The sequence below is a fragment of the Populus alba genome, chromosome 1 (genome assembly GCF_005239225.2).
Source record: "Populus alba chromosome 1, ASM523922v2, whole genome shotgun sequence".
NCBI classification, from domain to species: domain Eukaryota; kingdom Viridiplantae; phylum Streptophyta; class Magnoliopsida; order Malpighiales; family Salicaceae; genus Populus; species Populus alba.
Window position 1 is genome coordinate 31,020,393 of NC_133284.1, and position 123,219 is coordinate 31,143,611.

The 123,219-nt window shown below is 31.7% G+C and overlaps 9 protein-coding genes and 1 non-coding gene across 12 annotated transcripts; 3 read left to right on the top strand and 7 right to left on the bottom strand.

The window, feature by feature from the left end:
• Positions 1–9,140: 9,140 nt before the first annotated feature.
• LOC118047049 (zinc finger CCCH domain-containing protein 30) lies at positions 9,141–13,033 on the top strand. Its single transcript, XM_035056209.2, has 2 exons — positions 9,141–9,464; positions 10,185–13,033. The coding sequence occupies exon 2, from the start codon at positions 10,281–10,283 to the stop codon at positions 12,426–12,428; it is 2,148 nt and encodes a 715-aa protein (XP_034912100.1). The 5' UTR covers positions 9,141–9,464; positions 10,185–10,280; the 3' UTR covers positions 12,429–13,033.
• A 7,713-nt stretch (positions 13,034–20,746) lies between these two features.
• LOC118047052 (protein DETOXIFICATION 43) lies at positions 20,747–28,742 on the bottom strand. 2 transcript variants are annotated; one of them, XM_035056211.2, is made up of 14 exons: positions 28,447–28,742; positions 24,975–25,176; positions 24,679–24,797; positions 23,831–24,121; positions 23,475–23,668; positions 23,222–23,357; positions 22,875–22,971; positions 22,657–22,757; positions 22,334–22,497; positions 21,988–22,059; positions 21,765–21,881; positions 21,578–21,673; positions 21,339–21,460; positions 20,747–21,032 (listed from the first exon to the last, which is right to left on the bottom strand). In XM_035056211.2, exons 2-14 carry the CDS (start codon positions 25,052–25,054, stop codon positions 20,978–20,980), a joined length of 1,644 nt encoding a protein of 547 aa, XP_034912102.1. In that variant the 5' UTR covers positions 25,055–25,176; positions 28,447–28,742; the 3' UTR covers positions 20,747–20,977. The 2 variants fall into 2 exon arrangements, with proteins under 2 accessions (XP_034912102.1, XP_034912103.1); XM_035056212.2 differs by lacking the exon at positions 28,447–28,742 and adding an exon at positions 25,277–25,333.
• A 14,700-nt stretch (positions 28,743–43,442) lies between these two features.
• Positions 43,443–46,355, bottom strand: LOC118047055 (uncharacterized). Its single transcript, XM_035056218.2, has 3 exons — positions 45,372–46,355; positions 44,130–44,315; positions 43,443–44,019 (listed from the first exon to the last, which is right to left on the bottom strand). The coding sequence occupies exons 1-3, from the start codon at positions 45,924–45,926 to the stop codon at positions 43,732–43,734; spliced, it is 1,029 nt and encodes a 342-aa protein (XP_034912109.1). The 5' UTR covers positions 45,927–46,355; the 3' UTR covers positions 43,443–43,731.
• Positions 46,356–50,436: 4,081 nt separating this feature from the next.
• TRNAS-GCU (transfer RNA serine (anticodon GCU)) lies at positions 50,437–50,518 on the top strand. The gene has a single exon. It is a non-coding gene; the product is annotated as a tRNA-Ser (tRNA).
• Positions 50,519–52,306: 1,788 nt separating this feature from the next.
• LOC118047057 (transcription factor MYB83-like) lies at positions 52,307–55,522 on the bottom strand. The gene is given in 3 exon segments (XM_035056220.2): positions 52,307–53,283; positions 53,285–53,645; positions 54,885–55,522. Coding segments are annotated over 3 exon segments (984 nt in total). The 5' UTR covers positions 55,181–55,522; the 3' UTR covers positions 52,307–52,956.
• Positions 55,523–65,494: 9,972 nt separating this feature from the next.
• LOC118047050 (imidazole glycerol phosphate synthase hisHF, chloroplastic) lies at positions 65,495–73,251 on the bottom strand. The gene is made up of 19 exons (XM_035056210.2): positions 72,925–73,251; positions 72,734–72,816; positions 72,533–72,627; positions 72,336–72,439; positions 72,052–72,221; positions 71,845–71,959; positions 71,415–71,470; positions 71,284–71,322; positions 70,496–70,594; positions 69,894–69,956; positions 69,744–69,806; positions 69,548–69,630; positions 69,264–69,372; positions 68,758–68,811; positions 67,962–68,049; positions 67,451–67,488; positions 66,761–66,866; positions 66,232–66,398; positions 65,495–65,855 (listed from the first exon to the last, which is right to left on the bottom strand). The coding sequence occupies exons 1-19, from the start codon at positions 73,091–73,093 to the stop codon at positions 65,796–65,798; spliced, it is 1,761 nt and encodes a 586-aa protein (XP_034912101.1). The 5' UTR covers positions 73,094–73,251; the 3' UTR covers positions 65,495–65,795.
• Positions 73,252–85,860: 12,609 nt separating this feature from the next.
• Positions 85,861–86,665, top strand: LOC118047060 (uncharacterized). The gene has a single exon (XM_035056224.2). It carries the CDS (start codon positions 86,243–86,245, stop codon positions 86,447–86,449), a length of 207 nt encoding a protein of 68 aa, XP_034912115.1. The 5' UTR covers positions 85,861–86,242; the 3' UTR covers positions 86,450–86,665.
• Positions 86,666–87,703: 1,038 nt separating this feature from the next.
• LOC118047054 (uncharacterized) lies at positions 87,704–91,026 on the bottom strand. The gene is made up of 6 exons (XM_035056217.2): positions 90,708–91,026; positions 90,568–90,623; positions 90,253–90,311; positions 89,613–90,122; positions 88,943–89,120; positions 87,704–88,136 (listed from the first exon to the last, which is right to left on the bottom strand). Exons 1-6 carry the CDS (start codon positions 90,850–90,852, stop codon positions 87,990–87,992), a joined length of 1,095 nt encoding a protein of 364 aa, XP_034912108.1. The 5' UTR covers positions 90,853–91,026; the 3' UTR covers positions 87,704–87,989.
• A 9,256-nt stretch (positions 91,027–100,282) lies between these two features.
• Positions 100,283–104,795, bottom strand: LOC118047058 (E3 ubiquitin-protein ligase BIG BROTHER). The gene is made up of 9 exons (XM_035056221.2): positions 104,567–104,795; positions 103,754–103,838; positions 103,476–103,659; positions 102,796–103,024; positions 102,516–102,550; positions 102,026–102,070; positions 101,428–101,555; positions 101,100–101,208; positions 100,283–101,004 (listed from the first exon to the last, which is right to left on the bottom strand). Exons 3-9 carry the CDS (start codon positions 103,614–103,616, stop codon positions 100,954–100,956), a joined length of 738 nt encoding a protein of 245 aa, XP_034912112.1. The 5' UTR covers positions 103,617–103,659; positions 103,754–103,838; positions 104,567–104,795; the 3' UTR covers positions 100,283–100,953.
• A 4,816-nt stretch (positions 104,796–109,611) lies between these two features.
• On the bottom strand, positions 109,612–112,945 carry LOC118047053 (ADP,ATP carrier protein 1, mitochondrial). 2 transcript variants are annotated; one of them, XM_035056213.2, is made up of 4 exons: positions 112,787–112,945; positions 111,243–111,754; positions 110,775–111,146; positions 109,612–110,158 (listed from the first exon to the last, which is right to left on the bottom strand). In XM_035056213.2, exons 2-4 carry the CDS (start codon positions 111,741–111,743, stop codon positions 109,862–109,864), a joined length of 1,170 nt encoding a protein of 389 aa, XP_034912104.1. In that variant the 5' UTR covers positions 111,744–111,754; positions 112,787–112,945; the 3' UTR covers positions 109,612–109,861. The 2 variants fall into 2 exon arrangements, with proteins under 2 accessions (XP_034912104.1, XP_034912105.1); XM_035056214.2 differs by having other exon boundaries at positions 112,668–112,793.
• Between the last annotated feature and the right edge of the window lie 10,274 nt (positions 112,946–123,219).

Genomic DNA, 123,219 nt, shown 5'->3' on the forward strand with positions numbered 1-123,219 from the left:
AATAAATCTTGTATTTTTTACATGGGATAACGAGTGTTTAGGTTTGATAAAATTAATAACCAAAAGTTTTATGAGATTAATTTTTTATTTACCTATAAATTATTTAATCATATTAATTTTTTATATTATGTTTTTGTTAAAAAATGATTTCTAATAAAAGTTTAACTTAAGAGGGAATGAAACTTACTCTTACTTTTAATTTGATTTCAAACACAACCATTAATCATCATTGTTTTTCAAAATAATACTATTTGCCCATCAATCTTTAATTCATAGAATTAGAAATCTGTTTGCAATTAGCGCATGAATTAAAAATATATGGCGAATTAACACAAGAGTAAAAGGTTTGGATGAAATAATATATTTTTTTAATGTTGTGGTTCGGAACTGCAAAATGTGACATCGATTAATTGTTGCGGTTCATAAATACGACATCAATTACATGTCATATTTTTTAACAACAACATTAAGAATGCGACATATAATTGATTAAATCATTCCACAATTATATGTCGCCTTTCTAAACCGTGACATCAATTAAATTCAATAATCATCCAATCATTCCATGAAAATTCCAATAACAAATTTCCACTATATCTAAATCTAATAAAAAATGATTCTTATGAGACTTATTATTAGTTTGTTTATCTTATATTTAATTTAGTTAATGATTTCATAGAGTAAGAAATTTTAGAATCTTGACAAAATCTAAGAAGAGTTTCCCTTATTTTAGAACTATAAATTTTATCCTACTTAAAAATGCCTACAAATAACCAAACACAACAAATTTTCATTATTTATAATGTTAAGTAGCCTTAGAAATACAAATAAATAAACATATACACATTTAAAATGAGTCTCAAATACTTCAATAATACAGCATTTAAGTAATTGAAATCTCAAAATATATCAACATAACATATCTATCTACATATATGTCATTTATTGAATGACACAGGTTCATCAATTGCACAATTGCACAATTGCATTCTGCTCCTACTGCTACCTGAGTAGCCTTGTTGTTCATCATGACATCATTAACAATTAACCTTTCTCCAAAGATATCAAGTTCATTGAGACAAATATTGAACCATTAAAATGTATATATGTATCATTTGTTTTCTTTGTCAATATCATGAAGCGCATATATAGTCTCTAGGCCCTGCAATAACAACAAGCCAACCTACTATTAATAAAACATCAATGTTAAAATAAACTATCAATAAATAAAATCCAACATTTAGTATATATTAATTCTAAAAATATTTGATTACTTATGATATTTTGAACCTGATGAGGATTTTGCTCATATTACTAGTATATAGGTGGAGGAACTTGCTCAGGATTCGATGTAATGACTTAACATGTGATATTTATATACCAAGTCAAATATTCCTTTGTAATCACTTGATGTATCTATATAAATATCTCATTCGTTCGTACATCCCACTGTGAAATATAAGTTTTAAGATGACATAATTAAACATAATCATTATTTTTACCTTGATGGTTTATAACGTGTAACGCATATCTCATATTGATGTTGATTGAAATGTGTTGTCTACAGCCGAACTGTCACATAACCTGATATGGGCAACATAACCCAACCATATAAAAAAATTAGCGAGACCATTGATGTTCATCCTGCTAGTGCAAATAGCCGGAGCAATTATCAATCTTTCATCCAAATAAGGTGTCAACTTGACCCATAGAAGATAAGTTTCTTAATTATTAAACAACAATAATTTAGTGAAATTACGCTTTTAATTTTGACAAATGGTTTAAAAAATTCATAGATAAAATGTTTATTTAACTCACTCTAGTAAAATGACAACATATGTGTTGGATTATTATCAAATACTCTACTAGTACACAACCTAGTATTACAAACATGTCAGTTTAATTTTATTTTTAAAGTTACAATTAGACAATTTAAATATATATAATTGCAAAAATAACATTGCAATACTTACATCATAGTGGAAGCTAAAGTGTAACCCTTATAATTTGATAGTTATAGGTTACTATCTAGGTATTTAGGGCTAGCCCACATAAAAATGCTCCTAATACCATAACTGGTATTAAATAAAAAAAAAAAACAAGTTGTTTATTTTATATTAATAACAAACATTTAAAAAGAAAATAGTTATTTTAAGTTATTCGAGTTATACATGTGTAACTAGAAAACATACCTCAACCTCTTTGATCCATTTCATGTATGCAAGGCATAAATGTTTGTATAAATGTGCCAAGAGAACAAATATCGATCTATATATGGGAATGACATCAAAATCATTTGAGAGTGTTAGATAAATTAAAGGCATACATCTTCCCATGAAGTTTGTAAATAATACAATGCTAAACAAATACAATATATATGCTTTAACATACCTACATAATACATTAAATTACCATACTAATTCATATATACTTAACCGATAATTAACACATTCAAATAATAATTTGATGGATATCGTCGTAAGATCTCGTTGTTAGTATCACCTGATAGTATGGTAAATGTCTCTTTAATCAATTTAAAATGTATATTGCCCCTTTTCAATTTAGAAAGCAAGAGTGCCAATTCAAATGCATACTCGCTTAACATAATTCGATTAAATATGCAAATAAATATGACTACATGTTCATTAATATAAAGTCTAAGTAAAACTGTCACATCCTGTAATGTCTACGTCGTTTTCCCATACCTAAAATAGAATATGTGTGTCTCACATCTTCATCGCTCAATTAGTGTATGGATCAAGTCATGGTCAAGCTTTATGTGCTCTAGATAACTTATGTATAAAACCCAACCTAGGACACTTATGGCTGAACTCGCTCAAGCAATTTCATTCGCTTATATGTCTGAAAATAAATCACGGTCTCATTCTACATAATAATTTAAAATATAATTACATAAATAAATAATACATGTAATGTTAAGTAATGAAAAACTTATTTAAATTAAATATTTTTATAATCCCAACAAAAAAATCCTTTGATCAATGTCTATCTAACAACTGTAGGAGAAAAGTGTTAGGGGGCCTGATAAACATGTAATGTGACTTAAAATCTTCATGAAAATAATCATGCTTTCTAGGATTGTCACCTTCATATTATGGCCACTCAAAATGAGAAGAAGATCTATCACCTTGCATGTGTGACATTCTATGTATGAGTACATGTGTTTGATGTGAAACTAGATAAGTTTAATATGCTTTTTAAAAAAATATATCATACTATATCTTAACAAATATTTATTTTATCATACAATTATATTATCATATATTCATTGTCGAGCATGACATGTTTTTCTATTATGACTTATGCCATTGCATATGCCACACCTATAATATATATTATCCTCTTTTGCATCCACCTTTTTGTGCAATTAAGTTGACTTTAATCGACAACTTCTAAATTTCTATTAGATGTGTCTACTTTAACTTAAAATTCAGTGTAATTCGTCCATTCTAACTTATGTTATAATGGATGAAATGACATGTCAAATGCTGATTTGTAGCTCTGAATCGTGTAATGATCATTAATAAACTATATAAAGTCTAAGTGATTCATAACATAATATGTAAGAATATGTGAACATGAATGTTGAAATGTCTGTCATTTATCATATATGTATGTTTTATCATTCAATCTAATTTTCTGTCTGAATTTGTTTATAATAATAAGGGTGTTGACTTGGAAAACATGTTACTCAAAGTTGAATAACATCGCATTATGATATCTTGATCTATTCCTGCTCATTGTTAATTAAACATGAATTGATGAGGGATAAATTTTTCCACGTTGAATAAAATCATTTTTTCACGTTTTTGCTTGATCCAATAACTATTACACCTGTAAAATGTCAATTGCAATAGGGCTGAAACAGGCTGTGCACAAGCACCTTTCAGAACCTGATTAGATGATTCTAAAAGATTAGTTGTCATTTTACTATACGAGTGACAATCATCATAATACAATGCTTTTTTTTTTGTTCTTCTTCAAACTATTCTTGATATGTTGAGTCTAACTTATACATTCTTTCATACCACAAACTAAATTTTCATCTTGAAGGTTTAAAACACATCTTCAACAATTTTTTTTTATAAATGATAATTTGAATTTATAATCGAAGTTGCTAACAAAATATTAGGCACAATATTGATGTTATCCTATAGGTTCACGTCAATTTTTTGTTACTTCAATCTTTATGCTTACATGTCTATATGATATGATATTATACATATACATGTTTATCATTGATAACATATATTTAGAAGCAAAACAAAAACCATCTTCAATTATAGTTTTTTTCGATAATAATTGCAAAAGCCAAAGGTGTATCCTATTATTTGCATCAAAAGCAATCGTAATTGCCGCACCCGACATCACGACGGCCTTAAAAATTAGTATTTTTAGGAAGAATGGATTTCTAGCATCCTATTCTTTGATGGGGGATATTCTTGTTTAACGAGTCGCCACCTAGTATTATGGTTACGGTTACGTAAAATGAAAGATATTATCATCCTTTAAACGTCCTGCCTAAGACAGGCTGCATTGTTGATCTTTGTCATTGATTGCTAACATTTTTGTTGGTTTATACTATGATGGTTTGCGTGTAATATTCCTGACTCTGGTGTTAGTGAATATTCAACTACAGATATTTTTAACTCTAGCGTTGGTAAATATTATGTAGGTATCAAAAATTAATAAATTTAAATCATTATTTCTTTTTTATTAGTGACTCTAGCGTCAGTGAATAAATAAATAAAAATCAATTTATTTTTACGCATACACATTATTTTTATGTAGCTAAATAAACTAAAATAAATTTACTTTAGTATTTTTATTCTCAACTCTGGCGTCAGTGAATAAACCAATAAATTTATTTTATTTTATCTTATGTTATTTTTTTTTGGCATGCACATTTTATATAACTAAATAAAATACAATGAAATAAATTTGAATTGATATTTTTATTCTGACTCTAGCGTCAACGAAAAAATAAAAACAGCAATAAATTAATATTTATTTTTTTACACACACAAAAAATTTATTATTTTTTAAATATTTTTTATATACATTTGGGCTGGGCTCGACCTAGCCAGCCCAGCCCGATCACTGGCCCAAGCCAGTGACCTGGCTAGGCCAAAACTAAAGGCATGCATGAATTGTTCATGCGTGCGCGAACACTGGTAAAGGTAATTAAATTACCTTTACACATTGTTCTTGTAACACTGATAATTACTTTTTGAAATGAAGATTCAAAGGGGATGAAGTCATACCTGCTTCTGGAGATCGAAGATGCTTGCAGCGCTGATGATGATTCTCGCCTACTGCTTCCCCTGGTCTTCCTTCGGTGATCACTTGTATGTGTTTTCCTTCTTGATTTCTTCGTAGCTTTTAAAACTACAAAGAAGATACCAGTTTGTTGTGAGTGTTCTTTGACTAAATCTAGGTTTTTTCTTTGTTTGCAGGTACGAGGACAATTTCAAGGGTAATTCTCGTCACTATGTGCTGCCTTCGTGTTCTCTCTTTTTCTCTGTATTTGAATTTATGCTCTGTTTTCTCTGCTTTCCCCCTATTCTTGAGTCTATTTTTAGGTTGATTTCCTCATCCTTGTTCCGGGTTTTTCTTCCTTTTTTATAGAGACCCAGCAACTTGCCTCTAACCAGTCTTGCCTTTGCAAGACTGTTATCTTCCCTGACGAGATCGTGGGCGAGAGACGTTGTCCATGATTGGATCGACTCCGTTGTAGATTTTTAGCCTGTTGAATCGGGAAGGAAAAGATGAACACAGCTGTTCCCAGCAACGACGACGTTTCGGCATCAATGGTTTCCATAAGCAACGGCGACGTTTCTGCAGTAATGGACATTTTCATTTTGACCCCTGAACTTTGGAAATTCGGCAATTGGACCTCTAAGCAATTAAAAATTTCTTTTAATTTTGCCTGTTTGGATTAATTTCAATTAAATCCCTAAATTATAACATTGTTTACAAAACAATCCTTAATTTCTGGATTGTTTAATTTGGTCCTTAATTAATTCTTTTAATTTTGCCCTTTTGGATTAATTTCAATTAAATCCTTAAATTATAACACTGTTTACAAAACAGTGCTTAATTTCTGGATTGTTCAATTTGACCCTTAATTAAATCTTTAACTTTTAATTTTTTCAAAAATGATTAATTAACTCTTAAATTTTATAATTACATCCCCAAACTTCAAATTTTGTTGTCTTAACCCCATTGTCAACTATATTTAATTTTTATTATTTGTTCAAAAATTGGGTTATGACAATAGTTAATAACTTCCCATCATATTGCTTATACAAATATCTGTCATCAATACTGATAAGTGGTTTACAATACTTGAAACCTTTAATACAAGCTTCAAATCACAAAAAAACTCTCTAAAAAACCATTGTTTTATCATCAAGATTTTCTTTAAGTGTCCAATCAACAACTATTTCAGGATTTGTTTTTTTTATTACCAATAAAAACCTTGATAAATTTTCAAAATCCTCCTCATGTGAACTATAAAGATGCCCAAGCACCATTTGTTTTGTAGCTCATACTTTGTCATATGATATTTTATACTCATAATGCAATTTTATTTGATCATATATGCTTGTAAATGTCATTGAAAGATTATTCATCACAAGGGTTGATATAGCATTAGTAATAAAATTTGCATCGAATTGATAATGGTATTTTTAGACAAAGGTCGAGCTACATGTGTGTGACTCTTTTAATTTCGTTATCTCAAATGAGTTTGACATTTTATGATATCCCATACGAAAATACCTTTTATATTTAGGTGCTTGTATACATTGTAATTGAAGAAATATTGAGTTTGACCGTTAGATTCAGTATTTAATTGAATGTGTGATGTACCACTGTTTATTTGCATGAACTAATTTTCTTTTTATTACTATTTGTTTTTCCAACCTCCAAATCAAAGCTTTTTGGAAACATTTATAAGTAAGTGCCCAATTATGATAAATAAAAAAGTAAACCCAAAAGCATCTTCAGATTCAGGAACACAATGTATTATTTTATTATTAACATTATCTTCAACCTCATAATCAACATTATTATGAACATTTATTGTCATTTTTGGGTCTAACGTCTCTTCATTGTCATTGACATTAAGCTCATAATAATGAAATATATGTGTGATTAGCAAATGAATTATCAAATATAGTATCATCGATCTTTTATAGTGAATCATCCAACAATAAGTTGTTTTTTTTTTCCTTTACTAGCTAACTTTAAAGGACATACAACAGTTGGGACACACAAAGATTTTGGTCGACTGCTTATATACAAGCCACTATGTTCAATTCACATTGGATGAAAGAATTAATCATTTTTTTAAAACCACCATCATATATAATCAGTATAGGTTAACACTGTTCAAAGTTATTTCAACATCAATATTACTAGCCAAATCCATGATAAATAGTTTTTTCCATTTCCACACACGATATGCCTAAATTAACATGTAACAACAAACTTATCCTTTTATTATATGTGATAGTACTATTCACATCAAGAATAATAGTTTCATTGTAATGACATAACATAAATATGTTATAAGACATTTTGTGAAAAAAGAAGAAGCAAATTAACTTATGGTCAATTGGGTATAATTTTTACTAAATTACATTATGTCAACCCTAATTGATAAAATTTATAGGAAAACCAATCAAATTTCTAAATTTAACGAAGCATACTTGACAAAGATTAAATATAATTTATGATATCAAATCTAATTTATATTTTTATTCTCAATTGGATTAAATCAAATCCAAATTCCTAACAATTTAAAATAATTCAAAGAAAATATCAAATTCAACAATTTATCCACATTCAACACAACGTGTAATTCTTCGTAATTCTACCTCATTCATGCTCTATTGCATGAAATCATCAAGTATAGTGATAACATCATTAGCTAATTCCAACAATCCACATAAAATTTCAAATTCTACAACTTATCCAAAATCCAACGCAATATATAATTAATTGAAATAATTAATTTGTAATTAATCTAACTTATTTTCATTCAACTATATCAAATCGACCTTAATTGATGACATACATAGCTAATTTATCATCAATTCATCAAACTCTAAATTCAACCTAAACCATAAACAATGATTTCATTTTAACTAAATCAAATACAAATTTATATCAAGGTAGTATGTTTACATTGCTTATATGACTAGAGAAAAGGCTCGAGCAATGATAATAGAGGTGACAACGATAAATTTTAAAGAGGAAAACATTCTAAGATGTTTGGAGATTAAGATGAGTTCAATTTATTGGTGTTTCAAGGGCAAAAAAAAAGTGACTGGTGAGGTGTTTTCAGAGAGAAAAAGGTTGTTAATAATGGTTTTAAGAGAGAGAAGGAATTTTATGTGTTTGTGCTCTTCAATCTAGGAAGGAGTTTAAATTTCACGACATGTTAAGTTATCACATTTCGGAAACGTGATATATTTATTTATTAGTCATGTGAAGTGAGAAAACTATCTTGTCATACTTGAGAATAACAACATCTAATATGTAGTGACAATGTAAAATGTGTAATTTCATTAAAATTTTTTATAATGTTTTATTTTATTAAAATTCTTAATTGCTTTGCTAATTTTAAAAAAATTTCTATTATATTTGACTATATTATTAAGTGGTGTTTGACAATATAATAGAGATTGTGTTTTTAAAATATTATTTTTTAAAAATACATTAAATTAATATATTTTTTATATTTTAAAATTAATTCTTAATAATAGCATATAAAAATATAAATAAAAAATATATATATTTAAAAAAACAGTTCAAATAGTAAAGAAAAATTGACCAATGCACTGAGTTGCGGATTCCAAGTACCCATTTAAATCCACTTCAATAACCGCCACACCCCTTTAACCGGTAACTCCACTCCTTGAGTTTCAACACCAAACCGGTCATGCACCTTATCTATACTCATCGACCAAACTAGTCTCCCTTCATTTATACAAAGTTCAAAAATTTGACTCGCATCTCAATGTAATTTGATGTGAATTTCAATGTCGTTTCATTTCCTTTCTTGTCATGGACTAAATAAATTTAAATAAATTCATTACAAATTCCTACGCTCTTCATTTCATTTCAATTTCAATTTCAATTTCTGAACGTTACAGCTTACACCCTCCGCTCCCCCTCCGTCTCCCCCTAAGCAAAACCGAAACTGAAACAAAAACTAAAGACACCCTCTCTTGTTTCACAGATTACATCGATGGAGGTAGCAGCTAAGTGCTGCCTGTCTCTAGTAACATATCCTTTCCCTTCAAAAAGACATGCTGTTTCGGCTCTCAAATCTTTCTATTTTGATCGATTATGAAGTGAATCAATTTTATTATGCATTTCTCTTAATTTTTAAGCTACCAAGAGCTGTCTCTTGCTTCAAATTTTATTAATCGGTAAGTTAATTGCTAGTCAATTATTTTAGCTTACAGAGTTGTTAGATTATTTGATACTTTTAGATAATGGGGAGATTTTATTCTGGTCTGTTCAATACAGCTGTGAGATTCTCGATTCCACTGTAATAAAAGTCCTCATCTTGATAATCAGAATCTTTGCTTTTTGTTAGTTTTAGGTTATAGGTTAGGTTGTGTTTAGATCTGTAATTGATTCTATTCATTTCGTTGCTATCATCAATCTTGTTGCTTTTAGTTTAGTATGGTTTCCTTTTCTTTCTCTGATTTGTCTTTGTTAATTTTTGTTATATATGAATCCTTTTAATATTCGACCACGTTTGTTATAAACAGATAGATTTTAGTCCTAATAATATACAAGATGAAGAAGACTCAAAAGCTTTCTCTTCCTCCCTTTCTTATTTTTTTGTTTAATTTATTTCTGGTCAGACACCATCTATGCGGTGAGTCTAGCGCTGTGGAGTAGCTTGTGTTTTTTAGGTTTGTGAGGAGTGGAGAACTTCATTCCATTGAAGGACTCGTGGGTCTTAAATTTTGTTCAATACTGGGAAAAAGGGCTTTTTTTCTTTTATAAATCTTTATATTGTCTCCTTATTTAGCTCATGTTATGATGTGCCTTTTGTTTTTTTATAATAGATGGAGTCGAGTAAGGTGAGTTTTGGATTTTGAGTGAATCTGAGTGATGTTATTTTGTTTGAACTTCAGGTGATTGAAGCATGTGCGGTGGTCCCGAGCAATCTCCTAAATCATCATCGACTTCAACTCCATCTACTGTAGAAGCCACACCTATTTACCAAAGATATGGATTTTCTAAGTGTAGAAACAGAAGATACTTTCTCTAGCTTACTTGAACTTGCTGCTAACAACGATGCTGAAGGCTTTAAGAGATTTATAAAGCGGGATGCTTCCTCTATTAATGAGACTGGTTTTTGGTATGTCCGCCAGAAAGGGTCGAAGATGATTGTTCTTGACCATAGAACTCCACTTATGGTTGCTGCTACGTATGGCAGCCTTGATGTTCTCAAGCTTATTCTGGATCATACTAAGGTTGACGTGAATCTGTCTTGTGGAAAGGAAAAAACTACTGCTCTTCATTGTGCTTCTTCTGGTGGATCTATCAATGTAGTTGATGTGGTTAAGGTGCTGTTATCAGCAGGAGCAGATCCCAACTGCCTCGATGTCAATGGAGATCGCCCTGGTGATGTTATTGTTGTTCCTCCAAAGCTACAGAGCATGAAAGTCGCTCTTGAAGAGCTTCTCTCAAAAACTGATTCCGATGGTTCTGTTGCGGAGCATGATTTTAATGGCTCTGTTGGTGTTAGCAATTTACGGGTCTCAATTAGCAACTCCAACTTTAGCTCACCAACTCTTTCTTCATCACCAGAAAATGGTTCACCACCTTCTCCTTCTGTGTTGATTTATTCTCCAAGGGCCTCAAAGTTTAATAATCTGCCTGGCAGCTCTACACCAGAGAAGAAAGAATACCCTATTGATCCATCTCTTCCTGACATAAAGAACAGCATCTATGCAACTGATGAGTTCCGCATGTTCTCTTTTAAGGTTCGCCCATGTTCTCGTGCATACTCCCATGACTGGACTGAATGTCCATTTGTTCACCCAGGAGAGAATGCACGCAGAAGAGATCCACGAAAGTTCCACTACAGCTGTGTGCCCTGCCCTGATTTTCGTAAAGGTGCCTGTAGGCGTGGGGACATGTGTGAATATGCACATGGGGTTTTTGAGTGCTGGCTTCACCCAGCTCAATATCGAACTCGGCTTTGCAAAGATGGCACAAGCTGCAACCGACAAGTCTGCTTTTTTGCCCACACGCCTGAGGAGCTCCGGCCCTTGTATGTTTCTACAGGATCTGCTATTCCTTCACCTCGATCATCTCAATCTGCAGCCAGTGTAATGGACATGGCTGCTGCTCTGAGTCTTTTGCCTGGTTCCCCATCATCAGTCTCTGCAATGTCCCCTACCCCATTCAACCAACCCATGTCTCCAGCAAATGGCATTTCTCACTCGTCCATGGCTTGGCCACAACCTAATGTGCCAACACTTCATCTTTCAGGAAGCAACTTTCAATCCAGCCGCTTGAGATCATCCTTTAGTGCCCGGGATATCCCACCTGAGGACTTCAATTTGTTGCCAGATTTTGATTCCCCACAACAGATATTAAATGATTTAACATGTTTCTCGCAGTCTCAGAACAATTCTGCTTCTTTCAATCGTTCTGGGTGGTCTAAAACACTAAATCCTTCAAATCTTGAAGAACTGTTCACTGCGGAAATGTCTTCTCCTAGGTTTGCTGATCAAGCAGCTGCTGTTTTCTCTCCAACGCATAAATCAGCTTATCTCAATCAGTTGCAACAGCAGCAGAGTATGTTATCACCCATCAACACAAGTGCGTTCTCCCCAAAAAATGTTGAGCACCATCTACTGCACTCTGCATTTGGTGCTGGATCCCCTGGAAGGATGTCGCCAAGAAGCATGGAGCCTATCTCTCCAAGGGGATCTCGATTATCTACTCTTGCTCAGCGAGAGAAGCAGCAGCAACAGCTACGAAGTCTAAGCTCAAGGGATCTGGGATCCAACAACCCTGTGGCGCATCATGTCGGGTCGCCAGTAAATTCTTGGTCTAAATGGGGATCCCCTAATGGAAAATTAGACTGGTCAGTTAATGGAGATGAATTGTTGGGCCGGCTACGTAGATCCTCGTCCTTTGAGCTTGGAAACAATGGTGAGGAGCCTGACCTGTCCTGGGTCCAATCTCTAGTCAAGGAATCGCCTCCTGAGGTGCTTAAAGAAAAGCCTGCAATTCAAGTACCTGGTGCTGCACCGTCACCTGATGTGGCAGTGGGATTGAGTTCAAATTCTCAAATTAATCCTGTTTTAGAATCTTGGCTTGAGCAGATGCAAATTGATAAGAAGCAACAGTCAGTAGTCTAGTCAAAACAATTTGGTTTTTACTCATCAGGGTAGGATGAAAGTAATTTCACCGAGGTACATATTTTTATTGGATTTTTGGCTGGTGGGGGTCTGGGGAAGCTAAGAAGATAAATGGTAGTAGAAATTCGGCAAGAGGGGTGGCGGTAAAGAATTGGCAAGAACTGTCAGGGAAATCATTCAATTTTTGTACCATTTTATTGTTTAAATCAAACTCTTGGAATGTTGAAGGCATCTCTGGGCTGTGTTAAGGAAAAGCCAGTGCAGGTTCTCTTCCGTTCAATATATCTGATCAGGACAATTTTTTTGCTTTTGCTTACTTCTCAACTGATCAAGGTTGCAGAAGGCTACATGTTTCATCTTGCCATGAAATTATGAGCTTTGTATCCGTTTAATGGTTCACTGTCTTAGTATTTGCGTGTTTGTGGATGGAGGAGGGTGAGCTGAAGGAAGTTTTGTCAGGAGCTCTCCCATGTATTTTGGATGTGTTTCATTTAAGAATTTTGCATTATCGTGGAAGGATAGGGGTGATGGAGACGGGGAGGATTGTGTTCTTCGAAAATGTTAAATCTGAATTATAGTAATTATCTCCGTACCTTTACTGTTCAGATTCCTTCGAATTTTTATTGTGTTAGTGCTTGCACCATCTGTGTAGCTGCATGACTTTGATTTTTTGCGGGATTTAATAAAGAATGGCAATTCATGAAGCGGTGGAAACTTCTAGTGGATGTTTTTGGATTCTATACGGCGAAGATAATCAAATGCGAGAGCAAAGTCTTAATTGGAGAAATCCTTTTTAATCTTTTGATTTTAATGTTTAAGTTTTTAATTTGAGGTTATAAAATAATTAAAAATATATATATTAATATTGATATTTTTTAATTTAAGTATTATAAATTTAATTATTATTATTATATTATAAAATAAATAATATTTTATATAAATTCATCTTATAAGGTTTATAATATTTATGGTTTTTTTAAGTATGTAATAAAATTAGGTAAATGGGATCACAATTAAATTCTGTAAATGTTATATTATTATGAGATATTTTTTTAATTGATATAATGTCATTAAATAATATTAAATACTAGTTTTTTTAAATAAAATACAATTAAAGAAAATTAATTTTTTTATTAGGTCGGATCCGGTTTAATATATTTAAATTCAGACTGGATCCGGTCCAACCATTAAAAATGAATAAGTTGAATTGTGAAAATTGAGTTTTTAATTCACTTTACACTTTCACTTAACAACGTATAAAGTGAATAGTGTAAAGTGAATTACAATGAATAAAATAGAATTAAAAACTCACTTGCATAGTTATGTAGAGTGAATTATAATTCACTCCGCATTGTTAAAAAGTAAAAAGTAAACAGTGTAAAGTGAATTATTCACTTTAAAGATAGACCGCGGGTAAAAGTAGTAATTTCATAGTCGGAACACGGGTAAAAATAGCAATTTTTTGCTTTTATTAAACTTGAAGCATAGTCGCAAGTATTGTGGTTTCACCAAAAAACTAAAACTCTAATTTTTAACTTAATAAAATATCAATATCTATTATATACAATTAACCTCCCTCGTAATGCCAAACAGGCACTAACTCAATGGATGGATAATAATATTACTCTTGGTTCTATAACTGATTTCTTTTCTTTCCCATTGTTTTAATCTTAGTGGATATATTTTTATTTTATTTTATTAGAAAATGTTTGGGTCTGCTCGCGTAATTGTGCCCTTGTGGGAGGATCTCTTAAAAAACAAATCTTGATGGAGTCCTGGACTTTTGCCCATCAATATGTAAGGCCCTTCATCATTGATGGTGCCATTTGACTATCAAATTCGGGGTGTTCTCTGGGATGGTTATATATATATATATTTGAAAAGAGTGATAAAAAATAAAAAAATAGATAAAATATTTAAAAAACCTGAAAAAAAAATTAAATTCAGTCCTAGTATTTTGAGTTTGTACTTACATGATCGTTAATTTCAGGGTTCGTAAGATTAGTTAAGGTATATATAAGCTATTCAAACATTCACGTTAATAATTAAAATAAAATCGGTTGATTTAATTTATGATTTAGAGAGTTTTTTAGACAATTCTTTTTGCTAGTCAAGCTAACTTTTTTTCTTTTTAATCAACTTACAATACTCAAATTCATTTTAAATTTCTATATACTTACCTATTTGTGGTTTTTTTTTTTCATAGAGCTTTTGGTTTTCAGCTCACCCTTTTGTTACCGCTTTTACTTTTGCTCGGTGATCTATACTTTCGGTACAACTCCAATTTCTTTAAGACAACATATCCTTTTTTCTTTTTTTTTTAAAGTTTTTTTTGCTCATCATTATGATTTAATTGAAACTTCATGGTCCATTCGAAACTATTTACCTTTTATAAACTGTTCGCTTTTTTTTTTCCTTGCACGTTTCGTCTTGGGGCATCGATGCTGTGTTGGTTAGTTTTGTTAAGTTGTTTCATACTTTTGAATTCTTCTAATAAGTTTTTGGCTCATCGTTGATTCTTGGTGTTTCCACACCATTTAAGTTGTCAATTTTTTTCCTTGGTATATTGTGCTGTTTTTTTTTTTTTTGGGAATTTTTGTATCTACTTTTCCCATTGCAAAATGCTTATCACTTTTTATATAAAAAAGGAATTTGTTGTCTTGATTATTTTTTCTTTGATTAACGTGGGTGTCCGAGCCAATTTACGTGCACCTCGACTAATTTCACGGGTCATAAAGTTAATGACCATGTAAGCTTTTAGTGACTATCATATTGACAACCACAGAGCTCGAACTTGAAACTACAAAGAGAGCAAATTCCTTGATCTCAAACTCCTTGATTATATTACTATTGGGTTACCTACTAGATTGTTACTTGGTTATTGTTTCTCATTTGTATCATGATGTTAGGTTCAAAGTTTTTGTCTCCTTATTATTGATTCTTATTGTTTCACACCATAATTTATGTCATTTATGTTTTCTTTCTTATTTAATCCTAAGATGCAGTTTTTTTTATCCTTTTTTTTTTTTTTCATTGAGATGCATTATTTTAGTAAGATGATGAAGTTAGCAATCGATTGGCTCCTTTTACCAATGACTCTGTCTTCACGTCTCTGGATGAAAATATCATCCATGGGCTTATAGATAAGCTTAACAACACAAATGAACTAACAAAACTCTTTCGCTCAGCGAATGAAAGGGTTCATAGAGGAATTGTCCGTAATTATAAACTTCGATTAATTGGACCACGAGATAATGACTCTAGAAAATATGATGATCCTGTATCAAGTGATATTGGTGGTCGAGGATATTGGTGTAATTCTTCAGAACATGATATAATCGTTAAGAGCTGCTCCGGCTCCTTACAAAGAACATCCAAGTTACATCCTAAAAATATTTATGGCCTTGCAATGCCAGCTTTGTTTCGTTTTGGAGAGGATGAGTTTCATTGCAATATCCCACTTGCAGAACAAACTCTAATTGATCTTAGAACAGACACATATCAAGGCATGTATGAATCTGTTCTTAAAAGAGGCCCTAGATGCATGATCAATAACTATCATGATGCCATGGCGATTTGCAGACATTATGATAATTCAGATCTTTTTATCACATTCACTTGCAATGTCAATTTGCCTGAAATTCAAATAAAGCTTAGTGTGTTTGGTATTGTGGTAACTATTGTAGTTGTGGCTTGAAAAACGTTGTTTTATAAAAAGTACTTTTAGTTGAGATTGGTTTGAAAAAATTGATATTTGGTTAAAACTGTGGTTGAACAAAAAATAGTTTAATGTGTTTGGTTAAAAATGCTTTTGAAATTGAGGTTATATATATATATTGATGGTTTTTAATTTAAATATTGTAGATTTAATTATTGTTATTACATCATAAAATAAATAATATTTTATATAAAATATTTTTTATTGTTCCATTAAACTATCTACAATTCCATCACGTATGAAATACATCCGACAAGGACTAAAGTTTTTACAAATTTCTTAAGAGCGCAACAACACCAGGTAAAATATAATCATGAACAAAATTAAGATTGCGATCAATTTCTGTAAATGCGGCGTCATCAAGCGATCTCCGTCTAATTTATATAGTCATTGAATAATGTTTAACACTAGTTTTTTAAATAAAACATAATTAAAAATAAAAAATATTTTTATTTTATTTTATTGGATCGGACCTGGTTCAATACATTTTTAGCATTGAACCGAATCGGTTCGGCCGGAACAATGGAGCATTGTTCTTGAGTTTTTTCATCACAAGAAGCAACAACGAGCTGCTTCTTGTAACCTGTGGCTATGTCACAGTTAAAGATAAGACCCACTATTGTAAAATTATAATAAGAGCTTTGTCAAACAATAATAATTATGGCTGCGGGTTAATCTCACCCGCAATAACAATACCAAACGGTCACTAAAAAGCATTCGGCCGGAACAATGGAGCATGACTCCAATGTTCTTGAGTTTTTTCATCACAAGAAGCAGCAATGAGCTGCTTCTTGTAGCCTGTGGCTATGCCACAGTTAAAAATGGAATCCACTATTGTAAAATTATGATAAGAACTTTATCAAACAATAATAATTATGGCTGTGGATTAACCTTACTCGCAGTCACAATGCCAAACAACCACTAAAAAGCATACTTCTTATAAGACTGAAGACAAGCTTGATATCGTGAGAGATGACAGGTGTCAAATGTATGTTCAAAGAGAAAATCAAGATGAAATAAAAGCAAATCGTAACTGTCATTTTATATGCCCTTGTGAAGCTGTCTGGAGGCCCTGGCAATTCCCTATTCATTCTAGAACACCAGCTGTTGATCGTCTTCAGGTCCGCCTCCCACTTCATCAAAATATTGTTTTTCCTGGTCATCAATCTTTGCCATCAGTTCTTAGAAGACCTGGGTTTGATCGGACAATGCTCACTGAATGGTTTCAAATGAATATTAATGATCCATCTGCGATGCAAATCAGAGAAAATGGACTAGCAGGAAAAAAAAAGGTTTTAATTGAGGCCGCATGACGTATACCCATCCTGCTGCTGTAGAACTTTACTTTCTTAGAATGCTTTTAAACCATGTTAAAGGGGCAACAAGTTTTGAGGACTTGAGAAAAGTTTCGGGGGTTGTTTATCCATCATTTCAACTTGCTTGGAGATGACAAGGAATGGGCTGATGCTTTTTGCGAAGCCATTTTGACTGCTACATCCCCACAAATTAGACAACCTTTTGTCAGTGTAATCCTATTCTATCAAGTTGCTGTTCCTTTGGCTTTATTCTCACACTTGTAGCATTCAATGCATGACGGCATTCTCATTCGTGTTAGATCTTCCTAGGGCATGCCAAATCTTCGGTTGTCTGATGATGAACTTAAAAATTATGTTTTATATGAGCTTAAACACCTTTTTAATGTTGCCGCCACAACTCTTAAGGATCACAAATTGCCAATGCCAGATGGTCGATTATTATATGAGATCAAGAATGGACGGTTAAGAGAAGAGCTAATCTATGATATAAATGATCTGCAAGAACAACATTCCATCTCCTATCCAAGCCTTAATAAATGTCAGAAACAAGCTTATGAATATGTTGTTAACTCTATTCTTTCTAAACAAGAAGTTTTGGCTTTTGTCCATGGGCACAGAGGTACTGGCAGAACCATTTTATGGCACACATTAATCAATAGAATAAGGTCTGAAGGCTTGGTTGTGCTTCTAATCATGTGGGATTGCTTCTTTGCTTTTACCTGGGGTCGTAGCGCTCATTCAAGGTTTAAAAACTCCACTCTCAACCATCTAGGTGGTGGCCCAGTGATAAGAATTTGGGATCAAGATGTTTGCTCTCTCTATGGTCTCAGGTTCGAGTCCTGTTGTTTCTCATATGATGACCATTAAAGGCATACATGATCGTTAATTTTAAGACCCGTGGGATTAGTCGAGGTGTGCGCAAGCTGACCTGAACACCCACTTTAAACTAAAAAAAAAAAAAAAAACTCCACTCTCATTTATGTCACTTCCTCATGCATCTAGCACGGCTAATTGAAATGACATCTTTAATTGTCTGGGATGAGGCTTCTATGAACAATAAATGTTGCATTGAAGCCTTGGATCGCTCATTAAAAGATGTTCTTACAAGCAGCATAAATGCTCATTTAGTTAAACCATTTGGTGGGAAATCTGTTTTTTCAGGGGGTGATTTCCGTCGACTCTTACCTGTTATTCCTGGCGGTACAATGGAGGAAATCATTAATGCTTCTCTTTCCAGATCTTTACTCTGGCCACATTTCAAGATTTTCACTATTAACGAGAATACGAGACTTTCATCGAATGGCCTATCTATCGAGGACAGAGACAATCTAATGAAATTTTCGCAAAGGATTCTTTTAATCTAATGAAATTTTCTCAAAGAATATGAGACTCTGTTTGCACAACATCAAGTGAAAGCGACAATGTTGATCTTTTATACCCATCAGAGTTCACAGATATCCTGATACAGCTGTTGGTCATGAGGCGGCCATAGATCTCAAATAAGATCTTAAAGCTACTGCTATTGATTCTCTCACACCCACTGTTCCTGGATATTCTTTCAAACTCACAGATTTCGCACCTGTTCTGGCAAAAGGAAAAGGATCGCGTCTCTTAACAGGTTTACCATCAACTTTTTCTTTTAAAAAGAAATCCTCACCTCCTTTTTTTTAATGCATAAGAAATTACCCTTCGCCTTTATACAAAACATTATCCTTTGCCATCAACAAATTTCTTATCTTAATACATATTTTCAACTTTAGATGTTTCTGATACCTTGGTATGATAAAAATCTGTAATATTATAGCATAAAGCATGCCTTATAAAACCATTCCTTTTGCTTTCTTACAGCATTGTAATCATTTCGTATCTTAATACATCTTCAACTTTTGATGTTTTACGTGCATTCAATTTCTTTTTATCATTTTAATTTGCAACCTTTCATATCTTTATTTTTTCCTCCCAGGAAAGCCAAACCTATGCGGAACAGCTGCATCTGTTTGGTATTTTAATCCAGGCAACCCTGAGATTTTGCCATACCGGCCATCATTAGTTAGTCTTCCTCATATTTCTTTTACTTTACGCTTTCATTTCCTATGTTTTTTTTGTTTTTTTTTTTCCTTTTATAAACTGTTGCATAATTGTTCAAACTTTCATACAACTTTGGGCAAATTCCAGTTGAGGTCCATGTTCCAGCATCAACAAATGCAATTAATTCACTTGACGAAACCTAAAAAGGTTGGAAAAAATGGGAAATGAAGCTCGAAAATTTGGATGTTTAAAGATAGAATTATGGGTGTAAACATAATAAATAATTTGTGGTGTTGTGGTGAAAATGATGAAAATTAGATTTTTAGGAATTAATTTGTGGTGTTGTGGTTAATAATAATTTAACAACATAGAAATGGGGATAAGGTTGGTATAAATAAAAGTTGAGAATTTAGATTAAATTATATAAATGAGTGTGTAGGTATGTATGAGAATTAAATATATGTTTGGAATATATGAGTAATTATGCTTTACATGTATGGAAGTGGAGGAAAATATTTTAGAGATAAAATTACACTTGGGTAGTTGGTAACTAGTGGTGTTTGATAAGCCAAAATGACTGGTAATTGATACTTATAAAAGATTTTATTTGATAAACATGGAGACTCTCGGATGTTTAAATCAATAATTTTTTATAGAAAAAAAATACAATGATATTTTAGAGATAGACTCTGAAAATATACATGCTGAAAGTATTAAGAATAAACAAATTATGAATATTGAGTTTGAAGAATTCATAATGTATATATAACCTATAAGCCTTGTTTTTTTGCGGAAAGGAAGGATTAAAGTGTAATTTTATTTTTGTGATATTTCAAGCTATATTCTACCCAAAATAACACCTATTAAATTAGTATAAAATATTGAGGGACTAGCGTGGGTCCTGAAAATATTTTCAAGGGAGTGTTGAGCTCGGGTATGATGCCCAAGTACATTAGAGATGAAAAATAAGTCTAGAAGCGCTGCCTGAACCCAAAAACGTTGGGCTCGGGCATGGTAACTCGAGCCCAGGGGGTGCTCGAGTGCACACCCAACATGGGCTCAGACTTTTTGCTTGAGCCCATTTTCCTCAGATGTTGGGCTTGGGTTACCAAGTCCAAACATATTTACTTTGAGTCCATGCTATATGTTGGGTCATGCTTGGCAGTCTGAGCACAATCAAATGTTTTTTATTTTTAAAAAATTTTTGAAGTATTTTTTTATTCATGAAATTTGTATCCATAGTAGAACAAACTTAATTTTCGAAAGAGCAAAGCCCTTCTCATTTGTCAATATGTAGTGGGCAACTAAACGTGGGTCTGATTTATGTAGACAAAGATACAAACGTGTGGCAGGATTAACTGCAGAAAGGAGTGTATTGAAGCGAAACGGAATCACACAAACAAACAAATAGTAGACAAAAGACAAAAAGGTATACAAGGACAAAACAATGTCACTGCAACACGCAAATTCCTGAGGTTTACATTGTCCTATGACAACAATCGCCCTCTGAGAAAGCGCCATGGTCCAGTTCCAGTTCCCATCCTGCAAGATTAGTGGCAATTCCATGTCAATCAGCTTGTAGCATCAAAGAATCAATGAACTATCATAATAAAGACTGCTACATTCCTGAACATTTTTTCTTTTTCATAAATTGTTTGGTTTTCTGTTTCAGTTTTGGATGTTTCCAGATACCATAAATCGTTGAAATCAAGCGAATTTTGCAGGTTTGGGTCTGAAAGATTATCACATGGACAACCAGTAAAATCGTTTTGGTCCATCTAATTATCGTGATTTCACTATGAAGAAAAAGAAAGTGGAATGTCATTTGGTATTAACAAGCAGCATTACCTCCATACGCCGGCAAATGTGCGTAGCCCCATGAAGATGGTCAAGGCAACCCAAATTCCAACAAATCCACCGGTTTTAGAGAGAACAAAAATGGCTGCAATGCTTGCTGTGGCCACTAGAACCTGAAGAGAAAAGAAATTAAACAAGGAAATTTCATCGGAGAAGAATTAATTAGAAAGATTGAAGTCACAATAGATTATTCTTTTATTTATGGAATGAACAATGGCCGATAAACTTACCATGGAATATGAAGAGTATGCAAAATCAGATGCTCCAAAGTTTACACCATCAAAGACAAAAGCTATCGAGTTGATGGGTTGTGTACCAGCAACAAACTGATGGGTGGATAGAGCAAGAGATCAGTCTAACTTCAAAAAAAGAAACAAGAAAAAGAGAATTTTACAAATCAATTTGAATGGGAATTACCGGAATGCCGATGGCTATGATACGAAGAACATTAGGATCTTTTGAAAAAACTACATCACCAAAGTGCAGGGCAAGTCCAACAACCACAGCTAGCCCAAGACCAAGAATAAAACTCATCTGCACAACACCACCAGTCACAATTTAAGAAGCCTGTGGTTATTTTTAGAGGAAAAGGAAAACCAAAAGATGGGAGGATGTATCAATACAGATGTTATTGGCGTACCTGTAACACTCGGGTGGCAGCAGTTGTTGCCTTTTGGTAGTCCTTTTCAGCAAATGCACAAGCAATGATTGCCTATAGACAGTATATGTTTGAAGAAAAACTGGAAATTAGACAGTATATGTTTTCTGAAAACAGACTACGAGAAGGGGGCTGAGTGTTCTTAAGAGTTAAGAAAATGTGACATGTTTTGAATGATAACCTGTTAAAAGTATGATTGCAGCTCCTACCAGAAAAGTCCTTACGGTGTTTTTACAGTATGATTAACAGGAAAGGCACTGACAGGGTCTAAAATTGAACACTAATAATCATAAACCAGGAGCAAAAAATCCCTGCAGGGTATTTTTACCTGTCCGGCAACAGCCAAGCCATCTGCAAGAAGTGATGATGTCAACCAAACTTGTAAGCAGATCTGGAAGGCAGCCATAGTTGTTGAACCCAGTCGTGCAGCCCTTGATGCTGCCAGGGTCACACAGATTGTGGCCGCTATAACTCGCGCTAACAACAGAAAACCTGCTTCCGGCAGAGATATGAAGTTAGAGAAAATGCATTGATCGCGTGTTCAAAACTTTCTTACCAAGGCAGCAAATTAATTATAATCTAACTACAAGCAATGACAAGAAGGAAAATCTTCAAAACAGTGATCAGAGCAAGAGTGCTTAAGCCCCTCACCATTTTTGAGGAACCGACTAAATTGCAAATCTTTCACACTTGGGGGCAAAAGATCAATTTTCTTCATCAACCTCCACAAGAGGATCACTAAAATCAAGTACCTATAGGGATTACGAGGAATGAAAACAAAATTCATAAACACGAGTCCTTTGAAAACTAATCGTTGTAAACATTGAACACCATATTAACTGCACACATGGAAGAATACTAGTACTTACTGGGAAAGGACGTGAGCAATAGCAGCACCACTGACACCCCAGCGACAGACGAAGATAAATATCGGGTCTAAGATGATATTTGTTAAATCTCCTATAACTGTGGTAGACGAAAAGAACCAAAGAAAGAGTTAGTGGAGTCCCAAAATCTCAGGCAGGAAAGTTGGATTTATGTCCACAAACAGAATGACGATATTTGTTAAATCTCCTATAAATGTGTATGTTTAATATATATGTTAGATTTCACATTGGTCAGAAATATAGAATGGATCTGCTGAGCATTAAGACATTGCTTATGAAGAGTGGGAATGGATGAAAAGAAGCTGAAACTAAAACGAAATGTCTCTCACCAGTGGCGTATAAAGGGGTTTTTGTGTCTTTAAAGCCTCGAAAGACTCCTTGCATTGCCAATGACAAAAGAACTGCAGGAGAACCTAGAGCTCTCAATGTCAAGTACTTCCTTGCAGGGTTTAACATCGCCGAACCCTATCGAATAAAAATGATAGCACCGTCACTTCTCTAATGAATAAAAGCAGCAGAAATGAACAGATGCAGAGTAACAGAAATAATACTAGTGAGGAGACTGAAACTGAAGGCACTTACAGATTTCACACCCATAATATGCAGGAGAGGTTTTGCCCCAAATATGAGGAATATAGCCTGCACTAGACCAAGAATTCCACCAACAATCAATGCTGTCGACGCTGAGGGGACATGTCGCCTCTCGTTCTTTTGTTTGGGATTTACACTTTTTGTGTCAGTATGAGTGGAAGACCTGCTTGTGATTGTCTTGCAATCTTATGAAGAAAACACCAACACTATTTATGCTAGTATGATACGATAATGGTTTTCAAGCTGTCTTTTCAGAAAATTTTAGAATACGGACACATGTTCTAGAATGCAATGCTATAACATGGGATAATGGCAGATGATCAATGAGAACGAGAGAGTTTGTGTACCATCCTCCGACAGTGAATCTTTATTTTCGATGTTCTTTTCGTTGTTTGTGGCTGAGCCCTTCTCTAAGCTCTCAAGCATTTCATCATTAGGAACTGATTCTTTCGCTTCACCACTTTTCGAATCTTTCTTCAAGTCCTCTGCCTTCTCTGCTTCAATTTTGGTATTTCTGTGAACTGTATCTTCCTCAGCAACAAAAGAAGTCGTTATACTAACCAGAGGGAATATGGTGACTTTTGAGGCCTGATTAAATATGGCAATAGCAACTCCTACCGCAGCTATTTCCACTGGACCTGTGCAAAATAAAAATTAAAATCATCTTGAGTGTCGGATCTATTCCCTTGTTGGTGTGTTGCATTAAGCAACAAGATACAGCCGATAGAGTAGAACTGAATAACAATTTGATCATGATCAGTAGGATATTAATCTAGATTATAACAAGTTTTCCTGTCAGGAAAGCTGAGGCAAATGCCACTGCAATTATTTTTTTGGATAAACAAATAGATACTGTAATTGATTGTGGAGTAATAAGGGCACTGCATTAGGAAAGTGTTCTTGGGGGATTCCAGGTACACTAAAGCTACTAAACAGTCATTTTGAGATTTTATAGATTTCCACCATGTTGGTTTCGTTGTGCATGTGCAGCATGAGAGAGTTGCTTTGGTAAAGATCACCAAGTACCTAAACCAGATTCACTTCTTTTATTAAATTTTCACCATCTTACAACCTTGATGGCAGGATATATAGTTTTAAAAGCTACACAGCAAGAATTGTATTGTCAAAATGCTGCCATTTCGCAATTAAATTCTGCAGCTAGCTGACCGGACAATCATAGGACATGAGAACAAACCTAGACGGCCAATGAAGGCTGTGTCAATCAGGGAGGCAACGGGATCAGCAGCTAAAGCCATTGCTGCAGGCAATGCAATCCTTATGATCTCCGAACCAAGTTCATCCTTCTTGAATAGTCTGAAAATGGAACCAACTTTAGCTCATAGAACATAAAGTTTCTCTTCACTTGTCTAGAAGAAGAAAACATACAGCCTTAAGTTCCCTCTTAGCAGATAAATAGGGAAATCATACAGAAAAGCAAAAAAAAAAATAAAATAAAAATAAAACCTTGCATGGGACTAAATTAAATTATACCTTGCATCTCTAAAGAAAACAGAGAGTGGTATCTTCGGCTTTCTCAGGCCAGCTGGCTGCGAAGCACTTTCCTCAGACATGGTATTGAAACCTTAAGTTGTAATTGAATGTTACTCCAAGTGTGAAACTTTTCTAGCTCAGCTAAGCTATGTCTGGATGACAACAAAACAATTCAAGTCTTCACAAGCTAAGTTCCTATAACCTGCAGAATGCATGGCATAACAGTGGATCATGATTACGGACAATGTTATAAACCCAGCGAGCAATAATGCTCAAGTGCTCAAGTAAGTTCAGAAACCAACCTCGTTTTCTACTACGATATGACAATGGATAAATGCAAGAGTGATTATAGGTATACGAAAAACTAATGGTACTTGTATAGTATAAACCGGGCCCTTATATATATATATAATTCAATTGGGCCGGAAACATATTGTCCACTTTATATTTTTTAAAATTTTTTTGCACCAAAATTATGCCATTGAATTATTACGCGTTGGCTGGTATTTTCTAAATTCTGGACGGTGCGATGATCATAAAAACAAGGTTTATGCTGTTTTGATCTAAAATCTTATTAATCAACTTAATTTTGACCTAAAACATCTAGAAATAAGTCTAAACACATTGAAAAACTCATAAATGACCTTTTAAAAAAAAATCATAAGAACTCGAAAAAAATTCTTCTCCAGCTCAGATTTGGTTTTTAAAGCAATTTCAAAGTGAAAAACCATCTAAGTTGAACCCCTCTCACCAAATAGAACATTTTGATACCTACATTAACAATTTTGATGGTCAAAATCGATATTAATACTACTTTTCTCTCTCTATCATTGAGATTCAACGTCCCCCCAAGAACTAATAAATAAGAAAAATGAACTTTTGCATTAAATTAAAATGAAAAACTATTGAGGGATCGAACAAGTATAATTTGTAAAGTTGACTAAAGAAAACTTTTTTGAAAGAATCAGCCATTTATGGTGCTTTTCTTACTTTGATAATTTATCTTTCAATTTTATCCTTAATTAATAAATTTGATTCAATTCAATTGTCCTTTGATTTTTGTTAAAAAAAGAATGCAATCATGTAAAATAAAAGTTTGAGAACCATAATAAAAAAAAGTAAATCCACAGTAAAATATAAGAAGATGAACATTGCAAGTGTGCATAATTGATGATGTTTTAAAATTTAATATGTTCAGGAATGAAAGCTTGATTGTTTTGATAGTAGATGATCACATGTTCATGCAATATTCCATCCTTAGAAATTAGAAGAATAGGGGATTTAACATATATTTTTAAGCAAAAACTAATTAAATTTAAAATTTATATAAATTTATAACTAATTTGTGTTTTTTTTTAAAAAAATTTAATGAGATAGAATAAAAATGGTGAGGTTTCATCTTGAAAGTTTAAGTAGTTTAAAAACAAATTTATACATTTTTCATTTACAAGAAAAAGTTTAGTAATCTCTAGGTTCATATGTTATTGAATCGGTTATTGTAATTAGTACAATTCATCAATCTCTAAGAGGATCGCCTTCAAGTTTTAGGCAAGAATATAGTTGAAAAAACATGTATCATTTATTTCAAAATAAAATGTCAGTAGCCTAATAAAAGAAACTAATATTAAAGCTAGGTATAGCAAATATCATGAGAGCCTATATGAAAATTATGCTACTTTATTTTGTTTTAATTTTATCTTTATTAATAATTTGAGAATATTACTGAATTAATCTTGTTAGATAATAATATAAATTATATTTTAACATTTCATTTATCAAATTAAGTTTTTAAATTGATATGATTTTGTAACTTGAAATATAAAATGCTTTTTACTTGAAAATATATAATAAAAAATAATATAAATTATATTTTATATTCTTATTTAATAACTTAAATTTTTAGATTTATATAATATAATTATTTTACTGGGCAAACAAGTTATGTAGAATTCAAAGAAATCCATTAAAAATTGGGGTTTATTAGAGAAGAGAAAGGTACTTTCTAAGCATCTCAGCACAAGCCGATTGAAAACATATTTTTTATGAAAAGCAAACCCAGATATCTCAGGCTCAGGCTTTTTATTACTTACCATAACTTTATTTGAGACATTATTGAAAAGCTCCTATATACGACCCAGTTTCAAACGTGTTTCTATTATACCTCGTGGTGTTTTAACATGGTGGTTAAAATATTATTTATCTAAATTTATTTTTTTTTGTTTAAAATTGATTTTTTTAAATATTTTAAAATCATTTTGATGTGTTAATGTAAGAAAAAATTTAAAATAAAAAATATTTTAATATATTTTTAAGTAAAATTTTTTTTTAAAAATAACTACTAACATAATAACAAACAGACTTTAAATAGCTTACTTTTAAATTTAATTTTTGATTTTTTAATAAGGCTTTTAAGTGTTTTTGTAAACTCTTATTAAATAACCTTCTTTTTCAAGTGTTTTTCTAATGTATTTTTTTAACTAGGTATGAAGAAAGTCATCTTTGTTACTTTTTTTTTTGGGTAACAAAGAGTAAAATTGAAACTTTTAAGAACTATAGGAGTGATAATAAAATTTTAAACTATGTGAATAGAAATGAAACATTGACATCAGAGAGCTGCCCTATAGTGACAGTATCGTAATGTTTTCCAAGGGGTCGGCCAGTCCGTACTTGACAAGTGGCAGAAAATAAACATCCTCGCAGTTAGATTAGAACACACCATGCCCAGTCACAACTTTGTCTAGTACTATCATTGCATAAGAGCCTTTCGAGCCTAGGTTGGGCCATAACCCATTAGCCACATGCACCCTTTAAGTTATAATTTTGGATAAATGGAACCACGTTAACTTTTTTTTTTTTTTTTTTTATTTTAACTTTGCTTTGAATGGGTTGTGACTTGAAGGATGGGTAGGATTTTTTCATATTATTTACCAGAAAATGTCTGTGAATGTCACTTACATTGAGAAACAAGGATGAATTTCGTTAAAGAAAGTAAAAAAAAAAAAGGGTTTGAATATGCTTGATTTATCTGGTAAGTAAAGCAATGATCTTGATTTAATTTTTATTACAGGTCGAGTTTCAAATTAAATTAGAAGGGAATTTACTAGATTTATCTAGTTTGATTTTCTTTTAAAAGAGTTTTTTAACTTGTGTTTTTTCAATTTTTTTTAAAATAATGGCGTTTTGGATTAACTCGATCAACTTAAATTAATTTATTTAACTTATGATTCGAGACTTCAGCGAGTGAGGTGAATAGCTTTGTTTTCAATAGACTTATTTGTGGCCTCATCCTGATTCAATTCTAGGGAAAATAAGTAAATAATTTCCAACGTTTTTTTAACGGAGCTTATGCTAGAAACGTGAAGTGCATAGAAGCATTGATATTAATACAAAATTACTAAATCTCGATGAAGAATTCAAGACATAACTGAAGGAAATGAAAAAAAAAAAAAATAATAATATATATTTAGCTTACCTTTGCTATCGGTAGCGTAACTACTGTGCAAGGCTAGCTCCTTTCCACCAGCTTCTGCAAAGCTTTTTCTACCAACCTCCTGAGGATCGCAAGGCAGATACTCACTCTCCAGTCCCCTTTCATACACACTTTTCCAATTAGCGAGAGTGATCGAGGCACAAAACTTTCGTCCAATTCTAGTCAGAAAATGACACGTTCCTAATGAAAAACTAAATAGTTAATTAAGACCTCATTAAGATGAATCAAAGAAAGAAAATTTTAAGCTATATATTACGTTGATGATGAAAAAAGAAAATTGCAACTAATTCACTTAAATCATCGAATCGAGAATTTATATAGACTTGGGGGTAACAATTTCTGGCTTCCAGAAAGGTGGAATTCCACTACCTGTGTAATCCAGCTCTCTAACCTTATTGTCTAACTTTTTGCTAAAACATTTAGTGCTTTTAGAGTGTAACGTGAGAGCTTTTTCGCAGATCGTGGTCCGCGTAGGATCCCAATTCCGCATGCTTACAATTTTAGATTACATGACCTGATGACTATCGCCAGTTGCAGAAAATGGGAATTCTGTTGTATAGAAAGAGTAGCGTTATGGAGATATACGGGGAGAAAAAAAGGATCAAAATATATCACAGTCAAATAAATTATTACGTATTTCATTTTCCTCTAATTGTTTAAAAAATATTTCTTTCCATTACATGCATTCTCTTAAATGGCACAGATCTGGAATCTTCTCACTAAACCCTAGGTACATGCCGAGTCTAGATGCCTGTGGGTTTATTGAGTTGTCAGACCCATTATTCTTGGACCCAACAAAACACTGAGCCTAGACGTCCCCTAATAGATTAAAAATATTTTCTCCTAATGAGATCGTAAATCAAAAATATTTTTTTTTTTATCTTGGTGGGATCGTAGATCAGATATATTTTATTTTAATGGAACATGACAACCTTTCCCTTACAAAGAAAAAAGAAGCACCTAAGGGTATATAAAAGGAGGAAACAAAGAAATTTTTTTTCTTTGCTTTAACAATGAGAATTCAATCTTAATAGATAAATCCTTACTAAAAGGGATAATTCATTTTTCTTAAACTGATTATAATTTAATCATTAGAGTCTCCAAATAGATAAAAGGAGATATTTTTTAGCTAACGATGATGATTTATCTATGCTTTCACCATAGAAGGTTGAGTTAGATTGTTAAAATCAGGAGATTAATGACTTTATCTCGGGCCTAGGCCTGGCCTTCAAGCCCATGGAATAAGACATGACCTCATTATTGGCGTCGTCTGTGGAAAAATAATCAAAAAGCTATCGACCGCTCCTCTAAAAACCAGAATGTTGTCATCCCTAATTACCACTGGATTTGGAGCCTTGAAGCTTTGAAAGATTTTCAACGGGTACCAACGAGATGTCGGTTCAAATCGTATAACTTTAGAAGTTATTGCAAATCAGTGGCTCCATTGCCATTATCATCATTAATTACTATCGAAGTTGGAGCTTCGAGGTTTTGGAAAGCCTTTAATGGCTACCAATAAAATGAGTTCAATCCATGCAACTTCAAAAGCTATTGTTAACCAAGGACTCCGGCCAAGCTTGCGGATTTGACAGGGTAGATGATCCCTAAATAGAGAGGTTATCTTCTCTTTCGCCAATCATATCTTCATAATAACCGAAGGAACTATGTTTATCTAGGAAGATTTCTTTTGACGACTGCCTAGAAAACCTATATTGGAGAAACACAATTCCCTTTCCTCTTTAAATCCTAAAGCTAGATAAAAATGTATTGTGGTCAATAATTAAAAATGTAAGTTTCTTGTGTATGAATAACCGAAGGAACTATTTTTATCTAGGAAGATTTCTTTTGACGACTACTTAGAAAACCTTTATTGGAGAAACACAATTCCCTTTCCTTTTTAGGGCCCTAAAGCTAGATATAAATGTATTGTGGTCAATGACTAAAAATGTAAGTTTCTTGTATATGAATTATATTGTTTAAAATAACAAAGGCTTTATACTATCCATGTCTCAAATCTTCCAAAGATGGGATGTATTTACTTTTCTTAGTGCAATAACACATTTACTTTAGAAGTAACAAATGTCTTTCTAGTGTTATGACACAATTTATCTTAGAAGAGATTGACATGTTCTTTCTAGTGGAATCGCAGCTATCTCCAAGGATGGGATAAACATTGCATCAACAACTGGGATGGATAAGTTCTCCCTATCATATATTCTAAAGATGGGATGAATTTACTCTCTCTAAAGTGATAACACATTTACTTTGAAAGTAACGAACGTTTCTCTAGTGTTACAACACATTTTATCATGGAAGGGATTGCCATGATCTTCATAGTGTGATTATACCTTTCTTCAAGGATAAGATAAACATTACATCAGCAATTAAGATGGATATGTTTTCCCTATCAAATATTCCAAAGATGAGATGAATTTACTCTCTCTAGAGTGATAACACATTTAATTTGGAAGTAACAAACATCACCTTAGTGCTACAACATGGTTTACCTAAAAAGGGATTGCCATGTTCTCCCAGATGCGATCACACCTTTCCCCCTATGTTGGGATAGATGCTGCATCAACAATGAGGATTAATATGCTGCATCAAATCTTTAAAAAATAAGATGAATTTACTCTCCTTAGTGATATAACATATTTACTTTGAAAGTAACAAATATCTTTTTAGTGCTACGATATAATTTATCTTATAATGGATTGACATGTTTTCCCGAGTGCAATTGCACCCTCCTTCAAATACATGATGAACGTTGATCAAACAAAGAATTTTATGTTCCCTTGGGAACAATACCTATAAGGCCTTATACGAACCAAAATTAAAATCATTTGACACCACTCCCTACTAGGAGGCTTTTTAATGGTCCACAATGAATACACCCAAAATAATTAGTGGACATCTGTAAATGACATCTCTTATTGTTTCTAAAAAGATAAAGCCCTTATAAATCTAGCTAAGGTTAGATTGTTCATTGTCTATACCCAGAAATGCTTCATTAAGTATGGGTGTTGGACTTAAAAATACTCTATTAAGTATGGGTGATGGACATAAAAACACCTTGTTAAGTGTGGGTGTTTGACTCAAATAAAAACTTACAGAGGGACTAAAATTCATGAAAATCAACAAAAGAACAAAGAGCTGTATTATAAAAGTGCGATGTATACAAAATAATAAAACATACATACATAGAAAGAGAGAGGGGGGGTTTAAAGATCTAGCCTAGGATTCTCGAAGAGATATCTTACCCTCTTAGCCATAACAACACTCACTAGGAAAACGTCTGCAAAGTCCAGGATTGGGACTGGATGGAAGGCTGCATTAAAGTCTACCTATATCCCTTTAGAAAGGTTGAAGAAATACAGGTTGGACATGGCTAAGAATATCTTGTCTCTATCAAAAATATCGAGCCCTTGAAAACTCTTGTAATTTCGTAGGAGAATCTCTCAAAAAAGACTCAAACTTCACCTGAGGGGAACCCCTTAAAAACTCTATCTTTTCCAAGAGATCCTGGTCCTCTTCCTTAACAGTAGTGAGCTCAACTCGCATGGAAACAAGCTCAGTCCGTAAATGAACTTGGGAGTCCCTAGCTTGAAGGAGCCCCTCTCTTAGGGAAACCACCTGGTTGTAGGAAGCCTCAAGTGCTTCCTTTCTAGAGCTCAGCTCGATGGAAAAATCTTGTGTGTGGTCATTTAGTTTGGAATATACCACCTTGATGCTTTACACTTTAACTGTTACAATGTTTTTTTACATCCTAAAAACGGTCGAAGTTTGCTTGATTTTTCCTATTTGTAGTCATGACCCCTCCTTATATAGCTCATTTTGGTCACCCAACGCCTCTGGGAATATACACACATCATAAAGACTTGTCAAGAGAGAATGTTAAAAGAATAAATAACTCTACCAAAACTGAAAACAAGAGGTTTTAGCCTTACATTGAAAGCCAGCCAAATAGCAATGAAAGCTTTTGCCAGACATCGTGAAGATGTTCGATGGGATGATAATGACCCTATCTAGAGTTCTCATAACCTCGAGGTCAGCATCCTCAAGGTATGTTCTCCTTTGAACCATATCCTTCATCAGTTTCCCTTTCTCATCAATTAAAGTTGGAAAATCAAATGGATTACGACTTAGAGATAGATCAATAAAGGCGTCTTAGAACTTCATGGTGCTAGCTCTTATAAAGGTCCCAATTGTTATTTCCTCAGCTAATAAGATAGGAAGTTAAGACAAATGAAAGATCACTGCAAGGGCCTCTATAGGCGGGGTTTCGAGATGGTTGGCCATGGGGTATAAACTCTTCTCTTCTTGAAGCAAGTGATGACATTTGTGATCACTGTAGATGGGGTAAGACTCTTTTCTTCCCAGGATAAGAGAAGATCATGACCCCCAACTTCCACGGGGTTTTTAATGGTGTTTTCAAGAAGATAAAAAAAGAGAATTCCTCAATAAAAAAAGGGGAGTCTTCCTTATTTTCTTTACCTTTATCTTTGCCAATAGCCTGAGATGAAGATCTCGCGGGTAGATTTTTAATAGAAGGCTCTCATGACACCTCTTATTAATTCTCCTCCACCTACCAACCTTATAGGGATATAAGAATGTTTGATTTTGAATCAAGCAAAAAAAAAAAAAAGACAACATGGCAGGATGACTCTATACCTTGCAAAATAACCTGGTAATATCCCTAGGCCATTTTGTCAACTTCATAGTTGGTTTTGGGAATAGCCTTAAATTTATTATAGTCCTCCTTAGCGATTGATAACCTTGATATATCTTATGACCAACCACTACCCCTTCTAATTCTTGGCAGAGTTAGATTTCCCATTTAGCGTGTTCTTTATAGCATTTTTGCTTTTATTAGAAAACGTGAATAACCAACACATGTCGTTGCCGAAATCGATGTCGAAAACAAATTAGTAGCAACTCTTAAAGACATTCATAGTGGGCTCGAGCCCAACCATTCTATAATTTATTTTGAAAGCAGATATGAGTGTCCATTTATTGGGATGCAACTGACCCGAGCCTAACTGGTAGTAGTTAAACACATTCCTTATAAATCCTTTAAGAGGAAAGGAATACCTCATTTTATACATATAGAGAGGAGTGAAGATTTCAAAAAGACCCTGAGAGGTTCCCAGGGTTAGTTTACTAATACGTTTATCAAGGAGATGCCTCTAGGTAATGTGCTTGCCAAGTTGTTGGCAAGTCATGATTTTCATGTTTGCAGTGAATTGCTAGGGACGTCATCTTTAGGGGTTTGAGGTAACCTTCCTCTCTTCTGAGGTTCTTTAACGGGGACAAGAGAAGGAATTGTACAACACCTCCTTTCTTGAACACCTATAATAGGAGAAGCAGATAGGCCTCTACGGGAGGATCTTTTATCTTTTTCACTAAAGGACGACGCGAGTATGGGACCTCCTCTCTAAACCCTGAGGCCTAATTTGAGGGACCCATGTTTAGTGTCTCTCTTTTCATGTTTTGGCTGAAGCTTGAACTCCTCATTAAGAGCTAGAGAACTTCTCTTTCTTGAATTAGGCCATTTGTTTTTGGGCTCTATTAGTTTTGGTTGAAAAATAATGACCTTTTTTTAAAAAAAATTAAGGATGATTCGTACAAGTTTTTCCCGGGTCAAGAAAGATATGGCTTGAGGTCTTTTCTACGAGAATAGTTTTTTCTCATTTTTTACAAATCAAACAAAGTAAAAGTAAATGAAAGGTATCAGTAAGAACAACTAAGGTTATAAAAAAAAAACCCCTACATCTTTACTGTGGGATGGAAACTTTTCATGTCATCACATATCTTGAGAAGGCTACTCAAGTTCTATATTGAGTGCTAGTCGTCATTTTGTTCCCCAAGATGGACCTTTTACCTATGGAAAGAAGCTCATGGACTTAAGGATCCCAATGATGCTAAGAGGGGAACATAGAGATCTTATGGGAAAGATAAAAAAAGGTCTCACCTACTATGGGCAAATGCTTTTTAAAATCTTCGTGTATAATGCCCAAAGATTTGGGACGATACTGATATATCAATATTTATTTCTTTATGGTTGTTTGTTTGAAACTACTCTCTAAAGGGCTAACCATGATAAGGTTAATACCCATCATTCCTAGGCTCAACCAAGCACTGAGCTCATGAGCTCGTTGATCCGACGAGTTGCTAGACCTATCATTCCTAAACTCAACTAAGCGCTGAGTCCAGATGTTTATGGGTGTGGCGAGTTGCCAGACCCATCGTTCCTGGGCTCAGCAAAGCATTGAGCTTAAATGCGTGTGGGTCTGGTGAGTTGCCAGACCCATTGTCCTTGTGTGCAACCGAGGTTGAGCCCAAACGCCCCTTGATAGAGTAGAGATATTTTATCTTGATGGATTAAAGATTTTTTTCTCCTGATGAGACCGTAAGTCATAGATATTTTATCCTAATTAAACATGCCAACCTTTTCCCTACAAGAAAGAGAAGCACCCAAAGGGTTATATACGGAGGAAACAAAGATCGCGTTATGTTCAATTTTTTTCTCTTTGCTTTAACAATGACAATTTTATCTTAATAGAAAAACCCTTACTCAAAGGGATAATTGATTTTTCCTAAACCAATTCAAATTTAATCATCAAAGATTCTGCAAATAAATAAAATAGGATTTTCTACAGATAACGATGACGATTTACCTGTGTTTTCATCATTAAAGAGCGGGTCAGATTGTGAAAATCAGGTGATTAATGATTTTAACCCGGGCCCAGACCCAACTTTCAAGCCCTCGTGATAAAACATGACCTCATCAATATCATTTCTAAATTTTAGGATTTTTAGCCCGTGCATGCGTTATATTAATTACATTTAATTAACTTTCAAAAGTCCTTGGACCAATTTTTTGCATGCCACCGAGTTCAGTTTTGATTAAATCTTAAGCAAACCTTACTTTATTTAAGCTTTACTAATCACCACATGAGTCCAACGCAAAAAAAAAAAAAAAACATGGTATTGTTGTATTGAATTACAGCACAAAGAAACAAACTTAAATATCTTATCCTTTAAATTGTGTGCCACTACCAAATTTTTAAATGTATTAACGTATTCCATTGATCACTAAAATTGGAATGCATACTTAGAAAGAAATAAAATGACAAAAAGTACGATAGTAGTTGGCAGGAAAGGAAGGAGGAGCTCACAACAATACACAATTGGTCTACAAAAAGATGTACAAATATTAATAATGGCAGCTAATATCAAGATTGTTACAAATTATCTAATTAGAAGTTGACAGTTTCATGATAAAATCTTCGTTTTAACATCCGAGAGGCTACTGTTAACAATAGTACTAGAGGTTCTACAAACTTGATGTAATTAATCTGCCTTTTTCTTTCTTTTCGGACATCATAAATGTATGAACACCAATTCAACTTCAACACTGTAGATAATAAGGTGTTGGAAACTAATGTCTCATATCCATGGGAGATAAGTAACCAAAGCTATATATATATATATATATATATATATATATATATATATATATATATATAAAAGAATGAAGGGCTCAAACATCAAAACCCTCAGTTTTGGTGGAAGATTGGTCAAACAATTAGGAAGCCATTAGATGTTAAAGCAAGCTCGCTCAAAATTCAATCTAAACCAGCAAACTAATCTGGCAAAAACGACTGGCAGCTGCCTAGCATAAAAGAGGAATTCTAATTCTATATAAAAACTGAGGCACAAGGAGACCACACTTGGGAAACGGGGACACGTACGAGATCTCACAAGAGGAAAAAAAGAAGCATGGACAAACTATATATAGAAGATGTGTCCAACAATTAGAGAAGCTCAATAATTATAAATGCTAAAGCGAGCTTGCTGAAAGTGCAATGTAAAGTCTTCCAATTTTGCATATAAGTGTTAGCTACTCCAAGATTATTCTTGCTGGTAATCTCTTACAATGAGCAAAGAGCTTTGGTCTTTCAGACTAAATAGCTTTAGTTTTTCGCAAGTGATGGAAAAAGGGTTCCGGCTGGTTAATTCCTATCTATCCCCGGCTGAACAATATAGTCAAAGAGAGCAGGTAACTTCACGTCTCCTAATTTGCCTCTCCTTTATAGAAAGCTTATAAGAAATACCAAAGCCAATAGATAAAACTTTGTGTGGGTAGCGTAAATTAATGAACTCCTATAAATTAACAATGTCAGCCAATCGTCTCAAAGCTTTTAGGACTAATAGATTCATAGAGTTTTTTTTTACAGAAAATCAGGACTAAAGAAACCCACTTGAGTTTTTATAAGATGAGCGGATCTTCCAGCAGTCCACTTCCAAAAATTCTTATATGTCAAGTTTGAGCTCCACTAAAAAAAAGAGAACATGTCAGGAGTCCTGCTAATATTCTTCGTACAATGGGGAATATAATTGGCACTATTAAAATAGATTATAACAGCCAGACAAATCAACTGGGGCATGTTTGCACGAGTTGCGGTGGATGTTGACCTTTGATAGACCAGTTTTAGAGAGATAACGATTGGAGACGTTGATCAAAAGGTCTCTTACCACAGGTTGCTATTCTTGTGGTAGGGTCGGTCATGGCAGTATTTTTTGTCCTTTCAAAGATTCTGATAAGTCGGGGATAGAAGAGCTGGTGTTAGCCATGGGAGGATGTTCAGTACTGAACCATGTAACCCTAGAGTTGAAGGAGAGAATAGAGCCCTAGGGCCATGGGAGGATTTAATTTGTTTACCATGTACGATCTAGTTTTCTGAAGCATACGTTTTGGGTCGCAAAATTCGACTCCCGAAGAGGTTCATGGTTTTGGGTTTTCCAGTGCCTCGTGATATTGCTACTAAATACCGTAAGTCCTCAACTAAAGCCTCTATCTAGTGGCGAAAAAAAACAAAAAAAACAAACAGTTTGGAAGGTTATTGGGGTGTCAAAGGTCACGTATTCAAAAAATCATTTGGTTGTTTCTATGGATAACAGAACTCTCCGGATGATGATGGTGTTTATCATGACTCGGTTAGCAGTGATGGGGTCGATGACAGAACACTTTCTTCAGCTTTATCTTTTTATTCCTTTCTTCTTTTCCCATGTTGAGTAATGAATTGGAATTGACAATGTGCAATTCACAAGCTTTTCTTGCCTGCTTGTCGGTTTCTGATTGCTTCTTATAAACGGAGTGCTTGGATGTTCATGGAACCTCATATATATCAGTGGTAGACAAGCTTCTCAGGTTATTCGATAGCTGGGTTTTCAGAATTCGAGGCTTCTGTGGGTTTTCTAGTGGTATTTGGTTCCTTGGAATGGCTGATGTGTTGAATTTTACTGTTCCTTCACGTCACAGCCAGTTCATGCATATGCGTCTTAATTTAACTTCAAAAACTTTTCTATTTACTGCCGTGTAAGCAAGTCCTATACTGCATGCTCATTAACGTTTAGTTAGGTCGTTTGTCTCTATCCATATTTTTTTATAATTAATTTGGATGTTTGGACAACCTGAGTATATTTTGTTTAATTTTACAGGTTTTAAAACTAACTATTATATAAATTTTTAATATTTTTTAAAAAACTTGAATTTATAATAATTAAAAAACAAATTTAAAATCCAACAGATTAAGTTATCCTTAATGATTTTTCTATCCTTCTCTATAGTGAGAAAGTTGGTGGTAGAGGTTTTAATGTTTATAGTGTTGCTGATTTTTAGAATTGTATGGATATTTGTAATATGTTGGATCTTGGGTTTCTGGATTCTAAGCTCACCTCGATTAATGAGCGGCTTGACCGAGTCTTCTGTATCAAGGATTGAAGTATTACTGGCTGTTCGATATTTTTTGAGTTTTTATTTTTTAAAATATTTTATATTTAAAAATATATTAAAATAATATTTTTTATTTTTTAAAAATTATTTTTAAGATCAGTATATTAAAATAATCTAAAAATACAAAAAAAAATTAATTTGAAGTAAAGAAAAATATATAAAAAATATAAATCTTTTTAAAAGAGTTTTTAAAATACAAAAACAATCAAACTCTTAATCCGTGTTTAGCTACAAGCAAATATAATTTTTTAAAAAATTAAACATGCAATTTTTTTTATATAAGAAATATTAAATGTAAATAAAAAAATTTATGCCCACATTAAAAAGCTTATACATATATATAAAAGATCAATTATTTTGATGTTCATAATTGAAATCAATGTTGATTTTTTTTTTTTATTATCAAAATCCAGCGACTTCTTTCTTCTCTCAAACCAAAGAGTAAAAAATGAAAAAATAAATTTTTATACCAAAATTAAATTGCAAAAATATTGAGGGGTCTAAAAGATATAATTTGTAAAGTCTGAGGACTAAATTAAATTTTATATGTGAACCTTGAAACTATCAGCTATTTATGGCGTCTTTTCTATTTTAATTATCTATCATTTAATTTTATTCTTAGTGAATAAATTTAGTTTAATAGTTTTTTTATTTGACCTGAAAAAAATACAATCATGCATGAAAAAAAAAATTGGCAATCAAATTAAAAAAAAAAAATTAAATTAATAGTGGTGCGTGCAGAGTATTTTGGCCAGAATTTTGTATAATATAATTTTCCGGAATGCTATGTTTAAGCATCTTGTATGTATAAAAAAGTTTTATCATAGAACTTCACGTCTTCAGTTTAACGAAGTGGGTTTGGACTTGAGACTAGATACGCCTAGACAAAAGCCACGCATGTTTAGCTTATGTTTTTTTATATTCTTATTTTGAGCTTTTTTTAATATTCTCTATTTAATTTTTAATTTTTATGTTTTTTTTGGCATAAAATAAAAATGTCATAATTTTCTTTATATATGAAGTCCTCTCTTCTCGTTTTATTTTTATAACATCATATTATTAAATTAATATTAAAAAATCTATTTAATTATAAAAATAAAGTATAAATTTATTTATTTATTTTTGATAATTCAAATCATTAAGAATTTAGAATAAGTAAAGAATATTAATAAAATCAAATAACATATAAAATATGTATAATATAGTGAAAATTAAAAATCTCCAAATCTATACTCTAGGCATAGCATATTGCACACAAATGTCTGCATGCCATTTTAGCGATAAGATAATTATTGGGAATTATTGTTAACATCTCTCTCTCCCCCCCTCTCTCTCTTTCCCTCCCTCCCTCTCTCTCTCTCTCTCTCTCTCTCACACACACACACACACACAAACTAGTGCTTGCATTAAAGGCACCACCATTAATACTGCTTGGAGATGCCGAAGCTTGCTCCTGTCCACCAATGTTGCTCCTTCCATTTATGGTATGCATGATATTATAACTTAGGCAGTCGACATATTTAATTATGATCGTGCAAAGTAATTTAATTTGCAGTCAATGCTTTCATCTGTTACATAGTTTTTAGCTTTCTTCCACTCAATCGCTGGTTAATTAATAACAAAGGATCACGTACATTACAGAACAAATTATTAACGCCTAAGTGCACTCACTTCCTTTTCATTTGAAGTGACATATATTTACTATATCAATTCTTTCTTTAATTTGGTGAAATTGTCGACAGCTATACTCCAGTAGGACTATATATATATATATATATATATATAATGCCTTTTAAAATCACATAATTAGTATTGAAGGTTCAGTGTGTGCATAATTAATTAAGTAGCATTAATTAGGTACGATGCATGCAACTTGATCGAGCACATCATCTACCTTATTCTTATATTTAGAAGTAATTATTTTTTATTTGGTTTGATTTTTATTATAAAAAAGTAATTAAATTGAATGTTTTTTTTTTTTAAATCAAAACCGGTTCAAACTAACTAATTTCGGTTCGGTTTGGTTTTTAAGACAAAAACCGGTTTGGCTTGGTTTTGGCTTGGTTTTTTTCTGGTTTGACTCGGTTTTTTTCGGTTTGGGTTTGATTCGGTTCGAGTTTGTTGGTTTTAGACTTATAAAATTGAACCTAACCGGTCGGTTTATTTTTAAATTTTAATATATTATTTTTATGATTCGATTTTTTCGGTTATTGTTTTTTAATTTTTTAGTTTTTTTACTTGCCCCTACTTATACCAATTAATTTGTGAAGTAGGTTGAAATCTACTTTACTTAAAAAATATATAAATTTATTGTCTCGGTCATTTTAAATGCAGGAAAGAGTGAATTAATGGATGCATAAAATCAGAAAAAAACTTCTTTGATGTTTTTTTAATTAAAAAAACTGTACTCATTATCTAATACATATAATTAACATTTAATAGATCGATGTCATAGTCATGCTAGCTATTATTAATAATATGAGATGATAAGTAGAGCATGCTTATTGAAATTTATTCCTAATAATCAGATCATAGTGCTTGAAGATGTCTTAATCAATCTTTTCAGGTCCATTTGGTGTTGCTCCCTCCACCTTTTATTTGGCAATTACTACGATGAAAAGCATTTCATGATATTCTAAAAAAATTCAAGTAATATTTATGTATTAGATAGACAATTAATTTTTTTTATTTTAGCAATTTAATATATTTTTCCTAGATAAGATGGCTAGTAGACAATTCCTGAAGCCTGATAAGCCAAGGTAGTTAATGACTAGTATCTGCAAAAAATTTCATTCGATAGATTTAAGAATTTTTTGATATTTAATTAAATATCTAGAAAGAGATGCTTTGAATATATATATATATATATATATATATATATATATATAGAGAGAGAGAGAGAGAGAGAGAGAGATTTTGAGCTTGACATTTGAAGGATGTGCATTGTATATATAACTCATGAATCATGTCCTTTTAAAGGGAGGAGAAGCTAAAAAATAATTTCTTTCTAATAACATTAACTGGTGGATAAATATCTCTTACACGTCATTAATATTAATACAAATGTGATGGGTTCTTATAAAACTTTTATACACTTAGAAGTGTAAAGGAATGAATATCATTGACTTTAACATTTTAGGTTGAACGTCATAAGAACAATTAAATGAATTCTTATGGCCCAATATAAGGCCTAGAAAGATTGTTAGGCCTATTTCCCTTTAGGCTTAGTAAGATACCAAGTCTAAGAATGTTAGGTCTAAGAGCTTATCAGGCTCATATGCCCAAAAAATATTACATGTAATTAAGTCCAAAGATATTGGGTTTAGCATCCCCCCAAACACACATATATTTGGGCTCATCACATAGTTGAGTCCAAGAATATTAGATCTATCAGCTCATCAGACTCACATGTATTTGGACTCAGTGCATAGTTAAGCCCTATAATATTAGGCCTTGAAGCAAACCTAGACCATTAATTGGGGATTGGTATTTTACCAAGCCTGGGTACATTGGGTTATCATCTTGTCTTTTTATATATATATAATCTTTACCTAAGAGTTGTTTATCCTATCAATAAGAGACTTTTACCTTCCCCATGAGATTTGTCTACCTTACACAGAAATGTTTAAATTTGTTGTAGCCAGGTGACCTGTCTTCATTAAAAAAAGGTATCCTATTTTGGCGTGCATTCAATATAGTAATTGAGTAGATTTCTAGAGATCTAAGATGACATAAAAAGGTCATTCATTCAATGGTGAGAGTGAAATGTTATTTCCTTTATAACCCTAGTTATTCTTGCTTCCATCTTTTTATATTTTATATTTTAACTCTTAGTAACTTTTGAAAAATAATTTTGTTGAAGAATCACTGAGTTAGTTTTTATCGAGCATGAGAATAAAAATATCTTTTTAGGTATTTCTTACCAGAAAGCTTTTTTCTTCCCTTTCTTTTTAAACATCAAAATAGACACATAAAAAAGCAGATCTGACCATAGAAATAAGAATATTGTTGCCTCTGGTGAGGAGTCTAGGTTCCAACCTGAAATTAGAGAAAGTAGTAGGGGATATGGATCCATCAAATTGGGCTCTAAAACTAGATAGTGAAACCTTAACATCCACCTCTAATAAGCGAAAAGTAGGTCTCCTTGTCGAAAAAGTTATTCTCTTGTTATTTCTTGGGAGCCTCAAGAGAGAGAAAGGCTATGTTAGGTCCCTTAGGATGATTCTTCTGACACCTTATGTATAAAGGATGTGGCGTTTGCTAATGGTTGGAAGCCAAGAGAGTACATAACTTAAATGCATGTTACAACGTATTGTATCAGCAAACTGATATTAGGCTATGTCTAGAATCAATTTGAAATTGCAACCCTTTTTACATATGTGTTATTATATTCCTTCAATCTCCAAGGATTTGTGAGGGAGATTTTTAAATATTACAAGTTGGATCTAGGTCAGCTGAACCTTAATGGGTGGATAATTTTTTTTGTCTTTGACAAGTTTCTTAGGCTTATTAAAATCGAGCGTACAATTACTGTTTTTAGTTATTGTTACCATCTAGTTTCTAGCACCAGTAATCACAATAGTACATGTTGATTCTTTACCTTCTCTAATAGACCCACAAAAGTCATAAAATAATTTTATAGGGCAAGTTTGCATATGTAAAAAATGAAGAGGGAGGTGGTTGACAATTAGGTATACTGGGTTAGTCATTATTTTTTTTAACTAATTATAAAAAGATATCATTTTTTTAAATTATTCAGAAAACAAAGCTGTTTTTTTAGTGCGATCTTACCTGAATTGTACACTGATTTTGTTAGCATGGCATTTAGATTTTAGTGCTCAAGGAGAACTTTTGTTCAACAAAAATATCCATGATTTAACTCAGGTATATGCTTATGTTTGGTGCCCTCCCAACTTACTGTCTTGCAACTGGACTCAGAAAGGAATATCTTGTATACAATTGGGCATTTTACAAGGAAAAAATGATTACCTTTTAATCATCTTTATCTTGGATTAACTCTGTCTTGGAGTAAATTGTGATGGATTTGTAACTTAGGTTAGTCATGAATTAAGTCAAATCAGGTTTTCTTCTAGTAAACATATCATCTTTCTTAAGTTTTAGTCCTGCTGGAGTTTGTCTACAAACATCTTCAGGTTCGACACAAATTTTGGAGCTAGGATCATAAAGCAGAGAGAAATCTTCCGAAGTGTTAATGCAGGCATCTAAACTCAAGCAACCTGAGTGTTCACGCACTGACACAAGTGTATAATTGAGAATCTCCCACTAATTCTTTGCATGACTCTCGATCTTTCCTTAATTACAGTTATGTCTACACATGAAACATATCGGTAGATCTTGCGTTGTGCTTACGAACACGTTTCTTACCGTTTATATTTCTCTGATCTTTAATCCTCACATTTTCCAGCACATGAAGAATTTTGAACACTGCGCAACAGCAACCAGGATCATCAAGACATAGTGCAGGTGCTATTATATACTTGGGTACGGTGCTTCTTGTCATATGCATCATCAAGGACTAATAGACACACAGCCCGGTGGTGGAATTCAGGCTTGATAAGATTCCAAACTACTCGAAAATTTGATCTGAAGCTCACTCGAATCACTATCGGCAATCCATTTTCTGATTCTAGCATGTCCTGCATATTTGTTCCAGCACCATACATCGGTTTGTTCCTGGTTCCCACAAACAATTGGAACAACGTTGAACCATGGCTCTGAGCATATAGTTTTGAGCCCTGCCAAGTTACAAACAACAAACACTGCATTATAACCCGTTGCATTATAAACGCAGAAATTGAATTTCGAAAAAATGGTTCATAGGATTGTATTGAGTCGCATATCATACACGGGATGTTGCGAAAATGAGGTGACCGAATGACATATCCAAAACTGGAGGTTGAAGATGAAGGCCAAAGAGCTTAGACTTGTTTTCTATCAATAGGTCAATGGAACAGTTGCAGTTCAGGATCTTAGTCGTAACACCAGAGCCGTCTACTCCTTCCGCTAGTCCAAATAGCCGAATTCCCGCTATCTGCATCAAAATTTTCTTGACTTTTGATCCAGAGTGAAGTTAAGAATCTGATACAGGTTTATCTAATTCTCTAATAACCAGTCCCATCTTTCAAGCTACATGTAATTTGTCTTATAAAAATAGTTGGCAAGTGCCTGTTACAAAAAGCGTAAAATTACGAATAGCTTTATTTTTGCATTAAGACCTACTGATAGCTTTTTTATTATTTTTACACTTTGCTCAGTGTCGAAAAATTCTTTTTGCCAAGGCAAAGAAATTGGTGTTGAATTATTGATATTGTGTGTAACAGAAAGGGGATCTGAAAATGGGCCCTTTTTGGTAGCAGGCTGCTCGTTTGATCCAAAACCACAGTGATGCCTTGATCATGAAACTCATTTCGCTATGTGATAGGTTATACCTAGGCCCAAAGCGAAGATATGATTCAGGCTGAGGCCTATGGCTTAATTAAATCTTTGGTAGATTTTTAAGCTATCTAATGATCACTTCAACCTTAGGATTAATTGTTTAGCAAACTCCAACCTTAGGGGAGTTATTATGGAATTTTACTAAACTTCTTTGAGAAAAGAGCACCAAAAACTCAAAAAGAAAAGAAAAGACAAGACAAAAAGGAGCTTCTAGCTCGAATTGGGTCATAAATTTATTTTTTGTATTGTGGAAGCTGTTCGAGGAAAGTACGGGCTAGTTAGTGGCTATAAGGCTTCTAATTTTAGCAAAGCTTTAAAGAGGAGCATTCATGGACCTATCGCTATTTAAGTAGGCTGCTACAAATACCATTTTGCTGTGATAACATGACGAACTGTTTGTCTTTTCTTTTCGGGGAAACTGATGGAATCTCAGGTTAGTTCCTTTTCTATGCAAAAACTTACGCTAAATTAAGAACTGGGAAGTGTGTGTCTTAGGTTATTTGGAAAGAACTTACGTTTTACAAGATCATCTAAATTCCCATGATGTGATCAATCAAAAATAGAAAAATGATAAATTAGATTCTCTTCTCTGTTAGATGGTAACGTACGTTTACGTTAAAGATCAAGAGGAGAGAAAAGATCATGTACGTACCTTGATTGACGTCTTAGGTGGTGGAGGTTTTGTAGCAGCGTAAAAAACAAGCAAAGCAACACACAAACTCAACACAAGTCTCCAAAATACTTGCAAAGAAACCCATGCACATGAAGAACTCCTCCTAAAAGAACAGTATCTCCACCACCATCCACCTCTCTTATCATAATAAAAATCCTCATCTTCTTCCATCCCTTCCTCTTCATAACCACCATCACCGTTAAATCCATGACCATCAACAATGATCAAACGATTTACCTCATTGTTCTCGGGCTCACTAACCTTCTTCTCAATGAGGAAAGAGTTGTTTGATCCACGGGAGGACGAGTAGCGAGAGAGGGTGAACCTTGAGACCTCAGGGTTCTTGTTTATGAGTATAGTATCGGATCTTGTTGGTGAATGGAATGTGGATTCGATAATATTATTATTGGTCTTGATATCTGCACTGTTTGCATGGGAGATGGTAGATGGACTTTGAACATAGTATGCACATGGGTAGGATTGAAACAAGGTTTCTTGGTCTCCACTGTCCATTCTATGAACCTGTGCTGGCATCGAGAGTGAGTGTTGTGTGTGTGTAAGAAAGTGGAGGAGATAGAGGTGGGTGTTTCTGACAAGAGATGGAGGTTTTAACCTTGACAGACAATATTAAAGGATGCTCCCTTGCTTGTGCTTTTGCTTTGGCTAGTTTGTGAGTATACCCTAAGCTTAATAATCACTTTCTCTTTGGTGGATTAGGCCATGGATGATTACAGAGATTTCTTTTGGCTTGTGAAAGTAATATAAATTTACAATTAAAGATGCGAAGAATGATGATAAATTGGATAATTCATCGCTCAAAAGAGAAAAGTGTCATTTGACTATCATCTTCTTAATTTAAAATAAGTTCGGCGATTTTCCAAGTCCACGATTACCTTTCAATGAGGGACACACAGAGATTTATGAAAAAAACAACGTTAAAATAAGGGTTTAAGACTATAAACAAACAATTAATTAAGCCAAGTATAAACACAAAGATTAATCATCAAATACAAAGAACGACGACTCACATACTATAAGACGCAACAGAACTTGTTTCTCTCGATGAATATCCAAAAAGCAACAAGACATCCTAGGAACGATGACAAAGCAAGCACGCTATTGAAAATATAAATGCTAGCTAGCTAGGTAATTAACAAAATCAATTTCATGTAATTCTTTTTCGTTTTAAGGACACAATATTATAATTCCTGGCTCCACCATCATCATTCCTGCCGAAAGATTATAGTAAGAATAAAAAACCGTTAATTGCGGGGGCCTCGTCTCCCTAGAGTGCTTATTTGCTTTACACCGAATCGTCTCTCTTTTACCATGACATCCTAGGAACGATGGCAAAGTAAGCACGCTTTAGCATTGCCTTCCTCTCTTTTTAATTGTGTTCTTTTCTTCTTTTTTTCGTTTTTTTTCATGTGCAAAAGCTCCTGTCTTGGCCAAAAAGCGGATCCAAAAGGCATTTTTCAATAAAGAAAAGAGACTGTAGATTTCTTACCCCGCATATATACTGTGCAAATTTTGATGGAATATATCCCTTGCTTTTGAAGAGATGATGGATTGAAATACAAGAGTTCCCAGATATGGTGATGATTGAGGTTATAGTGTGAAAGTTGATAGATAATATATTTGAGTAGCTGTTGCTTTTATAGCACGACGTTATGGATTGCTGTTGCTACTGTTGTCATCATCATCGTCACATCCAAAAATGTTGTATAAATCTTTCTTGTTCAAAACTCAATCAACTGGGGACCTCCTGTAGTTTATTTTCGTTTTTCTCGAGGATAGTATTAGTTCCTCCTCTAGATTTATACGAGAGGTATGCTCACACATTGGCACGAGTTTATAAAATAAATATATTTAATAATATTATAATTATGAATTAACATTAAATAAATAATAAAAATCGAAGGAATGATTGAGCTAAATATTTTATGACAAAAAAAAAAATTGTGTTTGTGATTAAAAATTTAGAGACTGAACAAAATGATTTATAGCAATCTACAGTGTTTTGTGAGAAAAGATATAATATTTTCCCCACATGATTTAGCTTTTTTATTAATAAAAAAAATAAATTACAAAGCTAAATTATGTACCAACTTAATATTAAAAAAATTGATAAAAATAATTTTTGGAAGGAAAACTACATTGTTTTTCCCAATAAAAATTAACAAAGATAATTTTAGAAAAAAAATCATAAAAAACCCATTTATAGAAATACTGTAGCAATCCATAGTATTTTGTGAGAGAAACTACAACGCTTTTCCTATATGATTTGGCTTTATTTTAATTATAATTCTTAACTAACTCAATATTCAAAAAAACAAAATTGACAATGATAATTTTGAAAAAAATCATAAAAAATAACATGGAAAAACACTGCAGCAATTCACAGTGTTTTAAAGAAAAAAAATTACAAAGTTAAATTCTTAATTAACAAAATATTAAAAAAATAAAATTGACAGAGATAATTTTAAAAAATATATAACAAAAAAAAAGGAAAAGAAAACCATGTTTGCAACACTATAGTAATTCACAATGTTTTGTGATTAAAAACTATGTTGCTTCCTTACATAATTTAACCTTATTTGTAATTACTTTTAATTCTAATTCTCAATCAGTTTAATATTAAAAAAAATAAAATTGACAGACAATTTTGAAAAAAATCATAAGAAAAAAAAACCATGTGGAGAGACATAGTAGTAATCCACAATGTTTTGTAAAAAAAGCTACAGTGTTTTTCTCATATTATTAAGCTTTATTACAAAGTTAAATTCTAACTAGTTCAATATTAAAAAAAAGACAAATCGACAAAGATAATTTTTGAAAAAAAAAAAATTTTAAAAAAAAAAACACAAAAGAAATTAGAAAAAAAAACCATGCGAGGAAAAACTTTAGCAATCCAGTGTTTTGTGAGGAAAGCTACAGCGTTTTCCCCATATGATTTAACCTTACTTGTATTTACTTGTAATTGTAATTCTTAATCATCTTAATATTTTAAAAAATAAAATTGAAAAAAGACAATTTTAGAAAAAAACAAATCATATGGGAAAAAACACATGTAGCAATCCACAGTAATTTGCAAGGAAAGTTATGGTGGTTTCCCTTCATATTTTAACTGTAATTCTTAACAAGTTCAATATTAAAAAATAAAATCAACATAGATAATTTTGAAAAAAAAAATAAAAAAAAATATTTGGAGAAACACTTTAGCAATCAACAATGTTTTAAAGGAAAAAAAAATTACATAATTAAATTCTCAATTAGCTCAATATTAAAAAAATAAAATCAACAAATATAATTTTAAAAAATAAAAAAACAATATAGTTTAACCAGCTCAATATTAAAAAATTAAAATTGACAAAGATAATTTAAAAAAAATAAATAAAAACAAAAGAAAGGGAAGTACTGTAGCAATCCACACTAACATGTGAGGAAAGCTACTGTACTTTCCCCACATATTTTAACTTTATGTATAATGATTTTTTTTTTCTGAAACTATTGTTTTTAATTATATGGAATAAACGATAACAAAGTTAAGTTCAATTAAAAAAAAATTCCATCAAACTTGTAAACCAGAACAACTTGAGTTACCTTAGAAAATAGATAAACTATTTTAACCCTGTAAAAAGACAGAACAAAAAAAAATAAATTACAAAACTTAATTTTTAATTACATCAATATTAAAAATAATAAATAATAAATTTTTTTAAAAAAAGTGAAAAAAAAAATTTTAAAAAAAAATGACAAAAAAGTAACAAAAAAAAAAACACTATCAATTACTATTGTAATCCATAGTGCTATGGATGTGGGTGAATAGTAAGTTCCCCCACACCTTTAGCATTATGTATAATTAGCTTCATTAAATTATTTATTAATAATATCACTCTTCATTAAGAAATGATAATGGATATTCATGAGTTAAATTTTTTCAATATTGATATCCTATTTATTATTTATCAGGTAATAAACTTATATATATATATATTTCAAGTAATGTTTAGGTGGATTTCAAGTGAGGTTTGATAAAATAAACATTCGATTTATTATCCATCCAATTCAAAAAATATATATTTATTCAAGTCGTATCTATCTAATTCAAATTAAACTAACATCCCTACCCTTCACCACCTGAACCTCACTCCCTCAAAAAAATAATAAAATAAAAAGAAGCTTCCCTCTTGATGCATATTGGACATCTAGACCATACTCTCAAAAGTTGTCGTGACCTTCAGGGAAGATCTGGAATGCAAAATCGGGCTTACTAATTCTTTTTCTCTCCCCCTAAAATTGTTTAGACAGAGAGATGAATGCTATCTCTATTCTTTTAGTAATGTGATGTGCTAATCTGCCCTGATCGATCAAATTCAGCAAGAACATGCTTGTCTTGACAATGGATACGCCAAGTACTGGAAATTTCATGAAGTGGAGAACAAGATGACTACAAACAAAAGTAATTACAAAATAAAAAATAAAAGGGTGCTCAAAAATTAAAAAAAGTTTTATTTTATTACTTCAAATTGATTTTTTTTTAATATTTTCATATTATTTCTATGTATTAATATCAAAAATAATTTTTTTAAATAAAAAATATATTATTTTAATATATTTTTTAAATAAAAAATTACTTTAAAAAATAATTTTACTATAATTTTATATATGATCCAGGGGCTATGCTCATGACCTCATGAGCAGCTTATAGACACTTAGAGTGTATTTAATAGTGTGATAGCGATTGCTTTTCAAATAACTTTTCATGCCGAAATGCATGTTAATGATTTTTTTTTATTTTTTAAAAATTATTTTTTGACATCAGCATATCAAAAACGATCCAAAAAAATACAAACCACATTAAATTTTAACAAAAAATAAAAATAAAAAATTGAATTTAATGGGAACGCTTCCTTAAAGGGCCCTGCCAGGCTAGCAACTTTCCGGCTTCCATTACTTTCTTCGGGATAGGCCTTGTTAGATATGGCCTTGTAGAAAATGTCTTACGATAAATAAAAGTATCGTACTTGGCATGTCATGTAGCGACGCTTTGGCCGAGTGGTTAAGGCGTGTGCCTGCTAAGTACATGGGGTTTCCCCGCGAGAGTTCGAATCTCTCAGGCGTCGCAATTATTTTATACTTTTTTTTTTTTTAAAAAAAAAAGGAAATAACTGGTGGTTGATTTTCACTCCGGTTGATGATGAGATGGATTGGGTGAACTTATGTCGTCAAACCCTACAGATCCTTAGCCTCATTATATAGCTAAACTAATTTTTTTGACTTTTGGGATCAAATGAGTCTGAGAAACGTATCTTCACAGTTTATTTAATTTCTCTAATTAATCAACGAAAGTTCATATTCACAATTTGACACATCAAACAAAATCGCAATATAAGTTTTCTTTTTTCTTTGTGTTTTTGGAACTTAAACAAAGTTTTTTTTTTTTTTCATACACAAAAACAAGCAACGGTGTATATAAAAGCTTTTAGTTTTTAAAATTTTAATTAACTGCATGCCTATTGGCTCGTACTCGATGAGCTTGTAGCTAAGTGACTCCCATGCCACCATCAGTCTCTACCGTTCCTTCTAGAAGTCTCCATATTTAGCTTTTAATTACTAGATATTTAGACCCGTAGAAAAGGTTAAATATTTTTATTTTTAATATATAATTTTTTTTGACATGTTTTTGTAGTAAAAAAAATTTAAAGTGAAAATTAAAATATTTTTCATATATATAATTAAAATATTTAAAAATAAATAACTTTATCAATACATTCAAGAGAGAATTAAAAAAGAAATTACTATAAATATCATTGATGTTACTATTAATTCACCAATAAAAATTACAAATGATATTATATTAATTGATAATATGTTATATTTATTAATTGATATATCAACGAATAAATAAATACACTGATGATATTATATGTAGTTTTTTTTATTGATAATATATTAAATTTACCAATAAAGATATCAAGAAAATAAAACCGGTAAAAGTTTTTGACACATTTTGTCAATTAATAAGTTTATCAATATATTTTTATTATTGAGAGAGTTATCAATATACCATAAATTTTTAAAGGATTATTTTTGTTTATAAACCCGCTGATAATATAGCATACTGAACATATTATAAGTACCAAAACTAATAAAAAAAATTTGTCAACAAAATTATTAAATCTGATAATAACTTACGTCATTCTTAAAACGCATGCTTCAACAACTAGTTGAAATTCTTTAGATTATTGTAAGATCCATATTGAAATGGTTCGTATGTAGAAACTTTAGCTAATTTTGATCACGCAGAGACATTGCTCTGCATTTCTGAAAAAGACAACGTTATATTGAAATTCGTTTAATTATACAGAGAACTTTTTTAAAAAAAATTGAGTCAAAAGTGAGTGTATTTTAATTTAATTGCCGAGTGATGAATTGATGTCCGATTTAAGTAACTTAGGATTACATCCTGATGGATAGATTGAAGTTCACCAGGCCTCCCATTAATAATAATAATTTAATTTTAGCAGTACGTAGCACCTATTAATTTACACATGAAACGTTAGAGAAAGAATCTTTGACTGTGTGTAACTTGTTTCGTATTAATTGATGTATATTATTTGTATTGTTTTGAAATTCAGCCTTACTTGACGATTCAAGATCCACAACTAAAATAGAATTGGAACTGAATTGAAAAAAAAAAAAAAAGGGTAAAAAAAACCTAATGTGACCCGTGTAACCTGGCAGGTTAACCCGATTGACCCGACTAACCCAATAAATTAACCTGATTGACCCGACAAGAGCTGACAGTAAATCCATTTATTTTTATATTTATATTTATTGTTTTATTTTTTATAAAGCAACTTCATTTTAATTTTAAAATTGTATTTTTAATCTAGTTAATTTAATGAATCAATCAAAACTCGTGCCTTCAATCAGGCCGGTCCGTTATTAGAACTATAATTGTTTGCATAAAGTGTATTACATTATCCATCTCATCATCTCCACTAACAACAACCTTCACGCCCACATTATTTCCTTTTCAAATTCGTCCGTACGACTACAAGTCACCAGATATTTACCTTTGAATTTCTGCTACCTCTCTATTCACATTTGTCTTCAAGGTAACGATGATCATGGCTGCAACTGCTCGTTCCAGGAAATGGCCCAAAGTGCCTCGAAAAGAAACCGATGATCCCACTAACAAACGAAGAATCTCTTTCCACCCCTAATCTCCACTCTGCAATTCTCTTATTGCATGTCTCACTGACAATAAAGAAGCATTCACGTATAAACTTCTTTCACGGCTGAAAGAAACAAAGGTTCGTAGAAAGAGCAGGTACGTTAGAATGACCAAAGAAAAAAAACCGAAATTAAAAAAAAAAAAAAAAAAAACTTTTCCGGAATGAACCAAATTAAAAGTATATATGCGCAAAAATTCCTAGGAAATAGTATGGATAGCTAGGGTAGCTTTTTTGAGAGAGAATGGAAAGGGTTTTTTTCTTTTTCTTCTTCTTCTTGTTTTTTTTTTTTTTTTTTTTGGGGGGGGGGTAAGTGTAGCCTGTTATGAAACTTGGAAATCAAGGAAAGGAAAGGAAGATATGTTTTCCATTAAACCTTCCAGATCCCATTCTCCCATTCTCACGTTTTCTCCTTGCCAATGATTTTCAAGCCCCAACATGTCCTCTACTTTAAATCTCTGATCAGTATTATTGAAGCAAGTACTATCAAAGTGGTGGTTGTCGTTGCCGCTGCTTTTCACGCCAACTCTGTTATTACTCTCTGCATTATTCTCTTCAATGCTTCTGCTCTCGAGTGGCGGAAGAGAAAGATCACTTTCTAGCCCTATTTTATTATTATCCTCCAAAATCCCATAATGATCACCATTAAAATCCGTCTCCCATACCCACCTGTGTTAGGCATGTGGACATGTCAAATAAACTTGCTGCGCCACTCACATCATAGCGGTTACTGAGCACCGTGAAGGGGTCAAATTGGTTGCCTGTGACCACACCATGCATGGATATAGATGGTGAGGAAGATGAGTCCTTGCATAGAGTCATAACGTCATGATCATGCATGGGCATGATATTTCCTACGACATGATCTCTAGGTTCTGATGAATCATTACTATCGTTTGGTGAGGATGTGGAAGTGCTGTTCATCTTGAATCTTTTCTTTAATGTGGAATTCCAAAAGTTCTTTATTTCGTTGTCTGTCCTTCCTGGAAGACGCGCCGCAATTTGGGACCACCTGCATTGTTCAAAATACATGATTATAACGAACACATAATCCACATATACAATTACAAACTATATACATAAGTAAGCTTCTTGCATAGAAACGCATGCATGTTGATTGATATATATATATATTATTATATATAGGGGTGAAAACTGTAAGTGGAATGTAGAGCACACGCTTATTTGTAATTCCTACTTGTCAGAATATTTTCTTCCTTTTTTCCCTGTTGTTTCTGAACTAATTCTACCAGGCAGAAAGGAAAGCCTTGAAAAAGAAAGCAAAATGTGATCAATGCGTTTCTTTTTGTTTTTGGTGCGCGGGGAGGGTTTTTTCAGAACAGTTCATTTGAGTTTTTCCGTTGGTAAAAATGTTTATAGCCATGGGACCTGTTTGCATTGACTTAGAGATAAGCCAAAATCCCCAACCCCCTCCGCCCCCAGCAAAAATCCCGAACACAAAATAAGTGCTGTGTGAAATAATCAGCCATAATTGGGTAGACATGATGATTTATAGGTGATCAAATTAAATGAAGCTGGAAATTCCAAATAAGAGATCGTAATTTGTTAATGGTTTTGTTCAACTATCTCATGATCCGTATAAATCAACCAATTGTAAGAAATTAAAGCCATGTGTAGCCTAAAGCCCTGAAGGCCAGCCCGAGCACAATGTGAGGGAAGAGGAGGCATCAAATTTACCCACTGGAGCTAGGAGCAATGGCGTCCGATTCCAGTAAATATATAAAGAGATCAATACGTAGTTTAACATATAGACAATTCCTTAAAGCCTCTGCTAGGTGAAAATAATATAAAGGGAAGACAAAAATGTTCAATGTTACTATATATACATTATATTCACTTAATTAATTTCCACATGACTGGGAGGTTTTTATGCAGGCGCATCATGAAACCAATGATTAATTAACATTATTCCACCTTGTCTACACATTTGTTACAGCTTGTATACTACTCCATCTTGTGAATTTACAATTTAACTAGTTATAAATTAAGTAAATTGTTTAAGTAATTGGTAGATTCATTTTTTCTTTGTTTTCTTATCCATGATCGATCCAAGAGTATCTTTATGTAAGTACAAAATGGAACAGCGCCAGTACTTAATGATGCCAGGCAGCTGGGAAAGATGCCATAGATTATACATTAACATAATTAAATTGATCAGGCTAAGCTTTGTAATTCATTAGCATTAAGTATATAGCATTACTTCGGTTTGACCGGAGAAAAAAGAAAATACCTGTTGCCAAGAATGGAGTGTAAATAAATGATAAGCTCTTCTTCTTGAGGAGAAAATGCGCCACGCTTGAGGTCAGGTCTCAAATAGTTAATCCATCGCAGTCGGCAACTCTTGCCACACCTTTGCAAGCCAGCATTCCTAGCAATTTCACTCCAGCACCCTTGTCCATTAGTTAACATATACTTGATGAGCTTCTCATCTTCCTCTGGTGACCATAAGCCCTTTCTAAGTTTGGCCCTGTTCATATTATTATTGATTGGCACTCTATCTCTGGCCATTAGATCCGGCTTCCTCATTGTGTTTGATTCTCTGATGATAGGCTAGCTAGCACTGGAGCTTAATTTGTTCTCCTTGAACTGGTTTGATGGAGATAAGATCGAGCTATATAGGTAAATGATAAATATTGTTAATTTGTAGTATTAGAGAAAGAAAAAAGAGAAAAGGGAGGACGCTTCATGGGGTGGTAAGAGTGATGATGACTGTGACGGTTGTGGGGTTTGCTTTAGAATAAGAATATGACTATTGGATATGAATATGAATATTTAGAGAAAAATCAAGAGAGAGAGAGAGAGAGCATTTGTGTCTGTGGTTGGTTGATGGGTAGAGTGGAAAACGGAGAGGAGGGGGATCTCCCTCCTAGAGAGAGAGAGAGAGAGAGAGGAATGGTTGGTCTTCTTGTCTTTGACTCTATATATTGTCTTTTTCGATGCATTTTTCTTCACTCACAAGGTAATCATAATGTGTGTATGAGACAGAAACGATTTTGCTTCCACTTCACATAATGTTCTCTCTCTCTCTCTCTCTCTCTCTGGGTTTATACTTCTAAAACACGTGTGGCTCGAGATTGAAAGGGAAGAGATGCACAAGTACTTTTAGTACATTTTTTCTGGCTAGGGCGAAACTATTGTTGCATATAAATTCGTTACATGTTTGTCTGTTGAGCTTGATTAAGATTGCTACCTAACGTGAATCACATTCAACCACAACCTCTTTATTGCCAGCTAACTGCCAAACAGTACTTGCTTGTCAAACAAATTATAGTCTCATTTCCCTACTAACATGATATGTATCAAGAAGATATCTTTTCTTTTTCAGCACAAACACTTTATTTTGCCTAAAATGCTCGTTGTGATCAGATCATATGCAAATGATATTAGTTTTTGATAAACTCAAATTTAAGAGAAACCAAAAAAGTCTAAAACACATCTATATTGGCTCAAAAATGGTAGCTCGAGCCTATGTTGGGCGTGCTACTTAGCACCTTTAGTACTTGGCATGCATCTTAACACCCACATGAGCTTAGATTACCATGCTTAAGCCCAACGTGCTTGGATCCAGGCAACATGTGAGGATCTATTTTTCACTTCTAATAGACTCAAGCACCTTACTCGAGCCTAACACTCCTTTAAAAAAAAAATTAGGACCTCACACGAGTCTTTCAATATTTATATTAATTCAATATGTATTATTTTGAGTAGAACACAACTCAAAATATCACAAGGGTGAAATTAAAATTTAGCCCATCATCTAAAAAAAAAAAAAACTCATGAGCTATAAATATACCACGAATCCTTCAAACTCAAGATTCAAAATCTCTTCATTCTTAGCATTTTTAGCATGCATATTTTCAGAGCTTGTTTCTTTAGCATATAGTTGAACTTTCTTTCTCTACAAAGTTACTACTTAAGTATTTGAGAGTCCTTATACCCATCAAAGAGGACAACTTACTAGTCAAGTGCAACTCCTTACTCAAGCTATATTGGTAACCCAAGGGTAAAATCAAATCTTGCCACCTTAACAAGTCTTAACACCCTCAGCAATACACAATGTCTTAGCGTCATGGCTATCGGCCATACCAAGCGCTTCTTGATGATTACACTACCTAGAGAAGACTAGGCAAAATGAAATTCATGAGAGTCCCTTAATAGATCGCTCGCGCCATTACGATACCCATGTAAAGAGTCGGTACTCCGAATGTACTTCTCCTTGCTACCATGAGATGGACACCAATTATCATAATCATCATTCCATGCCAAACTCATCGGGCTCCTAAGAGTCTAACATACAAAGGACTAGGAGATGATTTGCACATGAGCACACCTAAGACAAACAAGTATTAAACACCTGATTCCTTAAAAACTACATTTCTATAAAAATAAGTTTGGACAACTATGATGGTTTGGTCGACCCAAATGAGCATGTATAGAATATGTACGGTAGCTTAGAGTTGATCATTTAGGACAATGACTCAATGTGCAAGATCCTCCCCATAACCTTTTGGGGGTCTATACGTTCATGGTATAATAATTTGGAGTCAAGCTTTATTAAAAGGTTTAATGACCTCTGCGTCAAGCTAGTGGCACGTTTTAGAACTAGTATACCCACTAAGAAAAGCTCTATAAAGTTATTTGGTGTTACTTAACAAGATGACGAGTCTACATGGGTATATTTAAAGAGGTTTAATAAGAAGATGCTCAAGATGAAAGAATTACTTGAGTCAGTAGCTTTAAGGACCTTAATAAGAGGAGTAAGAGAACATGCCCTTTAGAGAAAACTTTATGCCTTACCAGATAAAAGTTTTTTTAAGGTGAAGCAAGTCATGAAAAATCATATACGGGTGGAAGATGTCAGTTTGTTACAACATAGGCCTTCTGGTTTTTATAAGGATAACCAATATAAAATACCTTCCTAGCAAAATCATTCTCCTAGTAGAAAAGAAAGATCGAGGGAAAATCATGAGTGCTTAACCAATGAGAATTTTTGTATCCTAAGGATTTATAACTCCTTAAGTTTGCTATGATATAGGCCTTCTTGTTTTTATAAGGATAACCAATATAAAAGACCTTCCAAGCAAAATCATTCTCCTAGTAGAAAAGAAAGATCAAGGAAAAATAATAAGGGCTTAACCAATGGGAATTTTTGTATCCTAAGGATTTATAACTCCTTAAATCAAAATAAGATCACTCATTCAAAATTATCAGGGTAGTCAAAGCAAACACTTTAGCACCACCTTCAAGGCATGTTCCTTCTAAGAACCTTCTACACACCTATCATCCAAATCACCTCAAGATGTATAATCCTTAATAGGAATGTAAGTTTGTTTTTTAAATAAAAATATTATATCTCTGACATATATTTTCTATCTATAGATCTTAGAGGGGGCTTCTCAAGACATTCTAAAGAAAAGACTGACTTGGTTTTCCTAATGCAATAGCAGCACTCTTCTTAAAGGGGATTGGCTTAGTCTTTCTAATGCAATAACTCAACGAATCTCCAATGGATGGGTATGAGGTCTCCCTATTGCAATAACATCATTCTTTAGGTGATGTCTAAAAGCCTATCACCAATTCACTAGAGGTTGATCTTGGATCCCTCATTCTCTAGTGCAATCTTAGATTGACCTATTCTTTAAGTGATGCCTAAGAAAGCCTCTCACCAATCTGTCAAGGGTTCATCTTAGATCCCTTATTCTTTAGTGCAGTCTTGGACTTATAAATTTTCCAAGTGATGTCAAAGATCCTATTACCAACTCGCCAAGGATTGATATTAGATCTTCCACCTCTCCAGTACAATCTCGGACTAGCATGACTCTCTAATGAGGCTTCCATGCTTTATATTATCTCAAATGATGATCTTGGATCTTTCATTCTTAGGTATAACCTCTCTTCAGCATGGGGCTTTCACACCCCATTACATCACTAGAAAGGCATCATATTACCTATTCTTAGAAAACAACCACTCTTCAATAAGGAACTCCCATGCCTCTATTATAATTTTAGGAAAGTAATATGACATACTCTCCAGTAAGAGGCTCTCAAGCCCTCACACCATCATAAAAAAGGCTACAGACCTCTAAATTTTTGGTGATATCTTTTTCCAATTGAGGGCTATCATGGCTCATACCGTCATAGAGAGGTAACATACCTTCTATACTCTATTGATCACTTTTTAGTAGGGGGCTTTCATGCTCCATGTCATCCTAGAGAGGTCACATACCTCTCACACTCCAATATGATTACTATTCAAAGGATGAATTTGATATCTTTAATACAATAACATCACCATTTATGAGTCTGTCCCCTTCACCTTTTAGAAAGCTTTCTAAGTATAAGCATTAACATCGATCCATTCCTTCCATCCTTTAGAATGTTTTTTTAAGTATGGGCATCGATATGGATCAAGGTTGTCAATTATGTTCTGTTTCTTCTGGAATGACCGAAACATTTCATATCAATTCAAAAAATAAAACAAAACGGAACATTTTTCATCTCATTTCAAATCTCGGTCCGTTCTGGATTTTTTGACTAAATTCTATCCGGAATGTTCCGGTTTCATTCCACATATTTCGTTCCAGTCTTGAAAAGCCCTTGAATCAAATTGAACTTTGTTCAATTTAATTAATTAAACCACCCAAGTATAAAAACTCTTTTTCATTACTATTTTCAATAAAAATGATATTAATAATAATATTGAAAATTATTATTACTATTTTCATTAACAATGATATTAATTTTTTAAAATTAAATTTATCACTAATATATATGGTTTATATTCATGTTGTTTTTTTCAAGTTTATACTTTGTAGGAATTTGAGCAAAACAAGAGATGATTTAGATCCCACTAGCCTTAATAATATTGACCTAGCTTTATATTTAAAAATATTTGTGTTAAAAAAATTTTAATTTCATAATATTTTTGATATTTTGTTTAAGTTGAATTACTTTAAGTTAAAGATATATTTAATCTTGACTATTTAGAAATATTTTAAAATTTGAAATTATATTTGTTTGACATTGTGTTTGTATTGCATAATTTATAATTAATTTATCTTGAATTTGAATTATGTTTGTTGAATATATATATATGAACAATATAATCTCGAAATGGCATGCTAAAATACTTTGAAACTGAAACATTTCATTCCAATTGAAAAAAACAAAACACCTATCAAAACGGAATTGACAACCTTGATATGGATACACCCCCTCTACCCCTTAAAATTTTTTTTAAGTATAGGCATTGACATGTATCCATTCCTCTAGCCACTTAGAAATTTTTTTTAAGTATGGGTGTTGACATGGGTCTATCTCCTTAGCCACTTAGAAATTTTTCTAAGTATAAGTGTCGACATTAGTTCGTCCTCCTATCCACTTATAAACTTTCTAAGTACAAGCTTTATCCTTCATGGTTTCCCTCATCCATTTAGAAATTTTTTTAAGTATAGGTTCCTTCATAGTTCCCCTCTACATACTTAGAAATTTTAAAAAAAAACCATGGTCTATGCCCTTACATACAGACTCTCCGGTATATTACTCGGGGTTTTCAAACAAAAATCGTTTTACCATAAATTTTTACAAGTATTTGTATATCAATATCATAAAGACTTGGGGGCTATTAATAAACCCAAATTTAATAGGCTTAAGAAACTCCTCCAAAAAGGCCTAAAAACAATCTATATAAACTTGGGCTACAACACCTGAGCCCAAATATTCCCAAGGTGCATGGACGTGCTTCCCAATTGATGTTGGGTGTGCTGCCCAACACCTACATGGACTTGGGCTACCATGCTCAAGCCTAGTATACTTGGGTCTAGACAGCGCACTTGGATCTATTTTTCACCTTTAATGAGCTCGGGCGCCTATTCGAGCATAACACTCCTTTGAAAATTTATTCAAGACCCTACATAGGTCCTTCAATATTTTATATTGATTCAATACGTATAATTTTAAGTAGAATACAACTCAAAATATCATAAGAGTGAAATTAAACTTTAGCCCCTCACCTTATTCGAGCCTAAAATATCGTTGCACTTTTTCTCTCTACAAAGTTACTGATTTATACATCTGAAAGTCTCCACTTCTATCCAATAAGACCTTTTGCAGGTACCAGCTGTCAAACATCTTGGCTTACCAGGAACCACCAGCTACCATCCAGCTAGGCTTTCCATATCAAGCCACCAGAAACCATAGCTAGAAAGAATGAATCATATTGATTGAACTAAAATATTAACTGATTATCCAACACATCGTATTACTAAGCATTTTGAATTTTAGTACTTCATCAGTTTTGCTATCTCAAAATGAGAGTGATCATCCAGGAAAAAGAAATTAATTAGAACATATACACATCAAAAGTGCTGGTAGCTGAATCATTTTAGGAAGCACAAGAAGATTGGTGCCATTCGTCCACTCTAAGTATTATAGGTACGTACAAAAATATGTCTATTTCATGTTAAGTTTAATTACTTGAGGCCCTGAAGGATAAACAAGATGAAGGAAGAGATTAATAATTAAGCCAAGTAGATAATGGTAACATCAGTTGGATTGGTATGACTGTGTTCTCGGATAAAGTTGAGGTTTCTTTTCATTTCCAGTAAGGACCCTGCTTGTGTGGCAAGGTTACATGAACAGTTCAAAGAATTTTCTGCAGAAGTTTTTCAAGCCTAATGATCTTCTCCCACATCCTCATGAATAATTAGAATTTATTCTTGATGTTACAAATTTATCCTGTATAGACTTTACGAACAACAAATTGCAGCCTCTATAATTATAATAAGCTATTCCACGAGCCCTGATAAATGTGTCTTGTTCGTTACTTTTTGCAAAATAAATAAGAAAGACAGTTAACTATATTTTGAGTTCAGGAATGATCTAAACCAATATATTCTCACAGTGAAGCACAACTAAATGATCTTGACAGTAGTTCTACATCAGTGATCACCAAGCTTGGGAGTGCCAATAATATTTACACCAGAAAATAAGATCGAATTTGAACATTTTAGGCATTTGGGGCTTGAAGGATACCCCATAGCTTTCATTTTCTTTACCTATTTTATGTCAATTCCCTTTCTTTACCTAACCCCATCTTCCCTACATGCCACGAATTGCTCTACGGAACAGACAATAAATATAGTATCAGCAATTTCAGATTTGTCATTATCAAATCCATAATATAAGAATTAGATGAGAGCTGTATATATATTCTTGTTCAACTCTTGTGAAACAAAAGTTTATGGAGTTGTTCAATGTTTGATCCTCTAGGTTGACAATGACTGCAACAAATTTTCAGGGAAAAATCAAGTACTGCAAAACTCTGATGGTTTCAAAGCATTCTCTTCTCGCTAAAAACAGCTGTCCAGACCAGAAAAAGAAAACGAAAAAGAAAATCTATCTAATTCTTATGAGGCTGTCCTAAGCAACATGCTCGACTTTGTTAGGAAGACAAGAAAGACCACGTACGTGGCCAGAAATTAATGTACATGTCTATCTGTATGCCTTCAAATATAGGGGGCCAAGAGCAAATACTTCGATGATGACTTCAAAAGTAAAGAAGAACTCACGAGAACCACGGAACAGAAGTGAAGACAAATAAAGTATTTTGCTTGATTATATATATCTTCCAATGTATTCATCACTTTAAAAGGAGAAGCATTGGCAGCCAAAAGGTCTGCGACATTGTAAGTGTCCTTCCTTTTGGGGGGATCAATGCCAAAACGGAGATAATAACAAAAGGGATATTGAGAGTTTTCAATAATGGCTCCCACGAGAAGTGATCGGCTCAATTGTATTTGTCAGTTTTTGTAAATAATTGTGCTATATATATATATAATCCACCAGCCCTTCTTTTCCCTTAATTTGGTTCTACATCTAAGATCTAAGGCTAAGACATGTATTGATTTATTATTATGTTTTCATGTTCAGATCGAGAAGAGAAAAGGATTTGCTTCCATTGTAAAACAAGTCACACATCACAAATTATTATACTTGAGCTTAATTACTCGGTCGATCTTCATGACCAGTTATCATTTCTATGGGTCTCCATCACTTCTCATTCAAACAATATTCGAACCAAACACTCGTAGATGACTTTCCATTCCATTAATGTTGCAGTAACTAACTTGAGATCCGCTCGCATTGAATTGGTGATGTCAAAAACCCTTTTTAATTTAAAAATTAAAATTGTTAGGTGAAAGTTAATAAATGTTTCTATACTACTTTTTAACATACCTCTTTAATTAAAATTTTATTTTTTTATTACTTTTTAATACATTATTCATTCAATGCAGACACATTAAAATTATATTTGAATAGTTTACCATTTAACTCAACAAAAATCTACTTTGAAAAACCAAAGCTATATACAATAAGCACTATCACCTTAAGTCGAAAAATCAAAGCTATATACAATAATCACTATAACCTTACATCTATAAAAAGATGCAAATAAGTTGTATAAAGTCACAACAAAATTGATTAAACCCTCAAAGATTTTGTAAGTTCAATCAAGAACTTAGTATGAAAATCACTCAACCGCATAAAAAATAACAAGAATATTGATTTTTTATTTAAAAAATAATTTTTTTTTTTCTTAAAGGTTCGACTCATACAATCAATCAAACATTGAGATATCAATTCAGATATACATAATACCTCATATCAAGAAATCAATCTCAATAAATGACTATGTTTTATCATAAACGGGAGATAATAAGCAATATATATTACTAAGAAGTATGATCTATTTTATATTAACAAATCAAAATTTATGTTATTCCTTTTGCATATGAAATATTACTCACTCACCTTACTCAGAATTAGTAAGAAAACAAAAGCAAATATTGAAGGAATCCTATTAACGCTTAGCCCATGGAATATCAGGAGTATCTAAATATAAACGAAGACATGGTCAAAACGACTCAAAGCCGATAACATAAGAGAATAGAACTATAAGATTATAAACCAAAATATAATTATAAATGTCAAACATATCATCTAATCATTAGCAAACATATCTCAAACTTACTGAACCTAAAAGAATTATTCATCCTTCACGGCTAGGTCAACCAATTGACTGAAATTTACTAACCATCCAACCAAAATCATCAAGACAACCAGTCCACTGAAATTGACCTATCAATCGACCAAAACCAGTCAGGCCAACTGGTTGATCGAGATTTCAGAATCTCAATCCACTAGTCTATCCAAAAATGATAGATCTCCAAACTTCAACTAAAACCTCAAAAACCCCTAACATTTCAATTAACCCATTAATTAAACTAAAAAAAAAAAAAAAACACTTCAAAATCCTAAATCTTAATAAATTCAAAATCATAAATAATAACAACAATTATACATATCAAATATAAATATTACCTTAAAAACTTGTTGTCTTTAACTGTCTTCTCTTTTCTTTATTTCCCTCTCTTCTCTTCTTCTCCTCTCTCATTCTCCCTTTTGGTTTCCTCTCTTCTAATTTCTTATTTCTTCTCTCTCTCTTTTTTTTGGTCATCCTATTTATATCTATCATTTTTATGCAATTATCAATGTATCTCTCCTTCAAGAGTATTGTTGTCCTTTCCTATCAAATCTTTATTGTTCTTTAAAAATATTACAAATGTGATGCACAAAAGTTATTTTTTCTCAATGCTATGCTATAGTGAAAAAATATAAACAATGGGAAACAAATATTGCAATCCATGTATTATAAAAATAATTATTTTAGCATGTTGGCATCTTCTGGATTATGTATTCAAAAGCACTTATTATTTGATTATCAAATAACATTAATTTTATTTATCAAAAGTTATTTGTAATTGTTTTTTTTGCACCTCCACGGTTGCATTGCTGCATGCATTGCAATGATTTTAACATGACTATAGCTATCACATCATGCACTAATAAGCTAGCTTATACTCTTTTTTTGTATTAGATAGTGTTTCTAATTTTAATTTTGTATATGTTAAAATAATTTATTTTAAAAATATATTGTTTTAAAACGGCAATTAAAAATATTTTTTAAAATTCATTTTTTAAAACGGGAACTATAAAAACTATTTAAAATACCGAACACATAATTCTAAGAATTTTAATATTTTTAAATGATGCAGGGTCCTTGTACATGAGCACCTCTGTATTTGAGGTCATGATCGAATAAAAACCAGACGCCAATCATTATTTCTTCGTTTTCTTTCTATGCTTTAACGGTCCCCCCTCCTCTTTTCAGCTCGCCAATGCATCATCCATCAATGTCCAATTCATGATTAGTCCAATACTTGTATTATTAAAAATAAAAAATATTAATAGTCATAGAAAACTTACATTATTGTTAATTTCAGGATGTTAATTTCAGAACTTGTAGGAATTAGTCGAGGTACACACAAACTAACCCGAATACCCCACGTAAATAAATAAAAAATTATTTGATTAATTAAAAGGAATTATTTCTCTCAAGCAATTTATTATAATGTATTAAGAAATTAAATCTTAGTTACATAACTAATAGCAATTTAAAGTTAAAGGTAATATTTATGTAATGCAACCCTTAGCTAGTGTTATTGTAAAGGCAAGTGAATAGTGAAAACAATATACATATGAACGAAAGAGTCAAAGATTAATATAAAAATATTAATTGACATTTATTTAATAATTTAAACTTTTAATTTTTATTTCTTTAACATAATATCAAAATTTTAATAATTAAATATCAATAGTTCAAATCTTACAACTCTTGTTTTTTCTAATTAAATTAATAAAATTAAATACAATATAATTGCAAATTTATAAAGTAAAATTAGTCATTAAATGTTTTTATCTGAGAAGACATGCAATATAAATTATAAACAAATAAAATAAACGCTGACCTGAAATTTCATGTCAACTTTTTATTCAGAAAGCGATGATCCACCGCGTCACAAGCAAAGCAAATTACCGGTAGCAATTTTAATATTTAATCTTCTGTCTCTATGAAATTTCCAAGATTGCAGATTATACGCATAAGACTCGTTAAATTTTGCTGATAATGTCTGCCAAGTTTTACACAGTTTCTTGCTAGAAACAAAAGGAGGGGGGGGGGGGGGGAGCAGAGATTCGCCGCAAACGCTGCCTTTATCGGTGCGAAGGACACAAAATGGAATTAGATCCTGACCTCTATGCCTTCCTTCAGCAAGTGCTCTTTTACAGACCGAATGGGCACCTGCAAGCCAGAAAGTCTGAGATTTTGCAAAGCGATTAAACCAATAAAGAAGATGACAAGATAGAGCAGTATGTTCCCAATGCTCTTATTGTTGTGGGAGAAGGCAACTTGAGATTTTCATGCTGTAAGTTTCACAGTATAGAACTCCAAACTCTAATGGTTCATCAAATGACATCTCATGACATTAAAAAAAAAAAAAAAAAAAGAAATGCATTCAGTAATATATATATATATATATATATATATATATATATTATATATATATAAATGCTTTTTTTCATCAATTAAACAGAAGAAAAAACTCGAATGATGATGAAAAACAACTTTTTTTGGATTTGGATACTAAAAAAAGCAATCAAACGATTGCTAGCTATACCTCTTTCCTATGGAAAATGCCAGCAGCGAGGGCAGCAGAAGCATTTGTCTTTGAGAACACATCTGAGAAGTGTTCAACAGCACCTGCACCACTGCTTGCAATCACAGGGATGCTCACAGCATCAGAGATCATCTTTATTAGATCTATATCAAATCCTTTCCCTTGACCTGAAAGGCAACACAAGTAATTTTGAGAATTGAAAGAAATATAATATCGATTCAGTAGAACACCAAACAGAATATATGAATGCACATGCACTGAAGCGAACAATAAAGCCTCCAGAACCCATTGAAATAGTATTGAAACAGTCTTCAACGCATTGACAACCACAAACTAATGCCATCATTTTCGGGAAGACAAAAAAAAAAATCAGTTATGCTACATTTTCTGAAGAAATAGTAAGAGAAGAATTATCCTAGCCCCTTTAAAGAAGCTTCAGGGCAGTACTCTTTCTCCAAGATTATTCCATTTTTTTATTGCAGAAAATCTAGTTGAAACAGGCCTTTCCCTGAGAAGCAAGAGTCCTCACCATCACAGTCAATGCAATTCAGTAATATTTCTCCAGCCCCCAGCTCTTCAACTGCTTTTGCAAGTTCATAAGCTCCAATTGGTCGACCTTCTCGCCCACCATTAATCTTAACAGATGGGAAAGAAAAGAAGTGGAAATGGTCAGTTAATTTTGGCCTGTGCGGGGAATTTGTAGCATGTCAAATTAAAATTACCACATGCAACCCACCATCAGCACTGAAGCCAAGGTGGCGGTGGTTATGTCAAAATTCTGTTTGGCTGACTAAAATTAGACGATTCAGGAACAGATTTAATTTATCGTCTTCTAAAAGTAGTGAAGTTATTTGAGCATATGAATGAACTAAGTGTAGACTGACAATGACAAGAGTAGCATCTGGAAATTAAAGGGCATGTCAGTTGAGAGAGAAAATTAACATTCTTCTATGACCCTCTTTGTCCTTCCTGGTGTAGGAACCCTACTATCTTGCAATAGAAGCAGAAATTTTACCTCGGTTTTACATACATGTATTCACCCAAACATATATGTAAATGGCAAGCTAGCATGACAGACACGTGCATGCTAGAGCTTTTAAAATCTCCATCATTTTGCCAGAATGATGGCTAGAAATCAAGTCAAACAGGGTGTAATTAAAAAATACCAACGTTCCAGAATTAAGATTCAGTTTTAATTGCATTAAGAAATAAAGCTTACCGTGCATTGATACCAGGCATATTCTTCTCCCTTTGGACCTGACACAATTGTTAAAACCTAATAACCATCCAACGTACAATCTGATTGCGGAGAACAAATCTAAGTGCACAACTCTCTTATGCATGTATGCACACATTATGCTTGTCAAGAAATTCATTTGGCAGCATAAGAAGGAAACTAGATGGTAAGAGTTAAAAACATGGTTAAAATCTAGGGAAAAAAAAAAAGCTAAATGATGAATAACAGTTAAACTTAAATGAAAGAGGATCCATTAGATATCAAGTGAGACTCAGGATCTTCTTGTTATTTCCATCAATATTATCTTTACTTGGAAATTTCTTATTATATAGGATCTACCACACCCTCATTCCACCATTTTAGCACTTGAAACAATCGCAAGGGCTTTTTGGATCTTATGGATTTAAAGAATACCATGAACAACCAGTAAATATGTATTCAATAGCAGATTTCAAGGAAGTAAAAGGAGCTAGCAGAAGCAAATTCTTCTTACCTGGGTTAGTCAACCTAATTGACTTGAACTCCACATCACTAGGATCATTGAGGTACACTCTACGAGGGTCAATACTTACAACAACTGCCTGCAATCAAGTATTATCTCCTGTCATGTCACTAGAAAGACAACTTGATCTATGTTTTCCAGCAATACTGATAACATTCCATAAGCACACTTGGCAAAAACATATAAGCCAACTTTGCAAACACAAACTTTTACAATTACCATGTCTGTTCTTCTACCAATGCGATAAAATTGAAATGATGTGAAAACCTAATCAGATTAGCTAACACTATCATGTCTTTGTACCTTGACAGGCGCCAGAAAATCTTTTATTTCCATCTCCCGGTTGCAGTTGTACAGAAATTAGAGGAAAGAAAGAATTGAGCATGGAAGAGGATCCAACCAACATAAAATCATTATAAGCTAGAAGAGCAAGATTTGCTGAGGAGAAGCCAACAAAACCCAGTGAACTATATTTTGTTCATGAATACATGCAAGGAACCAAACTGGAAACTGAATTTCAGTTAGTAAAATGCTATTCAGAAATGGAGCCAACAACATTTGTCACCACATCATCTACATAATCTGTTTTGTTAATAAACTAAAATGATACAATTCACAATTAGTCAATCATAATCATTTGACAAGATTCATCTAAATCAAACATGTGAATATCCGCATCCTTTTATCCTCTGCTACTCCAGACACCCATTAAGAGCATTTATGTTACAAAGGCAACACTTTCCAAGAGCATGGTGGTTCAAATACTTCAAACTACACAGGAATTTACCTGATTTCCATAAACTCTTGATATCTGTTCTATGCTGCTCTTCCCAGTCTTTACCTACAAGTGGAGTCCGAGGGCAATTAGGAGGAAATACACAAGGATGTGAACCAAACAGAACTTTTAAGTAAATCAAATACTGGGAAGTGCTACTGATGGGAAATGATATTTGATTATATGGGAATTGATATTTGATTATTTAGGCACTTTAGTGTTGTATGATTATTCCAGATATTAGTGTTATTTAGGGGTATTAGTACTTATTATCTAGTACTTAAAATAACAGTCTAGTTTATTTCTTATTTATTAGGTTTTCCTAATCAAATTTTTTAAATTTCCCATTATCATTACCTTTTACCTTTCCTTATTTTATTTGGTTTGGTGCTATAAATATGCACCTACCTAGACATTCAGTTGTTGTTAAAACTATTGATCAAATAATAGAGTTTTCCTAAGAGAATTAGTTATGTTGATCTCTCTTCTTGTTTGGTGATTCTACAGCAATTGCATACCTTAGTTTTTAAATATTCTTCTGCAGCATGGACTGCATCACTTCCAATAGAAATCTTATCAGCCCCAGACCTGAAATATTCGGATGCAACTTCCAAGCTAGAATAATACCTGAATGGAGAATGACTTAATGATAATATGCCCATGCGCCTTACTAATCATTAATGACACATGAAGATGACAAGGAAACTATATATTGGGGAAATTACAGGAAAGATTGTATGCATACAAGTTGGATAAATGTTGAGCCGTAAGATTGATCTGCCACATAACACTGAAATCATACCTGTCATTGGAATCAGTAAAATCTCTAATTCCACCTCCAACTGTCAATGGTACAAAAACATTTTCTGAAGCGCATCTCAAAACCTTCAAGAGCATGGCAAAACAATGAAAGTTATGGATAAATGAGACTTCTGTCTACAAGTTACCAACAATTTTCTTTATTTTAGCATGTAATTAAAAATAGCTACAAAACCAACCTGCAACATTGGCAAATCACCCAGGGGAAAGTCGCGGAAGCCAGTGATATTCAAAAAACTAACCTGAAAATCAAAAATAGCACGTTAAGCACATTATTACTGCTCCTTGGCATTATATGGATCAAATTAAATAAGGTAAAGAAAGCATACCTCATCAGCACCGTCTTTGTAATAGTTTCCAGCAAGTTCCACTGGCTTGCCAAGGTTTCTAACCTAAAAAAATCTCATCAATAATACCATTAATGAGATGCAAATACATATTTTCACCGATGGTTACAATTCAGGAAAAGATTGAGACCAAATAAGTGCATTCACTTAGAATCAACTTCTTTCCCTTTTTCTTGGCTAAATAGAATCAAAAGCTTCTTTTTTCAGGTGAAGGCATTAATCCATCAGCACAACACAAGAACATTCACCTTAAAATGCAACTGGAATCACAATGAGTAATTCGATTCCACAATTCCAGCATTCATTGTCAATTGAAAACAATAATCCATCAAAGATAAAGGATTCCAACCTTAAGAAATGAACTTCATCAGCATGTCCAAGAAAGACAGACTAAACAGCTAAAGCATTTAACAAGGTAATTGAAAAATGCAAGATGTATGTTTGCTTAAAATATGTATATCTTTGGCCCGTTTCAAGGTTTCACAAAGTTCTGGCACTATTTTTTTCTACTAGCACTTTCAACATGCAGTGGTCTCTACTCACATGCCAATCCCACACATTGCAAGTGGTATTCTTCACCATACCTCATTCTTTTCTGCATGTTCTCTTACATCGTACTGGTCTCCTTTGGTTACAACAAGATCTCCTTCATCATTTGTCCTCACATCAAGACAAGCAATCACCTAAAGAGAAGCAATATCACTGAGCATAGGACCTTATGAAGAGCACACAGACACATACTTGGATAAAAATGATTAGTTCAAGTGCATTCATGTGAGCAGTTGCTATGGTATAGAATTGTAATTTTGCTTCCTTATGGTGAAATTCCTCAGGAGCCTTTCTAAAACTTTCCTTATTTGACACACAAAGCGACAGGAAGGCCCTTTTATTTTGATATTCTGCATATGTACTCATACTTCTAGAGGATGCCTTGTTCTCCTCCATGCAATCATGCCTCATGCATATCTTCAATTGAATTTTTATTTATCTGAAAGAACTAGGAGAACCAGGAGAACAAACAAAATGGATATCCTCCCTTAAAGAAATGAAAACTGAAATTAAAAAGGAGAGAGAGAGAGAGAGAGAGAGAGAGAGAGGAAACTACAGTCCCACTGATTATCAAATGAGTAAAAGTATTTATAATCCTTTAAATGGCAATAAAAAATTGTATTATCTCGCAGAAATCGCCTCAACATACAGCAGTTCTTAAATCTCTGTGTTCAAAAAACTCAAATCCAAACAGATGCCAAATTCAAAGGATGGAAAACCATGAGAGCCATTCAGACTCAGTGTAGTCACAAAACAAGATTTGTAGCAGGGACAAGGAAAATTCAAAACAACTTAAATAAAACTTAAGTTTGGGAAATATTACCCTCTTTGCAAGTTTTGATGCTTTCCTTTCAGTACGCTTCTGTCTTCAAATAAAGTTTCATTTCATTAGATGTTTCAATAAAGAAGTCAAGAGACATTGAAGTTGCATCAATTTCAGAGTACAGAGTCTACCTCTGTCAGAGATGACTTTGGAAGCAAAAACCTCCTCAATACTGAAAGACCAACATCTGTGAAATTCATTTTAGATCATATCAATCAATGTTAAATAGGCAGTCTTATTAAAATTCAAATGCAAAATTAGTTACTGTACAGCATATCAGAGAGAATTAACCACCTAATCTCAAGCAGAAAACAAGAAAATGATTCTATATATACTTTTCATACATTCTTCACTGTATATACAAGAGATTCAAGATCATTAGGGAAGAAAGTATCCAAATCCAATGGTAAAGTCTTGAAGGAAAAAACAACCCCCTTCTTGAACGAAGAGGGACAACAAAATGCAATCTTCAAGATTGTTTACAAAGTGGAGCTGAAATTTAATCATGTTAACAATCCATATGTTGAAGAAAAAGAAAAGCAGAGGTTATGAACAGCTTGCCTCCACTCTTCTCGGGATGGAATTGAACAGCATGCACTTTTCCCTTTCTAACAGAAGCTATAAATTCATCACCATAATTGCAGGTAGAGGAAATCCACTCTTTATTTTCATTTGACTGCAAAGGAATGCTCATAAACCAAATATACGCATAGTAGAATTATGCAACAAGATAACTGATAAGATGAGACGAGACAAAGAAAGACGCACTGGCATGGCACGGTAAGAGTGAACAAAATACACATGGCGGTTTCCAATGTCATCCAAAATTTCTGAGTCTTTAGTGATTTGCAAAGCATTCCAGCCAATATGAGGTACTCTGAAACCATTTGAGGAGTCAAACCGCCCCACCACGCCAGGAATCAGACCAAGACCACCCACTGAGACAAATGCAGAAATTCAAATACTCTATAAGGAAAAGGAAAAAAAAAAAAAAAACAGAGAACGAACAATGTCAAAGCTTCCAATTTAGCAGAAAAAAATACGAGACTGACCTGGACCATTCTCCTCGCTGGACTCGAAAAGTAGCTGAAGCCCAAGACAGATGCCTAAAAATGGGCGATCATTCTGAATATAGGTACAGAGTGCTTCGCCCATCCTGCAAATGTTAATACAAAAAAGAAATGGATTGTGAAATATTAGCACAAACAGCAACAGTTGGAAAAGAGAAAAGACAGACAGAAAGACAAACCCAGTGTTGTTAAGGACATCCATAGCAGGTGCAAAAGCCCCAACACCAGGAAATATAAGACGCCTTGCATTTAGAATGTCTCTCGGAGTTTGCACCTGTTTGATTTTATTTCATTTTTCCAAAATAAAATCATAAATTATTATTGCATTACTTATATATACTCAAAAAAGATGAATTAAAAAAATAAATAAAAAATAGCACATCTTTGATTTGGAAACCGAGATGACGAATGGCGTTTCGGACACTACGGACATTTCCAGCACCATAATCAAGCAGAGTCACTACTGCAAAATCCATTAAAAGAAAGAAAAGGAAAGGAAAAAAAAAAATAAGTCTTAGTAAAAGATGATGTTGTCTCTATGTTTAAAGAGATAGATGAAGAAAAATGAGACCTGAATCATCATTGGATGCACGAACTGAGAGATTTCTAGGTGACTTGAACTTCGAAGGAAGGTGGTTTCTCGAGAAATTTTTCGAAAGAGATATAAGAGAAGAAGAGGAGGAGATGGATGGAGTTTTGAAGGAAGAAGAAGGAGGAGAAGCAAATGGTGCTGCCTCCATTACAGCTTTCCGAAACCACTGCTTCGACTGCGGCTCCACAGTATTTCGAAACTCCTGTCCTGCTAATTTTCAGTAGTCGACAACTTGGACTCGTAATTGTCTTCTGTTCTGTTCTGTTCAGTTCAGTTCAGTTCAGTTCTAGGGTGTCGTCGAGCCTTTGTTCCCTCGGCTCCTCCTTTCTTCTTATTTCTTATGGGCTAAAAGTCTGCGTTCAGTTTGGGCCATTATCCACTAATATGGATTTGGGTTTCTAGTTAAAAAAAAATCGAACTAGAAAACAAGAAGTAACGAACATAAGGCTACAATAAGTTTTTAAAGTTTTTTTTTTTTTTTTAGAAATACTTTTAAATAATATTTTATAGTTTTTTTTTCTTATTACAAATTAGTGTTTTATATATATATAAGCAACCCGTCTTAAGATAACTATGAAAGAAAAATGAATCTAATCCTATAATTATCAAAATGTATATAATTAAAAGATACAAAAATTAATTTCTAATATTTCGATTCTCCAGCTAACGTTAACTCTCCTTTTTAAATTAGTGCAAAGATGTCTTTGATGTCTAACTTGTCAATCGAGCCATGAAAGTTTTTTGTTGGAGATAGTCATTATGAGCATATCAGCAAGTTAATCTTTTGATCTAAAAAAGAAAAGTGAATCACTCCTTCGAGATTTTGTTTAATGAAATGTCGATTTATCTCAATGTGCTTTGTTCGATCATGCTGAATTAGATTTTAAGATATTTTAATTGCAGCTTATTATCACAGTCAAATTCATTCCTGAGTTGGAATGAAACCAATTTCTTATAGTAGTCTTCTAAGCTAGACAAGTTCACAGAGACCTTTAGTCATTCCTTTAAACTCGGTCTCAGCACTTGATAATGCTTTTACTTTCTATTTTTTACTCCTCCATGTAAATAAGTTGCCACCAATAACAATGAAGTAACGAGATGTAGATTTTTTATTAGACAAGTTCCTTGCCTAATCAGCATCCGTGTAACCTTCAATATCTAAGTGACCATTATTGAGGAAGATAAGTTATCTCTCTGAAGTGGATTTTAGATATGGAATTATTCAAACTACTGGATCCATATGGTCCTTACTAGGATAATGAATGAATTGATTGGTTAGGCTAACCCACTAATCATTGATATCTCTCTTTATATGTTCATTCTTGATTAGGATACACATCAAGTTTTTTATTCTAAATTGTTGGAGTGTATACTAGCTTGAAAACAAGCATTCTCACTTCAATCAGTAGGTCAAATGCATACTCTCTTTTTTGAAATAAAGATGCCTCGTTTTGATCTAGTCATTTCAATCCCTAAGAGATACTTAAGTCCACCTAAGTTCTTCATTTTAAATTTAGTAGCTAACTACTTTTACAACCTACTAATTTCTTCTTTAATATATATTATAATGATAATATCATTTACATAAATTATTAAGACAATTACCTTTCCTTCTTGTCTTTTCAGGAAAAGAGTATGATATGAGTTGTTTTATTGAAAACCATATTTTCTCATAGCCATGCTAAAACGACCAAACCATGCATGTGGTGATTGTTTTAATCCATATAAAGCCCGTTGTAATTTGCATACAGTTCTAAGTTCTAAGAGTAAGTGAAACATATCCTAGTGAAATATCCATATACACCTCATCCTCAAGATCTCCATAAAGGAAAGCATTCTTCACATCAAATTGGTGTAATAGTCAATCTAAATTTGCAACCAGGGATAACAAAACTTTGATTGTGTTTAGCTTCACCACTAAAGAGAAGGTCTTCTGATAGTCTATTCTATATGTTTATATGTAACACTTTGCTACCAATCTTGCCTCATATCGCTTAATGGATCCGTCTATTTTATATTTAATGGAGAACACCCACTTACACTTGATAATTTTCTTTCCTTGTGGTAGTGTTACAATGTCCTATGTTCTATTCTTTTCCAGGGCTACCATTTCTTCTTTGATTGCTCGGGACCATTTGGGATCTGCCAAGGCTTTATAAATCCCAAAAAGAATGTGACAATAGGACAACTCGTGTGCAAAGACTTTAAAAGGTATGAGTAGTCTTTGTATGGATATATAATTAGAAATTAGCTACCTTAGAATTTTCCCCTTATCATCTGGTGAGTCACAGGTTGAGGGTTTACTCTTATTATCCTTGAAAGGTAAGTGATAGCTAGTAGAAATATCCAAAATATTATTGGAAGATGGTATAGGTGAAATGACCTCATGAATATCCTCATGAAAAGGATTTTCATTATCGAGTACTTCAGGAAGAAGGGTTTTAGTATATATGTGATACGTATTTTTTTTTTATCTCTCTCAGCTACTGTCTTATTGACGTATAACATTGTTATTGCAATAGATTCATTCAGATTAACTCCCTTTGCAATGTTTTTAGATGATATATTTAAAGCTATTTCTGGTGATATTTTGATGGCACTATTTGTTGGGCCTTTTGCGTCATTCCTAGCAACCACATTTGGAGCTATTTTTGCCATATTTGGAGTTGCTGGTGTTTTTATTACAACAAAATTTCTTCTAATGTTTTGGGTTATCTTTGTTTTTGTCATGTTTTGAGCACCACATATTATCTCTATTTATATTACATTTTGAATGTCTTGAGCACTACATGTTGTGTTTCACTAATTATGCTCTTCATCCCACATCTCCACCTAAAAAAAGATAAGTTGATATTTTTAAAGAGTAAAAATTTTATGACTATAAAAAAATAACATTTATTATAGTGTAGAGCCATTTTATAAGAGGATTATAGCAACAAAATCCCTTATTATTTGTATCATACCCCCGAAACACACATCAAACAACACATGATTCAAGTTTTATCCATTTATATAGATGAACAAATACAACACAACCAAACATGTGTGGTGGAATAAGGAGTATGGACAATAGAGTAATATGCGTGATAAAGCATGTAGTAGAGTCTTGAATCTCAAATCTTTAAAAGGCATATGATTCAATAAATTGACAACAATAGCAACACTATAATCCTAATGTCTACTAGTGCTTATGATCCAAATAACAATGCATGTGTAGTTTCAATAATATATCAGAATTTTTGTTTGGATCAATGAATTTAGATTTTTTATAAATAAAAACTTGATTATGAATCATAACATGGAATACATGAAACACATCAAATACTTCGTCTTTGCATTTCAGCAAATATAGTCATGTCATCCTAGTACAATCATCCATAAAAGGCTATAAACTAATGTCTTCTAGAAACAGTTTTAATAGGAGATTGACCTCAAATATTAGAATGAATCAAAGCAAAAGGGATGTCACTTTTATTAGAACTGATTGGAAAAGATACACGATGACTTTTGACTAAAATGCAAGTCTTACATCTAAAGTTTGAATAATTTGAATTCAAAAATAATTTTGAAAAAAAATGTTTCATGTAGCTAAATAATGGATGTCCCAATCAATAATTTCATAACCAAATCTTTTTTTTTTTTTTTAATTTCTGAACGACTGATAACTTTGACTCTGTTTGGACTGAAGTCATCCATGTAGTATAATCCATTTCTCTTAGTACCACATCTAATGATCTTCTTCATGAGAATATCCTGGAAAAGAAAATTGGATACATTAGTGCTACATAATTTAGTTCTTTGGTGACTTGACCCACTAACAACAACTTATTTAAAAAAGAAGGCATTAATAAAGTATTATTCAATGATATAAAGGGTGATATATACATTATTCTAGCCCCTCTAATAGGATATACAACCCTGTTAGCATTGGTTATATCAGTCTATCTTAGTTCCATAGTATTGACAAAGTCTTATAAACAAAAAGTCATGTGATCTGTTGCACTAGAGTCCACTATCTAATCATTATTAGATTCTTTAGAAGTAAGTAATGCACTGCTGGTATAATAACAACTATTACCTTAATCTTCAAAATGAATTATGGCTTCATCTTTTGATTCTATAAGTGGAGCTAATGACATGTAAGGCCTTGTGTTTGCCAATGCTACTTATCTCGTGCCACCAACTGCCCGTTACTTTCATGCCTTCAACTCAGTCCACCATTTTAGGTACCTATGCAATTTAAAGCAGATGTCTTGTGTATGCTTTATATTTCTATAATAAAAATAATAGTTGCCTCCACTTTCCATTTTTCCTTTAGTTTTTACTAGATCATGCATGTTACGTCCTCATAATGAAGACGTCCAAGGTTTGGCCATATGGAGTGCTTATTATTGTTATGATCTAGTCCATCCAAAAAAATATAAACTTGTTTTTCTTGAATGAGAGCATTATACTTTTATATGTCACCAATATATTTCATAGGATTTGGTCTATGGAAGTCAATTTTCCTTCATAAGCCTTGGAGATAATTGTTGTATGATTATATGGATTATCCTAATTGTTTCATTCAAGTTACTTGTCTCTTCAAATCATACACCTAAGATGTATGGGATCCATTAAAATAAGTTGTAGCAATTGAATCTCATACTTGTTTGGTAGTTGTGAATCGAATAAAAGTTTCTTATAGGGATTTATTAAGTTAATTATCCATCCATTCACAATAAAGTTTTTTGTTCTCCATCTTCTGAAGTTTAGATCATTTGATTTTGATTGTTAAAAGTCATTATTTATGTATCTTAATTTGTCTTTTCCTATATATATATATATATATATATATATATATATATATATATATATATATATATATATATTTGGGACCATAAAGCATAATTGATATCATTAAGTTAAGTTTGATACCAATCTATATCATAACAATATCATAAATTACTACTGGGTCCTGGCATAGTTTTGAGTGACAATTTTAGTCATTCTTGTTGTGAGATTGTCAAGAATTGCAACTATATTTGGCTACTCTTGTTCCATCAAATTATTTAGAATATGTTTTATTAAAAAAAAAAATGGTTAAATGACACCTTTTATTTGAGGGATTGCATTTTTGGCAAATGAAAACCAATAATTCTAATAAACACAATTGGATCTTTAAGATTTTGGTTAAAAGATAAAATCAATCCCTCCATCCAAATTTGTTAACTTGAAACATTAAATTTTAATTAAAGTGATTTTAAAAACAAGCATTTGTATTTCATTGATTAATTTTGAGGAAATAACTACCAATTGACTAGAGAGTGTTTGCATGCAATAAAACATAAGAAGATGTCATATTGTCTTACAAGTCATTTTAATTCAAATTTAGCATTTCAAGTTAATGTATTTGGACGGAGGGATCAATTATGTTGATGATTTTATCAATACAACTTCAATTTCTAATGCACTATCATATTTCCCATCCTTTTTTTGTTTCCTCATCAATGTCATAGTACTATCTTCATCAATAATTTGGTTCCCCCTAATACTTCGATCATTTTCGCTTGCAAGTTTGATTTAAAAAAAAAAAAAAACAAAATGCAACCGCTACAACAAAGTTTTAAAAGAAGATACAATTTAATTTTTTTTTATAGAAAAATAGCATAATTTGAAGAGAGTCGTAATTTTAAATCGTGTTTATATCTGTAAAAAAATATTTTATTCTACTATAAGATATGTTTGTTAATATTTTAGCACAAAAGTATAAAATCTCATGTGTAAACTTGTAAACCAATGAAAGTTATTGCCTTGCATATTAAGCATTTAATAAACTTCAACCATCAAATCAACTTTTAATGGACATGACAAAGATATAAACTAGAGAAAATTTTGCATGATTTAGGTGTCAAAGAAACTGCTTATGTTTTATGTAAAGATTCTTCTTCTAGCACCATTCTCCTCTCTCTAAGAGCCTTACAACATCATCCTCTTCTTCTTCTGTTATTAAAGAGCTTTGTCTTGTAGGCATTTATACAAAAAAAAAAAAAACTGTTGAATATGAAAGGGATTTTGTTGGATTAAAAAGGTTAGGTAAGGTAAGGCTATAATTATGAAACCATTGCATGGTGATGATTTTAAAATAATAATAATAATAAATGTTGCTTTATGAATGGATAAAGTTGCTAGATTATAAAGAGAAAATAACATTAATGTTTAAAGAGATTTCCAATTGTACACTTCAATTGGTTCAAACAACAATAATAATTCATAAATTAATTAATATTTTTAAAAGAGAGAAATATATAAAGAGATTTTCTTATTCTAACCAAGTTTCCGACCTTCTTCTTATATCCCTTTCTTTTAATATATTTTATTAAGAATCTATTCTAAACAAAAAAAATGAATCAGAATTTATGAATTATTATTGTTGTTGGAACCAATTGAAGTGTACACATTGATGTTTAAAGAACCCTTATTGTTGTTATAGATGCACATAACAATAACAATTGTTTAAGACACCGCTAATTAATAAAAACAAATTGTAACTTCTTGTAAGGAACCTCTATGTCAGCATTATTAACATCTAAATCCTTTATGTTAGTATCAATGTCATTCATATCATCCAGTTCATCACCCCCCTCATCCAATTGAACAAATCATATTATGTTACAACTACCTTCTATATAATATTTCATTAGATCTTGCATATTTAAATATGCCACATGTTATATATATAAAACTAATTTTATTGTTCACGTGATCACGGTTAGTTGGACCAAAATTTCTTAAAACATTAAAAAAAATATATCTAAATCATAGAAATGTTTTTATATATATTATCATTAAACTTGATGTAATAATTTAAACTTAAAAACTCTTTATCGTTATTTTTTGTTTAGCCTGTATTTTAAATTAAATTGTGTGGGAGTTATCCCAACATAACCTTGTCAGTTGAGCAAGTCCAAAAAAAAAAATATAAAAGAAAAAAAATAGGTTAGGTTACCTCTGGTTACTAGCCTAACCTGCACTCCAAATTATAGACTTCACTAGTTCAACTTGATTTTTTTATCTTATTGTATGATAAAAAAACATGAAAATCAATTTACCATCAACCTAATATTTAAAATAAAATTAAATAAAACTTTTGTATTAAATGATGAAATCAAAAGAAAGAAAAACCAAAAGATAAAAAATAGGAGCAAAAAATATAAATAGCTCACGACCTTGCCTAAGCAGCGTCACACATTAACCAATTCAACTACCACACGAGGTTGATATAAAATATATATGTATATATATCAGCATATTAAAAAGTTTCAGAAACATAAAAAAATAATTTTAAGCAAAAACATTGTATTTTAGCAAACCTCCGTTTGAGTTGCACTCCTAAGAGCTAATATATCTTCTTATAATAAAACCCAATAATTTATCTTATTTGGTTTATTACATCTAATTTTTTCTAGTTCTGTTTAACAATTTTAAAAATATCAATTATTTTAAATCCATATAATCTTATAATTAGTTGCACCCCAGCATACTCAACGTTCAGGCTTTGTAACCTAATAGCCACCAACATACAACTTCAAAACACATTTACCAAAAACATACAGGGTGAGTGTTTCACTATAGCATTATACATAATTTATTGTATATTGCTACAGTGAAATTATCTTCTTGATATTGGATGGGGAAAAAAAAAGAAACCTTTAGATGGGATGTTTTGGTCTTTTCACTAGTTTACTGGTCATTAAAAGATTATTAGGGATATGTTAGTTTTTTTTTAAAAAAAATTGTACAATAAAAATATGCTTTTACAACCAAAGTCAACAAAATTTAGAGTTGTTGACGAAGGATTTTTTTTCGACTTTTCACAAGCTTTTAAACAAAATTCAAGGGTATTTTTGTACTTTCACACAAGTTTTTTTTTTTAATTACCAGGGTCATGGGGGCTATTTTCATATTTGCTTTTTAATTTCTTATTCAAGAAAGTTGTTAGTGTGTGCTCATTATACACCAGTAAGTAGGTGGTGTCCGCGTCATTTGAGCAGTGCGTGTGAAGTCACCTGGTGCCCAAACATAACAATCCATAATGCTTTGGAAGTGCCATTATATCTTTTTTCTCATGATGTGGCACGTGACGATGTATGGTGATCGTATCATCACCAGTGATCGTTTCGCCCCTTCTTTTTTCTTTATTGCCAGGTAAAGTACACAATTGTCCTTTTTGTTTTTACTTTTTCAATTTTAGTCATCATTATTTTGATTTCTTATTTCATTATTATTCTTTTTATAAAAATTTTGTTTGTTTTCCAATTAGTCCTTTAATTACAGTTTCTCATATGTATTTTTTTCATTTCGGTCCTAATTCTTTTAATTTTTAATTTATTTCCTTGGCTCTTTTTTTAAATTTTATTGGATTTTAATTTCATCATTCAATCAAAGTTTATGTTGTTTAATTTTTTTTCAACATGACCTTTGTTCTTTTGATTTGTTTTTCCTTTTATTAAAGCTATTTTTCAATTCAATTTTACCCTCCAATTATAAATTTTTCTTTGCCCTCTAATTATTATTATTATTTTAACCCTCATTTTTTTAATTAAAAATTTTTCTTAAATCTTTTTGTGTAATTGATTTTTTCATGGTTTTATCTTTTGATATTTGACTTATTAAAGATTCAACTTTGTATTTTATCTATTTATATCACTTTAGATCTATTAACTTAGGTCACGAGTTTAAAAAACTAATGTCATTAGATTTTTTTTTGTTCATTTTCTTTTACAATCTTATTGTTTTGTATTAGTTTTTTTTTTAGATATTGATTTGGTGATTTCTATAATTTGTGTTTGTATTTCTATAATCTTTTATTGAATTAAATAAATAAATAATTCAAGTAAAATTAATCAGGTAAATATCTCATTTTATATTATTAAATATCTTGATGTACATTCATCTTTTAAGTTTTTTAATTTTTCTTTTGGTTATTATAAATATTTTTTTATTTATTTTCATAAATATTTTTTTTATTTATTTAATTAGATACTTGTATAAATTTTTATATTTATACTTTGATTTTGTATATATAAAAAAATATCAAAACTGATATAATTTTTGAAAAAAATATAACCCACAAGAGAGCGCAGTTTAAATACCTAGGTTTTCAAAAAGCTCATCTAAGTCCACAATAAAACAATCAGGATTTGGTTTTATTTTAAATCTAAATGTAAAAAAAAAAAAATACATTGTGTCCATAAAACCACAAAACAGCTTCCATATACAACTTCATGAAGCAAAAACGTTGTGTCAAGTTGACATTTTACACGTAAAAGAGCAATGAAAAAACAAGGAATAAACAAAGTATATGTAGCCGCACTAGATTTTCCAAAGAACGGGAATCGAGATTCTTCAAGCTGGTTTTTAAATCTCTTCAAATTTTCATTAGCTTCTCCATATGCAACATTCATCGTCTAATATGAATTATCAGTTTATTTAATGTCTTGAAAAAAAACTAATCCAAGTGCCTATTCTCTTAATCCTCCCATCCCTCTTTCCCCTTCCTTTTTACTTTGTGTGAGAAATTAGATTTTTTATAAGGGCATCCATCTCCAATGGAATAGGAAAAAAAAAACTAATTTTTTAGTTTTTATTGTAATTTTGCAATCCAAAAAAAAATAGTCAAATGAAAAGTCAAAATAATTTATTTTTTTAAATAATAGTTTTTATGAGTTTTTTTTAAAAAAAATACATTTTTTTATTTGTTTTATGTATTCATATCTTTTTTATATGCTGAAATTAAAAATAATTTTTTAAAAAATATTATTTTAATACATTAAAAATAAACAAGATAATTATTATCACAATATAAAATTTATTGGAAACAAAAATCGCCATTAAAACAAATAAAAAGTCTTTTTTTAAAGAGCAAAGCATTTAGTGATCAAAAGAAAAGTCAGCACGAGGTAAAGTTAGGTTTAGAGGAGAACAAATGATCAAGCCTACAAAGAAATCATGTGGACGAATTCTTCACACATTACATGGTGTGGAATTCTGGTGAAGAGCCGGTCTTCAGACGCTCTATGTGGCCTCCATGGAAGCATCGTATGCCCCTTTCAGGTCACACAATTCCGGTGCGCCGTCTACCTCCTATCATATGAGAAGTTACCAATGTTGCCATTTTATATAGATGGTCATCGAGGAAAGTTTTTGGACCTCATTTTTAGTCAGACGAATCAAAAATTCCGGTGCGCCGTCTACCTCCTATCACAAAATAGCTATGTTTTTAGTCAGACGAAAAAAAAATTAACAATGTATGAGTAAAATACTCGAAAAAAGAAGAAGAAGATATTGTAGCCTGACTGTTAGAAAGTATGAAGTGGTAAATTATAAGGAATAAACTTCACGCAGCGCTATTTAAGACACTAATCTCTCCTTTGGATTGATAAACGGAGTAATCTTTTGTTTACCAGGAGAATGGTAAATAATACTTGCCAGAAAAACATCAGAAAAGGTTGCAAGAGACATGAAAGCTACCTACTGCTATACTGGCATTACTCGCCCTGTACAAGAGAGAAAAAGAAAGAAAAGGACAATGATAACACAAGCATCCCTTTGTGCTTTTTGGGCGTACAAGCTCAATTATTGTTATTATTATTAATTAAAAAAAACTAAAGGGTGAAAGGTGAAAGGTGAAAGGTGAAAGGGAATCATCCTCCCCCGGCCCACACGCACTGTAAATTACAAATAATGTTTTGCCTTTTTTAGTTGTTGAATTTTAGTTATGATTTGCAGGTTAGTTTGATTTGCGAGTGTGCTAGAACAATTTAGATTGTTTTGGCTTGTAGGTTTAGTAGGGAGTTTTATTTTTATTAAATAGTTTATTTTTTTCTGATATACTAAAAAACAATTAGTTTAAGAAAAAAAAAACATATTATTAAATTTTATAAAGTAACCAAAATTAAAGGATATATCAAAACTATTATTCATTCACATTTATTGCAATGTGAATTACAATGTTTTGCTTTTTTTGTTTTTGTTATGATTTTTTTTTTCAAATTTATTTTATCGATTTTATCTTTTGATATTAGAGCGACTAAGAATTTAATTTCGTAATTTGTTTTCTTTTTATTTTGTTTTTTATAAGGTTACCGTGGATTGTAGGTTTGTTAGGATAACCTCGGTTGTCCTGTTTTACGAGTTTGGTGGAGTATCTTTATTTTCTTTTAAATTGAACTTGACTTTTTATATTGTCTATTATTTTCTTATATAATTAAAAAATTTATAGTTTCAGAGAAAACTATGCTATTAAACTTTATAATGTTCATGGACTTGTTCACATGTTTGGTTGGTTAATCTAGTTTGCAAGTCTAATGAGTTTGACTCTTTTTTTTTTTTTTTTTTTTTTTATTTCATCATTAGATATTAAGTTAATAGAAAATTTAGTTTCATAATTGGTTTATTTTATCTTTCTATAATGTTATCGCGATCTCAAAAAAACATTTCGGTCTGAGGTTGATATTTGATTTTGTGATCGTCTATTATTATTATTATTATATAGTGAAGTAAAAAATAGTTTTTTTAAAAAAAAAAATTACAATCTCAATGGAGTCCATAACACAGTTCACAAGTTTGACATGCTAGTCCAGGTTACCCTATCATAGGTTAACGAGTTTACCCACCAATCAAATATGTTTTTTTTAATTATGTTTTATTTCATCTTTTAATATTGAATTGATTGATAAATAAACTGTATTATTTATTTTTATTTATTTTTTATAGGGTTATTAATCTCAAATAAATGTTTATTTTCAGGTTGATGTTTAATTTTATGAGCATCTATTTTTATCATGTAATTAAATAATAAAAAAATTATTAAAAAAAATTATTAAACTCATTAGAATCCATGACCCGGGTGCACATGAAGACCTGAGTCGATCCAATCTTTAATTGTCTTAATATTTTTTTTAAATTGTTATATCAAAGATTTTTTAAAAAATTAAATCATACTTTACTAATCATTAAAATCATATTTAAACTCATGAAATTAATTAATTTAAATCGGCTAACTCCAGTATAATTTAATTAAAAATTAAGTTAAACGAATAGCTAAGTACCTGCTTGGCCAGGTTAAGTAATATTTTCAAGAAATTCTATATGCTCTTAACAATTCTATTTTTTATATATATTTAAAAAACAATTTGGTCCGATATGCGGGAGAGCACGGGCGACCCGTGGATACTGAAGTACGTGTACAACAAACGAGGCTGCTCTCCTTCCTACCTACCAATCCACCGGTCAAAACTGAATTTAGAAATGGACGTTGGAAGGGGGGAATGATGTCGCCACTCCATAAGTTCATACCGCCACTCCTCAAGCAGTATAGAATGGTTGATGGAAATGCCCTTTCAGTCCTTTAGAGGAATGGTTTTTTTTTTAGATATTTATATTTTTTTAATATAAAATTTTAATTTAATATTTTTTAATATAAAAAATAATTTAAAAAACAGTTTTTTTATCTATTATCAATTTATCGTATCATATCATTTATGTCACACATCTATATATATAATACGAGAATAATTACTTATTATTATTTTTTAATTAGTTAAATTTTAAGTTTGTTTTTTAGAAATTATTAATTTGAGTTTTATAAATTTTAAGATTATTAAAAACTTATATGTTTATTAATTTTAAAATCTAAAAAATTAATTAAAATAAATATAAATTAGTTGGAATACTAAAATTAATATAAAAAAAAATCATCATCAGCAAATTTGGATTAAACCTGAAATTTTATCAGTACTCCTGCTACCAGAAAAAAATAAATGTATAAACAATCCACCGTTCACAAGTCATAGCCAGGAAAAACTTTATGAATTATGATAGAAACCAAAAAAGAAAAAGTCAAAAATATAATTAAAAGTCAGCCCTCCACACCCAACCAACTACTAGTCCTGCACTTGGACTCGTACTCTTCTATTTTTTTCCTCAAGTTTCTCGTTTATTTTGTCGTGATCTTGTAGCGGCAAGAACATTTCAATCTTTTAACTTCTTTAGAATTCCAGAACTTCCCTTCTGTCCGATCTCTCTCTTTCCTTGACTCTCCTGCAATAAAGAGTTCTGCAAATCTACAAACCCTCCAAAATCTCAAAATCCTTTCACCCTCAAAACTTGCACAAGATCTACCAAGAAATCCAAAGAGCTCAAACCTCTCTCCCTCTTGTCTTTGGAACTCCAAATATTTGTATCAATAACCGCGAGCCGTGTATAGTTTGGCTTTTTTTAAAAAAATAACTTTTTTGGTGGCTTTGGCTTTAAGATGTTGCAGCTTTTCTTTACGGTGGCTTTCTCTGCGGTGCCTTTGACTTTGTACATTCCACCTATGAGGAGCTTGAATCACTTTGTGGAAACCATGGAAGGTCTGTTAAGGGAGTCAAGAGTTTATACCACGAGACTCTATCCTCGTGCAAGGCACGCGTGGTCTAGGTTCTTGGATATCATGCTTTGCAATTCCAGGTTAGGGTAGAAGAGGATGTTCATGTACATTCTTCTTCTTCTTATCTGCTTTACTTTTATGGTCTTAGAACTGATGTAGATTGCAATAAGGTGTCGTTACTTTAATTTTAATTTTGTTGGATGTGTTTATGATTTTGTGCGGGATTACGAATCATAGAGAAAAGCTTGAGGGTTGTTATAAGGATGCTATATAAATTAAGAGTAAATAAAGGATGGTTTTCTCTCTTCTTGGGTTCCTTGTCCATGTGAAGATTAAGGTTTTGGTGATGGGGTTTGCTTTTTGTTATCAGTCAACATGAAGCAGAATTCGGGATTTTGGGTTTGTTTTTTAGGGCAATCTTTGTTAATTTTTCAAAACTTTTCATCTGACTCTTGCTAGAAAGAAGAAGAAAATAAAGCATTCGCAAGCACATTAATTTCCGAAGGAGGGGATAAAAAGGTAGACATCTTCTTTCCCATTATAAAATCATCGAAACTGGGAATTGGGATAAAGATAAAACACAATAATGTTTTGGGAGACGAAGAACCAAATATCAAATGAATATGGGAGTGGTTTCTGGTTAGCATGCAAGTTATATTTGTAATCCATCCAAAGCAGAAGCGAAGACGAAAAACAAAGAGATAACGCCATTGATGTCCGTGGGTTTCTTTTTCGTTAGGACAAAAAACACGGCAACATGTACATCGGTATGTCTCAAATCGGATGGCAAGGTTTGGCGTTTAGCCATATTGCTAACTGTGTAGTCGATCATGTTCAAGAGCTAAACTCGTAGTATATACGCGAGGAAGAGAGAGACATACAGAAAGACCTTAGCACCGAAAGATTTTCACAGGAGAGGTTGTGAGGCATGATTTGAGATGACACAAAGGACTCCCAGCTGATTTTTTGCAATAGACACTCTGTAATTTATGACGATATAAGAAACAGTATATATGTCCTATGAATGCTGCCTCCGAATATAAAAAAAAAAACCCATCAGTGTCCATCCTTTCCAAAATGTGAAGTTTTCAGCAAATCCGGTGCTCAAGCTTAACCAACAACCAAGGAATGGTGCTTTTATGTGTCGTTGTTTCATCTTTTTTGTTCTCATTGAAATATTGTTCAGCCGTGTAAAATTTGTGAAGTTCTTCTGTCTTCATATGGAAAAAACAAAAATGCGTTAATCTGCTGCTTGGTGTACCCTTCTTTCTTTCTTGATGGATAATGAAATGCTTAAATAAGTCATCTTGGTAAGCATAGCCATGGAAGAGCAACAACCCCAAATAATAGGAACCAATAGTGCGTTTTGCATCACTCGTATGTCTTTGGAGTTCAAAAATACAAATTTTATTGGCTATAATGAGTTTGAATTCGCTTCTTACAGTTTTCCCTTGTTGACATCGAATGAATCAGATCAACCAAGGAACAAGAATTAAAGAATGTGAGGTGTTGATGTATGGATGATAACAGAAAAACAAGGTGTAATGACGGGTTTCAGCTGGGTTAAAAGAAAAAAATCTTTAAAACAATGAATTTTGGATTCGCTGGAGAGGGAGCGGGGTTCCACCTTTCAGCTGGAGTGCGTGCAGGGCTTTAGGAACCAGAAAACATCCAAAACTCTTGATTCTCTTCCATCGGCAGCAAAAAAACTTCTGCCTTTGCCCTCAGTTTCCTCCTTTGTGTCCGTATCCTTCAATTCTTCAAGCATTCCCCTTATCTGCGCAGTTCACCATCATCAACATGAGTGCAACATCAAGCAAACACTCTTAGAAACAACTACATAGACTTGGCTAGTTACACGTCTTAGCTACAATGCAAATTAGCAAGTGCACTGTTCCTTCTTTTCTAACCAGAAAATCATAATACACTAGTGAGACAACTAGTGAATCAAATTAACAAAAAAGTGCAGTTGGGAGTTGAGCACTAGATTATACACAGAATTTAGGACTACGATGAAGGTAGGACCAAACGTGCTTGAATCTCAATGTCGTTTACTGAGAAGAAAAGATGGTGTGGAAGAATACAACAGAGGTTTTAGCCTGGCCTAAGCTAAGAGTTGCTGTCCTTAAGGGAATGATGATACGTTCAAATTAACTGAGAATCAGGACTAGGGACCTAACATATTTTAATTATTGTTCCATAGGTGCATACATCCATCCATACATCATGTAAATGGCGTAATCAACGTGTTTGTTTGAAATTTAGTGATCTATTGCAGCGAACGAATCCCCAATGGAAGTGACAAGGGGAAGCATTCAATTTGTATTCATTACATTTATTGCCTGTCAGTTCAGTAGTTGTTAAACAAATTCTAGCCTAATGTTTATCCTTGACATTCCTCTCATTTTTCTTGATGCAAAAAAGGAGACTAGTAAGAAGAAACAAGCAATATATCTGATTCAATGCTCAAACTTGCAGTCAAACTCTTTCGTTTTCCATGTTTGTCAATACCATTATTAACTTCCCTTAAACCCCTACAACAAAAAGTTCAATATTAAGTATGGAAACAGTTGCATCGCATACCGTAAGCCTGGACCTGGAAGCCTTTGAAGGGGTAGTAGTTTTGGTGGGTGCACGATTGGCAGAAAAGCATTGAGGTGAAGGCGGATTAGTCCTAATTTGCAACAACCGCTCCTCTAATTTGTTCTTCACATTTGCCAAATTCAAAGGGACCGGTATGTTTTCTGCATCATCATCTCTTCTGCGCAATTCAACAACTAAAGTTTAGCACCTTGAAATATCTTCATAGAATATTCTAATGTCAATCACAAATCTTTACAAGTTCATTCTCAAATCGCCTGTGCTGAACATATACACACACTTGAATAATATCCAAGTATTGGTTAGATTTAGGACAAAAGAGTTTAAGTCAGGCTTTAAGCCATCTGTTTATGTTCGATGGAAATCTTTAAGCTCTGGGAAGAATCCACAAGTCAACAGCCATAATAAATAAACTTTGCACAAGTTCTTATGGCCACTACACCTCACTTTAATCTGAGAAAACCCACTTTAATTTGTTGCAATGACACAAAATTATATGGGTAAACCTTAATCAATTCAAATCTACCCCAAATATTAAAAAAACAAGAACCATAATCCTTGAAATTTCAAAACTAAGATCCTCCTCTACACAATTCAAGCTAATTGCTTATGTACAAATTGAAAAGGACTAGCATAGAGAGAAATAACTTACTTCTTCTTCCATTGCTTCTCTTTGACACTTCCTTTCTCATTTCCTCCGGATTTCTCTCCATCGTTTTCAAGCAATGGTTTGCTCTCTTTCTCCTTCACATTCAACTCTCTTAAAACCTCTCTAGAACCCTCACTCACGAATACCCCATCTTTCTTCTCCCCCACTTGACTCTCCCTCTCATTCAAACTCTCTTTTTCCCACGCTCTCGTCGCCATCTTCTTCAATTCACTGCAAAACTCAGTAATATGACCTAATTTATCTTTCCCGACAAACAAATTCCTTGCCGATAACGTGCTTTTTAGCCTTGGTGCCTCCCTGGCTTGTGGTACATCATCCATAGGTTTATTATTCTCACTGCTTGATTTGATCATTTCTTTCGTAGACTCATGGTGATTTGTTGGTGTTGATAAATTTGGATACCGATTTTCGCTATCTTGATTGAATCTAACTTTGTATTTGTATGATGTAAATGAAGACTGACTTTGCCCCCTTCTCTTCGATTTTGCATCTCTAAACCCAGAGAAAAAAAGAAGAGAACTTTAAGACAGTTGCTTGAATCTTGAACTCTTTCTTGTTAAATAAGGAAAAACTTAAAATGATAGAAAATTTAAAACTTCACGCGGGTTTGCTTTGTGAGTACCTTTGATTCTTCTCGCTTAGAGGGGTTCTACTTCTAGCTTTATCACCCGAGCTCGAAAACTGAACCAGAACAATTCAACAAAAAAAAGAGTCAAGTAACTTTCAATTAACTGATCTTTTTGGTAACTGAGAAAAGCAAGGGACGAGGAAAGAAGATTTGAGACTCATAATTTATATTTTTTTCAGATTAAATAAAGAAACGCAAGATTTAACCTCAATCATAGATGAGCTAAATTGGTTGCTATTTATCTAGTACAAACATAGGTAAATGAAGAAAAAAAAGGATGGAGACTTTGAAATTAAGGGTGAAAAAAACCTTAGAAGTTGGTGTGGTTTTAAAGAAATCCTCAGCTGTCTTTGGATGGTTACAATCTGCAACAGGGAGACAGTAAAACATGAGAGACTAAGAAAAACATGGGGAAAAAAATCGTGTCAGGTATTTGAAGGAGTGCATACCAGGTCTGCAAAACCAGGCTTCATCATCTATGGAATCTTCAGGAGCAAAGAAATCAAACCATTTGGGTGCATTTACGTTCTCATACAATCTATCTTCTACAAAGACAGAGTCTATTCTCTTCCAATCTATTTTTTCTGGTTCCATTGCAGAGAAGAAAAAAAAAAAGAGTGAGACCCAGAGGTGGAGCAAAATTATTACAGCTGAAGAGAGGAAGGGTTCTAGAGAGAGAGATAAAGAACTAAAAAAACTGTGACGGATGCAAGAGATGGTGTAAGAAATGTGACCGTTAATGCAGAGGCTGAGGTCGAAAGGTGGTGGAGCTAGTGTTTGTCTTTGTTGGTGACCGTTAAAGGATTTATAGTAATGAATAAATAAAGTCTACTCTAAGTAATAGTCATGCGATTAATGGCAGCGAACCGTTCGATTTGTGGGACCCACAACTAAAACTAGCGTTGTGATTTTGCGATAGTTACTAAGGGGAACCTCAAATTTAGCCCCTTAGTACATTATCCTATTATCACTTAAAATGTTTTCGTTTTTTCAATTTTTCCTAAAAACATATCACTTCCCCATCCACGTACTTGTTAGCGCCTGCTTGAATACTAATAAATATTACCAATGGGGTGGGGGGTTTTACTCCTAGCCCTAACGTAGCATTAATTTCGTTTTTTTTTATTATTATTATTATTAGTTGAAAATTAGAGTTTATAATTTAGTTTTGATTTATTTTTTATAAGATTATCATGTACTCGGGTCACATGTTTGATGGGTTAACCTTAGTTAATTCGAGTTGTAATTTGTGTTTTTTCTTTAATTGATTTTTTTATTTTATCTTTTATTACTAGGTCAATTGAGAATTTTAATTCTTAATTTATTTTAATTTAATTTTTTATAGGATTATTTCAGTCTCATAACTTGAGTCGTAGGTTTGGCAGGTTAATCAAGGTTGACTTGGGTCTTTTTTTTTCTTCTCAATTTCATCCTTTAACATTGGATTTATTAAAAATTATGCTTCATAATTTATTTTAATTTTTTTTTACGGGGTTATAATGATCTCATAACTTGGTATGTGGATAGACAGGTTGACCCGTATCAATCCAATAAATTGTAGTCTCAATGTTTATTAAAAAGATATCATCTTAAATATTTATTTTGAATCAAATTATATTTTAACCCATAATTCGAGTTGTCTTTGAATTTACTAAAACAACTGAGTAGCATCAAATTAATTTTTATATTATTTAATTTTTTATTAAAAAAATATTAGCAATGCCAAGATATTTATTTTTACTCTAAACATGATAACCAAATGTTTAAAATAAAGAATATTTTAACTCTTAACTTCTTCTTCTTCTTTTTTTTTTGTTGATTTGCCATTAAAATTTTCTTTTATAATGGATCCAGGCTTGTTTCGACGTTTCAAATTAATAAAGCATTTGACGAGCCTTTATAAACTTAACGAAATATTTTAAATGTCATTTATACTGGATGGATATAGAGTTGGTTTATATATATATATATAATCTGGGCCAAAATCAATAAAATCAATGTTGAAAATTTATTTACATTAAAAAAAATTAGGTGAATAAGAAATTAATTTAAAAAAATATTTGGCTTTACTACTCTAAAAACCCTTGATTTTTCTAGATTTAATTATTGATTTATGGTGGCTATCACCTAATTTTTTTTTAATATAAATAAATTTTCAACATTGATTTTTATATAATCTGGGCCAAAATCAATAAAATCAATGTTGAAAATTTATTTATATTAAAAAAAAATTAGGTGAATAAGAAATTAATCTAAAAAAATCTTTGGTTTTACTACTCAAAAAACCCTTGATTTTTCTAGATTTAATTATTAATTTATGGTGGCTAATTAAATGTTGGTAATGGTAAGAACTAATCCTTATTAATTCTTCAATCTTTTAACTTCTAAAACTTACTACAAAAAAAGGGATGAATGAAGATTTTCTTACTTCAATTTTTTAGATTTTACACTCTTCCTCATATAATTTTTTGTTTTTCTTCTCTTTTTCTATGCTTTGATTTTTCTCTAAAATCTAGAGCTTGGGTTCATCTTGTTAAGAGATATTTGAGCTATATAATTTTTGGTTAAAAAACAAGTGCATCTAAATCAAAGTGGTGATGTTGAAATTTTATGAGATATAATGCAAATATCATAGTTTCACAAGTGATGAGTAATAAAGTTTTAAAGACAAATAATTCATCATTGAAAACACCAAACGATTCATTATTATAAAGTACTTTAACAAGTAAGTAACATTCTTGTTTTAATTTAAGCATAGTTAATTTTATTATTAATATTCATGCTAGGTTTTTGTTTTGTTTTTATATCATTTCAAATTTGAATATATGCTTGGTATGCATACTAGTATTCTACTATTATTTTTGTGTTGAAAGCATGTATGATATTAGTTATTCTTTTGCATACTTATAGATTTAAACTTGGATGAACTCTAGGTTTTTCTTCAAAACTTTCTTATGTTTAACATGCTTTGTTATGATAAACTAAACATCATTGCTCACTAGTCTATTACACACACACACAAACTTTGGTTTACAATTTTAAGGCTTTATTTTTTTATATTAGACTTCGTTAGTTTATCTCGTGGAAAAAATAATAATAGTGAAATTAATAACATAGATTAATTTTGAAAGAGGTTTTTTGTATCTTATAATTTTTTTCTTTTTGTTTAATTTTAAAAGGTTTCTATATATCTTTGTTTTAAAGTTATAGTTTATCTTCTAAAATTATTTTTCATGCTATTTGTATGGTTTGATGCATGTCATAAATCTTATTGATTTATATCTTTCAATAAGTGAACATTGACTTGTTTATGATAATTTATGTTATCTTGCTTATACTCCATATATTGGCATCAAACTTACCTGGTTGGTTTTATTCACATATACAGAAAATTAGCGTGGTTAACAAATACGGTCTATAAAGTTCTATATAAAGATATTGGATTTTAGACGGGACCGTTTGTGACCTATGCAATCTTTCTTGAGAATTTTTTAGTGAAATATTATGCTATTTTTGTATATAGTACAGTTCATAATTGAAATAACAATAATTGAATAAATCTCAATGAACAAAATAGGGTTTAACATAGTAACCCGATAAAAAAGAATGGTTGTGGATTTTATCTTACATAATTTAAATATTTTTATTTTTAAATTTTCTCTTTTATAAGTTTTTGTTTTATTACTTGCTTATTATGGAGCTAAAGTATTTATTTATAAATATTATTGGCTACTATTGTTTATAGATTAGATCATGTCTTATACTCAAGATTTGGTCGTATCAATCAATGTTGCTTTGGCAAGTACTATTTTGGCAATGAGGATTTTACCATCACCTTCTGTGATACATGGTAAGAAATCTGAAAAGTTTAATAGGTTGAACTTTAAAAGGTGGCAAAAAAATATGTTATTCTATCTAACTATCTTGAACTTGACAAATTACTTAAATAAAGAAGTATCAAAGTCATCAAAAAATGAATTTGATCCTATTATTGTGGTGGTTGTGAATGCATGGAATCATACTAATTTTGTGAGCAAGAACTGCATGTTGAATGGGTAGGACAATACATTATATGTTGTGTATAGTTTAATCAAGAGTGAAAAGACATTATGGAAAGCTTTAGACAAAAAAATACAAAGCTGAAGATGTTAGTATGAAGAAATTCATAATCGATTAATTTTTAGATTTCAAGATGGTGGATTCAAGAACTGTAATAAGCCAAGTTTAAGAGTTTTAACTCATCTTACATGATATACATTCTTAAGGTATGTCTTTAAGGGAGTCTTTTTAAGTGGTTTCAATCATTGAAAAAAATATCATTATCTTGGAAAGATTTCATAAACTATTTTAAGCATAAATGCAAGAACATGAGAATTAAAGATTTTATTTTGAGGTTGAGGATAAAAGAGGACAATAAGTTATTCGAAAGGAGAACCAACCCTTCTAACGCCTCAAAAGTAAATGTTATGGAACAAGTGGTAAGGTCCCACAATAAAAATTAAAAAAAGAAAAGAAAAAGCTTATTGTAAAGGTAAAAATGTTAATAAGTTAAATGACAAGTGTTTTATCTGCAATAAGACTTGGCATCTAACTAAAGATTGCAAAAATAAAGGTAAGCAAGGAAACTCAATGAAAAGGATTACTTAAGACAATATCACTGAAGTTGATCACCTTACCAATGAAGTTTCATAAATGAGCTTGTCTTGTGCTGTTTTTAAGTCAACCTTATCAACAATTTTGAGCAATGGTAAATTGACATTAATGCTACAAGACATGTATGCGCTGAGAAGAGGATGATTTTCATTTAAAAAAAATGGACGGAGAAAAATTATACATGAGAAACTCATTAACCTCTAAGGTATTAGGTGTTAGAAAGCTCACACTGAAGATGACATCTAAAAAGCTTTTCATCCTCAACAATGTATTGCATGGTACTGTTATTAGAAAGAACTTAATGTCTGACTCATTGTTGAGCAAAAATGTTGTAAGATGATTTTTTAGAGTGATAAATTTATACTCTTTAAGAGTGGTATGTTTGTAGAAAAGATGTATCTATGTGATGATCTCTTTAAATTGAATATAATAACTATTGTAACCAATAATGAGAACAAAAATAAAAATGTCTTTTTTTTATATGCCCTAATTTTGTGATGTATGACATAACACATTAGGTTATGTAAATTATAATTCTAAAAAGGTTAATAAACCATTAATTATTACCGAGTATAATTCTTGAGAAAAAACATAAGTATGAAATTTAAGTAGAATCAAAATTCATAAAACCTTTTTTTTTTTCAAATAGTTAAAAGAAGTAGTGAACCTCTGGACTTAATCCACTCAAATATTGGTGATTTAAAGTTTGTGTAAGCTAGATGTGGAAAAAAAAATATTATATTATTTTTATAGATGATAATAATCATTGTAACTAATGATGAGAACAAAAATAAGAATGTATTTTCTTTTTATTTGCTTCAGTCTTGCGATGTATGGCATAACAGGTAAGGTCGTGTGAATTATAATTCTATACAAAGATTAATAAACCATGAATTATTACCAAGTATAATTTTTGAGAAAAAACATATATGTAAAATTTGTGTAAAATCAAAATTCACAAAACTTTATTTTTTTTCAAACAATTAAAAGAAGTAGTGAACTTCTAGACTTAATCCACTCAGATATTGGTGATTTAAAGTTTATGCAAACTAAAGGTGAAAAAAGTATTGTATTATTTTTATAGATAATTACACAAGGTATTGTTATGCCTATTTGCTTATGATAAAAGATGAATCTCTTGAAATGTTTAAATATTACCAAAAAAAGGTTGAAAATCAATTTAACAAAAAAAATAAAGGTAATAAAAAGTAATTGAGATGGCGAATGCAGTGCACTATTTAGTGAATTCTTTTCTTAAAATAGTAATATCCATCAAACTATTGATCCTTATTCACCACAACAAAATGACATTGTGAAACGTCCAAACATTAAAAGAAATGATGATTGTTGGATAAACATACAATAATAGTACATATCAATTTCATGTGCACAAGTCAAATATTAAGGATATTCATCCTAATACTATTATGGAATCAAGAAATCCTATATTCTTTGATGATATGTTTCTATGAAAAAAAGCATGAGAAAATTATTCACTTAAGAGAACGATTGAGGCTAGCTTAAGTAATCATCATTATTAAGAATATGATGAAATTGAGCTTAGAAAAAGTAAAAGGGAAAAAACAACCAAAATATTTAGTTCTGATTTTTTAACATACTTGTTAGAAAATGAACCTTAGACATACTCTGAGGTAATGTTATGTCCAGAAGCTTTCTATTAGATGGAGGCAATCAATAGTAAAATTTAATTCATTATGAATAATCACACATAGGAAATATCGGATCTTCCTCTTGCAATAAACCATTAAGTCTGAAGTGGATCTTTAAAAGAAAGATGAAAGTTAATGGAACGATTATTGATAAATATAGAGCTAGACTTGTTATTAAAGATTTTAAACAACAAGAAGGTGTTGATTATTTTGACACATATTCACTCGTGTTAAGAAAACTTCCATACGAACATTAATAACCATTGCAGCTATTAATAAGCTTGAAATACATCAAATAAATATAAAAATAGCTTTCTTAAATAGTGACCTTGAAAAGGAGGTTTACATGGAACACCGAAGGGTTTGTTGTCAATAAAAAAAAAAAAAAAAGTCTGTAAACCTGTCAAATCATTATATGATTTGAAACAAGCACCCGAATAATGACATGAAAGTTTGACAAGATTATGTTGTCAAATGAATTCAAAATTAACGAAGTTGATAAATATATTTATATGAAAAACACAATAAAGGTTATAGCATTGTATATCTCTTTGCGGATAATATGCTAATTTTAGATAACAATGATTACATGATCAAGTTCACTAGGAAAATGTTAATGAACAAGTTCAACATGAAAGATATAGGTGTTTCAGATGTCATATTAGGAATAAAAAATTCTAAGAGATCTAATATATTAATATTGTTCCAATCTTATTATGTTAAGAAAAGTTTTGAGAAATTTTATAAAGATGACAATATTATTGTCAAAACACCACTTAATATAAGTGTATATTTGTTCAAGAATACATGTAAGAGAATAAATCAATTGGAATATTCTTGAATAATTGGTAGCGTAATGCACGTTATAAACTGCACAAGGTCTGATATTACTTTCTCAATTAATAAACTGGGTAGATTTACAAGTAATCTAAGTATAGATCATTGAAAGGCAATAAAAAGGGTACTCAAGTATTTGAGATACACCTTGGACTGTAAGTTACACTATACTAGTTATCCAGCAGTATTAGAAGGGTATAATGATGCTAATTTGATATCCGACACTAAAGACTCGTAATCTACAAATGGATAAGTCTTCACACTTGGTGGAAAAGCTGTGTCATAGAAACATTCTAAACAAAAATGTATCGCTAGGTTTATGATGGAATCAAAGTTTATTGCTCTTGATAAAGCTGGAGAGGAAGCCAAATGGATTCAAAATTTCTTTGAGGCTAAAACCAATACCAACTATTCATGCCCATTGTGATAGTTAGTTAGCTATTGGAATGGCATAAAGTAGTATGTATAATGAGAAGTCCAAACATATACGTCATAGACAAAATTATTATTAAATATTTGTTCTCGAATTGAATTATTTCCATTGACCATGTAAAACCAAAGAAAAATATCACAAATCCATTAACCAAATATTTGTCTAGAGAACTTGTGTATAATTCATTGAACGAAATGGGCTTAAGGCCTTTAAAATATGAAAAGGTGTAATTATGGTAACCATACCTAGCTGATTGAAGATTCCATGAATTAAGTTCAAATGAAAAACTAAGTCATATAACATTTTCAGTAGCACTAGAAAAATATTATTTCCTCTTTATTCTTATGATGAAATGAGTGTTGGCTGCAACATGATAAAAGGTGAGCTGATATCTTAATGATTTTCATATCTTGATTCACCAAATGAATTATAGCATAACACTTTTAATGAAATATCACCAATACGAGTGAGAAATGTGGTCCTTTCTTTGGGAATTTCAATAAAGGTTGAATTCTCTAAAATAATCATGAATCCAAGAGTTATTCAAGGCTAAAATAAACACAATAATGAGAACCAAATGAAATCTCCAAGTAGAGAACTATATGAGTACTATTGTTTAGGTTTACATAAAAGGTTGAATAGTATAAGAAACCACATTCACTATTTAGCCGAGTAAATCCAATAATATTTCACTAAGAAAGGTTAAAAGTCAAAAGCTACCTATCTTGATTTTGTAATCTATCAAATTAGTATCTCTCAATAAATTTGTAAGTCGTTTTCAAATTTGTGAGACAATTTCCATTTATGTGAGAGATTGTTGGATTTTGTTAATTAAACAAATTATGGATGAATGAGAAATTAGTCTAAAAAAATTCTTATTTTTTCTACTTAAAGAACCCTTAGTTTCTCTAGATTTAATTCTTATGATGGTTAATTAAAGGTTGATATTGGTGAGAATTAATTACTATTAATTCTTCAACTTTTTAGCTTCCAAAATTCATTATGAAAAAAAAAGAGTGAAGAAAAAGGTTTTAATTTGATTTTTTTTTAGATTTTACATACTTTTCCTCACCTCATTTTTTTTATTATTTTTCTTCTCTTTTTTATGTTTTGATTTTTCTTCCAAATCTAGAGCATAAGTTTATCTTGTTAAGAGATAATTGAGTTACATATTTTTTTTATTCAAAGACCTTGTTTAAAAGTGTTTCTAAACTAAGGTGATGGTGTTGGAATCTTAAGAGACATATTATGAACATTTTAGTTGCATAAATGATGAGCAATAAAACTTTAAGGATAAAAAATTCATTTTTTACAACAACTAAAGATTCATTACTTTAAATTGCTTCAACAAGTAAGCATCTTCTTGTTTTTAATTTAAGCATAGTTAATTTTATTATTAGTATGTATGCAATTTGAGGGCAAACAAAATTTTCAATTGGAAAATTAAATCAAATTGAAAAATAGCTTTAACGAAAGAAAAAACAAATAAAAAAAGGTCAAATTGAAAAAAAATTAAACAATAAAAACTTTGATTGAAGTATGAAATTTAAAGTCAAGAAAAACTTTAACAAAATGGTCAAGGAAAAAAATTAACAATCAAAAGAATAAAGCTCAAAATGAAAAAAAAAAAAAAAAACATATGAAAAATTATAATTAAATAACTAAATTGAAATAAAAAAAACGAAACTTTTATAAAAGAAATAAGAATAAAATAAGAAATTAAAGGAATGGGGACTGAAATTGAAAAAAAAAAAAAACAACCATGCATTTTACCTAGAAGAAAAGAGAAAAAAAAAAAGAGGGGGAGAACGACCACCAGCGACAATCTGACCACCATACGTCATCACACGCCACACCATGTGAAGAAGGACTTGGTGACTCATCCAAAAAGACAACAGAAGATCAGGTTTAGCCACCAAATGATGTCAAATTCGCTGCCTGAATGACACAAACGCCATCCACTTATTGAATACACACCAACAATTTTTTTGATTAAAAATAAAAAGTCAACATGAAAAATACCAAAACACCCCATGATCATGGTAATTACCTAAAAACTAATGTGAAAGTACAATAATACCCAAATGATAACCTTATTTTGTCTTTTTCAAAGCAAAAAAGATGCTTTAATTGTACATTAATAATGAAAAAACCAAAAAAATCATTGTACAACTCGATAACTTTTTGATCTTGAAAGTAAAGAAGTGTTTTTATTATTTAAAAGTTTATGAAAAATAAAAATAAAAACTCTTAATCAACAGCTTTAAGTTTTGTTGACTATAGAGTAAAAGTATTTTTACTATAAAAAAATAATAATAAAAAAAAACTTAGATACCTTTGAATAATTTTTTAATGACCAATAAATCAGTGAAAAAAATCAAAGCATCCCTATCCTTTAAGGCTTTTTTATTTTTCCACTCGAACAAAAAAATAATTTTATTATAGCAAGTCACGGTAATGTATATCTATGACTACAATGAAAAACTTACACCATATAATGTTTTGGTTAATGGGAGAGCGCATTAAGCAACTAGTAGTGCAGGTGGCATGGCAAACTTGCGTGAAACAGACAGTCACAACGCAAATGTATCATCGACTTTGTTTTTCTCTGTACATTTCTCCCTAAAATCTCATCTGAGCACCTAAATCCATCCTTGTGATTTTCCATAACAAAACTCAATCGCATATTCCGCTACTTGTAAAATTTCACAACTTAACAAAGAGGACAAGGGCTAATGGGATGCATTTCAAGGATTGAGACTGTTTTGGAGGCATCATCAGATTCCTGACACTATCCCAAAAGGATTATTGGGTGATTGATTAAAACTGTGGGGCATGAGGACAAACATAAACACAGACAAAGGAGCAAAGGTCACAGATAGCAACACGAGGCTTCAAACTCAAGTTATCTTGCTTTAGAAGCTCAGATGATATGGTTTCTTTAGTAAACAAAACTTCTGTGGAGAATGAGGGAATTGCCTTGTTCCTTGACTAAACCTACGTGTACAAAAAGAAAAGGAAACCAAACCACCCATAAAAAATAGAAAGAAAATAAAAGAAAAGGAGACGATAGAGCAGTGATTTTCTTTTTCTCTGGATCTGTTAATTCCTTGATTCCTCTCCAAATACCTCATCGTTGCAAACAGGACATACCTGACAAAACACATCAAGAACAGTACGAGACATGATATGAAAAGCCGAATTTGCAGAGTTCAGAAAACTTTTGCTTTGAAGCGACATTGACTGACCTTATTGATGCCAAGCCATTTGGTGATACATTCAGAATGGTAAGCATGTTTGCACAACAGCTTTATTTGCTTATCCCCTATTTTGTATTTCATCTGGCAAATTACACATCTGTCTCGCAACAATAGTCAAATAAGAAAATGGTGAACAGCTTAAAAGAGATTAACTGAAGGGTTAAAGACCAAAAAGCAACGAGTTTTGCATCAGTTAGCGACCTTGATAAGAGTCCAATAATTTTATTATTACTTGCTATGTGAGTTTTAAGTTGCCTCTAATGCCTTTTATATTATCAAAAAATTTAATGGACAGTTCAGTTATGCAAAACATTACCTTTCCCCAGATCTTTTTCTTGAGAAGAAGCTTCCAAACTTGCATTTTGAGGTTGGAAGCAAGCTGATAAGTTCAGGAGATAGACCTTTACTTTGAGTTCCAACAGTCTCACCTAGGTCGACCAATTCCTGAGGCACAGAAAACATAGCCACTATAAAATCTTCATCTAAACTTTAAGCTAATAACAACAATATCCTGAGAGCATTCGATGTAAGAGGACACTAGCACTCGGAGATGTGCATAACACGTACAACACCATCCAGTTTTAAAGTGAATCAAAACTCCCCAATAAAACCCTTTGCATTTTTTTGCTCACCCTAATTTAATATGCAAGTATTGTGCAACTTTGAAGAAACACCAAGTCTATGCCTTTAAATAATGGCATTCAACATTCTATTTCTTTAAACAGAAGCGCAATTAATTGGGATGGTTGTAAAGAAAGAAAATATTATATCCTTATTAATGTATGTATCCGATTCAGAGCAAAAGAAAAGGGTAAATATATACTGATATTTGTAAATGCTTGCCCAAGGTTTGTATAACACATAAACGCAATTTATTGCAAGGAATCTAACAGGACAATTTACATAAACCATACCTCATATGTCATGGTATCTGGATCAAAATCATCTTGCCAAAGAGCCTGCAAAAATTCAAGGAAAAACCTGAAGGCTTAATTAGTTTTGTACATTAACACTGGCACTGCAGTGAGCAACTATAATTCAGCAAGTAAACTGCATGAGATCTGATGCTGAAAATAACAAATCAATAAATATTTGAAGTTTGTAAGATATTCTGTAGAAAGACAATCATCTCATTTAAAAAATCGACCAAAAGGGATCATAATACACATTCATTTGCTTTATCAAGTTGTCCTATGATGACCTTAGTATAGTACTTTGACTAGATAATAAATCAATAAATGAAGATTAAGATGAACTTCTTTCCTTGCAAGCCCAGGACAGTTTTAAGTAATGAGCAAGTTGAAGGTGATGCCAGGAACTGGAGCATAACATGTCATAAACATAAACTAAAAGTAAGAAATTTATGCAAATGCATTAGACTACATCAGAAAGAGAACTTCATACCTGTGGACTATTGGTGCTTACCTGATTTGAAATGCCTGCAGAAGCAACACAACATTCAAAAGATCAGAAAGATGTTCACAAAAACTGAACACAAGAAAACAGCTCCACGCAAACATCAACTGGCAAGAGACAAACATTGTGGATCCCTTTTAGTTCTGAAACCTAAAATGCATTACTGTACATCTACCACGGCGCTAAAAAAAGATGCTTTCTAACTCGAGCTAGCCAGTACATCATGTATCAATTAACAGGAAATACAAAAATGGAACAAACTTCTAACTTTCTTCAGGTATGGCATGCACTCCCATGCTCGCATCTCCTTCAAACTGTGTGTCTGTGGTTGTGGGCTCTTCAGCACTCACTACTGAAGGGTATTCCCAAGCCATCCTGCTCACATCCATTCTTGGTAAATTATCATTTACCTCATATGGACTATAGTAAGAAGTACTCTCCAGACCAGAAAATCCAAATTTGTATTCATTCATATTCATTGACCAATATGCATTGTCCTGAATAGACAACATTAGAAAGGGAAAATGAATTATAAGAGAAGTTGAAGCTACCATTTCATAACCAAACCAAATAACAGGAAAAAAAAACCGAAAATGCTAGCTAAGAACATTCAACAGAGTACCTAAGCGTGTAATGGAATCATGAATATTTTCATTCATCAATAGTGCAGACTGCAGGGATAATAAAGGATAGAAAATAGAGCCATAGCAATGAGCACGCAAGGGATAGAAAATATTACAGTGTGCACCTTACATTACTATTATTAAAGTGTGAACCTTACATTATGATGTTGGAAAAGGATGAATACATCAACAAAACAACCTACATCTCTTTTCATTTAAAACAGTGCCTGAAGCACGAAGAACCTGACAAGTTATTTTTGAAAACTTATCTCATAGGTTTTCTTTTCTTTTCAAGCACATAAACTGAATAAAAATTACCAAGTACCTGATCATGCATTGGTCCATTGTGAGCATAATTTACTGGAGCATGAGTTACTCCTTCAAAGAAATCCATAAAGCTTTCAGTGATAGTGTAAGGAAAGTCGGTGTTCATATAATGCACTTCCATTTGTCTATTCCCGTTCATTTTGTCACCACTAAATTAGCTCCAATTCCAACAAATCATAAAGCTGCAAAGTAGACAGGAATTAACAACATCAAATTCCCATCAGAAAACTATTGCAATAAAACCCATCAATCATAAAGTGGGGCATGGTAAAGAACCTTTTGTTTCCTGTATAGTAAAAGGTGAAAGAACACAACTTTAAATAACATCAAGATCCATCAGCGCTGGCAAAATTCCATAATCCTGGAAAACAACAGTAAGAATTCATAATTTAATTTCAGAGAAAATAAAACTGAATTATAACATGTCAGCCAATAAATGATCAATTAAATTGTCAAATTTAGGATGTTAAAACTGTCAAACTCGCAAAGACTGAAACGGCAGTCAAAACTAGAAGACAAAATCAGGAAAATGCATGAGGGGGGGAAAAGACAGAAAACAAGAGAAAAATTCTCACTTTGCAAACTAAATTTGAAAAGCAAATGTTAAAAGAACTTAGCTGTGCAGAACCTAGAACCCCATAACTTCTATCTTTTTTCTTACACTCTCAAACCTCAAAAGCAGCAGAAAAGAACCACAAAATTCAAACAAAACAAAAATAGAGAAAACGAAAAAGAAATCCTTTTCCTTGGATTTCTCAGAAACCAAACAGAGAATACAGATATTCTGTAACACTGTTTTTAATGATACTACGACTCATTTAGCAAAAAGGCTCGGCATTTCAGCTAGAAACTCTGCAAAGATATCTATAATGTTAATTAACAGAGAAAACGGAGTTAAAATAAAGAAAAGCAGGGAAGTCAGAGAGAGAAGGCATCACATTGATCAAAATTCAAAGCAGTTTCTCGATTAACGTTAAGAGATAAATTTATATATAAAAAAAAAAAAACAGAAAGAGTTTTTTAAAAAAAAAAAGAAAGAAAGAAGGAAAGAAAGAAAATTTGAGAGAGAGAGAGAGAGGGGGAAGACACCTGAGAAGAAAGGAGAGAATGGGAAGCAAGAAGAGGCCCTCTTCTTCTTAATCTCTTTCCGTATGCTGGTATGTGGTATGTGAAGTGCGTGCGTGCGTGCGTGCGTGTGTGTGTGTGAGAGAGAGGGAGAGAGGGAGGGAGGGAGGGAGAGAGTGTAGAGTGAAAGCAGAGGGACTGGACAATAGATGATAGATATATGATATATCAGTTTTTTGCACACAGCACAGCTCTCTCTCTCTCTCTCTCCTCCCACCTGCTCAGTGGCGCTTTTTAATTTTTATGCATGAATTTTTTATTGCAGCGTACAGACAGACACGTTACTTTCTTGCATTTAACTCGCTTTTCCTACCACCTCAAAGCGATTACAAGACGGGATTATTAACCAAATATTTATAAACTCCCCTGAGTTTCTTTGCATAATCTAGTTAATTTCGAGCAATATCATGTTGAACCTGACTGTACAATTTTTATGTGGATATGCATATGATTTATGTAAAATTGGCTGTGAACAAAGAAAGAGAAGTAATTAAAGGCGGTGGCGGAGCTGGTGAGATATCTGAGCAGCCGCATCGCATTAATCAGAGTGCCGTCCGTCTGCACAATCTTTGCCGTAAAAGCTGTGCAATGATCCCTACTATTTGTTCACGTAAAAATCCAAATTCTAAAAGAGAGTTCTGCTACCCGTATGAACAATGGAAACAACACCACAATTAATTACACCTCTACTACTATTTCATGGAAAGCGGCCTTTCAATAACTATTTTCTAATTTTTTTTTATGTTTATTCATTATTAAAAATACATCGGAAAAAAAACACTTTTTAATTTAAAAAAATTAGTTTAATTTTCATAAAAGTATTTTTATTTTATTTTAAGTAAATTATATTTTTCAGAAATTATAAATCCAAAAAAATCATATTATTTATTGATTATATCAAATTTAGTTTTTAATTTTTTTATTATTGAATGTTTTATTTTGAATTTTTTAAAATTTATTTATTTTCAATTTTATTTCTTAGAATTTGAAATAATTTGATTTTTATATTAATTTTGATTCCTATTCTTTTTATTGTTAATTTTTTTCTCTCTTTTTTTTTTAATTGAAATTTTTGATCTATTATATTTAGTTATTATTCTTTTGAGTACTATTTATTTTATTTAAAATAATTTATGAAATTATAGTTTTTCCTTTAAAATTTCATCATCTTTCAACTTTTTTTATCCATTAGATTTGATCCTCACTCTTTTTATTGTTATTTATATTATTTGAAATAATTTAATATATTTTTTTTTTTAATTTCATCCCCCTTCAACTTTCTCATGTGTTAGATTTCATTCATATTATTTTAATAAACTTGAAAAAAAAATATAAATAAGTTATTTTTCAGCATGTTTTTCATATTATAGTCAAACACTAAAAAATATTTCCAACTTATTTTTTATAACATTGATAAATATTAAAAAATAATTTATTTTTCAATAATTCACTTTTCAAAAAAATTACCTTCTACTAAATAAAACAAGCCTAAAATTAAAAATAAACACCAGCACTATAAGGTTTTTTTAACGCTGGTCATACCAAACGATAGAAGTTGGCTTCTTCTCACCCTTGAAAACATCAATATTTAAGTACTAAATTGAAGAAAAAAAAAATCAAGGATGATTAAATCAACCAATAAGTAATTAATTAGCATAAATAAGTAATAAACAAAGGGGTAATACCTCCTTCCATTGTTGTTACAATTATGTGTCGACTTATAAAATTATATAATTTTAATGTACCAATATATATTTAATGTGAAAAATCAAATTCAAAAATCAAAAATCAATAAAATCAGACTTGATTCATGAAAAATCAGTAAATTCAGTTGAAATCATGCAAAATAATGATTTTGCACCGAAGTTTACAAGTGTATAGGAAATATAAATACCATTGTTGATTCCTAAATTATGTAGCTATATTTCTAATTTCACCAACTCCTTCTCTAGAAACTCTATTTATGCACTCTCGCTAGATTGTAAAGCTCCAGAAATTACACTACAGAAAAACCTCTGATAAGGCAAACTCAAAAGTTGCAACAAATGGTGGGACTTTGGAGGTATGGTATGAGGTTTCGTTAGTTATTAGGAGTTGATTTATGGTCCTCTTTTTTTTTTCTTATTAAGTGAACATAAACGTATTAGTCACCAAAATATTTCAAATAATATAGTCATTTGTACGATGTTTTCTTAAACTATTTGTCAATTACTGATAATCTTCTATTTTTCAAGGCTTTTCCATGATCTAGTGTTCATAAAAATTGTTAGCTTTGCACTTGAGGTGTTGGCCCAGCGGTTGAAGGGACTTGTTCCTTTCCTCTGCATCCTGGGTTCAAACCTCATCGTGCACGTCTGTCACCCCCGCGGTGCCTTACATGTTCACTGGGTTTGCAGGATGTTCAGTGAGCCATGAGATTAGTCGTGGTGCGCGCAAACTGACCCGGACATCAATGTAAATAAAAAAAAAATTGTTAGCTTTTAAATACGTGGCATGTTACACATACTTATAAAGTTAATCTTGTATGCATGTTCTTTATTTTATAAACATTTATCTTCTAAGTTTCTTTTAATTAATCCTAGTTATCATATAACATCTACTTATTTCCATATGTTTTTGTAGTATAACACTATGTTGGCTAAAACAGACTTATAAAAAAAAGCTATCCGATTAATTGCTGGTTTGGTATTGCATTTTTAACTGTGCTGGGATACTTTTAAAAAATATATTTATTTAAAAAAATATTAAATTAATGTCATGAGAACATGGAACCTAAGAAGCCTACTTTGCAAGCAAGGAATAGGTACTCTTTCTTGCACCAGCTATACACGTGTCTTGCGGATAGAGAGAGTGGGACTGAGTTTATTTAATTTGAAACTAAAAGCTGGTTAAAAAAAAAAGTTGATCATAGAATATATCTCATTCAGTTTGGTGTACGGAATATTATAGATGATGATTCTAAATAATGCCATCATTTTAAAGGTACTGCTGTACCCTTCTTTAACAAACACAAATCTATTATTTATCAGTACTTTTATGTAAATAATCACTTGGGATGATTCATGATTTTTATCTTTATTAGAAATAAAAATAAATAAATTGAAATATAATAAAGATAATTTGCCGAGGACACATCACACCTATTATTGACAACAATTCATGAAGTTACTATATGTTTTAGCCATATCCTTTGTTATTTGTTATACCTGAATAAATAATGGAACAGCTTTCTGGTGTAAAAAAACCCCACAGGAACACTTGGAGTATTTTTTTTGGTTTTTAGCATAGTTAAAAAAATAATAAAGTAACATAGTGAATAAAATATTTTAAGATATAATACTATTTAACGAACCGCAATTACTATTTGCGACGCTTAAGTAGCAAATACCAACAAAAACTCTTATTTTATTCTTGTTATTCTCTTATTTTATTCTTATTATTTGTGACGCACGAGATGTAAATGATATTTGTGATTTTATTCAAAATCAATACAAAATTACAAATAGCCCATTTCTTCTCCTTTCTCCCCTCTTTCTCTCCCCATAGCCACCAACCACTCCACCTTCGCTATCATCTGCAACCTTCCTTCTTCTTTTTCTTTTAAATACAAAATACATCTAAAACACTACAAGATCACCTATAAGCATCTTAAAATAGCATTAGTAGATCGTGAAAAATATTAAAAATATTGGTATATATATCAGCATTTCAGGTCCATCCACATACTAGAATGTGATATTAATACTCCTCACACCTACCTCGATATTTCATACTCTTCCTTGAGTTCCTGAATTTATTTAGAATACAACAAGTTGCAATTTGAAATTGATTTGGAATTACAATGAAAAATTTTCACTCTTTATTTAAGTCTTGCAGGGCCCCACCATCCATTTAGTATGGAAAATACAAACTCAGTATGGTAGGTAGATTCGTGACATTTATTGGTGGAAAATTTTACCATGATAATACTAAACGGTAGAAAATAAAATATTTCTTTGGAGCGAAACCCGAGTATACATACTAGTTAGATATTAAAAGGAGATTAACCAGCAACTCTTACGGTATGTTATGTAATAAAACATGTGGTATGATGACTTGTTATATTCTTATATTTTAATGGTACAATTTATTTAATTATAATGTAATGTGCAGATACACGGCATAAGAAGAAAAATAATGTAATGAATCAATACATGATTAAAAAGTAATTATGAAAAGACTTAGTGAATAGATTATTTTACTATATGAACTAAACTGTATTTTTATAAAAATACAAGGACCAAAGACTAAACTGAGGCTTTTGAAATTTACAGGAACTAAAGATATTTCAATTATGAGAAATGGTGAGAATATTAAAATATCATTTATTTTTATATTACAAAAGTATTTTAAAAAAATTATTTATTTTTATTTTTTTAAAATTATTTTTTTATATTTTTATATCATTTTGATATATATTTATTTACAAAAATTATTTTAATATTTTTTTTTATAACAAATAACTACCATGTATTTTTTTTAAAAAAAAAAATAACTGCCACATAATAAAACAATAAAGGGCATTCCAGAACCATTTAATAAGTAATTTAATAGTAAGATCTTGAAAATAAGAAATTTACTCCTTTATAATCTCAGATTCGATAGCTAACTACTATACCAGACCCATAAAATAAAATTAATCAAGATACACAATCTAATCTAAAAACCAAAGTTTATAATAATAATAATTAAAAGGCATCCCAGCCCTTACTCTATTCAATCCTAAAGATGGACAGGATCATCCCTGGAAGAAGCCCTGATCATAACAAGGCTTGATTTAAACAGAGCAACTTCACAATAGCTTGGGACTCGGGAGACCTGAAATTCAACAAGATGGTCGTCGGGTACATTCCAAGCCTTAACATGTTCAAGTCTTAGATTGCCTGAGAAAACATTATTGCACAGCAAACACATAAACAGGTTACAGCACCACGCATCAAAATATAAAAAAGTAAATTTATCACGTAACCTGTAAAATGCATTCCTCAAATTATATAACTAAAATTCCAAGAAGCAGCTGTGGCCTCGGCCACAACCATCACAAGGTTTCTTCTGAAATAAAAAATATTCCATCCAAAATGTAAATTTTGGTTCAGGGAGCGGCTTCCCCTAAAACTGAATTATTTGAAGCAAAATTCGCCGGACTAAATTCTCACAAGTCAAGATTTTCATCACCATCTAACCTAAAAGAAAATAAGTGACTGAAGATTCAGCTTTTGTTTAAGCACCACCAGATCCATACTTCTTGCCAAATACAATCAGCTGCAACTTGTCGTAACCAGCAAGGACACCAGCACCAGCGACAGCACGGAGGATGTTTGCTCCAGCACCCTTGAAGAGAGACTTGGCACCTTCATTCTTCAAAATCTGAGAGAAGGCATCAAGTGAGCTCTTGTACTTGACAGCTTCACCAGATGTCATCATCATTCTTCTACGAACAGTGTCAATGGGGTAGGAAGCAAGGCCAGCACCATTGGTGATGAGCCAACCAAGGGCAAAGCTAGCAAAGAAACTATCCTGTAAAAATCAGAACAGAAAACTACGTGTTAAAAACCCAAAAACACTAATTTATTCAGCAGAGCTTTTTGGCAGTTTGAACAAAAAGAGTTAAATCAGTGATCTGATTTCAAAATTAATAAATGATAAAGCAACCATCTTGCAGACACAATTCATTCCAGTAGATAATTAAAAAAATATTGGGCTTCAAGCACTGAAAGTAAGAGCTTAGTACGGTGGTGCTAGTCAAAGATTTTATAGCGACGAGGGAACAAAAAAGCCAAATACATTTACAACAGAGCTAAATGCATTTACTAAGCAAAAAAAACCATCATTCCTGTCTCAGGAAGTGATTAAATTCCATGCCTGTTTAGGATGCGGTTTAACCTGCTTTTTATGAAAATTTGATTTTTTTTTTGCATTAAAATATTTTTGTGTTTTTATATAGTTTTGATATGATGCAGTTAAAAAAAAAATTATAGATAAAAAAAAAATTATTTTGATGTATTTTCAAGAAAAAAAAAACATACCAACACTCAAACACCCCCTTCGCAGCTAAAATGTAAACCTACTTTAGTGTCCACACAATCTTGCAACCACAATAATTAGACAGATGAATATAATTGTTTCCACTAACCTGCATGCTACCAGTAAGAAGCACTGGCTTCAAGGAGTCGTACATTCCAAAGTAGAGACCACGATAGACAATGATTCCAACACAGGAAATGTTAAATCCACGGTAAAGCCCGGCAAGACCATCAGAAGCCATTGTTTTCCTATAGACATCAATGAGCCCATTGAATTGCCTCCCTCCTCCCTTCTTTGCAGCCTTGGCATCATTGGCCAAACGGGTTCGCGCATAATCCAATGAATAGACAAAGAGAAGGGAAGAAGCACCAGCTGCACCTCCTGAGGCCAAGTTTCCAGCAAACCACTTCCAGTAGCCATCTTTATCTTTCTTAAAGTTGAAGAGCCTCTTGAAGTAATCCTTGAATGCAAAGTTCAAGGCCTGACAGATTCACAATAGCAATGAGCATAGAATTCATTATAAAAAAAAAAAGGTTATCTAAATAGAAAAGATATCAACTTCAAGATGCTAGCATACCTGAGTGGGGAAATAACGGATGACATTGGCAGTGTTTCCTCTCCACAAGGACCCAAACCCTTCATCCTTAATTGTTCGCTTAAAACAATCACCAATGCCCTTGTAGGGTTCAGAGAGCCTGCCAGATTTAATCATCTCATCCTGGTTTTGAATCAAAAGCTTAACACGCTCGATAGGAGCAGCAGCAGTTTTGGATACAGCAGCAGATACTCCCCCCATAAGGAAATCAATAGCAAAGCTGGCCAAACCTTTTTCTGCGGGGGCTTGAACAAGAACAGAAGAAGCAGTTGAAGGAACAATAGATAAATCGGTGGCAACTGCGCATGTCCGTCCCATGGGGTACTGGAAAGCAGGGTTTGAGTAGTTTCCATAAGCACGCCTTTGGTATAGAGCCGGCCTCTGGAAAGCCCCATCACAACCAAAATCTTGGGAAACGCTGGAAAGAAGGAACTGGCCAGCTACTTTCTTCATAACAGAAGGGTGTTGAATCTGATCGGCCATTTTGCCTTTCCCTGCAAAGATGCAAGTACAAGTTGTTAAAAACTGCTTACTTTAAAGGCAATAAAAAAAGCCTAGGCCTATGCAAATTGACACGTAATGATACACGTAAAGGTAAAATTGGCAAGAGGCTAAAAACACTAAATTCAGACAATGAACCATCTGTATAAGCAGAACAAGGAACATTTACGGGGATAATAACTACCGTAGAGCATCATACAAAGCGAAACAAATAAGTTTTGGGTTCTTCCAAGAATACTGGGGCGACATGAATCCAAAGAGCCCAAGTTCTCAACAGAAAATTACTAATCAAAACTATGAAGCCAAACTCACATTTATAGCAAGCAAATAAGCAGAAAAACATAAATAACCAAAAGCAAAAAAGAAGAGGCTAAGAGACAAATTATTGAGGCTAGCCAATAAATACAACATCAATTCAATGAACAGCTCAATTCAATTCATCTAAAAGTGTAAAACACTGAAATTAGATAAGCACGTGATGTGAGACATTCCTTGAAACTATCAAAATAAATTAGTTGAATTACATTTTTTTGTTAAAACATCCAAAAAATCACAGATGCAGATAGAAAATTAAGAGAGTGAAAGAAAGGAGTGAATTGCTTTCGCAATAAATTCCAATAATATCATGACAAACTCAAACATGTAACATTCTAACAGATCTGAAATTAATTTTTCGTATTGCAAAATCGGGAAGAGAACAAAGCAAGAAAAAAAGAGTTAAACAGATCCACCACAATTCGAACAAATACAATCAGATCTAATAAATAAAACAACGACGACAGTTCAAGAATCAATATATATGCCTAAAACTAATGCACAAGCGGCACATAAGATTTACGAGAACAAGCAGTACATGTACAGATCTAATAAAACAGATTGTAGAAACAGGATCTGATTAGAACTGACAAGAGAGATCGTTCGATTTTAGCTTTGGAGAAATCAACAAATCTAAGAGAAAACAAATAGCAATGAAAGCAAACGAGAGATTTGAAGAGAAGAGAACCGAATATTTCTCTGTGTTTAACCTGATTAGTGGCTGTGATTGGCGGACGAAGCTAGAGAGATATTTAGGGCTCTCTCCGACTTTCGCTGAGCGTTGACAGAAAATGCAAAAGCAAAGAGAGAGATTTGTGGAGGAGGAGTGACTTCGAAATTAACGAAACCGTCGCGTATTTAAAATGGTACTATGCGACAGCGGCTACACCATCAAATTTTTTAATATTCTAACCCTACTTATTATTTATTAATTAAAATATTATTTATTGGATTCCAATATCCAATAAATATCTATTATTTACTATTATTTATTATTTAGTAAAAAATAAATTAGTTAATAAACTTAATATATATATATATATATATATATTTTTTTTTTGAAACATATATATCTCTATTCAATGATAAATATTATTCATTTATACTTGTGTTTTATATTAATATTAAGGCATGTATATATCATTTTGGATTAAAAATATTTAAATATTCTACAAATATATTTATATAATATAAATAAATATTTTAGGTTAGGCTCTAGTAGATTTCGGGTTAGGTTTGATAATATTTATACCCTACTTATTATTTATCAAATCCAAAAAATTCTTCTATATTTAGGTTAGGCTGAGTCAATATCCATCATATTTAAATTAAATTGTCATCTTTGCCTATATGCATTGCTTTGTTTTGCTTATCAATTACCATATGAGTGTGTTTGGTATTTGGTAGTTGTTGTGATTATAATTTGAAAAAAATTATTTTATAAAAAGTACTTTTAGTTAAAGTTGGTTTGAAAAAATAGATGTTTGGTTAAATATGTGATTGAAATTGAGGTTGAATAAAAAGTAGCTTAATGTGTTTAGTTAAGAATGCTTTTGAAATTGAGGTTATAAAATAATTTTAAAAAATATTTATTAATATTGATGATTTTTAATTTAAATATTATAGATTTAACTATTGTTATTACATCATGAAATAAAATAATACTTTATATAAAATATTTTTTATTGTTCCGTTAAAATATATACAATTCTATTATATATGAAATACATCCGACAAGGACTACAGTTTTTACAAATTTCTTAAAAGCGCAGCAGCATCATATAAAATATAATCAGGAACAAAATTGGGATTACGATCAAATTCTGCAAATGCTACGACATCAAGCGACCTCTGTCTAATTTATATAGTGTCATTGAATAATGTTTAACTCTAGTTTTTTTAAATAAAACACAATTAAAAATAAAAAATAAATTTTATTTATTTTTATTTTGCCGAGTCAGACCCAATTCAATGTATTTTTAGTTTTGGACCGGACCCAATCCGACAGGAACAGTGGAGAATGTCTCCACTGTTTACTGAATAGTGGAGCATGGCTCCACTGTGCACTGATTCCTCCCCCCACAAGAAGTAGCAAAATGTTGCTTCTACAAAACCTGCGGTATAGCTGAATTTTTGGTGGGTCCTACTAGCATAAACCACTGTTTTTTCTTAACCAAACGATAATATTTGTGGCTGCGGGTGAACCTCACCCGCAGCCACACTATCAAACGATCACAAAGCGGGTAGGTTGTGATTTGTTGCCTCATCAATTTTAGGCATATTGGACAACAAGCATTTAAAGTAAAAAAGAATAGGCAAATTTTTATTTTATTGAAATAACATAATTTTAAATGTTACCGTTTAAAATCGCAACATTTAATTAATGTCACGGTTTAGAATTACAACATTTAATTTGTATCGTGTTTATGAAAAACGACAATTAAATGATGTCACATTTCAAAACCGCAACATTAACTAAACATCATTGTTTTGAACCACGATATTAATTAAATTCCAATAGTCATTACAATCATTCCACGAAAATCCAATAACGAAATTCCTCTACATCTAAATCTAACAAAAAATAGTTTTTATGAGATTTATTATTTAGTTTATTAATCTTATATTTAATTTAGTTAGTGATTTTAAAGAGTAAGAAATTTTCCAATTTTAACAAAATATTGGCAGAGTTTTCCTTATTTAACGAACTATATATCTAAATGTTTGTCCTGCTTAAAAATACTTGCAAATAACCACAATAATTAAATACAACAAATTCTCACATTTTATAATCACAAGTAGGCTCAAGAAAGCAAATTAATAAACATATATACATGCAAAAAGAATATAAAATACTTAAATAACACAACATTTTAGTAATAGAAATCTCAAAATATGTCAACATAACAAATATATATATCTACGTCTACATTATTAACTAGATGATTGATGTGAGACAAAAGAGATTTAAAGCCTAGTAAGAAAGAAAAGAAAAGGCCAAAGAAAGAGAAGAAAACACTAAAAAAAAGAAGAAGAATGGGTGTTGGAAAAGTCTATAACTTTGTAATTTTTTATTCAATTCATCAAAACTATGTCTATAACTTTGTAATTTTTTATTCAATTCATCAAAACTATCTAACATTTAGAAAAGTAAGGAATAAATATTAAAACATTGACTAGAGTAAACAATTGGGCTAATAGGTCAATAAATATTAAAACATTGATTAGAATACCTAACAATAGTTAAATCAGGCCCAATAAATAAAATCTAATTAAGAAACCTCAACTAAAAGTTTAAATAAATTAAACCAAAAAATATAAATTAAAGCTCAATCTCCTAGTGGTTTTGGCTACTCTCTATTGTTTACGATCGTACAAGTGTGTAAACAATGTCTCGGATCCAGTTTCCCCACCAACTCTTTTGGATTGGAGAATCTCAACCCCATCAAGTATAGTTTAAGATGACACCAATAATGCACCCAAAGATCATAATCAAACTACTGTGATGTCTCTATGATAATCCAAGTATAATTTAAATCTAGTCATCTAACTCATATACTAGGATTTGTTAAAGTACACCATCCCTAGTAAAACTAATTTATGCATCCAAAGTAGCATTAATATGTTTCTTTTGTGAAAAATATAAGGATAATTGAGCAAAAAGATCATCAAAGAAAGATTGTTATGTTTTAAATATAACAAGGTCTTTCATGTCAAAAGTAAAGCTAACATCATAGTTTAATAGCAATTTAATGACATAATTATTTGATTCAATTAATGACAACACTTGAATGGTCTAGCACTACTCACTTGTTTATGACTGGTTTTCAAATGACACCATTCACGTTAAATTTGTTTAATGAAATAATTTCCAATATCAAGTGCATTATGAAACTTACATAAATCAACTTCAATACTTGTTTAAATATGTTTTATGATCTTGGTATGCAAATTATAAATTCTATATGCAAAATATTCAGCTGAATTAGACATCTTAAAGTGAGGAAACATAGAGAAAAGATCTACAGGCTTTTCAGGTTCATAACTACGAACATTATATGATTGAGGGTGTGGAGTGGAACAAACATTATTTGAAGCCTTATTAGATATAATTTAGACATAATCAAGTAAATTAAGATTATCTTCATCTTTTATATCACATGTTAGGGTTAAAGGATTAAGAAGCTCGACAAATTATTTAAGACTTATGACATGTTGGATGTCAAACATAAAGTATAAAGCATTAAGAGCTTATGAGGTTGTTCAAAATCTATGACATGTTGAATGTTAAGAATAGAAGATGAAGAATCAGGAAGCTCAGAATGCTGCAAAAAATCTATGACAAGTTAGGTGTCAAGTTTGGTGGGTGGGTAATTAAGTAGTTTAAAATAACTAATATTATAAGACTTTTTCGGGACTATATTTACCTTTTCGAGCCATTCCACTAAAGATTTTCCTAAAACATCTTCCTCTACCACTAAAATATAATTATTATTTTCTTTATTAATCTCATTTATAGACTCATTTGGACTTATAATGTTAATTTCCTCTTCTTGGACATCCCCATCATTTAGGTCACTAAAGTCCTCATGATTAGGTTTATACACTTGCATACAATAGTCTTCTCTCTCACCTATATCTTTATGTTCTTAGATGGCTAAGGGTTTAAAGATACAGTTAACAAAGATATGATTGGAACCTTGATATTTATCATATTTACCTTTATCCTAGATATTTCATTGGTGGCTTGTTTACCCTTATCTTATTTATAAATTTGAGCACTGCTAGGATTAGACCTAAGGGGTGGAACACTTAATAAAGAATTATTATTTCTAAATTAAGACCTAAAATGGGTCCTAAATAGGTCTTAATGTTTTCTCAATCGACTTTTTATAAGCAACTTATAATCTTGTATTACATTATAAGCTTGGCCAAGAGTAAAAGCACTTATGAACATGATTAATTTTGTAAAATCATTATCCAAACCTTTACAAAATCTATGCAAAGTCATGACTTCATTTTCCTTTTATGGCATATCTCATAAAATAATCATTAAATTGTGTTATATACTCATTGATAAACTTGTTCCCTTGTCTTAGATTGTTTTATTAATATAAGATTTTATTCCTAAAAGAATGGGGTAGGTACTTATATTATAATTTTTGTTTTATTTTGGTTTAATAAGTTATAAGAGGTTTAGCTCTTCTCTCTAAACAATCCTCAATATCTCTCCAATAAAGTTTGGCTTCACCAATTAGCATCATCTTATCAAATCTAACTATTTTATTATCAAACAAATTATTTCACTCAAAGAATTGATCAATGTCATGAATCTATATATCAAAAATCTAAAGGTTATGACAACCGTTAAAAGTATGGGCTTTTATTTTGTTATAACTTATGACTTACTCTTCAAGGTCATCGTGTTTAGAGTAACCTAAATGATACTCATACTGGTGACTCTTAGGGAGAACTTGCCTATAATGATTATTCATGTGATATTTATTGGTCTTTAAGTTTTTTATTTAAGAACTCATTTGGGGTTTAGTTTTTTAAAACATGTTAGTCATCTAGGTTTGCAGTTCCCCTCAAATGGCTCTAAAAGTATTATTAAGAGTCAGGTCCATAGCAAGTGTAGACTTAACCTTGAATACCAAATGATCATAAAACAAATGCATGCAATACTAACTTTAAATAAATAAATAAAATTAAGATTACTTCTAATTTTTACAAGTGAAATCACAATACAAAAATAAAGCTAATTTAATTTTTTTTAACGTGGAGATTAATCAAGAACAAAATATATAAAATTTTAAGCATATATTGTTAGACCCTTAATTGTAAATGATTAATCAAACGAAATGACATATACAATGACTCACAATTATAAAAAAGGACAAGATGCTAGATATCAATGATGAAAGAGGTTCATAAGCAAAAAATTAACAAATAAAAATGTAAGGTGTGATTTTTTTAGGCACAAAAAGTAATATTAATGACAACTTTAAATGACAAGTGTTAAACTAGAAAAGTAAGATTAAACAAATAAAAAGATATATAAATCTACTAACTAGATTGCTTGGTAGGAAAATGTTAAATGAAGTTGTTGCTGATGTAGCGTTGACATGACAGTGCAGTAATGACATGGCACTGACATAGAAGAGACTAATGACATAGCGATGATGTGGAAGACATCGATGATATGTTAGTCACTAATGATGTGGCAGTCACTGCTGACATAGGTTCTGGTGTGGCATTTGCAGCTTCCTTAAGTTGTGTGCTAATATAACAGTTGTCATGGCAATTAGAGCTCTAACATGGTAGATGAGGGATAACGTGGTAGGTAACATTATAGGGGTTAATTAATTTGGCTTAAAAACTGTTATGAATTCCTTGTTGCTATTGTTTGCAATCGTATTCCCACAGCTTTATTGTGCAACATTATTGACTTGGATTTGTCTTTATGGTGGTTGTGTGAACATGGATACGTTGAACTAATATAAAGGTCTTGGTTAAGGTGAATTTTGGTAAATTTATAGAAGATGATATTAAATATGGTCTGTGTTGAAGATAAACAATGTTTTTTTTTTTTTTTGTTAATAATGATGATCAACTTATAAATTTTCACTAGCCCTAATAGATTGATTAATTGTAAAAATAATTAAAAGCTCGTGCGTTGACACCAAAGTTGATGCAAGATAAAAGAAATTTAAAGCTTAACAAGAAAGAAAAGAAAAGGCCAATAAGAAGAAGCCAAAAAAAAAAGGAAAAAAAAAGCTCTAAAAGAGAAGAATATGGGTCGGAAAAGTCTGCAACTTTGCATTTTTTTATTTAATTAATCAAAACTATTTAACATGTAGAAAAGTAAGATAAAAATACTAAAACCCTAACTAGAATAAACAATTGGGCCCATAGCCTAATAAATATACTTAACAATAGCTAAATTATGCTTGACAAATAAAGCCTAATTAAAAAATCTCAACTAAAAGTTCAAATAAATTAAATAAAAAAAACATAAGCTAAAACTCAATCTTTTAATGGTTTAGGCTACCTTTTATCGTCTATGATCATACAAATGCATAAACAATGTCTCGAATCTGGTGTCCCTACCAATGATCCAGGGTGATTAATAACGCTTTTGATCATGCTCCTATCTGAGTGGCCTCGTTCTCTACCATGACATCATCAAGAGTTAACCTATCTTTAAAGTTATCAAGTTTGTTGTAGTAAACATTGAACCACCGAGATACATAGATGTATCATTTGTGTTCTTCAACAATATTACGAAGCATTGATACGACCTATTAACTTTCTTGTAGCAACAAGTCAATCTAATATTAATAAAAATTAATGTTAAATTAAAATATCAATAAATAAAATGAATCGTTTAACATATATTAATTATATAAGAAAAGATTTGATTACGTACAATATTTTGAACCCACTAGGCGTGTTGCTCGTATTACATGCATGTAGGTAAAAGAACCTGCTTAAGATATGGTATAATGACCTGACATGTGATAATCATATACCAAATTGTATACTCATGCATCTCCATATATATATCGTATTCCTCTAAGCATCTCACTATAATATATAAGCTTCATGACAACTTAACCAATTATAATCATCATTTTTGCCCCAATGATTTATGGCGTACAATGCATCACTTATATCAATGTTGGTTGGAATGTGTTGTTTATAGCTAAACTATCACATTACTCAATTTGGATAAATGTAGATCAACCATCTCAAAAAATATCAACAGAACCACTGATGCCCATATGTTTATCCCGCTAGTGCAAACAACTGAAGCAATTGTCAATCTTTAATCTTTATAAGGCATCCACATAACATGTAAAACATAAGTATCTTAAATATTAAACAACAATAATTCGGTGAAGTTAAGTTTTTTTTTTAACTAATGGTTCAAAAAACTCCTAGATAGATTGATGTCTATGTAGCTCACTCCGATAAAATGACAACACATGTGTTGGATTATTATCAAATATTCTACTAGCGCACTGTAGCTCAACCATCTAAAAAATATCAACGGGACCACTGATGTTCATATAGTTATCCTACTAGTATGAATAACTGAAGCAACTGTCAATCTTTCATCATCGTAAGGTGTCTACATGACACGTAAAAGATAAGAATCTTATGTATTAAACAACAATAATTCGATGAAGTTAAGTTTTTTCTTCAATAAATGGTTCAAAAAACTCATAGATAGGTTGTTGTCTATCTAGTTCACTCCAATAAAATGAAAACACATGTGTTGGATTATTATCAAGTGTTTTACTAGCACGTTACCTAACATTACAAATATATCAATTTAATTATATTTTTAAAGTTACAAATAAACAATATAAATGTATATAATTGCAAAATAATATTGAAATAAATTCATCCTAGTGGGAGCTGAGTATAACCCTTATAATCTAGACAGTCATAAGTTGCATTTAAGGAGTTTAGAGTTGGTCTATATGAAGATGTTCTTAGAACCATAACTGTTATTAAATAAAAATGAGTTATTTTTTCATGTTAAAACACAAACATTTAAAATATAAATAGTTATTTTAAATTATCTCATTCATACCTGTAGAAGTAGCAAACATTTATCAACTTGTTTTGTCCCTTTTATGCATGGAATAAATGAATATCTATACAGGGATGCTAAGACAACAAATCTTCTACTATATATGAGATAAAAGGTGAATTGAGCAGCCACATTGATAACACAAATTTTAGTTGGGTATGGATTAAATTTAGGAGTTATTTTGGCAACCTATTAGGGTGGTATCAATGATTGTGTGATGGTAATTCTATAATGGTGTAAAAACTATTTTCAATAATAGAATTAAGTGTAATATGAGGTTAGACAAGCAGTATGTCTAAGTGAGAAATAAAATTATTTTGGTAGTGCAATAAATAAGCTTTGGGGTTGTCTTTAAAATAGCACAGGGATATAATTTCAAAGCTATTTGTTAGTGTAATGCGTAGAAATTTAGAGTTGTTTTTAGAGCAACATTGAGATGTGCAAAAAAGAGTTGTTTCATTGGCATAATAGGAAAAAGGATGATCATTTTGGGACAACAATTATGATGTGTTTTCAGGAGTTGTCTAAGCAATATAAAATTTGATGTTAACGATTGTTTTGGAACAATAATAGAGGATAAAATAAAAAAATAATATAATTTGCATCAAAGTTATACATTGAGATTATTATAATGAATTATAAATCTATCTAGATAATAATAAAATATTGATTGAAATTGTCTATAAAACTGTAGAACTACACATTTGGATTGATATAAACTTATAAAAATCATGACACTTTGATTAATAAAGGTAAGGTAAGCAGTAGAATAGAAAAATAGATTTATGTTTAAGAGGGATAGTTGAAGTAAAAACATTTATAAGGAATGTTGGAATCGAATTGATCATAACAACAATGATTGAGTTGATTACTCAATAAGTTTAAGCATGAAAATAGTTGGTTAAAATGATAAAAAAATCAAAGAATTCTTGATTTTTTGTTAAATATATTCTAAAGACCGTGATGAAAATTGATTATATTATAATGTTATTTGGTTGTTTTAGATTCAACATCAACGCGTCAAAAGTAGAATCTTAATACTATAACTTTTCTTTTTTAGCTATAAGTACTGATTTTTGAATATCAAGACATCTTATATCTTTTGGGGTCTGAAAATAAATAGATTATGAATTTATAATATGTGATTTAAAAGATATTATCTTCTTGCACCTACAAAATTTATTCAAGTCGTTGATGTTTATAATTTTATTAAGGTTTTGATATTGTTTCATTTATTTCATGAGCAATTATCTTTTATGCTAAAAAGTGATGTCATACTTGAAAAAAGATGTGAAAGTTGTTGAAATAATGATGTGATATTTGATTCAAAATTTGAAAAATTATTTTAAAAGTGTACGCATGATTATCGATAATTTAGGATGTCCTAAATATATATATAAAAAAAAAAAAAAACTTTGCTGAAATTTTGGTAGAAATCTTAGTAGTGTTTATATGAATATTTTGAAATGTGTGTATATAAAAAAAAAATATCTTGATTTTTCAATGAATCTAAAATCATCCAATCTAAAATCGGAAAATGTTACACTTACACTATATGAAGAGACATATTGGTAGGAGGTAATTATTGATAAGAAAGCATGCAAACTCTAACGAGAGGTTTAAAACCAAATCATGTTTAGAATTCAATTCAATTTCACATGTGATTTGAATTTTATTAATAACCTATTATAATTTTTATGTTTGGAATAAAATATTAAACTATATAATTAAATATAATTATATTGTTTTTAATATATGTGAAAATGAATTGAATTAAAAATCTTAACTATAACCCTTAAATAATTTTTAAAGAGGAAAAAAAGACTTGTAATTTATCTATAGTATTAATCCCTTTTTGTTTTCCCTATAAATACCAATCAAACAACCATGGACAAATCTTTAACAACAACTTTGTTCTTTATTTGTCTCATCTCTAGCTCACACTTTCAGAAACTATATTTTTTTTGTAAACCAAACATTTCTCAACATCCTCCCAATGATAATGATTCATTGTTTTCCTCCTTCATTACGATCTATTTGAAAGAGTAATTATAGTTGTTTTTTAAAATTCTTTTCATTTAAAAATATATCAAAATAATATATATTTTTTTATTTTTAAAATTAATGCTTCAAAATGATATAAAAATACCAAAAAAAATATTAATTTGAAGCAAAAAATAAAAAAAAAATTCATATATTTTCAAAACCACTTTTAAAACACAAAAAACAAACCTTGAGCTCGTAAATTTCTTGAAAAATATGGGTTTCAATGCTAGTTTAACAACAATCAATTGTTTATATTTAACATAATATTTTTTTGTTATTTTTTTATGTAAAATTGAATTTGCCTACTTTTTTTAGAAAGTCCAAGAAATGCCCATTTTAAATTACATATTACACAATACAACACAGACAAGCCAATTAAAATTCAATTACTCTCATCTTAGAGAATTCCATGACTCAAACAAGAAAACATACTCAGAAATGAAAATCATCCAAAAATAGCCTTGTGATTAACGGTAAATACATGAGCTGCTGGGC

Excerpts from the sequence above, each read along its gene's own strand:
- LOC118047049 (XM_035056209.2), top strand. The coding sequence starts at position 10,281 with ATGGATTTTCTAAGTGTAGAAACAGAAGATACTTTCTCTAGCTTACTT.
- LOC118047052 (XM_035056211.2), bottom strand. The coding sequence starts at position 25,054 with ATGTCTGAGGAAAGTGCTTCGCAGCCAGCTGGCCTGAGAAAGCCGAAG. Across the intron at positions 24,798-24,974 it reads GTTTTCTTTAGAGATGCAAG|ACTATTCAAGAAGGATGAAC; the intron begins GTATAATTTAAT and ends TTCCATTTTCAG. Across the intron at positions 22,972-23,221 it reads AACCCCTTTATACGCCACTG|TTATAGGAGATTTAACAAAT; the intron begins GTGAGAGACATT and ends CGTCTACCACAG.
- LOC118047055 (XM_035056218.2), bottom strand. The coding sequence starts at position 45,926 with ATGCCAGCACAGGTTCATAGAATGGACAGTGGAGACCAAGAAACCTTG. Across the intron at positions 44,316-45,371 it reads CACCTAAGACGTCAATCAAG|ATAGCGGGAATTCGGCTATT; the intron begins GTACGTACATGA and ends ATTTTGATGCAG. Across the intron at positions 44,020-44,129 it reads TCATTTTCGCAACATCCCGT|GGCTCAAAACTATATGCTCA; the intron begins GTATGATATGCG and ends GTAACTTGGCAG.
- LOC118047050 (XM_035056210.2), bottom strand. The coding sequence starts at position 73,093 with ATGGAGGCAGCACCATTTGCTTCTCCTCCTTCTTCTTCCTTCAAAACT. Across the intron at positions 68,812-69,263 it reads AAGAATATTTAAAAACTAAG|GTAAAGACTGGGAAGAGCAG; the intron begins GTATGCAATTGC and ends CTCCACTTGTAG. Across the intron at positions 65,856-66,231 it reads GCATTTTCCATAGGAAAGAG|GTGCCCATTCGGTCTGTAAA; the intron begins GTATAGCTAGCA and ends TCTGGCTTGCAG.
- LOC118047060 (XM_035056224.2), top strand. The coding sequence starts at position 86,243 with ATGTTGCAGCTTTTCTTTACGGTGGCTTTCTCTGCGGTGCCTTTGACT.
- LOC118047054 (XM_035056217.2), bottom strand. The coding sequence starts at position 90,852 with ATGGAACCAGAAAAAATAGATTGGAAGAGAATAGACTCTGTCTTTGTA. Across the intron at positions 90,624-90,707 it reads AGCCTGGTTTTGCAGACCTG|ATTGTAACCATCCAAAGACA; the intron begins GTATGCACTCCT and ends TCCCTGTTGCAG. Across the intron at positions 90,312-90,567 it reads AAACCACACCAACTTCTAAG|TTTTCGAGCTCGGGTGATAA; the intron begins GTTTTTTTCACC and ends GTTCTGGTTCAG.
- LOC118047058 (XM_035056221.2), bottom strand. The coding sequence starts at position 103,616 with ATGAACGGGAATAGACAAATGGAAGTGCATTATATGAACACCGACTTT. Across the intron at positions 103,025-103,475 it reads ATGGACCAATGCATGATCAG|GACAATGCATATTGGTCAAT; the intron begins GTACTTGGTAAT and ends TTGTCTATTCAG. Across the intron at positions 102,071-102,515 it reads TAAGCACCAATAGTCCACAG|GCTCTTTGGCAAGATGATTT; the intron begins GTATGAAGTTCT and ends GAATTTTTGCAG.
- LOC118047053 (XM_035056213.2), bottom strand. The coding sequence starts at position 111,743 with ATGGCCGATCAGATTCAACACCCTTCTGTTATGAAGAAAGTAGCTGGC. Across the intron at positions 111,147-111,242 it reads TCCGTTATTTCCCCACTCAG|GCCTTGAACTTTGCATTCAA; the intron begins GTATGCTAGCAT and ends TGAATCTGTCAG. Across the intron at positions 110,159-110,774 it reads TTCTTACTGGTAGCATGCAG|GATAGTTTCTTTGCTAGCTT; the intron begins GTTAGTGGAAAC and ends TGATTTTTACAG.